Below are 141,066 nucleotides of genomic sequence, written 5' to 3' on the forward strand. Positions count from 1 at the left end.
ACATAGCCTTAGGCTATGTTCACACAATGTATGTGTGCGGCTGTATTTTTTATGCGGCTGGAAATGTGCGGCTGAAACTACGGGGGAAACTACTGGGAAAAATAGACATGCGGCTGAAAACATACGGTCATTTACTTGGAAATCTGGTTCAACTAAAAATAACAAATAAAATCTTAAGAAAGTGATGCAAACACCTCTGGATGCATCTGGGAAAGCAGGGAAACAGTTTACATGAATTGCTATTACCGAGGTTTGCGATCCTCTGCAGTATGCCGAATGCCGATGCCTCTCATGGTTAATATATTGAATTAATAAAACACATTTTCGTTGTAATAAAGTCCCTTTCATTGTTCAATAATTAAATTTAAACGAATCCATCATTTTGCAATTAAATATACTGTTAAAATAAATATATATATAAATAAATGTATATTTATATATATATTTATTTTTTGACAGTATATTTAATTGCACAATAATGGATTCGTTTAAATTAAATTATTGAACAACGAAACTGATTTTATTTCAACGAAAATGTGTTTTATTAATAAATATTAATTAGTACAGGAAGTTCCAGTAAGCCGTTAATTCATATTGCCAGCAATAGAGCATTCTGTACTAATCATCACTTTACTGTAATTAAAACATCAAATGTTTCTTCTAATTATGTTATCACAATAGCATTATTAGAAGAAACATTTAGAAGTATATGTGCGCTCAGCTGATTGGCTGATCGGCTGAGCGCACATATAATTAGCGGGTCCGCAGCACAGTGACTTCATTGTGCTGCGGACCAGCGAAGAGACAACATCGGGGTGAGTATAGAGGTCTCCCCACCCCCTCCCCTACACTGCACCCATACCAGTAAGGAAGGGGGGGTCACTTAACCCCTTCCTTGCTGGGATGGTTGCAGTCTGACATCAGTCTGGCCCCCAAGGGGTTAAGGGGGATGCAATACATCCTCCCTTAACCCCTTGGGGGCCAGACTGTAAGCAGCGATCTGTAAAGATGCTGCATACTGTAAGGAGCACAACACCGCTCACAATGATGGGTGTTGTGCTCCTGTTTGTGTGTTTTTTGTGTGTTTCTCCCTTTTTGTTTTTCGGATATCGGTATCATGTGGATTACGTCGGATTCCGTGGACTACGTTGATGACCAGCGGTTGTTTTTTTTTTTTTTTTAATAAAATCGTCTATGAGTTGTGGGGGTGTTTTTATTTAAATAAAAAATTTTTTTACCTTGTGTCTTGTCTTTATTTCTTTACTTTATAGACTTAGTAGTGGAAGCCGTCTAATAGCCATCTAATCCATTACTAAGTCGGGTCCTAGTGTTAGCCGGTATAAAATGGCTAACACTAACCCCCCATTATTACCCCAGTACCCAATGCCACCAGGGGTACTGGGAAGAGCCGGGTGCCAGTGGTCCCGGAGCGTCAAAATTGGCGCTCCTGGACCGGGCGGCAGCAGGCTGGTAAGATTTAGGCTGGGGAGGGCCTAAAACAATGGCTCTTCCCACCCTGGTGTTACCAGGCTGCTGTCGTTTGGTTTTTAACCCGGCTGGTTATAAAAAATAGGGGGGACCCTATGCGTTTTTTTTTTATTATTTATTTATTTAAAAAAAAAACGCATAGGGTCCCCCCTATTTTTATAACCAGCCGGGTTGAAAACCAAACGACAGCAGCCTGGTAACACCAGGGTGGGAAGAGCCATTGTTTTAGGCCCCCCCAGCCTAAATCTTACCAGCCTGCTGCCGCCCGGTCCAGGAGCGCCAATTTTGACGCTCCGGGACCACTGGCACCCGGCTCTTCCCAGTACCCCTGGTGGCATTGGGTACTGGAGTAATAATGGGGGTTAGTGTTAGCCATTTTATACCGGCTAACACTAGGCCCCGACTTAGTAATGGATTCCGTCTATTAGACGGCTTCCACTACTAAGTCTATAAAGTAAAGAAATAAAGACAAGACACAAGTAAAAAAAAATTTTTATTCAAATAAAAACACCCCCACACCCCTCATTGACCATTTTATTTTAAAAAAAAACAACAAACAACCGCTGGTCATCGACGTAGTCCACGGAATCCGACGTAATCCCCAGGATACCGATATCTGAAAAACAAAAAGGGAGAAACACACAAAAAACACACAAACAGGAGCACAAAACCCATCATTGTGAGCGGTGTTGTGCTTCTTACAGTATGCAGCATCTTTACAGATCGCTGCTTACAGTCTGGCCCCCAAGGGGTTAAGGGAGGATGTATTGCATCCCCCTTAACCCCTTGGGGGCCAGACTGATGTCAGACTGCACCCATCCCAGCAAGGAAGGGGTTAAGTGACCCCCCTTCCTTGCTGGGAGGGGTGCAGTGCAGGGGAGTGGGTGGGGAGAGCTCTATACTCACCCCGATGTGTCCTCTTCGCTGGTCCGCAGCACAATGAAGTCACTGTGCTGCGGACCCGCTAATTATATGTGCGCTCAGCCAATAAGCCAATCAGCTGAGCGCACATATAATTCTAAATGTTTCTTCTAATAATGCTATTGTGATAACATAATTAGAAGAAACATTTGATGTTTTAATTACAGTAAAGTGATGATTAGTACAGAGTGCTCTATTGCCGGAATATGAATTAACGGCTTACTGGAGCTTCCTGTACTAATTAATATTTCATTAATAAAACACATTTTCGTTGAAATAAAATCAGTTTCGTTGTTCAATAATTAAATTTAAACGAATCCATCATTGTGCAATTAAGTATACTGTCAAAAAATAAATATATATATAAATATACATTTATTTATATATATATTTATTTTAACACTATATTTAATTGCACAATGATGGATTCGTTGGAATTAAATTATTGAACAACGAAAGGGACTTTATTACAAAGAAAATGTGTTTTATTAATTTAATATATTAACTATTAGAGGCATCGGCATTTGGCATCATTGCCGGCTATTTTTGAAGTACTCAGTATGGACCGCCTGTCAATCCACGGCCGCATGTTCAGCCGCAAACAATGGTCTTGTTCATTTTTTACGGGTCCGTTTACGATAGGGCCGTAGATTCATACATAGTGTGCACTGTGCAGCCGTATATCGTATATTTTCCAGCGTACGCAAAAATCCGGCCGATGATTTACCGCCCGCAATACAGCCGCACAGATACAGAGTGTGAACCTAGCCATAAACTGTAAATATAATTCCTTGCTGGTGGCAGGATATACTGATAAAATATCTGTGCTGGCACAAGCTGAGGACGGAATTCATCCGGCAGCGTCGTTGACTGCATTATGACAGGCAATAGTACTGCCGGATGAATTCCATCTGAGCAGACATGCCGGCGGAAGAATTTTAACAGCAAGAAATGATAGCTACCCTTTAGTGTATAGTTACAGGTGTGGGCACTGCTCTATATAGGAGGTGTGAAATCAGGAGTCCGCCTGTCTGGAACAGGCAAACAGCAAACTGGGTGCTGCTCAGACATTAAATGACAAAGTGTCTTCCAAAGGTGCACAGAATAGAAGTAATAGCTCACCACACTCACCACCTTGCTTCATCTCTTTCTTTATTGAAGGATTAACACTTCATGTGCAGGGCGGGGAGAACAAACAAACACGGTGCGTCCCAGTGACGGCCAATATGTGTGCTCTGCCTTTCCTCCGTCTTAGGCGCACAGTGTTTGTTTATTTTCCCCTCACTGCACATGAAGTGTTGATCTTCAGTAAATAGTAAATCTGCTCCTTTGTGCTTGGCTATTTAAAGTGTTATTTCTAAAAGCTTTTAACACCTGGTCCAAACATTTCCCACACAAGAAAGGAAGTTCAACAGCACCAATAGATCCCCATTATCAGTAGAGGGAGATGCACGCTGGAAATCCACAATCCCAAATAGTGGACCAAAGGACAGGATACGGAAGAGTCCATCAGCATCCAAGTAGTCTTCAAAGGTTTATTGAAAAATCAAGTACAGCATACAACGTTTCGACCACGCTGTGGGTCTGGACATAAGGTCTGGATGATGATGTCACTTTGTATTTTTTATATCTGTAACCCTATTTGGTTATCTCACCTGTTCCAGCCTTACGAGATTTTGGCTTATCTCTACTTCTGTACTGAAAGCAGTAGCAGTGTGAGAAGCTATTGGACACCTGGCAAAGGATTTTTTTTTTATAGTGTTTCACGTTTAAAGTTCAATTTAATTTAGTTTATATTCCAACTATGGTTTAACACTCATTGTCATTTTTTCCGGCATTCACTGGGCCTCAATATTGTTTATTTTATAATCTTAAGGAAAACTTGTGGCGGCCTCTATATAAAACGTTGTGATATACAACCCCCCCCCCCCACACACACACACACACACACACATATATATATATATATATATATATATATATATATATATATATATATATATATATATATATAATTTCTATGTTTTTAAAAGTTTGTGTGAAACCATAACCCTAAATCAAATCATAGCGACACAGACCAAGAACGACATCTGCATGGAGTCTGTATGTTCACCCCAAGTATCTGTAGGTTTTCCTCTAAGTATTCTGTTTTTTTCCCCACACTGGAAGGTCAATTTAGAATTCAGATTGTGAGTCCTATTAGGGACAGAGTCTGATATGAGTAATGACAATCTCTGTACAGCGCTGTGGAATATGTTGATGCTATAAATAAACAAATTATTATTATTATTATTATTATTATTATTGTAGTTATTGTTGCAGAAAACTTGATTGATAAAAAACAACGGAGAAGATACAGTAAATAAAACTGTGTCCACCAAAACCTCAGTCTAATTTGCAACAGTAATCTAAAAATTCTCATAAATAAAACAAGATTGTGAACGTACTGGTGAAATGTAAAAAGTGTATACAATATGAATATATATTTACCATGTGTTAGTTTTCTTAGTAAGAATTAGATGTACAGACAGTATTTCTCCACCAGATGGTGCTGTCTATAGAGATTCTAAACTAACTACAGAATTTCCTCTGCTACAATCTTCAATAGGTCTTTACTAGAGATAAGCGAACAGACATTTGATTACCGGTGGCTGAAGAAGTTGGATGCAGCCCTAGGAAATCATACAAAACATGGATACATCCTACATTATGGCTATATTTATGTTTTCCAGGCAACCTTTAGGCTGCATCCAACTTCTTCAGCCACCGGTAATCAAATGCTAAACGCTCGGGTTTAGAAGAACCCAAACATGCTTTAGGTTAGCTCATCCCTAGTCTTTACATTAAATATATAGTTTTGGGGAAAAATAAGCATACAGTTGGATAAGCAGGGTGTTCTTTGATGGAGCTAATAATCCTGAGGTCCCTCCAAAAAACCTTAAACCAATTATACTTTTCAAAGGGGGTATCTGGAGTGCAGAAAATGTACTACCTGTTCTGCTCTCTGGCACTTTACCTCCTCCATCTTCTCAGAAGGTTACTTCCGCGATGAAAGGGGGGTGGGTGCATTTTGCCAGTATTAGTTGACATAGGTAACAGGCAGATATTGAACATTGCCCACATCATGTATTTGCCCCCTTCTTGTTGCCGAAGATACCATCCAAGGTTTGTTTGTTTGCTGATGACACAAAAATATAATATGGAAATGTGTAATATGGCAAATGATTTAGCCTTACTAAATAAGTGGTCAAAACAATGGGAACTGCAGTTCAATGTTTTAAAAGGTAAAATAATTCCTTGGGGAGGAGGAATCCTCTATCTGTAATTATTAGTTAGCCAAGACTTCAGAAGAGAAGGATTTAGGGGTAGTGATTTCTGTCAGCCTTAAAGGGGTTATCTAGCCCTACAAAAACATGGCCACTTTTCCCCCTACTGTTGTCTCCAGTTAAGGTGCAGTTTGCAATTAAGCTCCATTCACTTCAATGGAACTGAGTTTCAAAACCCCACCCAAACTGGAGACAACAGTAGGGGGAAAATGGCCATGTTTTTTAGCGCTGGATAACCCCTTTAACCCCTTAACAACGTCGGGCGTAAGTATACGCCGCCGCAGGGTGGGCTTTAACGCAAACGGGCGTATACTTACGCCCGATGTTTCCCCGATCGCTGTGTGTTCACACACAGCGGTCGGGGAAGATGGCCTGCTATAATGTATAACCCCTCCCGTGCCGACGATCGCTGCTTTATGCTGATCTATACAGATCAGCATATAGCAGCTGAAAACAGCTTTCCGGGTCATCGGTGACCCGGTGACCGGGAAAGCAATGGCGATTGGTGCTGTCCGAGACAGCACCAATCACCATTAGTGTCCCCACCAAAGATGCCGCCGATGCCACCCCCACGATCGCCGTGATAGGCCGGCCAGTACCGGCCGGCCCATCATGGTGATCAAACTGTAAAAGAACAGTGTTGCCGAGTTCTGCACCCCTCAGCTAGGTAGCAACTCCTCCTTTTTGGCGTAGGGGCGTTTTTCCCCCCTATATCCTACCGCCACTGGCTGCTGATAAGTACCGCACATATGTGCGGCATTTAGCAGCAGCTCCTTTCTTGGCAAAGGTATATTTTTTCTTACTGTCAAAAAAACACGTAAAAAACACTACACTTCACTACACTACACTATATGAAATAAAGTTTTACCCTACACCACTACACATTTACATACCCCATATACCAATCTCCGTATAAAGATGGCCCCCAAGGTGTTTTCGGTGTCGGACGCATACGCTATTATTGCCTCCGACACCGAAACAGCCAGTGAGGATGAATGGGGGGATCCATCTTTCCTCCATTCATCCTCATCATCCTCATCATCCAGTGACGTGTCTGGGGGTAGAGTAGCGTACACTGCCCCCCAGACACGTCTTTTCCGCCAGTACCGTCCCAATAAGAGATGACGGTATGGCGTGAAATTCTACACACTCTCAGGGTACACGTACAGATTTAGGGTACGTGCACACTGCGGAATGGCGAAGGATAACCCTTTGTGCATTCCGCAGCTGGCACCCGCCGGTGGACTGATGGAGGCGAGCGTCTCCACCCGTTTCATAGACTCCATTCTATGCACGGGCGGATTCCGTCGTCCGTCCAAAGAACGAACACATTGGACAGAGGGCAGAATTCGCTCGTGCATATAATGGAGTGTGACACGAGCGGAGACGCGCCTCCATCAGCCCGCCGGCGGGTGCCAGCTGCGGAATGCACAAAGGGTTATCCTTCGCCATTCCGCAGTGTGCACGTACCCTTAGAGTGTATGAAGGAAGGGACACCCAAATCCAGCCCCCAGATGCCCCCCCCCCCCCATCCTCCGAGTTAGTGGGGAGATCGTTCGGGAACTGATCTTCCCACTGCTGGATAAAGGTTACCACCTGTACGGGGATAACTTTTATACCAGCACCCCCTCTTCTGATCCCTCGCTGCCCGAGCTACTGTAGCTTGCGGCACGATCCGTGAATATCGGAAGCAGTAAAAGAGCCCTAATATTTAGCAGCCATGGAGCGGACCCAGCGCTTCTGGATATGAAGGACCCCGTATCGCACCAGGACAACATTTTCCAGGTGACGTCCCCCACACTGGAAAACAGGAGACCCCAGAAGAAGTGCAGAGTGTGGCGTAACAGGGGGATCAGGAACGACACCATTTACCAGTGTGACACCTGTCCTGATCGCCCCGGCCTCTGCATACTGGATCGCTTCAAGGCGTACCACACGTCATTGGGGTTCTATATTATCTAAATTCTGTCCCTTATTCCTATTTCAGGGGTCACGTTGATCCGGGGATTATTCTGATCGCCATTATGGAGTCAGGAAGGAATTTTTCCCCTGTGATGAGGCTACTGTCGTCTGCCTTATGAGGGTTTTTTTTTGCCTTCCTCTGGATCAACACAGGTTGAATTTGATGGATACCTGTCATTTTCAATCTTATAAACTAATAATTGGCCTAATACCCCCAAATAAATTAGAATTGTCCCTTTTCCCCAGCTAAATAGGTATGGCCGCCATTCCCATTAGAGGATGCCATGATGCAATTATAAACCTTCTTTGATGCCAGGGCAGTAGAAACCCCCCACAAGTGACCCCATTCTGGAAACTACACCCCATAAGGAATCTAACGAGGGGGGCAGCGGGTATATGGCCCCCTGGTGACGGGCACATTTGGGCCGTGAAAATGAAAAAATTGTATTTTTTACTTTCATGGCACATGTTCCACTTATGTGCCCGTCACCAGTGGGGTACATATGCTCACTGTACCCCTTGTTGGATTCCTTATGGGGTGTAGTTTCCAGAATGGGGTCACTTGTCGGGGGTTTCTACTGTCCTGGCAGCACAGGAGCTTTATAATTGCGACATGGCCTCCATCCTCCATTCAAGCCTCTAAATGGCGCTCTGTCCCTTTGGTGGCTTGCCCTCTGCCCATATGGTACATTATATCCACATGTGGGGTATTTTCGTACTCAGGGGAAATTACCCTACACGTTTTGTGTTCACTTTCTTTTTTAACCCCTTGTGGAAAAGGAAAAAATCAAGGCTAGACCAACATTTAGTTTTTTACACTAAATCATTGATCTTGTCTTGATTTTTTCACTTTCACAAGGGGTTAAAAGATAAAGAAAACACTAAATGTGTAGAGCAATTTCCCCTGAGTACGGAAATACCCCACATGTGGACATAAAGCGCCATGCGGGTGCAGGGTAAGCCTCCAAAGGGAAGGAGCGCCATTTGGCTTTTTGAGGCTGGATTTGGCTGGAATGGATTTCGAGGGGCCATGTTGCATTTAAAAGGCCCCTGTGTCGCCAAGACAGTTGAACCCCCCCACAAGTGACCCCATTATGGAAACTACACCCGTTAGGGAATGTAACAAGGGGTGTAGTGAGCATATGGACCCCACTGGTGACGGGCACAAATGTGGAACAATATGGCGTGAAAATGAAATATTACATTTTTTACACTATAATGTTGGTTTAGCCTTAAATTTTTCATTTTCACAAGGGGTTAAAAGAGAAAAAAACACATAAAATGTGTAGAGCAATTCCCCCTGAGTCCGTAAATACCCCACATGTGGACATAAAGCGCCATGTGGGCGCAGGGCAAGCCTCCGAAGGGAAGGAGCGCCATTTGGATTTTGTAGGCTGGATTTGGCCAGAATGGATGATGAACGCCATGTCGCATTTACAGAGCCCTCGTGCTGCCAAGACACTTGAAACCCCCCACAAGTGACCCCATTCTGGAAACTACACCCCTCAAGGAATCTAACAAGGGGTGCAGTGAGGATATGGACCCCTTGATGACGGCCACATTTGTGCCATGAAAGTGAAAAAATGAAATTTTTCCCTTTCACGTCACATTGTTCCACATTTGTGCCCGTCACCAGTGGGGTCCATATGCTCTCTGAACCCCTTGTTAGATTCTTTGAGGGGTGTAGTTTTCAGAATGGGGTCACTTGTGTAGGGTTTCCAGTGTTTTGGCAGCACGAGGGCTCTGTGAATGCGACGTGGCCCTTGAAATCCATTCCAGTAAAATCCAGCTTGCAAAGGCCAATTAGCGCTCCTTCCCTTTGGAGGCTCGTCCTGCGCCCGCTTGGCACTTTATGTCCACATGTGGGGTATTTCCGTACTCGGGAGAAACTGCGCTACATGTTTGGTGTTTTTTTTTTCTTTTATCCCCTTGTAAAAATGAAAAATTAATGCTAGAACAACATTTTAGTGTAAAAAATAGAATTTTTCCTTTTTTACACCACATTGTTCTGAAAATCTGTGAAGCACCTGTGGGGTCCAAATGCTCACCGCACCCCTTGTTACATTCCATGAGGGGTGCAGTTTTCTAAATGGTGTCCCTTTAGGGGTGTTTTTTTAGGTTTTGGCACCCCAGAGCCTCTGCCAACCTGAAGTGGTACAGTTAAAAATGACCAAATATAACGGAGGCGTTGAAATTCACTAGGCGCTCCCTTATATCTGAGGCTTGTGGTTGCGTCAAATAGCGCAATAGGGCCACATATGGGGTATTTCTATAAACTGCAGAAATGGGGCAATAAATATTGGGGTGCATTTCTCTGCTAATAGGTTTATCATTATGAAAGATATTGGATTAAAATAAAATCTCTGCACAGAAAATAAAAATTTTCAAATTTCTTACACACTTCGCTTTTATTTCTGTGACTCCCCTAAAGGGTTAAAAAACTTTCTGGATGTGCTTTTGCAGAGTTTGGGGGGTGCAGTTTCTGAAATGGGGTGCTTTGTGGGGCTTTCTAACATACAGGCCCCTCAAATACACTTTGAACCTGAACAGGTCCCTAAAAATATCTGATTTTGAAATTTTACAGAAAATTTGAAAAATTGCTGCTAATGTTTTAAGCTTTCTATTGTCTAAAAAAAATGAAATATAGTTTAATAAATGCCGCCAACATAAAGTAGACATGTTGCTAATGCTATTTAATATATAATTTAAGTGGCATAACCATTTTCTGTATAAGCAGAAAGGTTTCAAAGTTTGAAAAATGCATTTTTTCACAATTTTTCACGTTATTTTGGTGTTTTTCATAAAGATTCGTTATGAGTATCGACTCCATTTTACCAGAAATGTAAAGTACAATATGTCACGAGAAAACAATCTCAGAATCAGCCGGATAGGTAAAAGCTTTCCGAAGTCATTAATGAATAAAGTGACACTGGTCATATTCATAAAATTTGTCTCTGTCCTTAAGGCCATTTCAGGCTCTGTCCTTAAGGGGTTAAAGGGGTTATCCAGTGCTACAAAAACATGGCCACTTTCTTTCAGAGACAACACAGCTCTTGTCTGTTTGATCATACCAACCGTTCTGTGATATGTTTGAAAATATTGTATCTTGAGGCCATTGTAAGTTGAGGGATCACTGTATATTAAAAAAAATAACACAAGTAAAAGGGACACAGTCTAAGGGTACTATTACACGGAACGATTATCGGCCCTATCCGGCCGATTATCATTCCGTGTAATAAAGGCAACGATCAGCCGATGATCGTTGTCATCGGCTGATCATTGATATAGGTTTGGACCTATAATTATCGGCTGCCGACATCGCTACGTTTAATCATCGGCTGACGATATGCAAACAGAATACTTCACCTATCCACGCTCCAGGGTGCCTCCTGCTCTCTGCTTCTCCTGTGTTCCACCCGCTCCAGCTTCAGAGCGGCCTGTCTCAGCTGACAGGCCGCTAAGCCAATCACAGGCCGGGACCGCTGCGGGGAGAAGCAGAGCGCAGAAGGCTCCCTGGAGCGTGGATAGGTAAAGTATACAGTTTAAGTAAGGGCTGCAAGGACATCGGTAAACAATTATCGGGCCGTGTAATAGGCCCAGTAAACGAGCGTCAATCTAGCAGATCGGCGCTCGTTTACTGTTATTATTGGGCCCCCATTGGCCCTTCTAATAGTACCCTTAGTTTTGGTGGGGGAAAGGTCAGAAACATGAGAACATATTACTATACTAGTAGATACAGTGGTACCTCAATACAAGTATATAGTCACAATATTAATTAGTTCCAGGCTGACCATTGTATGTTGAAAATATTGTATCTTGAGACTAGAACTCTATGGGAAACTGGTAACTGGTACTGAAGCCTTCATAATGTCATCCCAAAGTGAGCAAAAATTAAGATTTTACGAAAAATAAGCACATGACTAATATGGATGAAGCACGTCCTTACATAGAACAGCCAGAAAGAGCAACTGGAGATTGTAAATGACTTCTAGAGATGAGCGAACCAGGTTGGGGTTTGAGTCGATACGAACCCAAACGTTCGGTATTTGATTAGCTGGGGCTGCTGAACTTGGATAAAGCTCTAAGGTTGCCTGGAAAACATGGATACAGCCAATGACTATATCCATGATTTCCACATAGCCTTAGGGCTTTATCCAACTTCAGCAGCCCCAGCTAATCAAATGCCGAAAGTTTGGGTTCGGATCGACTCGAGCATGCTCGAGGTTCGCTCATCTCTAATGACTTCCTATGTAGAGGAGTGGAGCATTATCAGGGTCCTGTACAGATCACAGGGTTCCAGAAAAATAAATGAAGCCGCCCTTACCTGGTGCCCAACTCATCCTGGCACAGGTAAAGAGCATTACAGAACATGTAGTATCACACTGTACTGTAGAGAGGACATACTAGACACACAGCAGTACAGGACATGTAGTATCACAATGTACAGTAGAGAGGAGATACTAGACACACACAGCAGTACAGGACATGTAGTATCACACTGTACTGTAGAGAGGAGATACTAGACACACAGCAGTACAGGACATGTAGTATCACACTGTACTGTAGAGAGGAGATACTAGACACACAGCAGTACAGGACATGTAGTATCACACTGTACTGTAGAGAGGACATACTAGACACACAGCAGTACAGGACATGTAGTATCACAATGTACAGTAGAGAGGAGATACTAGACACACAGCAGTACAGGACATGTAGTATCACAATGTACAGTAGAGAGGACATACTAGACACACAGCAGTACAGGACATGTAGTATCACAATGTACAGTAGAGAGGAGATACTAGACACACAGCAGTACAGGATATGTAGTATCACACTGTACTGTAGAGAGGAGATACTAGACACACAGCAGTACAGGATATGTAGTATCACACTGTACTGTAGAGAGGAGATACTAGACACACAGCAGTACAGGATATGTAGTATCACACTGTACTGTAGAGAGGAGATACTAGACACACAGCAGTACAGGATATGTAGTATCACTGTACTGTAGAGAGGAGATACTAGACACAGGACATGTAGTGTCACACTGTACTGTAGAGAGGAAATAGTAGACACACAGCAGTACAGGATATGTAGTATCACACTGTACTGTAGAGCAGATACTAGACACACACATAAATACAGGACATGTAGTATCACATTGTACTGTAGAGAGGAGATATCACTATGTAGAGAGGAGATACTAGACACACACAGCAGTACAGGACATGTAGCATCACATTGTTCTGTAGAGAGGAGATACCAGACACACACAGCAGTACAGGACATGTAGCATCACATTGTTCTGTAGAGAGGAGATACTAGACACACAGCAGCACAGAGAATGTAGTATCACTATGTACTACGGGGAGGCACTACTAGACAGCCAATCGCTGCATGCACTTCAGTAATACTGGGGTTTTATTGATAAAATGAACTAATTTATTGATTTATCACCCAGCTATTTTGAGTCTGGTCTCGAGTTACGATGGTCCAAAAGGCCATCGTATCTTGAAAATATTTTAACCTGAGGCCATTGTTGAGGGATCACTGTACTTGGAACACAGTTCCAGCAGATGTTGTTGGTAAATCTACAGAAACTGAATGTAAACCTGCCTGTAAACATATACTGTATATATCCTAAGATAATAAGAAGGGAATTATATAGGGGCAGACTAGATGGACCCAGTGGTCTTTTTCTGCCAACAATTGTCTATGTTTCTAGGCAGCAGAAATATAGGATGCCAAATCATCTTGGCTTAATTTCACAACAAGAAACAGCCTGGGATCAGGAAAAGAGTGCACATCCAGACACAAAGTAAGAATATAACAATCTTTATTAGACCCACACACTTAAAAGCACAGCTATGTACAGATATGTTCAAAAGGGGGTCACCATGATACGTGCCAACCTAACACCGGAAAGACCACTGTGCTGTTGAATATGGCTATCCTTGTAACACTGCATCATATGTAGTGCAAATAAAAGACTGTAATCCAATCCATGTAAGTGTAAAGTAAATATCATGCCCAGATGGATGAAAAAAATATAAAATAGCCAGTGCAGAATAAGGAAGCGGTCCTGGCACTTAGCGCTGTTCCATGTCTACAGTTAGTGTGCTGCTAACTTCTTCATAGGTGCCTATTATACCACATATCAATATAGAGTGTCTGTATATGTGTGTGTGTGTTTAAATAATCTTGGCTTGAAACATAATCAGTTTACATATATAGACTAGTGTAGATATATAAATCATTATATATAGACAAGTGCATATATATATATATATATATATATATATATATATATAGAGAGAGTGTAGTGAAGATATATAAATCAGAAAGATCAGTGTACATACTGTATATGGTCAGTATATATAGATCAGAGTACATATAAAAATCTGTATATATAGCTCAGTGTACATATATGTCAGTATATACAGATCAGAGTACATATATGTCAGTATATATAGATCAGTGTACATATATGTCAGTATATACAGATCAGAGTACATATATCAGTATATACAGATCAGAGTACATATGTCAGTATATACAGATCAGTGTACATATATAAGTCAGTATATATAGATCAGTGTACATATATACAGTAAGTCAGTAGATATAAATCATTGTACATATATGTCAGTATATATAGATCAGAGTACATATATGTCAGTATATATAAATCAGTGTACATATATGTCAGTATATATAAATCAGTGTACATATATGTCGGTATATATAGATTAGAGTACATATATGTCAGTATATATAGATTAGAGTACATATATGTCGGTATATATAGATGAGAGTACATATATATCGGTATATATAGATCAGTGTACATATATGTCGGTATATATAGATGAGAGTACATATATGTCGGTATATATAGATCAGTGTACGTATATGTCAGTATATATAGATCAGTGTACATATATGTCAGTATATATAGATCAGAGTACATATATGTCAGTATATATAGATCAGTGTACGTATATGTCAGTATATATAGATCAGTGTACATATATGTCAGTATATATAGATCAGAGTACATATGTCAGTATATATAGATCAGAGTACATATATGTCAGTATATATAGATCAGAGTACATATACTGTATGTTAGTATATATAGATCAGAGTACATATATGTCAGTATATATAGATCAGAGTACATATATGTCAGTATATATAGATCAGAGTACATATATGTCAGTATATCTATAGATCAGAGTACATATATGTCAGTATATATAGATCAGAGTACATATATGTCAGTATATATAGATCAGAGTACATATATGTCAGTATATATATAGATCAGAGTACATATACTGTATGTTAGTATATATAGATCAGAGTACATATATGTCAGTATATATATAGATCAGAGTACATATACTGTATGTCAGTATATATAGATCAGAGTACATATATGTCAGTATATATATAGATCAGAGTACATATACTGTATGTCAGTATATATAGATCAGAGTACATATATGTCAGTATATATATAGATCAGAGTACATATATGTCAGTATATATAGATCAGAGTACATATATGTCAGTATATATAGATCAGAGTACATATATGTCAGTATATATATAGATCAGAGTACATATACTGTATGTTAGTATATATAGATCAGTATACACAGAGTGCCCCCCACCTCCCCCTCTCATCACGACCATTGAGTAGTCCCCATGAATGGCGCTGCAGATCCCGGTGCGGCCTGTAGGGGTCGCGGACGTGCCGCCGCCGCCGCCGTTCCCAGCTCCCGAGCAGCCGCCTGTGGATGTCAGGAAGTGTTCCCCTTGCAGTGGGGTTTGGGCAGGGGAGGAGGCGTCTCCCGGAGCCGCACACCCCGTGGATTAGTCAGCGGGTATGGTGAGTTCTGGTCCCCGCAGGAGGGGAGCGACAACCACAGAAGCAACTAGAGCCAAAGTGGCCGGGAGAGGAGCGGGCACCGAGCGGGAGAGGAGACTCCGCAACTCCGGGCAGCAGCAGCAGCAGCCGTGGCGGCGGCAGCATGACCCCGAGCAGCTGAGGACGGGGCGCTAGATCCGGGCAGCGCACAGACCACGGCCCCCTGGAGCCCCCAGCCCTGCTGTCCCCCCCTGTCTGGGGGAAGAAGATGGAGCCGGCAGCCCCGTCGCTGAAGGACGTGAAGTGGAGCTCGGCCTCGTTCCCTCTGGACTTGCTGGTCAGCTCCTACAGGCTACCGCAGCTGGTCCGGCTGGAGAACGGTGAGTAGCCGCTGCCCTACCCGGCCCCGGTAACACGGCTGCCCCCTGCACCGCTCACAGCAGCCTGCGGGGCTATTAGTAGCGCTATGCAGAGGTGACTGCAGGGGGCGCTGCCGGACACGCTGCTGTGGTGCCAGTGTGGGCATAGAGCGGTGCCCGGGATACACCATAGAGCTGTACCAGTGTGGGCATAGAGCGGTGCCCGGGATACACCATAGAGCTGTACCAGTGTGGGCATAGAGCGGTGCCCGGGATACACCATAGAGCTGTACCAGTGTGGGCATAGAGCGGTGCCCGGGATACACCATAGAGCTGTACCAGTGTGGGCATAGAGCAGTGCCCGGGATACACCATAGAGCTGTAACAGTGTGGGCATAGAGCGGTGCCCGGGATACACCATAGAGCTGTAACAGTGTGGGCATAGAGCGGTGCCAGGGGCTATACCATAGAGCTGTGCCAGTGTGGGCATAGAGCGGTGCCAGGGGCTATACTATAGAGCTGTGCCAGTGTGGGCATAGAGCGGTGCCAGGGGCTATACCATAGAGCTGTGCCAGTGTGGGCATAGAGCAGTGCCAGGGGCTATACCATAGAGCTGTGCCAGTGTGGGCATAGAGCTGTGCCAAGGGCTACACCATAGAGCTGTACCAGTGTGGGCATAGAGCGGTGCCCGGGATACACCACAGAGCTGTACCAGTGTGGGCATAGAGCTGTACCAGGGGCTACACCATAGAGCTGTACCAGGGGCTACACCATAGAGCTGTGCCAGGGGCTACATCATAGAGCTGTACCAGTGTGGGCATAGAGCTGTACCAGGGGCTACACCATAGAGCTGTACCAGGGGCTACACCATAGAGCTGTACCAGGGGCTACACCATAGAGCTGTACCAGGGGCTACACCATAGAGCGGTGCCAGAGGCTACACCACAGAGCTGTACCAGTGTGGGCATAGAGCTGTACCAGGGGCTACACCATAGAGCTGTACCAGGGGCTACACCATAGAGCTGTGCCAGGGGCTACACCATAGAGCTGTGCCAGGGGCTACATCATAGAGCTGTGCCAGGGGCTACACCATAGAGCGGTGCCAGGGGCTACACCATAGAGCTGTGCCAGGGGCTACACCATAGAGCTGTACCAGGGGCTACACCATAGAGCTGTACCAGGGGCTACACCATAGAGCTGTGCCAGAGGCTACACCATAGAGCGGTGCCAGGGGCTACACCATAGAGCGGTGCCAGAGGCTACACCATAGAGCTGTGCCACGGGCTACACCATAGAGCGGTGCCAGGGGCTACACCATAGAGCGGTGCCAGGGGCTACACCATAGAGCGGTGCCAGGGGCTACACCATAGAGCGGTGCCAGGGGCTACACCATAGAGCTGTGCCAGGGGCTACATCATAGAGCTGTGCCAGGGGCTACATCATAGAGCTGTGCCAGGGGCTACATCATAGAGCTGTGCCAGGGGCTACATCATACAGCTGTGCCCATCTGGTGTGTGGGCATCATTGGCATCAGGTGACTGATCCTAGGACATGGTTGTATGTGTCCAGACATCTATTGGTGACTATTGTTGGTGCCCGGTTACTGCAGTTGTCTGTGGCATGACATTGCTGTAGGTCAGTGCTGTCAGTAATGACACAAGTGTCAGGTAGTTGAAATGATCTGATGAGGAGGAGGAGGAGGATGGTTGTAGTTGCCATCATTGAGTTATACCCGTTGTCTTGTATACCAGCACCAGGATGGAGTCCTGTCTGAGGATACAGAACATTCTGTCCTATGACACAATCCTGGATGATGGCGCTCTGTGTCTGTATACAGGATGGCGCTCTGTGTCTGTATACAGGATGGCGCTCTGCGTCTGTATACAGGATGGCGCTCTGCGTCTGTATACAGGATGGCGCTCTGCGTCTGTATACAGGATGGCGCTCTGCGTCTGTGTACAGGATGGCGCTCTGCGTCTGTGTACAGGATGGCGCTCTGCGTCTGTGTACAGGATGGCGCTCTGCGTCTGTGTACAGGATGGCGCTCTGCGTCTGTGTACAGGATGGCGCTCTGCGTCTGTGTACAGGATGGCGCTCTGCGTCTGTGTACAGGATGGCGCTCTGCGTCTGTGTACAGGATGGCGCTCTGCGTCTGTGTACAGGATGGCGCTCTGCGTCTGTGTACAGGATGGCGCTCTGCGTCTGTGTACAGGATGGCGCTCTGCGTCTGTGTACAGGATGGCGCTCTGCGTCTGTGTACAGGATGGCGCTCTGCGTCTGTGTACAGGATGGCGCTCTGCGTCTGTGTACAGGATGGCGCTCTGCGTCTGTGTACAGGATGGGGCTCTGCGTCTGTGTACAGGATGGCGCTCTGCGCCTGTGTACAGGATGGCGCTCTGCGCCTGTGTACAGGATGGCGCTCTGCGTCTGTGTACAGGATGGCGCTCTCACATGTTTGTGTGGAGCAGTGACTGACGCCTCGGTGCTCACCCTGGCAGGGCTGCCAGGAGCTACCTATAAAAAAAAGTTCTCTAACAATGGCCCAGACTGATAAATCTGTTGGCCAGAGCCGCACGCTCCACTGTGTGCACTGACAGATTTTCTGTCAGTTTTCTGTCAGACATGTCAGTTTTTTGTGGTGTCGTTTGGGATCCAGGCCGGAGTGTATGCTATGTGTATACAGTCTGTCCGAGATTCCATAGACAGCAGCACTACATAAGTTCTGTAGTAATCACGGCCTTTGTTGCAAGTCTGGAACAACGGCCGTGATTACTACGTAACTTACGTAGTGTGGACATAGCCTAAGGCTGCATTCCCACGTTCCGTGATCCTGACGGATCACGGACGTGGAATGCATGTACTGGAGCCCCCCCCCCGCGCCCGGACAGCATCTGTAATTAGATGCTGGGAGCGGGGGAGACTGTATTCATAAGGGCCGCGCTGTAGTAACAGCACCGCGCGGCTGATTCATTACAGCGCGGCGCTTATGAATACAGTCTCCCCCGCTCCCAGCATCTAATAACCGATGCTGTCCGGGCGCTGGGGGACTCCGGTACATGCATTCCACGTCCGTAATCCGTCAGGATCACGGAACTTGGGAATGCAGCCTTAGTTTGATAAGTCCCTCAACCCCTTTAAGAGTAGTGGGGGAGATGGTCCCGACCTCCTGATGACTATGGGTTTAGGCAGCATGAACTATCACACCAAACGACTAATGATTATCATCTGGAAGCCAATAATCATTTGGTGTAATATGGCCTTAACACAGGGTTGTGTGAATGAGAACTTATGCTTCCTAAACCACAGTGTAACTGCTTCCCAGATATTGTGGCAATAGATGGAGAACTATTGGATGAGACTCCTGTGTGTCGAGCAGACTTTGGTCATAAGACATCCTAACTTCATGTATGTCTGCTGTCTGCTACATTTAGTGATAACCAGGAATACTGGAGTTTCCTCATTTCATTATGAGCTGCCTTTTTCTTTTGTGAATTGCCTAAAGGCTGAATACACAACACTGGTGTACAGTGGTGACCTCGAAGGATCTGTACCGGGCACATAAGGCTTTGTTCACACTCTCAGAATCTGATAAGGATTTATTAATTGATTCTGCTCCTAAAGGTCCTTTTAGACCTATCAGTGAGATTGGCGCTCGTTTGCATCGCCTTTAGAAGCCACAACGAATCGAGGGGCCGGCCCACACGAATGGTCACTGTATCGTTCATGTGGCCTTAAAGGGAAAGTGTCACCTAAATTTTCTTTTACTGATTAGAGTCAGATGCTAAAACCTTTTTTTTTAATTTCACTTTTTGTACATTGTTATGGGGACTGCCATATTGCCTGGGCTGTACTTAACAGCATTCAGTGACATGCTTTCCAGCAACACTCATGGACATAGACCACAATAGACAGACTCTGTCCCCTTGAGATGAATGTAAAACATCATTGAGCGCACTCTGTGACCTTTAAAGAGGTCATTCCACAGGGAGCTGCTATTGTCTCCTCTATTTACTGGTGTCACATGACCTTGTAATGCTGTACAGATAACTTTACAGCAGCCTCCTCTTATCACCACAGACAGAATCGGAAGTCTCAGCTTAGTTTTAGCCCAGTGGCGAGAATGAAAAGTACAAAATATCAGGATTATCATATATATATATATATATATATATATATATAAAATTAGAAAAAATGTCACCAAAAATTCCTAAACATATGTTTTACAAATAAAAATATTATTTACAATAAGTCATTTTCTGATGAGACATTAAAAAAAAAAGGCAAATTGGGGGGGGGAATAATAAACAAAGTACACTTGCCTATCCTTGTGCTCTGTAGTACTGCTCCCGGCTGCATTCATTTCAAGGAAGTGTAGACAGATAGTGACTACATTCAGGTCATTTTCCTAACATTTATATAAGTTTATACTCTGACTCTAAAGTGCAGCAATTTGTTGCCATGTGTCCATCCACAACGCCTTATGACTGGACTGGTCTGCTTTGTAGTATATAAAGACCTGGCCTGGTAAATAATCCTATTATGTAGCTGTATGCAGAATAAATAGCTGTACAGTGCATCGATTGCATAGTATAAAGGAAAATAGATACCATGTAACTTTGCTTACTGACGTACATTGATTTCTCCGCATATGGGAAAAGCCGTGCCAGGAAATATACATTATTGCATGTTGGTTTCCTGTCCGCTGTTATGATCCCTTTTAAGGAATCAATGTAGGGTCTCGGGCTCCTCTTGTGTGGATGTGTTATGTGATCCCACCTAGTAGAGTTTAGTATTAGTATAATGTATCAGTTTGCAATAATGTACATTGATCTCAGTGATTGTGGAGACCCATTTCTTCCAGGTCTACTTATGTGGTCACTGTGATCTTCTGAATGGAAATGTCGAATCCACCAGAGAAGTCCTTTTATAGTTGATCATGTCTTTAAAGAGTTAATATCATTCAGTCTGATTGTTGATTTAAGTCCCAGTTCTCACCCCCACAGTCTAATTCATGGCAGCTCTTGTAATTGGGTGAAAGGGCGTATTGCGTTCAGTACGTTGGCTAGGAAACATTCAAAAACTTGTTGAGCCTAATATAGAGATGTTTTAATTTTTCTTTTTTTTTGTAGTGAAAAAATGTGAAGGTGACCCTGACAGTTGTTACCCAATAGATGCCGGCCATTGTCTCACTGTCAAGACAACACGAGGTGGACACATAACCTATAACCCGTTCTCCATACGATACTGTAGCACTGCTTGTCATATGAGCTCTGTGCGGTGTCTTGTCTATAAGGATTGACACTTTACTAGTTGTTGTGCTCATGTTCTTGGCCAAAAAACGAGTTAGAAGACATCATACAGCAATCTTACATCTCCCTACATAGCTGAATAATGTAAGGAGTTATTTAGCTCTTTTGCTTAAAGGGGTTCTACATAAAATGGTGTAGGGAAAGGGTTTAGAGGAAAATTAGAAAAAAACTCAAAAAGTTATACTCACCTCTCTGCTCACTCCTGTTCCACTGCCCCTGCTGCTTCAGAGTCCCCAGCAGATACACTCAGCACAAGAAGAGGATGTGGGGGAACACACCATCCTGTGTACAGTCATGTTTCCGGGAAACTTCTGCTTGTCAATCTGGAGTAGTGATGGCACTGACTGGGCAGTGGCAGGAGGGGTGAGTATACCTTTTGTTAGTGTTTTTGGCATATACCAGCTGTGTGGTGCAGCTCGGCCGTACCTTCCTGATACTAAAGCTTGGATTAAATATTCTGAAAAAGTAATATTCCTATTATTGCACCATTTTCTGTTAGCTTATATCTGCAGCTCCATACCGTGCAGATTATAAATTGAAGATCCTGTAGTCCTCAAAGTTAGAAAATAATTGAGAAAAATAAATGAATTGGTCAGTAAATTGAAACTCGCCCACCCAAACTATCTTGAGTGGTCTTGCCACACACACTGTTAAGGTGTGAAACACGCTGGGATATATTTCATTGGTCTCCCTTTAAGAACGTGGGCACTGAGCCTCTTTGCAGCAGTGCTGCGTAGTGTTCAGCTTACTGCTGTGTTGTTTCCCTGGCAACTGACTATTTAACTTTAAATATTCCCTGGGGAGGGGCAGACTCCAATGGAAGCCACATAATGACTTTTCCATTGATGTAGTTACAGCACAAAAGAACACTAACCTCGAAGTGCATTTAAAAGGTAGCTTTACCTATAATAACACTCTGCGTCCAAAAAGTGCATGTGGTAAATGGTTTCCTTTTGTTGCAGCTACTTTCATTCTTCTTGTGGGCAATTACATTCAATTGAGAAACTTTTTTTTTTTCTATTATAACTTTTATGGGCATCTAAGCTTGAGATTACTTAGAGGTAATTGAATACATATGTGTGCCCGTGTTCAGCCACCATCGCTTTGTCACACAGCACGAAGAGCAGGTAGTGGCGGTGTAACACAGATGTGGACAGATAGAACGCCGCTCTTAGTAAGATGATGCCACACAAAAGGGGGGCCGGAAAGCAAAAACATTTCAGAGCCCCATATACGTGATGAACTTCAGTGGGTAAATGTGCACAAGAGTGAACATACTTGGTAGCTAATATTTCTTGCAGAACAGGAACATACAAGTTTTGGGACGTCCAGCTTTCGGTTCATTGGGGACAGAACCTGCTTCTTGGAATTTGGCGATTGTACTGCGGATAACCCGAGACTTGTTTTGTGGTGTTGGTTGAAATCTTCTGTAATAAAGAGAGTATCAGGAGTATCTCAATGCTGCCTTCTTGGGATCACTTGGTCATTCGGTGACTGTTTTAATATGAGGATAAATCTAGTTACATTAAAATTCTCTGATTTTCTGATGGACTGTATTACTTACCTTGACATTTCAGTAGCTAAGTCCAAGATGGCACTATTAACCATGATCAATATGTTGGCATAACAGATTTACTCTCCTTCCCCCACAGCTTTTGGGGGAAAAAATTGATCACCATCAGAAAATTATGTGTGTATATATATATATATATATATTTTATTTTTTTTTCTTAGTGTTTAGATAACCTATTTATAATGTATTTTACCTTTTACTGAATGCCACTGCATAGAATAGGGGATATTGGTATATACCTACCTGATAGGGGCCAAGGTGAACGAGGACCTATGAACACATTTGATGTATGTATTGGCAGCTTTGCTGGTGCAGACGTATACTACAGACCTAGTGTGACAGAAGTCTAGTAGATAAAAATACTTCTCATTTGTCATGTGAGATGTTAGTTGTTGTTTTTTTTTAGCTTATTTAAAAGGGGTTCTCTGTGGTTGTCCTTTAAGGGAATCTTTCACTAGGTTTATTCTGCCTAAATGAGGACAGAATAAATTATTGACAAACACTGAACAGATCAGTGTATTACTTACAACATTCTATTTGTTCAGAGGGGATTGTGGGGGTTTGAGTAGTGTGGACCCTCACGGATCATCTTGTTATCTCCTATCCTGTGGATAGAGGATAAGATTTGGTGAGGGGACTACTCCTTTAACCTATCCGTATGTAGTGTGGGAGGAAACTGGAGTACCCAGAGGAAACCTGTGCAGACGGAGAGAACACGCTGCCCCAGATCTGTTTTATATGCAGTATTTATTTTTTAGGTCACGCCATATACATGAATTTTCAAAGCAATCTTTAATAACTATAATTGTGGAGCGGGTTTGTAGTGATTTTTATCTGTCTCATTTTGAGCACAAGGGGCTGCCAAATTTCTTTCTCTTCTAGAATTACATAGGAGACAAGTGGCAGATGCTCCTAGTGTAACGGATTGTGGTGTTGCCAGACTGAGAGGAAAAACCTATCATTATTATTTTCCTTCTGCTTTTCTTTTTTTATATGTGATAAAGATACAGCGAACTGCTCAGATAGCTTCTGTGTTTCTTAGAGAAACATGGATGGATGCATTGAGTTTAGAGATGGCTTCTTGTTATAGCCCCGGGGAGCATCCCAGCCAGATCAATGTCTAAACTATGGCTATTTTCTTACACCTTGAGTACTTTGTGGGACCATCTTCTTTTATGCTAATGATAACATTTGTTTTTGTTTTTTAACATGTTCAAATTTTTTGATTTGCCTTGACTGGAGTATTGCCCATAGTTTGCCATGACACAGAGCTCTCCCCCATTTCACATGGTGAGGAGTGGAATATTTTGGGCCTACAGCCTATTACAGCTTCAGGCTCTGAAGGTCATGGACAAAGTCGTGGTATTGATTGTAGTTGTAGAGAAGCGCGCAGGGATCAGAAACGTAATTGATGACTGGTCTGTGAAGTAGGTTACATCTTTCTGCGGAGTTGGCTAAATCCAGAGTAGAACAGTCATTAGCAGGAATAATACTCCTTGTTGATGGCAGCCGTACACAATGCCACATGGACAGGGCTGACGTTTACTACTTTTAAGTCTAAGAAGCCTTTACTCAGCTAAATCTAGATGTCTAAGGTTAACCTATGTCCTATAAAGTCTAATGGGCAGCAGACATAAATATGTCTAGAAATGTATACAGCGTTAAAGGGGTAGTGCGGCGCTAAGAAATTATTCACAAAATAACACACATTATAAAGTTATACAACTTTGTTATGTATGTGAATGGCCCCCTTCCCCGTGTTCCCAGACCCCCACCCGTGGACCCGGAAGTGTAGTGCATTATACATACCTGATTCGTGTCGACCCCCGTCCGCATTTCTTCTGACAGTGATGTAATCTTTGGGAGGCCAGCTGACTCGCTCCTGCCGTCCCTCATGGCGGCCCCCCTCTGCGGCGTCATAACTGTGCTCAGCCGCGATCGGGTTGGGGGAACGTTGCCGAACCTGAACAGTCCGGCCTTTTTGCTCAACACTAGTTACTACCTGATAACATGAACCAGGGGTATCTGACACCTTAAGTATATGCACACTGAGCAATTCTAGCAGATTCCGCGAAGAATTGAAGAAAGATTTCTGCTTGTAATTCCTCTCGTATTCTGCTCTGGCAAAATAGGAGCCGAATTCAAGTGGAATTTCGAGCAGAATTTAAGCCCCGTTGACTTATATAGGATTCCTCTAGCAGAATCCGTCCAAAGAATTAACATAAAATCCTTTGGGCAGAACGCGGAATCCACACAGAATTCTGAACAGGGATTTCCACTGTGTGCACTAATCCGTGGAAATACAATAGAAATCTATGGGAGCCAAGACTGCTAATTTTTTTTACGGACGGCATTTTGAAACGGATTCCATGAGCATTTTGACGCAGAATCCGCTGGAAATTGCACAAGTTTTGCTTATTGTGCATATACCCTTAGGTAGGGAATAAAAACGCGAGATGAACATACCCCTTTAAGTGTCTGTAAACAACCATTCTTTACATTTCATTTGTTCATTCCAGTAGTGTTAAATATTGTATTTTGTCCTAAATGACTGCAGGAGTGCCTGATAGACATAAATACGGAGCTTATGGCAGAGATCTGGTGTAACATCACTGATACATTTCTGCCCACCTATCTAATCTCATCCATTGTGTTACATTTATTAACTACATTAAAAGTGCTGGTTAATAAATGAGCGCACTTATCCTTCTGACCCCTTGTTGGGTTCATATATGATCCATTATGCACAGTGTCTGTTAATATCTAATCTCTTCCTGAAAATATGATGGATTGTATCCGAGTAATAATCCTCTGTGTTACCTTATGGCGAAGCATGCAGCTCTTCTGTTATTATGGGAGGGGTTGGCCCCTTCTATGCTGGGACCCTAACAGACTGGCTTATAGTATTCCTGCATTTCAGTGCATTAGCTGTCCTAGAATGACAGAGCTTTGTGCTTGTGTACAGAGGAATAACCAGCAATATGGCCTGGCTGATGATCATAACATTTTACTGTATTCTTTTCTGTATTTCTATGTGGAGGTTTGTTTAATGGGAATGGTGAAGAGCATTTGGTGTTCATAGACTTGTACAGTGTCCCAAGCTGTTGGGTCTGCAAGGGTAGGGAACCTTGGCTTTCCATCTGTTGCAAAACTACAACTCCCATCATGCCTGGACAGCCAAAGCTTTAGCTTTGGCTGTCCAGGCATGATGGGAGTTGTAGTTTTGCAACAGCTGAAGAGCCAAGCTTCCCTACCTCTGCCCCAATGCCTCATGTTACTGTGCTTCTTTACTAGGGTGCTGTCACATCAGACTGATGTCTCCATAATATATGCAAAAAAACGAGTGCAAAAACTGTACTGTGGTTTTCCTATTTTCAGTGGTGAAAATTTACTGAGCTTTTTGTGTTTGTTTGTTTTGTAAGTAATCTATGTATTTTATCTTTTTTTTTTTAATTTTTTTTAGGGGAAAACATTGAAGGCTTGCGGGAGAATGACTATCTCTTAATTCACTCTTGTCGGCAGTGGACAACTATCACTGCCCACAGCTTAGAAGAGGGACATTACGTCATAGGCCCAAAGATTGAGATTCCTGTGCACTATGGAGGTATGTGTACAAAAATATCAGTACTTCTTTATAACTATACCTTTTTGAATCCCTTAAAATAATGCATTGCCATAGGCCTCTGTCATGTTTGTGAATATTACTGTCATTGGTCTCATACTGAATGTTGCATTCTATGTGGGACATGAATTTAAAGTGTTCCTGTCAGGTTTAAAAAAACAAAACAAAAACCTTTTGCCGTGTCACACAGTCATTTTCCAACAGCGTTTGGTTAGGCTCACCGTCAGTCAGGATGTAAAAGCCCCTTTACCTATTATTGTTAATGAGCTAGGAACACTTATTCACCTGATAATCGGCCTGCGGAAAAAAGAGCCATTGATCAGCCATTTGATCTTTTTGCAGCCGGTAAAATCATTGTTATCCGTCACACATCTCTCTGTGTAAACAGTGGATGTGCTGCTGATAATTCATTTAAATGGCTGCACGAGTGATACAGCAATCGTTTGTGTGGCCCGGCCACTCCATTAATTGTGCTGTATAAAAGTGCCAGCCATCAGCAGACGGGAGAAGGCCGGCTTGTCGGCTGAGCGCATCTTTTGTGCAGGGTTAAAATCTATGTTTATCAGCTGCACATCTATCTGTGTAAATGGGATGAATGTTAAAAGCCTCACAATTTCTCATGGCTTGTGAAGGCACTGCGAACGAGCATTGCTGTTGGACTCTATTGCATTCCTACCAATACATTGGCCTACTGGCTTTAATACCCACGGTACTGTTGCTTTTGGTATCGGCTATATGTCAAAAAACTAGTCACAGGAATACTTTAAAAAGAATGGGCCTGCTAGCTGCGGCTTACACTAGAAGAACCAATAAACCTTTAATAACTGTCAGATAATCGTCCACTCAGCAGTTCTCTCCTGTCCTCCCCATAAACATGAATGGTTGACACGGTGCTGAATGTGCTGATTGACGCGCTGTCCCTGTGGGAACTTGCCCACTAGCAGAACACTGCTGCAGCTATTGATTGAAGTTCCTTTAGGGACAGCATGCCATCAGCCACAGGAAGTAGCAGAGAGAGCCGAGCATAGGGGTGTTTACACTGTGGGAGATTGTGATAGGTGAGTATAGTGAGTTTTATTTCTTACACTACCTCCAGCCTTATTTTTTTTTTTGCTTGGATAACCGCCTTTAGGCTCTTGACACTTGTGTGCAAATAAGCAATTGATGGCACTATTGTGAGGCATAAAATATGCACATAATATAATGGCTCTTTACAATGCCAGCAGGTACATACAAGCAGTACATGTTCTCAGCAACTGTGCCCAGTGTGATTGTTGGATGAGGATCGTCAGAGTCACGCTGGGGAACTGTCCCAAGCTTGCGGAGTTCCCTGCACGAGCACTGTTCTGAATTTTTAGGGCATGGAGCCATTGTCTCAGGACACATTTGGCAAACTTTTACAATGTTACTATTTCCAATGTGATACATTTTCTATAGAAACCTAATATTCTTCTCATCCTCTCCCCACTGCTCACATTTAAGGGACTTAGTCAGCCCAGTTGATAGTAACTTGTTATTATTGAGTTCTCTTTGCAGCACTTTATGTAATGTACAGTAATGACATGTGAAATGCTTGGACATTTGGTGCCTCCAGCACTGGGGCATGATACTAAGGCTTCTCTTTTCTGTGCCATGCTTCATTATTATCACTGTGCCAGTTCCATGAAAACCTAGAAAAAGCAAAGCAAATGAAACTATTCTCACTGCAGTATCTCTTTATTGCTGAACTGCCAGCAGTGTTACGGATAGGGCCTTAAAAAAAAAAAAATTAACCCTGGGGGCCCTAATTCCAGCAGTGTTCTTACTTTCTCAATGTGCCCCCGGTCTTGTGACTGTTCAGTAAAAACACTGTGTTGAAGTCGGGATACCTGAGGGCCTGAGGCTACGAGATGACAAAGAACAAGGACTTCTCTTCAGCTGCTATTAGCAACACATTACAGTTTGGAAATTGTAGTTTTTGGCCTTGTGATCAATGGTGCTGCTGTGCCGATGATAGGTCGGTGCAGTGTTTCTTATAACGTGTATGTCTTATAGTTGTATAGATCACTATCAGGAGTGCACAATGAGTTCATAATGTTTGTTGCCTGGCGGTAACTTCCCTAGTTCCTTAACCTTTACATCACGGTTATTAAAGTTGTGGTTAGCCTTTATAGCTATGCACCTTCTATTTTACATTATTTCTCTTCAAATGTAGTTTTTTTTTTTGTGTGAGATACCATTGTTTTATTGGTTCTTTTTTTCTGCTGTATTCTGATTTATACCATAGTCCTACCATGCTGCATCTCTGTCGGCTCACCCGTAATAATCAGGGATTGTTATGGGTGAGGATTGCAGGCGATGGTGGTGACCTTTCCTGTTGGCAAAGCCTAGATATGGTTTCAGAAAATGATGGAAGTAATAAAACGATAAACATAGACTATAAAAATATTAGTATTTGGCACTTGTGAACTCTGACTGGTTTTACTGGATCCCCTTGTTCAGTACAGTCATCCTTTTTGTCTTGTCCTCAAATAAAACAACATAGATTTTTGCTTTGTACTATACCCCTAGATTCTGTTATATTGTATATATCATATTGGATTGGTTTCCTTTTTCTTACATAAAAACCAGACCTTACTTTCTGTTACTGTAACAGATAAAGGATTTTCTCTTTAGTGTTGAGTATGTATGTTGATTTATATAGTTATACACCCCACAACAATTTCTGACAACACAAACCTACAGTATGTTTGGATTTGCAAAAACCTGAATGCTCTGCATTTGATTCCCGGTGGCTGGAGAAGATGGATGCAGCCCCTGGGGCCTATGGCTGTAAGTGTTCAGGGTTTCACAAACCGTAACTTACTGTAGTTTCGCTCATCTCTGCTTATCTTGTGGTGCCACATACCTGGTTCATATGGGACAACGACATAAAAAAAATCTATACTTTTTGTATTCTTTGCCGCTGTATTTTGGTCAAGACATCCATATGGACCTTCAGGTCAGTGATCTATGTGGTATTCAAGCACATTTGTATATGGATCCTATATGGATTTTTAAAAATCTTTTGTGACTTCTATCAACAACAACAAAAACCATTATATTAGAGAGCGCTGTAAAATCTGTGCAATGTGGTGCAGTACTTGGTAAAGTCTGTGTATGTTCTGTGACATGTGCTTTGCGGAGAGGCTGGAACAGCTGGGACGTGATCTGTGGGTTGCGCTGAGTGGGTTGTTAGAAACTTGTTAAGACCAGTTTGATTAGTTAATGCTTTTTATAATAGGTGTTCATTACTTGACTGCATCCTGTTATTAGCGGGGACGGCATTGCAAGCGTTTCAGTGCTGATCTATTTTCCACTTGTACTGTGATTGTTATGCAAGAAATTTACAACCCAGAGGAACTGCTCATATGGAATTCCCATGATGACAGGATTATCCATTGTCTGTAAATTGTGCGTATGAGAGTGTCACATATGAGCTTGGTACTTTCCAGGAGTATTTGAAAGGAAACCTGTTACATACAGAAAGCTATCAGATTTGCCACCACCATGGTATACATCATGAGGAGCTGAGTAAATTTCTCTCTCTATTGCAGCGTTTACATGGAACGATTATCGTTCGAATTTTCGCAATAACCATTGCATTTGAGTGATAATCGTTCCGTGTAAACACAGCAAACGAGCAAGAAATCGTTCATTTTGATCTTTCAACATGTTCTCAAATTGCCGTTAGCTAAAAATTTGCAGATCGCTTTGTGTAAACAGTGTTTCAAAAGTTCACTCTAACATAATGCTGATCGTTATAAAAACCAAATCATTGCTTCAAAATCGTTAAACGATCGATTGGGCGAATTATCGCTTCGTGTAAACGCAGCATTAGTCTCTTAGGATAACCTGTATTTTATTCCTTGAAATCCCTTCTAATTTTGGGCTTACTCTGCATTCCCACGTTCCGTGATCCTGACTGATCACGGACGGGGAATGCATGTACCGGAGTCCCCCCGCGCCCGGACAGCATCTGTAATTAGATGCTGGGAGCGGGGGAGACTGTAGTCATAAGCGCCGCGCTGTAGTATCAGCACCGCGCTGCTGATTCGTTACAGCGCGGCGCTTATGACTACAGTCTCCCCCGCTCCCAGCATCTAATTACAGATGCTGTCCGGGCGCGGGGGGACTCCGGTACATGCATTCCCCGTCCGTTATCAGTCAGGATCACGGAACGTGGGAATGCAGCCTTAGGAGTCCACTGGGCGGTCCTAATCATTACCTTACATATATCTCTGTATGAATGTCCACACAGGGTTTCTAAACCCTGAATGAGCAGGGATCTGTGCTATAACATGATGCTAGCAGACTGAACTGTAGAGATGAGTGAACCTTGAGCATGCTTTGGTTCTTTCAAATCTTAGCATTTGAACTTTGGTGGCTGAAGAAGTTGGATGCAGCTGTAGGGAGTCCTCAAAAACATAAATACAGCCTATGGCCATATCCATGTTTTCCAGGCAGCCTTAGGGCTGTATCCAAGATCTTCAGTCACCAGTTATCAAATGCCGCATACCCAGGTTCGGATGAACCAAAGCTACTCGAGGTTCACTCATCTCTACTGAACTGCATTTTCTGATGCCTTTCTACTCTTCATGGTTATATTTGAAAATTCATAATGAAAAAATTCAAAAATTAAGTAAAATAAGCACAAGACTAAGGCCCCTATTACACGGGCCGATCAGTGGGAGCAAGCAAGTGCCAACTTGTCATATCAGTGCTCGCTTGCTCCTCGTTCCCCCCTGCTGCCAGTGCTATTACACGCACTGACAGCATGCGGGTAAGTACGGAGGGGCCACAACGATAATCGCTTCGTGTAATAGGGCCTTAAGGGGGTAGAGGTAGTGGTTTGCATCCCTCCATTGTGCAGCATTCATTGTTTCTGCTGATTCAGAGCTAGGCAAAAAGAAGGCACCATGAGTAACAAGGGACTTCAAAAAGTTCAAAGGTAGAAAGTGGCAGATTTTGGTAATAATACAGAAATAATATTATCTATTATATAAAGATTTGTGAATGGATAAATATATTTATAATCTTAAAGCGACTCTGTACCCACAATCTGACCGGGCCCCCCCCCCCCCCCAAACCACTTGTACCTTCGGACAGCTGCTTTTAATCCAAGATCTGTCCTGCGGTCCGTTCGGCAGGTGATGCAGTTATTGTCCTAAAAAATACTTTTAAATTTGAAGCCCCGTGCCAAATGGGAGTATCTGTGGCCTAACTTTGCACCACCCCTCCGTCCCTCCTCCCCACCCTCTTCAGCAATAGGAATGCCACTGGTACATTTTCTCCATGCTAAACATTGCACAGGGCCTTAAATTGACTGTACCACCAGGCCCAGGCCGAAGCACTGGAGGCGGGCTGACCCACCCTAAGTGGGAAGAAACTCCAGCCCCTCCATGACGTTACTCCATTAGAATCAATGGAACCCTATCATAGAGGGGCTAGGGTTTCCTCCCACTAAGGGTGGGTCGGCCCGCCTCCAGTGCTTCGGCCTGGGGGTACAGTCACTTTAACGATCCAGCCCATGTGCCGGGCTAAACAGGTGGGGAATAGGAGGTAATCTGCCTGGAGCATTCCTAATGATGAAGAGGGTGGGGAGGAGGGACAGAGAGGTTGTGCAAAGTTAGGGCACAGATACTCCCAGTTGGCACAGGGCTTCAAGTTTGAAAGTATTTTTTTAGGACAATAACTGCATCACCTGCCAAACGGACCGCAGGACAGATCTTGGATTAAAAGCAGCTGTCCGAAGGTACAAGTGGTTTGGGGGGGGGGGGGGGGTCAGATTTTGGGTACAGAGTCACTTTAAAGGGGTATTTTCCCAGGATATACCATATATGTCTGATAATGTGCATCCCTCCTGCGATCTGCACCAAGAAAAGGCCTCCTCCAGCCTTGCATGAGGCGATCAGGATGTGATGACAGCCAGGCAGGCTGCTTTGCATAGTTCCCATTACTCCCATAAAGGTTAGTGGGAATCACATAGAAAGCATAGCACTTTTAATTCAGGAGTTACGTAAAATGTGTAAATCAGGCCACTCAGCTGTTATCTACTTCCCGACCACCTCCACCAGGAGGAGTGCTCATTCTCAGATTAGCTGGACCTATTGCACATTTATGGCATTTCCTGTGAATATGACTTTTTAATATTTGGCATGGGAATACCCCTTTAATATAACACCAACATACCCCTGCAGTACCTTAGACTTGATCCCTTGCTGTAAATAAAACTGTTGCAGAGAGGTAAAGTTTAATGCAGGTATACAAATCACCATTCACACACTGCAGAACACTCTCTTCTGTACTGTTGGCACCAAACTTGGAACAGATCCCAAATGGGAAAAAACTTCTCAAATCCTTTTTATCATTCTTTGTAACCAACAACCGGAGAGATCCTCTCTTTTTGCTTATAGTGAGAACCTAGATCTATAAGCAGTATGTATTGGTGATTAAACCTCTGAGTAGAAATGTCCTGCATGTTTCTATGTGAAGAGAGGGCTGTCATGTAGCAGATGTCCTGTGTAGTGCACAGCGTAAGGCCCTGGTATTGAGAGGATCCTTGTGTCTCGTAATTACAGCCCTTCTAACCATTTCCTGCTCTTTGATCCCACTGGACAGCAATAGAGGAACCACTGGTACGGGTAAGAATGCTCCCATTGTGCCTCTCGGTGGACTGAAGAGCAAGCAGAGCGAGGCCTGGGCACAACAACCTACACTGAGCACATTTATTTTTACATCACTGAATACTAAGCCCAGTCCACATTACACTTTGCATGTATAACTATTTTTGCACTAGAGCTAGATAAATTTGGAATCAGTATATTTTATTGTAATTATCCTTTCATATAACACGTTGTGCAGAAATAACTAAAAACAATTACTACCTTTCCAGATTGTTTTTTTTTTTTTTTTTTTTAGTTTTAATTCAAAAAATCCAATTGTGTTGAATAGTATAGTCAGACATTGAGAGCTTAATCTCTGTTGGGAGTTTTGTTCCTTGTCTTTGCCTATCAGAGTGACAGTCTGTCCAATAGATGCCGGCACTCAGGGAGGGTTCCAGTCACCACCCAGCAGATATTTATGTGGCCATTACAAAAGGTAGATTCTGTGCTGGCACACATTTGCATGTAAAACACAGCTCTAAATCTCTTGTAAAGAGACATAGGTAGAAAACACAAGGTTCTGGATGCAGTATTGGTTCTGGATGCAGGCATTACTAGAGGGAGCCCAGGAGCCTACAGCATACTGTATCGATATTGAGATCTATATCCTAAGATCCCTTGTAACATATCTGTTAGGCAGATGCTAACGTCAGCATGGATGCTGGAGGGAGAAAACATCCAAAAGATTTTCTTTATCTTTTTGCCTGCCCTTTAGAATGTTTTTTCAGCCTTGTTTTTTGGCTGTTCTTGAATTATTCTGTAGCAAAAGGCTCCAAAAGTCTCTTTGCAATTCCAGATTTTTTTTTTTTTGGGGGGGGATATGTCCAAAAATGCTGATGTATTTTGGCACTTAAATTGCCAAGAAATCCTCCCTTGCACTAAATTTGGTAGCAATAGCAATTAATTACAGTCAAAAAGTTAAACTGTATAGGAACCAAAATGTGTTTTCCTGATGCATAAAACAGCCATTTTGGCCTTGTTTGTGTGCCCTCTAAATGAGTGTGGATATAGTAGACCACCAGCAGCGAATTTACAGTAATAACTAAGCAAATTGCTTTGTTGTCTCGAAAGTTGGCTTGACGTCCATGCCACTCCTCCTTAGGGGAAACTTCTTCCGGTTTCCCAGAACTGGATCCAGCTTTTCCCGGCAGCACGGAGTAGCACCGACTACCGAGATTATTACTGTAAATTTGCTCATCTCTAATCACCACTCATTTATGGGAGCCTATTGCATGGCTCCACTATAATGCAGTCAGGGCTGCCTGAACAATCGCTGGATCACTTGTGTGACCCATTGCTTCCGTCATTTGTTGGCCACACATCCTCTATTACAGGGATAGGGAACTTGTGCAGCCAACTTACGAGGATATTTTTAACCCATCAAAATGACACAATTAGCAGACGAATGTTTGTCTGATGATCGCTCCATGTGATAGGACCCTTAAGCATGTACCTCAAGAGCTTTCCCAGCATGCATGCTAAATGTAAACAATGAAACGTGATGTGAACAGGTCCTTAGAGTGTACAACTACGATCCTGGCAGAAATCCAGAGCATCAACATGCAAGGGCAAAAAATAGCTTAGGAGTCAAATCTATATAATGCAGAACTGAAGAAAATGACGTCATTGAACCCATGATGTCCAGTGACTTAATGTAATTTGTTCTGGCTATCAAAACAAGATGTCTTCTAAAGATCTTATCTGTCCAGGAAATCTAAAGAATATTTCTAAGAAAAGGCTTATTAATAAGGTGCTTCTTCTGCAATTCCATAAAAAGCCTTGTGAAGTGCTCCTGGTGAAGAGAACACATGCACTCTGCTGTGTGGGCTGAGTGGGTTCCCGCTGTTCCAGTTACATATGTACTGAATCTTGATGATTTTCCTGGAATAGTACGATGATACTTGAAGCAAAAATGCTGTTCCTGGCTGAAGAATTAGAGATGGCTGTGACTACACTGGACTGAGTCACCGAGCTGCCTGTGGGCTATGCTTAGCAGCCCAGCTGACAGGTTCATGTATCCGCACTACATCATTATTCACTATACGCACACTGTTTGGGGGATGCAAATTATAATCTATACTCCAGGCCCATGGCGCAAAAATAATTGTAGAGTAGTATCGAAACAATCAGCTATAAAATCTGTGCAATTCCCTCAAGCGAAACAAGTGTGCAGTAGATTTCATTACATTTATTCTGTGATATGTTGGTTATAGAACTAGATTATAGAACTAGAAGGTGATATGTTGGTTATAGAACTAAAAAAGACCTGCAGACCTGACCATGATGATGTAGTAGTGCTGTCTAAAGTCTAGTGTACATGGCCCAGAGGTGGTATAATGGCACAGAGAGTCCTGTAGTCGTAATAGGGCAGTGTCATCTGTTTCATCGCAGCTCTGCTGTATCCACACGTCATTACTGCACCTGAGTCATGTGACCTCTAATCGGCCACCAAATTTGACTTTCAGCTTGCAGTCTACATCCTCTCCTTTTCAAAACTGCTATCAGAAAGCAAAGAGGCTTGTAAGTATACATTCGGGGAGGTCGAGATGTCGTGAAATCCATTATAACTGTGACAGGAGCTGCATAATCATTACCAGTAACAAAGTTTGTCTTCCCCCGTGGATAGCTTGTATGGAACAGTCCCTGCAGCTTGATAATATAGGAAATGTTGGCTGAAATGGTGACCCAAGACTTATATCCTACACTCACCTTTGCCACCCAGCAATATAATAGCAGCCTAGAAATAATCAAATGAGTCCCAAAAATCTTTCAATGAAGTGTCCCAGGAGATAACAACATACATTATCTACAACTGATAGTTAAATTATTGTTGAAGAATAAATCCCACTAAAAATTATTTTAAAAAATTAAATTGGTAACTCATGTAGAAATATATTATTTATATTACATTTGGGTCTGTGTAGGTGGCTCAAGTGTTATATCATTATTTTTTATTTGGCTCATATTTATACATCATGGGTCTCCTAACTGCGGTCCTCCAGCTGTTTAAATACTACGTTTCCCATTATGCCCGGACAGCCAAATCCAAAGCATTAGCTGTCCGAACATGATGGAAATTGTGCTTTTGCAACAGCTGGAGGGCCGCAGTTTAGAGACCCATGTTATACATGGATTACTTTCCTGGAGGCATTGAGGCCTTTTACAAGTCAGCCATCACAACCTAATGTGGCAGAGAGTTCCGGTCTCACTGCTCTTACAGTAAAGAAACCTGTCTGTGATGGTGAAACCCTCTTCCTCTATACATATGTGTGTTTAAAAGGGCAGGTAAGGGTAATGATTCATATAGCACCATTGTATTCTATACAGTGGTATACTATGAGATAAGTGTCCCTATCATTTGGGAAAAAAAATATTTTTACATGACAGACACATCAGATGTTTTGTTAGGCGAGAGAAGTAGCGGCTGAGCGCTTCACCCCTTGGTTCTGTCAGAAGATAGGCTACATTATAAGTCTATAGAATGAGACAGAAAATAAAGTGACATAGTTGCAGACCGAATAACCAGCAGATGCTCCTAGTCATACAGTCTACCTATACAAGTTAGAATGTCTATGCATAATATTTGCATTTACAGACGCACAAAGGAACATTAGTTGTCATTGCTATCAGTATTACTAGGCTTGGATGGATCATATTCACCCAGAGCTTTCAACAGTGTACTGTGCAGATAAATGGGACACAACAGTTCACCACCTCCATCTTTAAAGCTGCCTGTATAAATGATAGTTGACATATGAGCAGTCAGCAGCAATCTTTCCTTTTGCCCTCATAAACATAGCATAAACCTCAGAAGATATTTATATTACCTGCCCCTTACTTTCCTTGACTGGCAATGTCCTTCAATTTAGAGAACCCGTCTAAAGCGGTGGGATTACTAAACACTTGTTTGTATAAAAAAAATCAAGCACACTATACTCACCTAATCCAGTCCCCCACTGCTGCCGCTCCAACACTTCTGGTCCTTTATTGGTCTCTACCTTTAATGGGCTATGGGAATGTAGCCCCACAGCACCTGCCTACTCCGCCAGTCATTCATCCCACCTCAGTCACTGCTTTTCAGTTGCTGTGGGGCTAGTACTGCATACAGTCTGGTAAAGGTGGGGAAGAAGTGAGTATAATGTTATTCATTTTATACAACTCTTAGCCTGGAAAAAAATTTAGATTTTCCCTGGACAACCCCTTTGTAAATCCAGTTTAAGGGCCCTATTACACCAACAGATTATCTGATAGATTTTTTTCAAAGCCAAAGCCAGGAATGGATTTAAAAAGAGGAGAAATCTTAGTATTTCCATATTACCTATTCTCTGTTTATAGTCCATTCTTGGCTTTGTTTAAAAAAAAAAATCTGTCAGATAATCTATTGGTGTAATATGGCCCTAAAGCGTTTTTCCAGGATTAAAAAAAAAGGACTTTTTTGTTAGAATCCAGTGCCAGGTTTGTTCATGACTGTGTCTAGTATCACATCTTATCTTATTCAGCGCTACAAAAACATGGACACTTTTCCCCCACTCTTGTCTCCAGTTCAGGTGCGGTTTGCAATTAAAGGGGTTATCCAGCGTGGGGGCACTTTTTGGGGGGGACCAGGGAGGAGGTGGCTGAAATAAGACGTCCACTCACCTCCCCGGTTCCAGCGGCGGGTCACTCACCGTGGCGCTCCGGTCCCTGGTTCCCCGCCGCTTCCTGGTGTCTGACGCTACGTCTCAGGGCCGCTCAGCCACTCAGTAAAGGAGGCGGAATCCGAGCGGACTTCAAACGGATCCCGCCTCCTTCACTGAGTGGCTGAGCGGCCCTGAGACGTAGCGTCTCGGGCGGCGTCAGACACCAGAAAGCGTTCGGGAACCGGGACCAGAGCGCCGCGATGAGTGACCTGCCGCCCCCCCCCCCCCCCCAAAAAAAAAGTGCCCCAACACTGGATAACCCCTTTAAGCTCCTTTTAATTCAATGGAACAGAGTTTGAAACCCCACCCAATCTGGAGACAAGAGAGGGGGAAAAGTGGCCATGTTTTTGTAGCACTGGATAACCCTCTTAAGTAATACTGTTTCTAAGACTACCCCTTTAAGTTTGCCCGCATAAGCATAGATTTCTATATAGACAAGCTAAAAAGAACACCTTTTGAATTTTTTTGGTCCTTACCTGACAGTCGTCTGAGAACCTATACCTAACTCTTCAAGTCCTAAATGACTGTCCCTACATGATCTTCAGTGCATTTCTTTCTTATGTACCTGATTGTATATTAGAAGGAAAGAAAGAAGTACAATACAGCCACTAACAACATAAACACTGTTCCGATCCTCCTGCCATCTGGCAATTGTTTTGTCTGAGGGATTTGATTATGTGTTAGATGAAAGGAGAGACGGTAATCACATTTTATTAGAACAATGCTACAAGTTGCATCTTTCTGATTACTCTGCGTCCGTGTTACTATCATTCAAAAATCGCCTCCTTACCGATGGCGCAGGAAGCTGTCACTAATAGGAAATGCTTCTTCATTTATAATTTCCATATTGGTTATAATCGATAGTCTGTAGGGAAATGTTCACTCGGGGACAGAACTAATGAATAGAATTGTGTGTCTAGAGTTGCAGACCATAACTTTCCTCCAGTATTTTTCCACCTATACCGGGCTGGTAGGATTTCACCTTTTCATCATCCAGGCAATTTGCAACTTTTGACGTGTTGACAGGTGATGCCTTTATGTGCGTGATATCCATGCAAAGTGCATGTGTGTCACGTGGTTCCTCTGTAATGGGTGAGTTGGCAGCAGAAAAGCTGTGTTGTGACGCACACTACTTTACTGCAACGCTTTCTTGCATCATCTTCCCAATTCTCTCTACAAAGAACGAATTGTTAAAAGTGGAAAAGATAACACTGGTAAAGGAAAAACTCATCATATCGGAAATAATTCTGCAGCTAAATGTTAAGATATTAGTATGACACGGTTACATGGAGATTACACGGCAATCACCTTCAGTGATTTAATGCAGAAATGTTCTTTCCGACATCAGAAAATCTAGAAATTCTGAAGTGTAAACTTGTCTGTAATGTCACAGATGCAGAAATGGTCTATGTCCTTCTGAACATAGCAATAATAGTTTATATTACATGAGAGGCATTCTTATTTACAATAGCTTTCCCCATAGGATAGAGGATGAAAGCCTTGGATGCTGGACTCTCCTCAAAATGGGGCCTTAGGTTTTAAAGTGGAACTGTCAGCAGGTTATACGACTCTAACCTGCTGATAGCTCCCTATTGCACGTGGGGCACCGGGGATGAAGGTATGTCTCTTAAGGTAGTTTGGAGCAATGTCCTGCCCCCAGAGTGCCGATCGACCATAGACTTTTATCTACCATAGACTTCTATTTGCTAATCACGATCAGCACTTTTTTCACAGAACAGATTGCAGAACAGTGAAAAAGTCTAAAAAATTGCACAATACAAATCAATGGGGAATAAGATAATCTGTTATTACTGATCATTACTCACGGACAGCTTTGCGGGACGTGTGAATAAGCCCTTATTACAGTGTGCTACTCATACTCCAGAATTTTATACCAAGCCATGTATTCACTCTGTTCCCCCGCACAGTCCATTTTTGTCCACAATGCCACAATTATGATTCACAATTCATTTGTACATGATATTAGTTTTATTATTTTGCCCTTTCCATACTCCTACAAGTCTAGCTTCTGCATCGCGATACTAAATCCGCAGATTACTCCGCACAGGTGTTTACAGATAGGTAGAAGATTAATGAATGTTGTTTTTACAGACCGGTTGTCTTGGTGCGTATCTCGTTCATTTCCATTGGAAATGTCATTACTCGTCTTCTATCTTATCTGTGAAAACACAGGTTGGTGCTCCTGTTTTTTTTAGTACCACTACATTAGTGACTGGTCTGATATGGCGCATACAGTCTGAGAGGCCATGGCATTCACAGCGACCTGAATCAAGATCAAATGAGTCACAAGAGGGAATCAGCTTTGTTTATCCATTCATTCTAATCATGTGGAAGATATTTACAGGGCGGCCTATCAACCCTGAGCCAACTGGGAAATCTTTTATGCTCCCATTATTCTTTTATGCAAGCTTGGCTCAAATAAACCGAAATTAAGCTACAGCCATAAATTACTAATCTCTGGAGCCTAAAATAGTTTGTCAATCATGAGACTGTGAGGATTTTGAAACCTTTTATAGCTGTGTTCTACATTTACTTTTTTTTTTTTTTCTTTAAATAAAGGAAGCCCCACAAACTTTAGAGGAAACCTGTCACGCGGTGTGCCGGGGCAGAGACCGCCTTACTCTTTCCTGGAAGTCCCGCTCCTGGACCCGGTCCTGGGACGGATATATCGCCGTCGGAAGCTGAGCGCGCGCTGTATGCTAATTACCAGAGATGAGTCCGACGTCCATAGAAAATGACTGAAGCCGTCCTTTTCTATGGGCTTCAGACTCCTCTCTAGTGAGCACATGCACAGCTCCTGACGGAGATCTCTCCTTCCTGGGACCAGGTCCAGGAGCGGGACTTCCAGGAAAGAATAAGTATCCAGGGCTCCACGGGGGGTCGGGCAGGCTCTGCCCCGACACACCACGGGACAGGTTCCCTTTAATAAACCGAAGCGCCAGACTCATTCTAATATACTTACACTTAAAGGGGTACTCCAGAGAAATAAAAATACTTTTCAAAATGGTGTTGAACTTTTATTTTAAAATCTCAAACCTTCTAGTACTTATCATCTGCTGTATTTCTTGCAGGAAGTGGCGTATTCTTTCCAGTCTGACACAGTGCTCTCTGCTGCCACATCTGTCTGTGACAGGAACTGTTCAAAGCAGAAGAGGTTTTCTTTGGGGATGGCACTGTGGTCAGAATGAAAGGATACACAACTTCCTGCAGGACGTACAGGAGCTGATAAGTATTGGAAGGCTTTAGTAGCTTTACAAAGGTAAAAAAAAGGTTTTATTACGCCACATGAGGCCACAATTAGTCATCTGGGCGGGGAGCCAGTGAGTAGTCACGACTGTTTGTGTCTCTGTCAGTGTGCAGTGTGGGGATGATTGACTGGCAGAGAGACCCAAAAGTGGCCTCTTTGCCTGTCAATCATCCCTGCACTGCGCGCTGACAGGCAAAGAGCTGCTGGGAACCATATTAGTACAATCTCGCTGATTGGTTCCCTTTTAACTTACACTGAAGCAGATGAGAGCTGAGCTGCAGCAACCCAGAGTGGCCACTACACAATGTACGGCGCTGTCTGCTTCCAGATCTGTATCACTTTGCATGCTGTGGCTCTGGCAAACGGCTAATTGGCTGAGGTGTCGGGTCTTGGACTCCCACCCATCTGATATGAATGGCCTCTCTTCAGGATGGGTCATCAGGAAATTTTGCTTGGAAAACTTGGTGTCACCTTTCGGAGAAGATTCCACATGCCTTTTAACGTTCTTCTCAAGGGGAGACTGTACTCTTATCATTCCTATAACAAAGGGCTCTCTGCAGCACAGGTTATGGCAGCACATACCTTTTCGTGCTCTTCTCAAGTACCAAAGATTATCACTTTCTCCCTTTTTCCCCCCTTTCTCCCTTCCTGGTCCAGTGCCTCTGTCTACAGGTTGTCTCTGGTATTGCAGCTCTTATCCATTTAGTTTATTAGGACTGAGTTACAGTACGTGACACAGATCATGGACAAGAGTGGGGGGTTTTAGGAAAAGAACTGGATCCTTCGTTCTATTCCTATTTTTCTGATCCAGAGCTAGTCCCATCATGTTGTCATCTACAATTCATCTTTTCATGTTCTTACTACTTTGAACTTGTCATTGTGAAATGAATCCATTAATGTGACTTTTTGTGAGCCATTTCATGTTCTCTTTTTCTTGTATTTGTCAGGTCCGTAGGCTCGCCACCTATCATTGCCATGTTTTCACATAAAGCTTTTTTGTTGTTCATTTCCTATGTCAATTGTTCATTGTATACTAAAATATGCCTATGTTCCTACCCACACTCCGACTGAACAGAAATGGCCTATTGAATGTTTCATTGTCCTTAGGTCAATGATATCCTTCAGAACAATGCTTGTTATACAAACAGTAGTAAGCTAGCAGCTAGATCTCTGTAGCTTTACATGATTGCACCAATTCTAAAAGGGGCATACTCAACTTATAGCCTATCCACAGGTTAAGGGATAACAAGCTGATTGGTGGAAGTCCGACCTTTGGAACCCTCGCCAGTTACAAATGGACAGCCCAATAGAGAATGAATGGAGCACTGGCCACACATGCACAATAAGCTCTGTTCATTGAAGGAACTGTTTTTCTCCATTTTCGTAATCCATGGGGATCCCAGTCACCTTATCCCCACTGATCAGCTTGTGGATAAGGGATAACTTAGCAGGTTGGGCGTATTCTTTTAAGAACTGAGGAAGACAATCAGATGAGTGAAGAATGTTAGTTGGAGGTCAGTGTAATTTTATAATATGCTTTACACACATTGGGGGAGATTTATCAAACATGGTGTAAAGTGAAACTGGCTCAGTTGCTCCTAGCAACCAATCAGATTCCACCTTTCATTTTCCAAAGAGTCTGTGAGGAATGAAAGGTGGAATCTGATTGGTTGCTAGGGACAACTGAGCCAGTTTCACTTTACACTATGTTTGATAAATCTCCCTCATGGTGTGGTGTTTTTTTGGGGTGGTGTTTTTCTCTCCTCTCTGGCGTTTTTGAGGCTCTGTGGCAGTTTTTCTATGCAGCATGCTGAGGGTGTGTTCATAAACTTATGTTTTTCTCCTATAGACTTCAATGGGATTGTTCTGGTTATCTCAAAAACACCATTGCTGTGGGTATGGACTCTTTTTTTCTGGTGTTTTTGTACCCTTTTGGTCCAGCAATTATGTCATGCGATGGCAGAGGAAATGGAAGTTCAGCCATCTTGGTGCACACAAAAATGCCTAAACCACAAAAAAAAAATTATACACACAAAGTCAAAAAGGAAAGAAAAAAAAGCAAGAGCCAGAAAAAAATGCACTGTATTGGCGTTTTTTCTGGTGATTTTTTTTTTTTTGGAGGCCAGAAAATTGACACACAAAAAGTGTGAGGACACGCCTATAGGTTGTGCATTAGATTTCTTCTCAGTGGGGCTAGGGCACAACATGGAAGCCAAGATGACACTGGATGAAGGGGAGTGGATGAGACCTGTGGGAGCATATTAGTTAGTGTCTGGGCTCACCACCGTAGCTGCACCAATGATTGAAAATCTTTTTTAATAACTAAATGAATAACTTTGTTCAGTTGTCTTTTCTTCAGCTAAATACGTGTTCTTTTATCTCCAGGATGTTTAGTCTGTTCAAGCACTTCTCCCTTCTTTAGAAATGTTAAATGGTGCCACATCTGTTCAGGGCTCTCAGCTGTTTCTTATTTTACAAGTGCTTGCACCTCCTCTTTTTAGAGATATGATGAGTGCTATTATGTTTAGAGATACCGAGCCCAAGATTTTAGGTCATCCTTGCGTAATGGTGTAAAATCGTTTTGTTTCTTTTTTCCTTTGTAAGTACCAAAATGCAATGATGCCATGATACTTGATGTCGTGTGTGCTTGGATGAGGCATTAGAGTTTGTGTAGCACAAATAGGCATTGGAGAAGTTGCCAGGGAAAGTATTGCCACCATGTTCTGCTTGTGCCCCTGCAATATGCTCTACATGTTATAGCTGATGAAGGATTTTTTTGCCCTCTGAGACACAATCAGATTCTGAGTCCCCTTGAAAATGGAGACTAGATTAAAGGGGTTATCTAGCAATAGCTAATTTTTAGGTTGCTGCCATATCAGAAAAAAACCAAACATGTTATGCTTACCTCTTCGTGCTCCCCCATGTCCCGATACACTCGCCAGTGTTTCCCGCTGTCTATAGTTGCTGTTAGGGTATGTCAAGTCTTTGAGTGGAGAACGGAGACGTGCAAGCCCTCTCATAGAGATGCTGTTTGACACTGACGCAGGCGGAACTCCGCTGAATTTGCTCAGTGTGAACATACCCTTACTTGTGAGACGAGCTTGTCTCGGCATTGACAGCCTGCTCAGCCAATCACTGACCACAGCACTGTCCTGTCTCAGTCAGTGATTGGCTTAGCGGGCTGTCATTTCCGAGAAGAGTTTGTCTCGGAAGTAAAGGCAGCTACAGACAGATGTGGCAGTAGAGATCACTGTGTCAGACTGAAAAGAAAACACCACTTCCTACAGGACATACAGCAGCTGATAAGTATTGGAAGACTGGAGATTTTTAAATAGAAGTAAATTAAAAATCTGTATAACTTTTTTTTAAATTGATTTGAAAAAAAAAAAACAAAAAAAAAAATTTCACTGGAGTTCCCCTTTAATGGCCCAAACTTCGTCAGCAAGTTCAGGCCATTTCCCGCATGTATAGGTTTATTTAGCTGGACTCCATAGCGCAGCAGACCACACTATTAAATCTAGATAAATAAACATTAAAATGAATGACCCTGCTGCAGTGCACTTCTGTATATGTTGGCATCACTTCATTGATGATATTTAAAGGTATACCTGGGACCCACTGCAATAATTAGTGTGACCCCCTATCCTTACACAGGTAGATGGCGGCCTGATATGAGCGCTGATAGACTGTGTACAATAGTGCTCCTTGTAAAGAAAATCTAAACAAGCTGGATTATTCATGCACTTCAGTTATTATCAGTAGCACATCATCAGTTTACACGGGGAGATGTGCTGCCGACAATGGAGGATATGTAATCCACACAATCTATGCAGTCAGCTGATCCCTGTGACTTTTACAAGGGGCAGAAATTGGGCCGTTTGATCTTCAGCCCATGTGAAGGGCCTTTTAGTGTGTATCCATAATGTCAACCCAGGAATGAGGTGGGAAGTTTGAGGTTTCAGTCTGTTTTGAATGCAGTTACAGATAGTTACTGATATGCTTGTAAAATATTTAATCTTGGTTATAACCGGATTTATCTACAGTACAGATATGCCGCAGAACAAACACAGAATGACTAGCAGATCCAGTGGGCGATTGATCAGGTCAGATCACTTACTTGTAATGGTAAGTGATGTGTTGGTGTGTAGGAGAAGCTTCTTACAGCTTTCATCTTACTGAAATGACCACAGGAATTTATTTTTTAAGAAATCCACAGTGTCTGCATGCCATATAGCACAGCGTCCAGCATTGACAGGTACTTAAAGTGACACTGTCATCCCCTTTTTGCATTATGACTTCTTTACACAGGTGTAAGAGTAAAAAGTGATCTTTTATCATCTGCGGATTGTGCTACCTGGGTGGGGCTTCTCGACTGAAGCGCCAAATAGGCCGGCCCACAATGATACTGTAGACCCCGCCCCTCTGTGTCATCATAGCTTTCTAGGCCCTGCCCCCTCGACTGCCATTGGAAAAGGCTGGCCTAAAGGTCTAGGCCCCACCCCCTCTAGGTTGGCCTATGCGCCAATGATGTCACGGGGGCGACTACAGTGATTATGTGGGCGGGGCTAAGTGCCGCTGTGCCCTTGAAGCCCTGCCCAGGTAGTACTATACGCAGATGATGAGAAAAAAAACACTTTTCACTGGAACAAGCACCATCATGTATGATATCAAATAAGTTATGAAAACTGCTAAATTTACCCTTTGCACCTATGTAGAGAAGTCATAATGCAAAAAGGGGTCCTCAACTGGCGGTCCGCAGGCCGACCCCTGACCGCGGAGGCCAGCTGTCCGGACCCCTGCTGCGGCTCTGCTGGGGAGAGAGCACAGGGGGGGCTATATACTACAGTGAGGCTATATACTACAGGGGGAGAGAGCACGGGGGGCTATATACTACAGGGGGAGAGAGCACGGGGGGCTATATACTACAGGAGGAGAGAGCACGGGGGGCTATATACTACAGGAGGAGAGAGCACGGGGGGCTATATACTACAGGAGGAGAGAGCACGGGGGGCTATATACTACAGGGGGAGAGAGCACAGGGGGCTATATACTACATGGGGAGAGCACACTGGGGCTATATACTACAGGGGGAGAGCGCACAGGGGCTATATACTACAGGGGGAGAGCTCTCAAGGAGGCTATATACTACAGGGAGAGAGCGTACAGGGGGCTATATACTACAGGGGGAGAGCACATGGGGCTATATACTACAGGGGGATAGCACACAGGGGGACTATATACTACTGGGGGAGAGTGCAAAGGGGGGCTATACACTACTGGGGCAGTCACCCCCTTTGTATCTAATTTCAAAGGGCTGGTGAAAGAGAAAAAATGCCAGTTTTCCCACTAATAAACAAGTGTATGTAAATAGTTAAACAACATTTGTGAAAAGTTAACAAAACACGTTTCCTACTGATGTTCAGCTCGGACTTTACTAAAAGTTGCTGAGTACCCCTGCTTTAAGGCTTCAAAGGGGGTATTTCAGTTAAAAAAAACTATACCCCCATCCACTGAAGATAGCCATATATATATATATATACAGTATATATAAATATATATATATATATATATATATATATATATATATATATATATATATATATATATCCATATACAGGCTTACTGATGGACCCTATTAAGAGAGTATACAAAACCTAGGAAGACTTACAGTTGGCCAACTTTTCCCAATTGTGTATGGGGCCTTAATACGGTACTATATTTTTGCTTGATTAGGAAATGACTATATGTGATGGTCTATTGCTCAGGAAGTGATCCAACTGCCTTGTCCCTGTAAAAAAAAAAATAAAAAAAAATAATATATATATATATATATATATATATATATATATATATATATATATACACTCACCTGCCACTTTATTAGGTACACCTGTCCAACTGCACGTTACCACTTAATTTCTAATCAGCCAATCACATGGCAGCAACTCAGTGCATTTAGGCATGTAGACATGGTCAAGAGAATCTCCTGCAGTTCAAACCGAGCATCAGTATGGGGAAGAAAGGTGATTTGAGTGCCTTTGAACGTGGCATGGTTGTTGGTGCCAGAAGGGCTGGTCTGAGTATTTCAGAAACTGCTGATCTACTGGGATTTTCACGCACAACCATCTCTAGGGTTTACAGAGAATGGTCCGAAAAAGAAAAAACATCCAGTGAGCGTCAGTTCTGTGGGCGGAAATGCCTTGTTGATGCCAGAGGTCAGAGGAGAATGGGCAGACTGGTTAGAGCTGATAGAAAGGCAACAGTGACTCAAATAGCCAACCGTTACAACCAAGGTAGGCAGAAGAGCATCTCTGAACGCACAGTATGTCTTTGAGGCAGATGGGCTACAGCAGCAGAAGACCACACCGGGTGCCACTCCTTTCAGCTAAGAACAGGAAACTGAGGCTACAATTTGCACAAGCTCATCGAAATTGGACAGTAGAAGATTGGAAAAACGTTGGCTGGTCTGATGAGTCTCGATTTCTGCTGCAACATTCGGATGGTAGGGTCAGAATTTGGCGTCAACAACATGAAAGCATGGATCCATCCTGCCTTGTATCAACGGTTCAGGCTGGTGGTGGTGGTGTCATGGTGTGGGGAATATTTTCTTGGCACTCTTTGGGCCCCTTGGTACCAATTGAGCATCGTTGCAACGCCACAGCCTACCTGAGTATTGTTGCTGACCATGTCCATCCCTTTATGACCACAATGTACCCAACATCTGATGGCTACTTTCAGCAGGATAATGCGCCATGTCATAAAGCTAGAATCATCTCAGACTGGTTTCTTGAACATGACAATGAGTTCACTGTACTCAAATGGCCTCCACAGTCACCAGATCTCAATCCAATAGAGCATCTTTGGGATGTAGTGGAACGGGAGATTCGCATCATGGATGTGCAGCCGACAAATCTGCGGCAACTGTGTGATGCCATCATGTCAATATGGACCAAAATCTCTGAGGAATGCTTCCAGCACCTTGTTGAATCTATGCCACGAAGAATTGAGGCAGTTCTGAAGGCAAAAGGGGGTCCAACCCGTTACTAGCATGGTGTACCTAATAAAGTGGCCGGTGAGTGTGTGTGTATATATATATATATATATATATATATATATATATATATATATATATATATATATATATATATATCCTGACTACAGTAAGTATCTATTTTTGAGGAAGAATTCTGTAATCATAGTGTTTAATGAATACGCTAGAAATGGATGAGGAGGAAGTGGATTATTTAGTGATCCTGATGATTCTGTAAGCTGAATTGTGTAATGTCTAGTATTAGAGCAGTATGACTTCTCCAATGAGCTTTATATATTCTTTCTATCTTTATTGTGTTACCTTCAAGACTATATTGGGGTTTGTTAGTTCTATAAATAAAAGTTAAAGGAGAAGTCCGGACAAAATCAGTTTTCCAGGAGGCAGGGGCTGAGAGGAACATAATAAACAAGAACTACATATCTCTCCCCATGTGGCGCTGCCTTACTGCTCCGGGACTCCCACCAGCTTCTGAAGGGACCTCACCACTCGGCTGATGGATTGCCTGCACAGTCAGTCAGTGACTGGGGCAGGACGTAGCTGCAGTCGCTGTTTGGCTGAGTGGACAAGCCGTCGGCTAGGTCGGGTATTTCACCCCGAGTGGTGGGCGCATCGCAACTCGGGGAGGGGAATTAGTTCTGGCGGGACTTCCAGAGTCTGTGAGGCGGCCCTGCGGAGGCATGAGGGGAGGCAAGTAGTGCTTGTTTATTATGTCCCCCCCCCCCCCCTGCCTCCTGGAACATTATGATTTTTCCAGAGTTCTCCTTTAAAGTTACATTTTGTGACCTGCGCTGTATACTAGAAATATTTCTACAGATTGGGGGAGATTTATCAATATGCCTCCTCCCACACCTGATTTTATTGTGATTTACACAGAAATCATCTACACTTCCTCCTGAGCAACAGATGCAGGTCCCACCGGATTTCCTAAGTGACATGCACCTCTAAATCTGGCGGGGTGAATGGGGGTGGGGCTTTAAGACTGGCCTACGAGTACCCTGGTCTTGTTAAACCTCCCCTATTGTCTCTACATAAAGCAGCCAATGTGAGCACACAGAGTACAAGGTAAGTGACAGAGCAGCAGTCTGACCTTGTGATAGGGACAGGTGGTTGACATCCCAAATTTCCTCTACCTCCCACCTTGTGTGACCCCTTGTCTTGTGTGTTTTTCTTTCTTTCAGCCCACACCTGTTGTTGCCTTTGTAGTTTTATACAGTTTCAGACTCACTTGTTACAATAGTTTAGTGTTTAAAATGACTCCTCACACTTGTTGGATAAGACAATGTTTCCTGCTTGTATGCATAAAATATTCAGTTATATGTTTGATTTAAGGTCGCTTTAAAAATCACAAATAATGTTTAGGAAAAAAATGAAGACAGGAGAAGGAGGACCACCTTTGACTGACTTTACGCTCTTTGGATCAAATAAAGTCAAAAGTCAGCTGTGCACCTGTAGGAGAACCCAAAAGCAGCTACACTTTAAGTTTATGTTCCTACGTAGTAAGATACCGGACGTTCACAGAACGGCCGGTGTCAGAAAAGATCATCCCGTCTGGTACTGTAGTACCGGCTAGGTGATCTTCACTGCCTCTGAATTCCCCACTGCACGCAATGGAGCGTACGGCCGGAGCCACACGCTCCATTGTGTGCACTGACAGTTTTTCTGCGGCCGCTATTCAATGAATAGCGGCCGCAGAAAACTGACACGTTAGTTTTTTGCGGCACTGCTAGAGATTCCGGCTGGGATTCCCTTAGCTGCAGCACTACGTGAGTAGTGTAATAGGGCCTTAAACGGGTGTTCCACTCAGACATAACTTTTCACATAATGCTGCCCATGGTGAGACTAAAAATTCATTCCATACTTGTTTTTATGCATTCAGTCTCCTTCCCTGAGTTTTGAACTGCTTCTTTCTGCTGAAGACACAAAAAAACTCTCTCCCTTCCGAGATGGCTGATGTAAACAAGTTTGAGGTGAAGTTACTGATGATTAATCCTCCCAGCATTACAAAGTTGCTGATAGAGACTTTTACATCAGCTGTCTTAGAAGGGAGGGGGAGACGGAGAGAAAAGCTTACACATACATTTTTTGTGTCTTCAGCAGAAAACAGCAGCTCAGAACTGGGAGAGGGAGACTGAATAGATAATAACTAGTATGGAATGAACTGTTAGTCTCACCATGGGCAGCAACATATGAAGAGTTATGCTTGAGTGGAATACCCCTTGAAGTCTGCTTTTCCTTTAATGTGATCAAATGGGTTGATGCATAGTTACATTAATCTACACTGATGTTTTTACGATTATTTGTCAATATATGATACCAGGGTTTCACTTGCTAAAATGACTTTGCGCTCTCATTAGAATGCGGTTTGTCTTCTCAACCATCGTTCTCAAAAATGATCCAGAACAACAACTGTATTCAATGCAGAACACTCTGAGCCAGTTATAGCAAGAGTAAGCCCTGGCTAATGCGTACACTACTCTGTGAGGGCAGGAAGTACTGTGTAGGGCAGTGCTGGCAGAGAAGCTCACACCCATTAAATAATAAAAATAAATATATGGTTTTCTAGACAGACATGGATTCAGGTAAATAAGCGTCTACATCTCTGTCCTCCAGCATATGTATAGGATTTTGTTTGCAGAGAAAGAAGAAGAGTTAATGAAGAATGATGACACTTGGAGTATGTCAGGAGACATGCATATCGATTTAAGGAGCATTGTGTTGACCTGAAATCATATCCGCTCTGTTCATGAGCTTTTTTTTTTTTTATGTCTCCTCCTTAGCAACACTGACTTTTCTCCCTGTAGAGTAAGCACTCCTCTTTTCTTGGCTAGACTCCAGTATTTTTTTTTTCTCTCCATAGTTTTAACTATGTATACACTAATCCTCTCCAAATCATCACGACATGTTAAATTGTCATAGACATTAAATCCAAGACCATTGCCATTAGCTTCTTCATCAGCCTTGACTCATTGATGTGCATATTTTGTTTGGCTGGAGATAAGTGGCTGCCAGACGTCTCTACAGATGTCCCATAACAGGTATAAGGCATTTGGTACAGTCTGACATTTCCCACAGATATTCCATCATCCAGATCACATTGATCTGAAATATTTTGCATTTTGTTGCAGTTTTTTTACCCAAAACTTTAGAAAAACACAATCTTCTTTATCTGGTTTATGACCATGATATTATTATATGTTTGCACAGTGTTACATATAGTTTATGTGATGGAAGTAGTTCTATGATATGTTCCTTAGGGCTTCTTTACTGTTATTTCCTGGAATTTTTGAACTTTTTTTTTATGTGCCATTTTTTGGCTAGAAAACACACACAGACACCATAAAAAACAGGGTGTGTAAAATCATATACAGCAATTTCTTGCTCTTCTTTTTGAACATTACCACATAGTGGAAACCATTCATAACTTTTTTTTGCTCTGCCAGATATACAGTGAAAATCATCTGCTGAGGCGTGATGTGTAGGCAGCAGCCCAGTCCCGCTCCCTTCCTGGGTATACATTCTATGACCTTGACTCTGCTCCATGATAAACAGGCAGAGGTACAAGTGTAGGATTTTGGAATCTAGTTTTCCACTTGAATAAATCCAGTTATACAAACAGGAATTCCTTTGGAATGTGCAATTTACAGCATTTACATCAATGGGCTGCTTGCATTGGTAATGTATTACATTACAAAGTGTGTCCTCTGTTATAGGAAGGATACATGGCGATTTGCAGTGTGCTGTTTGCCATTGTTTTTGCTTTTATAATGCACAATGCAAATGATTTCACTGGTAAGCTTGTGTAGGTTTTTTTTTTACACGTCCCATCCATTATAGGGGTGTTCCCATCTCAACTAACATGGTATGGTTGTAGCACTAAATGTGAAATATTTTTGCACATTTAGTAAACTTGCCTCCTTCAGGCCCGGTCACACTGAGTCCTGCGGACTCTGCTCGGGAACCCACCTGCCTCAGTGTGTCTATGGGATGTCTTTGAGCGGAGAATGGAGGAGCCTGAGGCATCCCATTGACACACTGAGGCAGGCGGGAGTCCGCAGTGGGGGACGCAGCAGAATTCCGCCTGTTTTACTCAGTGTGAGCAGACCCTTTCCCTGATATGTCGCTCTTTTACTCGCTCATGCCTAGTTTACCAGCCCCTACTCTGCTCTAAAAGCGGTGGTCTGGCTGATGTGTGTATATATAGCTAGTGTCTGTGTACATACTATATATCTGTTAATCTACATTGTAGTTATGTATATATCAGCCAGACCACTACTTTTAGAGCATAGTGGTGGTCGGTAATAGAGATGATCAAATCTACAATAGGAACAAAGCATTCTTCAATTGACTTATAATTAGAGATGAGTAAATTTACAGTAATAACAAAGCAAATTGCTTCGCTATCTCGCAAATGTGCTTATCAGGCTGCTGCCTTTTAACTTATTGCCACTCTCTGCTGCTTCCGGTGCCGGAAAAAGCGGATACAGTCCTGGAAAACTTGAAGAAATGACCATGCCAGGTCTGTTCTCTGTACTGAGCTCTGTTGGATCAGCATGCGGCTCATGTATGGAACCAACCCGGCGTGATGTCATCCATTCTTATCTGGCAGTACCTTGCATATTCTCTGCTTAGTTCATCTGTTAGAAGGATTTTAGTGCATTGCAAAAGTTTCTCTAGTGAAGAAAAATGTGCCATAAATTGTGCTGACCTGTCAAACTGTTCCGGTTCGGCAACGTGCTTCAGCCCTAGGGCAACATCCAACTTCTGCAGACGTGGTGAATCAAATGCCGAGCGCTCGGGTTTGGAGAACGTTGCCGATCCGGAACAGTTTGACAGGTTTGCTCAACACTAATAACAAATCTAATGTTCCTCAAGCCCCGAGCATTCGTCTCCTTTTTTGGCAAACTGAAGAGTCTGGTGGAGGAATGCATTGTAGCCTAAGCCTACACACATGAATGAAATATACAGGATTTAATCCCACTCACTAGGACATGCTCAGCTAAGACTCTCAATAGAAAGCTTACTTTGAATGACCTAGAATTTTGGATTAGTAAATCAATGTTTTGTTTTACAGCCCGGGTATACACTTAATGAAATCAATGGGAATTATGGATTTTTTTATTTTTTATTTTCTGCATTTCTCTTCTATGGGTGTTAAAATAGTACTAATAAAAAAAACAAAACAACATACGATATAATATGTAGGCAAAATATTAGAACCTTAGGTGTGATTAGAATCAGATGAGATGGGAGATACATTTTATATTTAAAGGTGTTGTGCCACCATGGACACCTAATGGGACAAGTGTGTGATTGCGGCAGGTACTCCCTGTAAGTGGACTTATTTGTCAGGTACAGCCATCTGCCATCTTTGATAATCTTGTGGACAATAAATGGTGTGGTGTTATTTGATCTTGCTTTATTCAGACAAGTGCCTTAGAAATCTCTTTCATCATGGATAGGGTAAGTAGAGATTCGCGAATACTCGCACAAATTCACAAATATTCACGAATTGCACACAAACGAATTTCATTAAAAATAGTGGCCGACTTTGTTTATGCAGAACCTTAATCGTTTATTTTAACGTTATGGCACTCATATATACAACGGTATTTGTTACAGTCATGCTTTTGCTGTATGCCTTTATTCTGTTTGAAAATGAGACACCTCCTTTTCTGTACAATTTGACCTTGCTTCGCAGAGCCATTACATTATTTGTTGCAAATGTATTTCTGTATTGTTACTTAGGTGTCAATAAAAACAAATTACACGTAAAAAATAGTGACCGATACGAACAATTTGTTCAATGATCGGAATGGTTACAACAATCATTTTCGAACATGCGAACGTTTATTTCGTGGTGTACGCAACTGCTTAAGTGTAAGCTAACATATACATTTGCTACTGCGACCGCCATGTTAAGCGAATTTGCGAAATCTCAATGAGGCGAATTAAATGACCGATTTGCTGCGAATCGGAATTCATCAGATTCGCTACGCTCACCTCTAGGTATAAGTGTTAATTGTTGCACTACATTTTTTAAAAATATTTATTTAAAACTATTATAACTTAAGGCTTTAAATATATGGTAAACTAGTCATTGGTCTCAAGGTTTCACTTCAATAAAATACTAATTTATGTGTTAAAGTTAGAAACAGCTGCTAGAAGCTAAGCAGTAATGCTCCGCCATATCTGGCATTGCAAGGTGAGTGTGGCTTCACGTTGCATTGATCAGTTGAAATATAGTATTGAGCGGCAACGGGTCTTTCATTCACAAAGTATGTTGTTGTGGGCATTATCTATGTATGAGTAAAGCTGGCCATACACATAAGATGGCTGGTCACCTGCTTGGTCCTGCTTACATTTGTTCTGCTGAATGGGGAGAGGAGAAAAAGCCGCTGTCAGACTCCTCGCTATCTCTTAAGGACAAAAGGATAGGGAAGTTGAAATCCAACAATTCCGACCCTTCTGTTCTGATGGCAGATGTCAGGGGGCCGCATTAGATGGTTGGCTGATTCAGATGCGTGTGGCTGACTCATATCTTTTTGTTTCAGTTCCAGACACTATTGTAGCTTTGGTTTTATTGCATATCCGGTTGTGGCTGTATATGCTACAGATGTTCCTGTGATATTACATAACCATGGTTAAAATATCCAGGTACCTACACCGGAATGTTTTGCTGCCCTTGAAATTAAATCTGACATGCTTCAGGTTAGTTGGCGTAGAGGGTGACGTCTATACTGTGCTGCCTTCTGTTATGTTATATAAGTGGGAACAGGGCAGGGAGACGTCTTTCATCCCAGAACTGATATGGTAAAGTGATGAATAATCCCTGACAGTACAACATTTCATTATCTATCAGGTCAATGTGATGTCTGGATGTCAGTGCCTGTTCCATGTATAATGGAAATAATTCTGCTTGTCTTCAGGTTCTGTTTTTTCGTTACTATAAATGTCTGCAGTGCTGGGTATTGTAGCTCCCTTGCTGATGATGCCATTCCTTCTGTTCTGGAAAACCGTGCCAACGGTACAGCCGTTCTGTCTTTGGCATGACGTTCCCCTACCCTCCCACTGAACTTTACAGCTGAACACCTGGTATTGAATAACATAAGCTGTAAAAGATCTCTTAAAGCAATTGTTGTGTTCCTTCTCTGTATAACCTATTGGCAGGTCTCAAAGGTGAGTGGGCGTAAAAGTGTAGGCGTTCACAAACAGATCACTTGTCAGGATAGAGTAAGAGCTGAATGTGAAAGAATGTATGGATATATTTTGTATAGAAAGTTTTTACTGGCAGTCCTGCTTGGCTATAGCGGGTTTTTTTTTGTTTTTTCTTGTTTGTTTTTCAATGAGTTTACCGATTCTTTCATACGTCAAGATAAATTGCTAAAAATAAGTGTAACATTAATGCTCTAACCTGTTTTTACCATTCCTAATCTGTTCCCTAAAGTGGCTATTACATGGGCGATATTGAGGAGCAAACGAGCGATGTCAGCGCTCACTTGCTCCACGTTCCCCGCTCGCTGTCGGCGCTATTACAGACGTCAGCACGTTGTTTCCTATTACACCAGACGATTGTTGGCCAAATACGGCCAATAATCGTTTAGTGTAATAGGGCCTTAACTCTTCAGAGGTTATAAAGATACTTGCTTATAAAAGTATTGATGAATCAGGTTTCCCTCCACAAGAGACATGTTTAGTGGTAGCCCTCATAGCACTTAGTACTACATCTTATAGTCTCTTCAGTTCAGCAGCTGAAAGCTGTAGCTCGGACTGACCATAGCAGTGGTGTTGGGTATTAGGACTTTAGAACAAGAGCATTTCTGTTGGGATTCACGGCTACGTGATGGTTTTGATCCTTTGCACAGATGTTGGATTGTTTTGTAATGTGCAGCGCTCAGTGTAATCCTGCAGTGTTAACTTGAGAGCGCTGACAGTCACACCCGGGCCAACATCACTGGCCAGGTCAGTTCTGCTATGTAGGAAGTGACTTGCTAGCAATAATTTGCTATATTACTTAAGGATTGGAAATCCTGGCCAGCCAGTTTGTGGAGCCAAGAATATGTCATCTCCTGAGTAGAACTCTCCCACGCAAGGAGAGAAAACGGAACAGAGAAGCAGATTATTAGAATACACCTCCGTAGCTGGACGCTGGAAATTCATTCCTACAAATAAAAACTTAGTGTTCTTCATGTGCAATGCTAATAATGTGGTGTCTGAAGTACTTTATCCAGTATCCAATACTCAATATAAGGTGACTGGAGGTCTCTGTGTTGCATGATAGAGTAATAAATGGTCTATCCAAAGAGTCAGGTAATGGCTGAGGAGGTCATATCCTTTCATCATACACCGCTGCCTGCCAGGAGAGCTCGGCTTATTTTTTCCTTCCTGTGGTGCCACTGGAGGTCCTGGCATCATCTGTGAGGTCTCAGATTTTCCTGGCTGCTGAAGTAAAGGACACTTTTTAAACACGACTTACATGAGTATGGAATATTCTAATAATAATAATGCTAAGAATATCTCCTCTGTCTTCTTAGAATGTGTCTTTTTTTTAAGAACTCTACTTCTTGAATGTCAGGTTGGTTTGGTATCCATCAGCTGAGCCACGCTTTTTGCCTTTTCTATATTTCCACAGATTGTTAACATGGCAGTGTTCATCCCTAAAGAAGTAGTTCGGATACAGCGTATTGTCCATTAGTGACGAGGCGTCAAGTTTGACAAGATCCACTCTGTTGATGGGTCATCATAAATCTAAAAGTAATAGCATATCATTGTCCAGTCCCAGTCTCTCTCTCATACATATACTTTTTAAATCTTTTTGGTTTGTTTTGTTTCCAACCATCGTTTTCTTTAGCATTTTTAAGAGTGAGGCAAAATTGTAAGAGCAAGTATAAGCAGAAAATCTACTGGAAATATATTGCACATACAGTGCTCTCATTAGCTGGCATAATAGACCACAGCGGCTGTGCCTTCCAGAGTTTCTACAACTCGTATTTGTATTTAGCCAGAATTTTTCCAAAATCATCTATGTATATTTCTGTATTTACTACAATCGGTTTAATTGCCAGTTTTGTAAGGGTGAAACAGCTAAAAGCCAGGTAGGCATCAGTGCTCGGGAGTCTCCAATAATTGCAGTTGAATTGCAGCAACTCCAGATGCCGTCCGCAATGATTAAACAGCTGATACCACTGTGTTGTATAATAATATACATTTATTTGTAAAGTGCCAACATATTCCACAGGGTAAAAAACTACTTGGTCCATCTAGTCTGCCTTTTTAGTATTTATTTTCCTATTATCTTAGGATAGATGTATGTTTATCCCAGGCAGGTTTACATTCTGTAGATTTACTAACCACCTCTGCTGGAAGTTTGTTCCAAGCATCTACTACACTTTCAATAAAGTATTATTTTCTCATGTTGCTTCTGATCATTCCACCAACTAACCTCTCACAGTGTGGTGTTCTTGGGTTGTTGTTTTTTTAAACACTTTCCTCTTGAACCTTATTTAACATACTTCTTTCCTCCAGACTATACTCCAGACTATACAGATTCAAATCCTCAAGTCTTTGCTGATATGTTTTAGGCCTGACACCCTCTACCATTCTTGTGGCTCGTCTTCAGACCCGTTTTTTATTTTATCGGTATCTTTTTGTAGGTGAGGTCTCCAGAACTGGACACAGTATTCCAGATGTGATGGCGCTAGAGCTCTATACAGCGGGATCACAATCTCCCTCTTCCTACTGGTTATACCTCTAGCTATACAGCCCAGCATATGATTTGTTTTCCCCACCACCTGGTTGCACTGGTGACACATTTTACAGTTGTCAGAAATCGCTACCCCTAAATCCTTCTCTTCTGAAGTCTTTCAACACAGAACTGCCAATATGATACTCTGATAGAGGATTCCTTCTCCCCAAGTGCATTATTTTACATTTGGAAACATTAAACTGCAGTTTCCATTGTTCAGACCGCTTATCTAGCAAGGCTAAATCATTTTCCATATTACTGACACCTCCAGGAATATCAACCCTGCTGCACACTTGTCATCGGCAAACAGACAAGCCTTACCTACCAAACCTTCTCCTAAAGGAGGATTTCACTGAGCTGTACATAGTCTCTACGCTTAGGAACGGACCGAATATAGTCACTATTACAGTTTTTTGGGGGGACGCAAATATGCAGCCACCTGAGCTTTTGAGTCCTGCAAAAAAATGGCATAGACCAAACATAGTCACTGTCAGTACACAATCGTTCGTTTAAATCACTGGATCCAGTCCAGATATGAGCCAGATGTGAAATCTGCACCTAAATCCCGAATGTGTATACATGGCCTTAGATAGCTAGTCTGATGGTTCTTTATTTGATGAAAGTTGTACATGGGCAATATAGACATTATAGAAAATAGTAGGAGCCAAGGCGCTGGACTTAAAGTATAGCTTTTATTCCATCTCGGTTATAATTTACATGCATCAGCAATATTTCGGACAAGGACTGGTCTTTTTTTAAGCCATTAATCACATGTAGCAGTTTTTAATGTCTGTGTGTTTTAAAAACCAGTTACAATGGATCCTATCTTGGCCAATGTATTTCTTTACATCTCATGTACTTCTTGCCCTGTAATAATTTCTTTTCACATTCAGGCAGTGCAGAGGTCAGCAGAAACCTGTCCTGTTGTGGGCAATAAATGTAAGATGAACTGGCATGACGGAGATCTGGCAGTGCCCTTCGTTCCTCTGATTGCTTAACTGGATATCTCTCAGCTTTCACTGTCAGGAAGTAGATGGGAGCTGGCGTAGTGAAATATTGGCAGTGCCACTGGACGGCTCTGCGCCCACAGATAAATGCCTCCTCCTACGGGAATTGTTCTCAACTCATTTTACTTCCAAATAGCAACAATTCTCCGCACTGTGTTACACTCATTATCGCAACGCATTCCGGATGTAGAGGAAATCTCATATTGGGCCCAAGGGCAATTTTTTCTTAACTCTTTCTACATCTACCTGGATGTGTTCCTTTGGCGGAGTAGATTGGGCCATCGGCTTGTAGTATTAGCTGGATGGATTCACTTTGCTGACCTAAGTTATTGTTTGTTGAGATGTTACTGACAAATAGTATTACTGTAACCCTATGATCAAAAATGTGTGAATGAATACATTTGCAATAAATGGGAACACTAGTAACCTCATACTCAAGTGCAATACTAAACTATGGATGCAAGATGTGTCCATATTATGCTTATTTTTATGTTTAATTTTTAAAATACAGGAAGATTATTTTATGTTATATTATTTTTATTTTTTTTTAAATTTATTTCTATATTATCTAATATATATGTGTGTGTGTGTGTGTGTCTGTGTGTGTGTGTGTGTGTATATATAATATATATATATATATTAGTGCCTTGGATTACGAGCATAATTTGTTCTGGGACCGTGCTTGTAATCCAAATCAACTGTTAAACCAAAGCAAATTTACCCATAAGAAATCATTGAAATGCAGACAATTGGTTCCACACCCCAAAAATCATTTTTATTCTGAATAACATGTAAAACTAATGAAACAAACATTTAGAAAGCTGGATATGTGATATTATTAGCTTCTGCACAGTATAGCAATCAGCATGTGTTGTATAATGTATAGTAAGTGCATAAACCTGAACACACAGCAGCAGTTTGTAGATGTAGGATGGACCTGCAGATCCCCATAATGCAGTAGTGTAGTACAACAGGGAGTAAGAATCACAGAGCTGTGCAGGAGAATAGTGACAGAAACCTCTCTATACAGCAGTGTGAATGGATGAGTGTAAGTGCAGGCACATAATAGCAGGAATGGAGAGGATGGGAACAAAAGGGCTGATAGAGACTGCAGGGAGCATAAAGGAATGAGCAGGGCAGATGTGGGCACAGTATAGCAGCACTCTGTGCGGGAAGAGGGGTTATAGCTATGGAGAGATTACCTCCACAGTCCTGTCCTCTGATGCAAGCCCCAGCCTGAAGTGGATCTGCTATGATTTGGAAGGTGATGGAGACTTCCTGGGTCAGAGTACAGTGCTGTAGACCCCGCTATGCAGACCATTCCCCTCCCCCACTCCCCCTTCCACCCAGTACAGGGAGCTCTTATACCAAAGCAATGCTCTTAAAGAAAGTCACAATTTTGAAAAACTGTGAGCTCATCTTGCAAAACGCTCTTAATCCAAGTTACACTTAAACCGAGGTACCACTGTGTGTGTATATAAATAAATAAATATATATTTATATAAAAATAGATGCCATGTATAGGGTCCCATCTACTCATTGACTCCTACTATAAAAGGATATGATGTGTTTGATTTGATAAGTGGTGCAGCAGGCTATGCCATGGATGATCATGGTTTATGTAGCATTTAGGCTTTAGATATGTGTATCTGGGGCAAGTTTCTCGTAGATGCTGCACTTCCGAAAATTGCATCACATAACCATCTGTTTAACCAGCTCAGCTGCGGAGCCGTCATAGTTCACTAATCTGTTATTTCCTATAAACAGCTCTTAGGATTAGGAAACGTTGTGTTTATATGATAACAGCCCTGTTTATGTATACACCGTATATATTTATGTGCTTTCTGATGCTATGATAATAAATGTTCCATTTCCCAATGCTGCACAGTCATGTGCGCACTATGACAGACGGCCAGTATAAATATCTTACGACACTTGTATTTGCCATTTGTTTTTAGGACAGTTTAAATTGCTGGAGCAAGACCGGGATATTAAGGAGCCTGTGCAGTATTTTAACAGTGTGGAGGAGGTGGCCAAAGCTTTTCCCGAACGAGTCTACGTCATGGAGGAAATAACATTCAACGTCAAGGTAGCGAGGCCAAATATTTATCATTACTGTAATGATCAAGTGGAGACGACGCTCTGTTATGTCTTGTAATGGGAGCTTGTACACTGTTCAGTACTTACCAGAATTGTTTAAAAATCACTTGTTTTACTAGTCTGGTTTGATGTGACTCACCAGCAAGACAGGCAAAGATGTTTTACTTTAATGTAAACAAGAAAACCTTATCATGTCATAACAACATAAAGATCTGATACTCTTCTTGAGCTTTTTCTATTTGGACCGTACCATTCATTTTATAATGATATTGGGCCGTCACCACCAAACACATAAATTATATGCACAGGTCCTGTAATTAGTAAAAATTGAAAGGATTATGTAGATTAAAAAAAAATGCTGATTTCTTCAAGAAACAGAATCACTCTAGGTGATCCACCATCCCCATACTAGTAAGTGAGCTTTGCTCAAAGTGGTGCGTATATAAATAAGGTTCAAGGTAACATTTTGTGAAATACGTCATGGCCATTACAGAATCTCCATATGCCTGTCACTAGAATTCCGGTATTTCACTCGCTTATCTGTTTCACAGATTAAGAGGTCACTTAAAGGTATATTCTAGCTTAAGCAAATAATGGTCATTCATTGTATAATAGAAAGATTTCCAAAAATCTTTTTTTTCTTTACTGTTTCCAAGATCCCTGTTTGCAGCCATTTAGTAGAATAGCACAGCCAAGTCCCATAATTTACATGTTCTAAATGTGCAAACTCTGTGCAGACCCTTTTTGTGTGTTTGGTGAAATATTGTTTCCCCCGAAAATAAGACACTCCTACTACGCCCTACCCTCTAGCATAAAGTAAGGAATCCCCCTACCCTAAACTAGGGCACCCCCCGAAAATAAGGCCGCCAACTGCCTCCCAGGATTCGCCTAATCCCCTCTTGGAGCTTCACTGCCAGCGCCGCAGTCAGCTTGGTCCATGTTCCCCAACGTCCTCCCTGTGTCCCGCCACACAACACCGCCGCACGTCCCACTGCACGCTGCCACCCATCCCGAAACAATGTGAGTGGTCCAGGGGGGATGTCTTATTTCTCTCCCCCTGGCCGGGGGGTAGAGAAGTAAAACCTACCCGAAAAATAAAACATAGTGCCTGTTTTGGAGTAAAAAGGAATATAAGGCACTGTCTTATTTTCAGGGAAACACATTAGTTCAGGAGCTAATATACAGCATATCTCTTCTGAATGACCTTTAAACCTGTGGGCAGCTCATTGAGTGTAATACCGGCATACACGTAATAGGCATCTATTGTTCCAACACGTTGTATGAATATGTAAAAGCTTTGTATTAGCGCATAGTGCGGTACAGCTGGCTAGGTGATATGTTTGGCTCCGATCCTCATACACATTAATTCTTCTAGTTGTTTCAGTGACTCACCTGCAGGTCGGGCACAGACTTAACCTTTAACTCCAGCATAGCAATGTAAATAGTATATATATCATATGAAATATTGTGTGTGAGTATATACTGTACGTCAAATAGTTCTAGTATATGTTCACATCTTAAAATTAGGTATCTGTAATAACAGTACTTGTTGCTTCGCTTCATATTGCTAGCGTGAGCTGGTCTACCATTGGTAGATTGGGAAGCTAACCATGAATAACAACTTTTTTAGCCATATAATGCCCAATTATATGCCACTTACTATGAGTCCTGTAGTGTTCCATCCAGTTATATAAGCAAAAAAGTAATAGTCATATTGAAAGAATAACAAAGAACAATACAATTCCAACAAGTTTTCAAAATAATGAAGGTCGGATGCCACCAGTTTTGCATCTGACGTCAAGGAGTCTGGTTGCTGTGGCAACTAAGTATTTCAGTAAACTTTCTTATTCACAACAAGGTAATCGGAGACAAAAAAAATCCTCACTAATTCCTACTTGAGTCAAGAACAGGCAGCATGTGAAATGAGTTGCTAAAGATACAGTAAACAGTTCATAAGGCAAAACAATGCTCCATAGAGAAACATAGTCCGTAGTGATGAGGTTCTGTTAACCATCCCCTGTGCTAGGTGAAATTAACACAGAAAAATCTAACGGTTGTCCTCTGTGTGTCCACTGTATGTCAGTGCTTCATTGTCACCCAAATACCACAGTCTTCAGGTTTGTTTTGTACATTTGACATTTCTCGTGCTATTCATACCCCGACCATTTGTCACAAAAAGTGGGGAGGAGTGTGTACCTCAGACCGGCTTCTCTCCGCAGGGGACAGACCCAAAAACTTGCTATTGAAGCTAGTCCCCTGTCACGCAGACAGAGCAGAGAGTAAACACGCTTAGCATGCACTTTCATTGTCAGTAGTAATAATAAACCATTCAGTGGTCGACCCATTAATAACCTGCCAAGAATAACATCCAAAAATGGATTGTCTTATGTCTCCCCCCCCCCCCCCCCAAGTTACATGTTAAGGAATCTGCCGGTGCCAGATAACACTGGATGCCTTGAGAAGTCTTGTGGCGTCCATGCTTTGAAGGGTGAGATTTCTTCTGGTTACATGATGGGGACCTCCACAATATCAGACAGGTGTTTTTACCCCATGTTGACCACAAAATGTGTTTTTGTCGCTAGGGCAAAAGTAGCACAATGCTCCTCAACAGCAGGGTCCCTGCTTTAAGTGCCAGAAACAGATAGAACTTCCATCCCGTTAGCTTAACCCCTTAGATACTGTGGTCAAAGGTGATTGTGGCATTAAAGTGGTTTTTGGGAATTTATCGCCCCATCAGCACCCGGACCATACGATCATTGGGATGTTGATTTGGTCTCCATGGCAGCAGAGGCCCCGACATATGCCATGTATTTGTGCCTACTCGGCTGCTCCACTGGCAAGGCCAGTCAAGTTGTCTTTCTGCGTTATGTTGACAGGATAATACACTGCACTACAGTAGTAGTCATTATTTTACTTGAGAAGTTGGGAGTTTCTTCTTCCAGAGAAAGCATGACTCTTGTCCCCAGTTCAGGTGTGGTTTGCAATTAAGCTCCATTCACTTCAATGGAAAGGAGTTACACAACCGCACCCAAACTGGAGACGAGAGGGGCTGTCTCTGGAAGAAAGTGGCCATTTTTGTGTAGCGCTGGATAACCCCTTTAACATCATAGCTGCAGTGATAGTTAATCTTTGTAGCTGCAGTAACAGTCATTGTATTGCTCTCCATAGATATGTTTCAGTGAGAAGAGGTTATTCACTATCAGATATATACTCAGGTTACTTCACAATGAGTATCATAAACATGACATTGGCTAAGGAGATTGTTTTAACACATGGACTTGTTATGTAATGTATATGATATATTGGTGCCTGTGTCATATAATTGCACCCACCACACTGACACAACCCACCCTCTTCCAGTTGGGAGAAAGTTATGAAGCTGTGCTGCTGCAGATGAACAAAGTGCCCTGTCAGGGTGTAAGAATGGGTAATTCTTTTTTTTTTGCTCCTCAGACAACCCCTTTTAAGGTGCTTGTACATATTAGAGAAAAGTAAGCCAAACCTGCTGATTATGGTGAAAGCAACGTGACTATCTGATGTCTATGGGTAACCCGACTCTAAACGCTACCTCATTCCCCCTCCCATTTATTTCCCTGCTTAATTAACAGGCAAGGCTCCCCTTCCAGCTGTCATTCAAGCAGGGATAGGATAGGGATGGGAGGGGGGACGAGGAGGCATTCCAGCTTGCTGCACTTTAAGATTTTGGAAAAGAATAAAATAATTTTTCTGCATTCTGGAAGTACAGACAGATATAAAAGGTACTCTGTGTCTTCTTATCTAACAGTGTCATCAGTTTGAGACCTGAATTGCAGCTTATAGATGAAGTAAGGGTGGGTTCACACTGAGTAAAACGGGTGCGGAATCCCGCCTGCCTGGGTTCTGTCAGTGGGATGCCTCCCGCGCCTTTGCTCTCCGTTCAAAGAATTAAAATGTCAGTTCTTTGAGCGGAGATGCACGAGGCATCCCATTGACACACTGGGGAATTCCACCTGTTTTACTCAGTATGAACATACCTTTAAATGTGGATATTTCTTAGCAGAAACCGATTTCATATAATAATGGGAATTATATTAGAAAGAAATCAGTGCAGATGATCCAGTCTGGAAAATGCTTTCTTTTTCCTTGTAGTGAATGCGGCTGGACATGCTGCTGAGTAGTAAAGAATAAAAGCACAGAATAGTTTCCTCATCTGTTGGCCAGGAAATTATCCGAGGTGTTTAGATAGCATAGATTGTGAATAGTTTCCTCTCAGGAAGCACTAGAAGTAGTATCCAGGCTAGCAGATTGTATTGATTGTTGCCGTTACCATCTCCCATATTTCCTGCTCATGATGTCACCATGGCATGATTAGCCTGTCGTCCCTGTGTACTACCGGCTGATCTGTACAATGACATGATCTGATAGAATGTGACATCACGACTTAGCAGATTGTCACATACTGACCTCCAAAGCTGTGTTGTACTTGGAAATGTCCATTGTATTTAGACTATGAGCTCTGTGTACTACCACACGGAGATGTCTGTGGAGTTTAGCATCACTTTCTGTTTGCTTTTCTTATGTAAAACTATGTTAAATGGTTTTAATTGTGTTACATCATTTTCTTAAAGCTTGACTTCCCCAAAGCCATGCCTCCTTCGTACATTCAACAAATCTGTTTCTAATCCAGGAACGTGAAACACCCTGTCCTGTTCTGGAGCGCTACCAAAAACATGCCAATCATCTGCTCAAAGGAGCCACGGAGCTCATGCAAGCGCCACAGCCTCTTTAGTGTTTACTACTGCCCATCCTTATACATCTACTAGAAGGAACTGAAGTATTGACCCATACAAGGAAACAGTACAGCACTGTATTTCCTTGTACCATTACTATTAAAAGTAGGATGAGTGCAAGGATAAGCAGTAGTAATTGAAGAGACTGTAGAACGCGCACAATTAATATTCTTTAATAGTCTTGACTAGTGCCTTTCTGCGCTCTCGTTTCTAGAAGATAGCAGTAAGTGGGAGAGGTTACACACCAGCTCAGAGTGAATAAGGGGGGAGAGAATCCTTAGAGCACAGCTCATTAAGACTGCAGAGAGAGAAAAGAGTAAACAAAGGTAGTTTGCTGTGGATAATAATTTAGGCTGTTTAAGGGTGCGTTCACACATACAAGATCTGCAACAGATTTGATGGCGCAGATTTGAAGTTGCAGATTCAATGCAAAGTAACTCTGGGCCATCAAATCTGCTGCAGATCCTGTACGTGTGAATGCACCCTAAAGGAGAATTTGCTGCTGCTGGGCAGGGTGGGGAGCAGGCACACCAGGGGAGGTGTCCTTGCTGGGGGACAGTGGGGGGGAGTCCCAGCGGTGAGATGCCTTTGGGGTGGGGAGCGGGCACACTGAGGGTGGTGTCCCCAAGCTGGGGGAGTCCCAGCGGGGAGGTGTCCTTGGGGTGGGGATTAGAGACGCCAGGGGAAGTGTCTCCAAGCTGGGGGGGGGGGGGGGGAGAGCTGTGGCAGGGAGTCCAGAAGGGGGACAGAGCCGACAGTGAACATCCCTCTGCCATCATCCTCTCCGGCAGCCACAGCCCCCACAGCTCTGGGAGTTGGGTCGTGACATCACCATTTTATCCACAAAGTGAAGCCTTGACGCAGTAGTAAGTGCTGGAAAAAAAGCACTTGATAAGCATTTCCCATAATAAGTGTATATTGGTGATTTGTATAGTTCCTGTGGGGAGCAACACAATACAAAATTGTCGCTGGACCCCCATGCTGGGGTGAAGGCTGCCCGACCCCCCGCTAGAGCCCCGGATACTTACCCCATCTCGACACGTCCCGCACCTGGAGCCGATCCCGGGACGGACATTTCCTTGTCGGAAGCCCGGCGCGCGCTGCTTAGATGAGTCCGACACCCATAGAGAATGAATGGCCGTCATTCTCTATGGGCATCGGACTTGCCTCAGCAACGTGCGCGCCGGGCTTCCGACGGGGATCTCTTTGTCCTGGGACCGGCTCCAGGAGCGGGACTTGGCGAGATGCGGTCAGTATCCGGGGCTCTAGCAGGGGGTCGGGCGGCCTTAGAATGCAAAGCTCACACAGCCAGCTGCAGTGCCTGTAGAAGCTAAAGTAACATTTTTAATATAGACCTATGGAGAAAATGTAAAAACAAATCTAGAATAAACCATAAATGCTTTTCAAAGACGTCCATGGCCTTTAAGACAAAGTTTGCAGCAGTCATAAGACCAATTTTATCTTTCTGCACAAAAGGGAGCAGCCGGTATAACAGGTCAGACGTGGTGCAGATCCTGTTATAGAGCCCTGATCTATATTCTGTAATTAGGCTGTGGATGTAATTACTGATCATTGATCAAATCTGGACAATCAGTAGAAACTAAAGATTTCAAAGTAAATGTTGTTCTACTTTAAATAAGCTCTTGACAGTCATAATGACTATTAGGTAATCATCTGTTCCTGCAAATATGCTTTTCCGTCTGTTAATTTCTCATCTACCTCCCACAGCTACAAAGATAGATGAACACTAAAAACACACACTGAAAATGACTTCAAAGCACAGTGCAATAAAATCTTTTTTGTTTTTGGCAAAAAATACACGGAGTAGACAATATGCTGATTTCCAAATTGTCAGAGTCTTTACAGAGATGTGACTATGTATGCCCAGCTTGGTGGGTAATTGGTACATCTAGGGGGTTATGTCATTTATTCAGTTATACAGTGTACAGGATGCAATTATATCACTTTTTATAAATTCTAGTACTGGTCCTGAATTAAATTCTAAAAGGGAACCAGTCACTGTAAATATACTATCCAAACTATCAGCATTCTGTTATATAGAGGATATACAAGTAAAACCTTGGATTACAAGTAACTTGGTCTGAGAGCGTTTTACAATAAAAAAAAAAAAAAAGTATCTCTGTAAATGAGGGAGATTTTTTTAATAAAGTGTATTCATTCTGATACTGTCCGGGATAGCAAGCCATCTAATTCTATCCCACTGCTACCTGATCAACTCTGCCGGTTATTGGTCACCTTCCAGCTCTCCTCTGGTGCCCGTCCATCTTAGGGACCCTGTAGACCTGTGTAGATCCTCCTGTGGAAGCGAGCAGCTTGACCTTGTCTCCTCTCCCTGCTGCCAGAGAGGCTGTGGCACTCTTCTTCTGTGTCTTTCAGCCAACCTGTATTCTTCTGGAACAGATGTAACCTAAGTGGTGAGTGCTTCAACTCCCCAGGGCCTCATCCGGACATCTTCTGCCACTCACGCATCAACACCATCTTGCCTACATGTGGCGCTGGATGGTGTATGCTTCTTGCTTCCCTCTGACCCCTGAATTTGCATTTTACAAGTAGCTGCTGCATTAGTACCAGCATGTTCGTAGACACCTGGGGAGTCGTGTGTGTGTGGAGGGAGAGGTAACAGACTAACCCCTTCTTTATTGATACACCATACCTACTTCATTTTTGGGTTGTGGAAAGAATTGTGAATGTGTGTATAAAAGGATTCAGGATAACTTGTAACTTATTGAAATCCCTGCTGTGCTTAAGAGTCCAGTGGGTGGTCCTAATCGGTTTCAATCAAAGACTTACAAGTTATACCAATTCTTTGTCCACAAAACTATGTTTTTATATACGTAGCTTATCTTGCTGTGTAAAATCAGCATTACACTGTTCCTTAATGGGATGCCTGTGTGTTGCACAGATAAGCTAGTTCTTCCAAGTTGATCCACTATTTGCAATCGGTGTCCCTTTCTGGGAAAGGTGATCCTATGCACTCCATAGTTGTGCTGCTCTTTGAGACCTGGGTATAAAAAAAAATTACATAGACATCTGTATTGACCTTTTAAATGTATTTGTGCATAGTAATTGGGTCATCCTTAAGCCGTCTTTTCTCCAAACTAAATAACCATAGTTCCTCAGATAATAATCCCTCTGCTGTTTATCCTGACTTGAGCTCAGTCGACTTGTTCTTGCAATAATAACAACAATAATTACAGATTTTCTGAGAACAGCCTGGGCAGCTCTATTCCTAAGCGAGGAGAGCTTTCTCTGCTCGCTGTCCAGAACGTGACTGCAAGAAGCGGTAAAAAAAAAAAAATAGTCAAACACGGTAACTATTAATAGTGAGATGACAACAAGACCTCTCTTGCACCCTGAAGTGTAAACCAGTGAAGCCATTGGCCCACTAATGCTAAGGATGCAATGATTTTTTACATGCCTTACCAATAGGCCTGGAAGGGAATGATGGCAGAGTTTATTGCATAGCAATGTGAGTTGTGAACAAAACAACAGAAATATAAAAACAAAAAAGGAAATGTAAACAAAAATGTAAAAAAAAAAGTTACATTCTTGTCAACTGATCTTCAGGATATTACCAATCCAGAAACTTAAATGAAAACCAAGTGAAATCTGACTAGTTTGACTATTGCAGCATAGAGCAGCAATGGGGGTCCTCCAAAACTACAACTCCCATCATGCCTGGACAGCCGAAGCTTTAGCTTTGACTGTCCGGGCATGATGGGAATTGTAGTTTTGCAACAGCTGGAGGGTCCTCATCCCTGGTAGAGAGGAAAGTTTCGTGGTTAGAGATAAGCGAACCTGGAGCATGCTCGATTCGATCCGAACCCGATCGTTAGGCATTTGATTAGCGGTGGCTGCTAAACTTGGATCAAGCCCTAAAGCTATGTAGAAAACATGGATATAGTTATTGGCTGTATTGATGTTTTCCAGACAACTTTAGAGCTTTATCCAACTTCAGCAGCCCCCGCTAATCAAATACCGAACGAGCGGGTTCAGATGGATTCAATCATGCTCGAGGTTCGCTCATCTCTATTCGTGGTCAAACAGTCTTTCTATGATAAAGGTGAGAAATGTAGATAATGTAGACAGTGAGGTGTAGGTCCTTTTAGTTAGAGATGCAGGTAAATAAGATTACGATTAGTAAATCCTCTAAACTGATTATATATAATTAAACATGTAAATCAGTGTAAATAAATACAAAATGTAATAAATATAGAAACTATATTGCAGTTTAGAATATAGAAATAGATTTATTTTACATATATAAAAAACATGGAATGTCTAAAAGCGTTATTCTGGTACCAGAGAATAGCAAGAATGTCTATAATAAAGTAACACTAAAACATGAAAATATAAAAAAAAAGAAAAAATTGAAAAATGTTAAAATATAAGTTCTATATGCATAAGATGAAAAAGAAAAAGGATTTGGGAAAAAAACAAGGCAGTTTGATCGTTGTCAGATCTGTGGGTATTTGGTGGTTTGAGTTTACACAGTCAATAGTTTCTCTGCAGTGAGAAATGTAGATAGCGCCTAAACTGTATTACTACAGGAACCCATGGCCTCCAAGTAAGTCCAACCCCAGACGTACACTGAGGCCTCCATACATTGGACCTTAAAGGGGTCCAGTACCTACACAAAGGGCACTGGGTGCAGAATAGAAAATAATGCACATTCACCTGCCTTATTCCCGCTTCCAATGACAATGGTACCCTACAGAAAATGCCCGCTCAGCCAATCTTTATTTTTAAAGCATACTGTTTTCATCCCTGACTGAAACCCCTTAAATAATTCTTGAAACATTTAGGGCTTGTTGTGAATCCTCTAATAAATCTGGAGACCAATTCCTTTCCACATTTATTCAACTTCTGATAGGGACTTCTTAGATATCACATCTACTGGGTATAGCGCATCATTCCAAATGGCCAAATCTCTAGGTAGTGACAATTTATTTATTCAGTTCAGATATCTTGTATACCTTTAGTACTACCTTATACCCCATAGCATTGCCTTACTTTATGACAGAAGCCACGATAATTGTAATCCCAAGCCTGGTGAGGACCTTTGCTCTTTGAATGTCATCACCCTATCTCACTTCTACAGACTGACAGCAAAATAAAGGTAACTTTTGAACTCTGGTATATTCCTGGTTCACCTGGATCAAATGGACTTCATGTCCAGGGAATGCACAGCCCTAAACCTTGGCAAGTTGTTTACCATTATCCAAGTAACATACCGTAAGGTGTTCGCCCCATATTTATATTATGGATGAAGTTACTTTGCTCAGTACCATCCTGTAGTAGATAGGGTTGCCTCTTTTTGTGTTAGTGGTAGAGCCCTTTCCTGTGTGCACCCATCAAGGTTGACCTATAGAGGGGTTTTAGCGTAAAACAGATTAAAGGAGTTGTCCCATAGAGTTGGTAAAATCAGATGTGTACCATATACATATATGTAAGGGAGTATGAATGTGCTGTTATAAAATAAAACTACTTACATCCCTGTACTGTCCTTCTTCCCCATGGATCTGATCACTTGCCGTACAGTGGTGCACACACCTTTTCCACAATCCCCCTTCCTTGCATGTGCAGTGAAGACCATCTGCCAATATTAGCGGGACAGAACGTCCGCCGTGTTTGGGGACTGTGTATTACTGAGTATTTATTAATATCCATGACATAGAAAAGATTATCTGTTTGTTGGCAGATTATTAAAATATTCTTTTTCTTCCTGAGCATGTTCCTGTTTCTGTGTAAGTTACTCAGTAATCACTTTGCATGTTGTTATCAGATTTTTTTTCTATAGCAGCTATTCCCGGTGGATGATATAAATTGTATAACAAATATAATTTGCTGTACTTACAGGTTGCTTCAGGAGAGTGCAATGAAGATACAGAAGTGTATAACATCACGCTGTGTACCGGAGATGAACTTACATTAATGGGCCAGGCTGAGATTCTTTATGCAAAAACATCCAAGGAAAAGTCACGTCTGAATACCATATTTAAGAAAATTGGAAAATTGAACTCAATCAGCAAATTGGGGAAAGGCAAAATGCCTTGCTTGATATGCATGAATCATAGAACTAACGAAAGCATCAGCCTTCCGTTTCAGTGTAAAGGGAGGTTTAGCACACGCAGTCCTCTAGAGATTCAGATGCAAGATGGAGAACACACCATCCGTAACATTGTAGAGAAGACACGACTGCCTGTGAATGTGACTGTGCCTAGCCCACCTCCTCGTAACCCCTATGATCTTCACTTCATACGTGAGGGGCATCGGTACAAGTTTGTCAATATACAAACTAAGACTGTTGTCGTCTGTTGTGTGCTTCGTGCCGGTAAAATCATTCCCATGCATTTTCCATTACATTTATCTGTCCCAACATTTAGCTTACCCGAAAATATAGCAAAAGGAGAAATGTGGCAGGAGTCCGTAGTACAACATTGGTACAATATATGCCAAGAGCAATTTGATATAGAAGAATACTCCCGTGCTGTAAGGGATGTAAAAGCAGACTGGAATGAAGAATGCAAGAGCCCTAAAAAGAGTTATTGCTCCGGACATAGTCACATACCAAACTCCCTGAGTTACGCCCGTGATGAGCTGACCCAGTCCTTTCATAGGCTTTCAGTTTGTGTTTATGGAAACAACCTACATGGAAATAGCGAGGTGAACCTACACGGTTGTAGGGACCTTTGTGGGGATTGGGCTGTGTTCCCTCAAGATTCTTCTCAGTACCAAGACTCTGGTGACAGTGGTAGTGACTACCTGTTCCCTGAAACCGGCGAGGAATCTGTAAGTCTACCAGCCAAGCCAGAGCTTCCCTATGAGGAGCTCTGGTTAGAACTAGGAAGTGGGAAACGTGGGGGACAACCCCTAACCCGTTCACAAAGCGAGAAGAACAAATGTGATGCTTTCCGAGGTTCATTGCATTCCAAGTGTGGCACTTCCTCCCTCTCATCTCCTGGATCTCTGATTACAAGCAAATGTTCGGATATATCTTTACCTCCACCTCCAGTGCCTCCCAAATCAGAAGCTGTGAGTAGATGGCAACATGTGAGGTTACATTATTCCCAAATGTAACATCTTAGTGTATAGCTAACCCCTTCCCCTGCCGGGCCATGGTAGTCACACGTACCTGAGGCCCCTTGAATTTTAGATCTTGCAGGTGTTTTAGTGATCCCAGTCATGAGCTAGAACATGATACTGCTAAAACTGTAACTATCAGGTCTGCAGGGGAGCAACCATAAGGAGTAAAAAGGGCTTTAGTAGTTTAAAAAAAAACTATAACCTAGGTAGATAGTCTGTAAGTTAATATATGTAACCCAGATGCCTTGAATTGGCCAGATTACTATGTAAATACCAGGTGTTAGCAATCAGTGAAAAATTGCAAAAATGTCTTTTTTTTTATTACTGTATGTGCCTGTTATATAGCATTTCTACATGTATGATCGCACTAACCCTGCTTGTTGGAATAGTTCATGTGCTTCCTGGTCATAAGATGATGTCCTCGTCCGCACAGCAGAGCCCAGTGAATGGGAGCCATTCAACATTGCACAGATGCGTCATAGGGCTCCTGAGTTCAGGCTCTTTAGGGCACCATATGTACAGTATAGAGCCATTCTCTCTTAGATGCAATACTTCTAGCAGAGAATGCTTCCTATTTGATGGTACTTGCCATGAATTGTTTTCCTGTCGGATTCATGAGGTATAATACAAAACAGAGCTGTAATATGACATCTACCAACTAGTGACCACTCAGTATCAGCAATCCATGGATAGTATAGGCATAGTAAACCACTGACGGCACAGAAATATATTGTACTTAAAGAAGTGTGGAAAACTAGGCATTTATATTCCGTGCCACACAGAACCCAACAAAAGTCTGTGTGTGCATCATAGCTGACATTCTTCACATAGTTATTTACTGGTAGCATCCCACATCCTGCATGTCTGAGAACACTACGTCTGCACACAATGGAGGCATAACTATAACAAAACACCTCAATAACAATAATAATAATCATGGTGGTGACGATGAAACGTTAGATGGGTTTCACGTTGCTTCATTCCATATGTGGTTAATGCACTGGTGTTTAATATTTTGTGTCACCCAACCCATTGGCTATTGGAATTAAAAATGTGCACACCACAGTTGTGTAATCATCCAGCCACAAAGGTGGATGTATACTTACCCCATACAGCTGCGGAAGATCCCATCACCTCCAGGTCTAGGTGCCTCTGCCACTTAGGAGTAGTATAGATAGGAAGTCATGATGGGAAATGTTGGTATAGATATAGTATAAATCCTAAGAGGACCTTCAGTCAGTGGGATAGAAGGAGTGTAAGTATTTTACCATTCTATATTTTTAAATCATAACCCAGTTCATTAATATACTATAAATGTGGCTATTTTTGAATCATTTAAAGGAAGAAGTCCATGAACCAGAGGCAGGCAGGAAGGTGCGGGAACATAATAAAGAATGTACACTTGCCCATCCCTTTACTTAGACCAAGAGGACAAGGCACTACCTAATTAGGATAACAAAGGGTGCTCTACCCAATATGACATGAAAATCTATACAACACAGACAAGAAAAAAGAATGCCTTATACTAAAGAGGGTGGCACATCCAGAATAAACAGACTATATCCAAAAAATTATGTATAAGAAATGTAGAAATCTTTATTGATAAATAGAACCACAGGTGCCAAACAAACACATTAAAATCATTTAAAACACACACAACACATGAGGGACTGTGCAAGGTAAACACAGACCCAAAGATACCCCGACATAAACAATTGTATCGACCTCCCCAATGGTATTAAGGAACAGGCTGCTAGGTCAGAAATCAAATGTGAAATATGCAAGCCATAATGTGTAAGCCTGTAACCTAATATGTACTGATCAAAAAGTGGCAGAGTGTAAATTCAGCCATGTATGGCTAACCACAAAAAAAGTTTGTATCACCATAAAGGGAGGTCCATGTCGAGGTCCACTGAACCCCACGCGTTCCGTCTCAGCACCGAGACTTTCTCATGGGTATTGATAGCACCCGTAATTAGAAAAATTGGTATCCATACTCACATGCCACTAATTGTATTAAGTCCCCCATGAGGTATAGTCTGCTCTGCATTCCTAAACATGGTCGCGGCGTCTCCGGACTCGCACCACGCATGTGCGAGCCCAACAAACACTCCCCCTATGACGTCAGGCATGACGTGAGTTCTGCCCAACTTTATTAATCACACTAAGAGCAACCCGATACACTACACAGCGGAATAAATCCGCTAACCTGCCCATCCCTGCTACTCTCATCTCTATTGTGCAGCTGCTGGATGTAATTTTCGTCCGGCTTTCGCCTATGTCATGACCCCAGCTCCTTATGCTGCAATGTCATGGACCGGCTGATGGCTTGCCTGCTCAGCCGGTCAGTGATTGCAGTGGTGTCTTAGTCACTGATTGGCTGAGGGGGAAATCCATCAACGGGGTATGTGGCACTGCAGCAGCAGGAATTGCTGGAGGATGGCAGATATTAGGAAGGCGTCTCTGTGCTGGCACAGGGATGGGTGAGTATACTTTATTATGTTCCTGCACCGCCTGCCTGTGCTATATATTTTAATCCTTAGGTTCATTGTACTTCTCCTGTAAAGGGGTTGTACAGGAAAAGTAAAACATGGCTCCTTCCCTCCAGTGTACCTGTGTACTGAAGTTAATTGGGCTGAGGTCACTTCAATGGAACAGAGATGCAGAACCACACCCCAATTGAGGACAAGAGAGGTGCTGTTTCTTGAAGGAAGCAACCATGTTTTTCTAGTCCTGGATAACCCCTTTAAACACTGCGAAATTAGACTAAACAAATTTAGTTTTTTTAAATCTATTTATTATAAGGAAGATACTTTATGCTTCTTATTAGATTACTTGTGCGCTTTTAAAGCGACTCTGTACCCACAATCTGACCCCCCCCCCCAAACCACTTGTACTTTCAGATAGCTGCTTTTAATCCAAGATCTGTCCTGGGGTCCGTTCAGCAGGGGATGCAGTTATTGTCATAAAAACAATAATCCTGCAGCGCTGTGTCTAACGGCCGGGGCTTACATTTGTATATGCATTAGGCTGGCACCACCTCTCCGTCCTTCCTCCCCGCCCTCCTCATCTTTAGGAATGCTCCAGGCAGATTGCTTCCTATTATTCAGCTGTGTGAGCCCGGCACATGGGCTGGATCGTTAATACACCTGTGCAAAGCTCAAACAGCAGTAAATGTTCCTGGATCATTCCTAAAGATGAGGAGGGTGGGGAGGAAGGACGGAGAGGTGGTGCCAGCCTAATGCATATACAAATGTAAGCCCCGGCCGTTAGACACAGCGCTGTAGGATTCAAAGTTGTTTTTATGACAATAACTGCATCCCCTGCCGAACGGACCCCAGGACAGATCTTGGATTAAAAGCAGTTATCCGAAGGTACAAGTGGTTTGGGGGATCAGATTGTGGGTACAGAGTCTCTTTAAACCAGTGCCCAAAACTAAACAGCATGTTTCAGACGAGGCAGCACCAAAGTCTTTGAGACCTAGAAGACTGTAATGATGAGAGTAACATGGTTGCTGGTTGTTTGTGGAGATTTCTGGGCAGGGCTGGCTCTAATGTACACTTCCCGAGCTGTGGTATGGGGTGTGTTTGTGAATATGGATGAGTTGTACAATGATCTGGATAATTATAAATGCAAGAAGCTTTTCCCATTGTACGCCCACTCCATGTGTTCCATCATCACTGCATTAAGTGCCAGGCTCCATCGGGAACAAGTGCCAGGATTACAGGAGGCATCTGTGAGCTTTTAATATTAATATAGCTAATAAATAAGTGGTGTTATCCAGCAATTCCTAGGCTATTTTCAGGAATCTGATACATTCTACAACTATGGGGCAGCATGGTGGCTCACTGGGTAGCACTGTTGCTTTGCAGAACTGGGTTTGAATCCAACTAAGGATATCATCAGCATAACATTGGTATGGTCTATCCAGTGTTTGTATGGTGTCTTCTGGTTTTCTCAAAAACATATTGATTAAATGGGTTCCTATGAAATTAACCCTAGTATGGATCTGATGTAGGGAGATTAGATTATGGGTCCAACTGGAGACAGGGGCTGGTGGGTAGAGGTAAGATTTCGGTACAGCAGTGTAGAATTTATTGGTGCTAATAAACTGAACCCCAAAAACAACATACATGGTTTTCCAATGGTCCCCCCACCATTACGTACCATCCTCTCCCTGTGCTTATCAGGAATCTACACAGATCTGGAATGGTACAGGTAGAAATGCAGGTGGATGGATGCACACAAATACAGTACAGACAGTACACAATGGGTGTCATTTTCAGTATGTATTGTACAGGATGAAGTGTTTTCTGAAGAATTGGTTGTTCTCATGTCTGTGGAGATGAGTCTGGGTGGAAACATAAGCTTCAAATTACAGGTAGCGCTCAGGGATTTATAATAATGTGTTCTCAAGTAACTTCCCACACACATGTCAAGAATCCAAGAAGAATAATTGGTAACAGCTATAACCAAAACACTCACACCCACACCGCTGAGCGTATACGCATATATGTCTGGGAATATAGGGGAATCGTGGCTAGGGTGCACCTTGTCATTTGGTCAATCATTCAGCACTAAGCAGCTCAGTATTTCAGAGCAAACCGGCAAGTTTCATTATTGCCTGCTCTGATATCACAGGTTATTGCATGTCCCCTAGTACATGAATGCCATGTGCCCTGGATCCTACAAATGTAAGACCAACATATGTTTGGACGCCTACAAAGTTTTCTACGATCACCTGCAGTGAAGTATTGTATGTAACAGTGTCTGTCACTGCGGGTTCTGTCAATGATTGATCCAAATAAGTTTTATGGAAAAGTATGGGAGAAAGTTTGTGCTCCAGCAAGTTGCCTCCCACACGATATCAAGGAAATCCTATACCAACAGATCATTTTACAAGTCACAGGCCTTATAAACAGTCATATAAAAGCTAGAAGTTTCTTATCCATTTTTAATATTCAAAGCGAAGTTTATTTCAAGAACACGCATACATTGGAGTCACACAGAAAGGAAAACAGTAGCAGAAAACCTTAACAAAGACTACTAATTCAAAATGCGTCTGAGTAATCAAAGAGCATTTGAGTCCGTTGCGTATGAAAGCAGGGTTTGACCTCAGACTAGTATGTATCATCCAGTGGGTGCATAAAAGGAGCATGCAGATAATTATGCCTATATGAGAGTAAGGTAGGATAGTCCAGCTGGGACACAATAAAACCAAAACATGAAAGCATGAGAACAACACAGGCATTGAAGCCGGTGAAACAACAGGCAGATGAAGGCCCTCGCTCCCAGACCAAGGGTCAGACACACTGGGCTAGTGAACGAAGGGAGGGCGGGGGGGGGGGGTCTTATCCATTTTTATGGTTTTTTGTTTTTTGTTTTTTTTAAACAGCACAGAGGAATTTTTTTTTTTTTTTTAATTCTTATCCACATATTGAGCACAGCATACTAATAGGGCTCAGGTATACATGGAGATGTTCTGTGTTAGGCTGATCGTGAACATTGCCAGTCCAAGCATACTAGACGCGGCACTACTCTTCCTGAACTTGCTGTTCACTCGTTGCTGAACATAAGCCACCAACAAACACGCTAGTATGGTGCTCTGTTATGTGTAATAGATAACGTCCTACAATGTCCAGTAAAATAAAGAAACGGGCACTCCCCAATATGTGTGTAATCTTCTTTATTTCGGCTTCATGCCCATACCAAAAACCACTGGGAGAGGAAGCATGGCAAACAGGTCTTAGGGACGCATGTTTCGTGCCCAATTAGCACTTCCTCTAGTCTAGCTGATGAGTGACCCAATCCTCAGCTAGAGGAAGTGCTAATTGAGCTAATTGCCATGCTTCCTCTCCTTGCGGGTTTTAGTATGGGCATAAAGCAGAAAGATGATTACACACTTATTGGTGAGTGCCTGTTTCTTTATCTTATTAGACATTGTTGAACATAGCCAGTGCTTTCATAAAGGGCATAGTCACACTAGTAAGAACCACAATGGAAATATCACATTAAAATCAGTGTGGTATTTACCATGTGGATTGTGGTGCTGATTAAAGTTGAGTACAACTCGAGCTGCTTAAGTCTGATCGTTCGGCTTATGAATAACGGTGGCTGAATAAGTTGGATGCAGCCCTAGCCTACGGCTGCATCCGTGTTTTCCAGGAAGCCTTGGGGCTGTATTTAACTTGTTCAGCCTCAAGCAGCTCAAGTTGCACTCATCTCTAGTGCTCTAGTTTATCTTTTTATGTAATATATAAAGTTCCCATGGATCTCATTGAGAGCTTCCATATGGGAATGCACAGAAGAGTGACATTGGGTCTTTTTCCACTCTGAATAGAAATTCATGGTTTGTAACGAAAACTCACTTTGTGCTGAAAAACCTCTGTGGATTTTACCAGTGTGAACAAGCCGCACCAGTGCTAAGAAATATAGAAACTTGTTCAGGAAATATTGTTAATTACATGAACAGATTTTATGATACAAGTTGGAATTGTAACCAGTTTGCAGGTGCACGGGGAATTGCATTACTTACACTTCTCTATTATACTCCCAGCTCCAGGCATCATTTATTGGGCCCTCAAGGTGATAGGGAAGTAAATCTTTGAGTTTTATACTAGGAAATAGAATGAATCGGAATAGAATTGCCATGAACCTCCTCCTAAAGAGCAGAAGTGAACTGGTGGTGACCAGCAGAGCCTGTGAATTTCTGTGTTTTTTTTACCTTCATCTCTACTGATAGATTATAGCTATAAAGCAGCCTATATCTGCTATTGGGACTACAGACCTAGCAAGTTATTATGGGAAAGATCCAGCAGCTAAAAAACACATAATATAGTGACATTACAGAAGGGAATTGCTATTTATGTCATTTCCTCATAGTGGCATAGGTGGATTGTCACTTTAAAAGGAGTCAGTAGGGATATGTGGCTTCTTCCTTTACTATTAGCGAATACAATCAGTATACAGCTCTGTGTTGGCTTTATATGCACTAAATAGGAAGTAATAAATATAAAGTGCATAGAATAAAATAATTCCTTATGTTGGTCTGAAGGGAATATCAAATTATTAGACTTCAGGGAATATCCATGACTGTATAGAAATAAATGGTGGCCAGGATAGGAAATGTCCTGTATTTTCTTATTGGTGGCCAGATACCTCTGATTCTTACATTCCAGCAGGGCAAGAAACACTGTAAATCAGCCTGACAGCTTCCCCGTGAAGCAGCTTGTAATGCAGAGGAACCTGTCTGTGCAACATTACAACTTAAAGGACAGTCTGGAGCTGATCCAGAAACTTCATTGCTCAAGAGCTTAGCAGAGTCTTCAGTGAAGTGACCTGCGGTACACTGGATTCTAATAGGGGTCACACCCTGTGATTAAGAAGCCAAGACTGAAGAGCTGCTTCAAAGCAGCAAAGTCATTGACAGCTTTATGTCATGAACAGGCAGTGTGAATTATGGTGCTCAGATCAGTTGTCAAAACTCACATAAGGACAAAGACATGGGATTGCTGGGCATAGGTGTAAATCAAAGCTTCTGGATCCTATGTAAGACCCCCACCTACCATATGCCACCTAAGGTAACAGATGAATCTTTGTAATCTCTACAGTCCTATAGCAGTAACCTTGTGAGAGTTTTCAGCAATATTGTCTGACACTACCAATACTCTGACTATAAGTATCTGATATCTGTTCCCACCTATAGTTTGGGTGCCAGCACATGATGGAAACTTGTTACTACCACATCTAAGAAATGGACAGTAACGAACCGCCAAGGAAGCAACACTAGTAGACATTACTAAAACTGCTTCAAGATTTGCAAACAATATAGCAGTGTGAACCTAATCTTAATCTGACTTTACATTTAGTGTAAAGAAAACACCGGAACCAGCCCTAAAGGAGAAGTCCGTCGAAAATTTTAATTAAAGTATTGTATAGTGCCCCAAAGTTATACAAATCACCAATATACAATTATTACAGGAAATGTTTATAAAGTGTTTTTTTTTCCTGCACTTACTACTGCATGAAGTCTTCACTTTCTGGATACAATGGTGATGTCACGACCCGACTCCCAGAGCTGTGCGGGTTGTGGCTGCTGGAGAGGATAATGGCAGGGGGACACTGAGCACCCCTCTGTCATCATCCTCTCCAGCAGTCACAGCCCGCACAGCTCTGGGAGTGGGTTCATGACATCATTTTATCCAGGAAGTGAAGCCTTGATGTAGTAGTACGTTCAGGGAAAAAGCATTTTTTAAGCATTTCATTTTGGGGGGCAATACAAGACTTTAATAAAAATTTTCGCCAGACTTCTCCTTTAAAGAGGCTCTGCCTCCTCCAAAAAAAAACACCTTACTCTATAAACTTACAGTACATGCCTTCCTCTACAGTGAGGTTACAAAAAGGGCATGCGCTGCACAGGAAAGACTAATAATGGGGAGGACTACTTAACTCACAGATATAATGGAGAGGACTATTAAGCCCAGAGATATAATGTAGAGGACCACTAATCCCAGATATATAATGGATAGAACTACTAAGCTCACAGATATAATGGAGAGGACTACTAAGCCCAGAAATATTTATTATTATTAATTTATTTATAGAGCTCCCTTAATTCCAAAGCGCTATACAAGAGATAGGGGGTAACAAACAGAAACAATACAAGATCAAAAACACATTATATGAAGGCAAATGGCAGACTGGTACATGGGGGAAGAGGACCCTGCCCATGAGGATTTACAATCTATAAGGTAATGGGAGAGAAACAGGAGGTAAAGTGCAGCCAGTCAAGTGTGATGCAGAGTTATTGTAGGTTGTAACCTAGTTTGAAGAGATGGGTTTTTAGGTTACTTTTGAAGGACTTGATGTGGATGAGAGCCAGATGTGTCGGGGTAGCGAGTTGCAGAGTATGGGGGAGGCTCGGGCAAAGTCTTGGAGGCGGTTGTGGGAGGTACAAGCAAGGGGGGAGCGCAGAAGGAGGTCACTTTAGGATCGAAGGTTGCGTGAGGGACGGTAGCGGGATTTCAAGTCAGAGATGTACGGAGGGGACAGGTTGTGGATGGCCTTGTACGTTGTGGTCACCAATTTAAAGTGAATACGTTGGGCAATGGGGAGCCAGTGGAGGGATTGACAGAGGGAAGAGGCAGAGGCAAAGCGAGGGAAAAGGTGGACTAGTCGGGCAGCAGAGTTAAGGATAGACTGGAGGGGATCAAGGGAGTTAGATGGAAGGCCAGAGAGAAGGATGTTACAGTAGTCCAAGCGAGAGATGAGAGCAAGTACCAGCAGTTTTGTGCAGTCAGGGGTGAGGAAAGAGCGGATTCTGGAAAGGTTTTTGTGGTGAAGGTGGCAGGAGGTGGTCAGGGACTGAATATGTGGTTTAAAAGACAGGGCAGATTCAAAGGTGACCCCAAGGCAGCGGACCTGGGGCACAGGGGACAGAGTGCAGCCATTGATAGTGATTGACAGGTTAGACAGCGGGGTGGAGCGAGATGGGGGAAAGATGATTAGTTCAGTTTTGTCCATGTTGAGTTTTAGGAAGCAGGAGGAGAAGAAAGAAGATATGGCTGATAGACACTCTGGAATCCTGGATAGCAAGGAGGTGACTTCAGGACCAGAGAGGTAGATCTGAGTGCCATCGGCATAGAGGTGGTACCTGAAGCCGTGGGATTCTATGATATGTCCCAAGCCAGAGGTATAGATGGAGGAGGAGAGGCCCGAGTACAGAGCCTTGGGGGAACACCAACAGTGCGGGGACGAGGAGAGGAGGTGGTGTGGGAGTGGGAGACACTAAAAGTGCTGTTGGAGAGGTAAGAGGAGATCCAGGAGAAGGCTGAGCAAGTGACGCCAAGGGATGAAAAAATTTGTAAGAGAGTATTGGCGTGAGGCTTTGGCAGTTAGCAGGTCATTGGCTACTTTGGTTAAGGCAGTTTCTGTGGAGTGGAGGGGGCGGAAGCCAGATTGCAGGGACTCAAAAAGCGAGTTGGATGAAAAGTTGGAGGATAGTTCATGGTAGACATGTTGTTTTAGGAGTTTTGAGGCAAAGGGGAGAAGTGAGATGGGGCGGTAGCTGGAAAAGGAGGTAGGGTCAAGGGATTGCTTTTTAAAGGAAATCTATCAGCACCTATTCTTGGTCTAAGGTGCTGACAGTGTGAGGAAGGTCTGTGTTTTCTAGCGCCGGCTCATACCTCTATTTTCCAGATCAGTGCTGTACTTTGACAGTTATGAAAATAAATTACATAAAGAGGGGAAGTGGTGATCACTTGGTGCCACACTTTGGCCCACCTCCCCACTACCTCCTCCCAGCTTGTATTGAATATTTATGCCACCCGTCCCCCGGCCTCCTGGCGATGTCATCTGTAGCTTCCTGGTTCTGTGTAGTGCGCGCACGCTCCTGCAGGGTGATTCGCACATGGACCGTAGTGCGTCGGAGTGGCACTGAGCGAAGCCATTGAGGGCATAGGCTTTGGCCCTCAGTGCGCCTGCGCCGCTCCGACGCACTACGGCGCATGCGCGAATCACTACACAGAACCAGGTAGCTACAGATGACAGCGCCAGGAGGCCGGGGTACAGGCGGCATGAATTTTCAATACAAGCTGGGAGGAGGTAGTGGTGAGGCGGGCCAAAGTGCGGCACAAAGCCATTACCACTCCTCCTCTTTGACAGTTATAAAGATAAATTACAGAAAGTACAGCACCGATCTGGAAAATAGTTATGAGCCGGCACTAGAAAACACAGACCTTCCTCACACTGTCAGCACCTCAGACCAAGAATAGGTGCTGACAGATTCCCTTTAAGGATGGGTGTGACGGTTGCATGTTTGTATGGAGATGGGAAGATGCCAGAAGTTAGTGACAGATTGAAGAGATAGGTTAGTGCTGGGACAGGTGCTAAGGAGAGGTTGGGGATAAGGTGGGATGGGATTGGGTCAAGCGCGCAGGTGGTGAGGTGCAATGTAGAGAGCAGTTTGGAATCTACTAAGCCCAGAGATATAATGGGGATGAACTCCCAATACGCCCTCTCTAATCAAAGCTTTTCATCGGGTACGTTTTGCTGTGGAGTCTGTGAACTCTCTGCAAGTAGGGCCTACAATCCGAGGTGAAGTGAATGGGGTTGGTGCAGCTTCTGTAACAAGTACATGATGTGTGAACCCTCTTTTAAGACTCCCATACATATCTGTGACAAGTTGTCCAAATTTGCTGTTTTGGCAAAACCAGCCAGTTGTCTAATGTTTATGGAGGCCTCCTGTCTCTTCCCTGACAGCTGGGGAAGAGGAGGATTGGGTTTTCAGGGAAATAATCGGTCGCCAGAAGTGGCCAGGCCAAGCAGAGCGCTCATATGTATGGAGTGATTGGGTGACAGCTATCGAAGACAAACGGGCACCTTTTAGACTCCGTTTACCTTTATGGCTATGGAGATTCATTAGTGCTCGCTTATTACAATGAACATTTTGTTGAAGTGTACAGGAAACCACAGCACATGTTCCTCAATATTCAGCCTTCAGTCAATTTTTTCAATAAAAAAAAAAGCTGATGTAAAGAGTTAATAGATTTTTGTGAACATATTCAAATAACCATTTTCTCCATTTTAGGTAAAAGAAGAATGCAGACTCTTGAATGCTCCACCTGTGCCTCCTCGCAGTTCCAAACCATCGTCCCCCACCCCATCTGTTCCTCCGCCAACAGGAAAAATAGCACGGCAGCAAACACGCTCTCCCAGTCCTACGCTTTCCTACTATTCCTCAGGGCTGCACAGCATGTAAGTAATGCCTGTCTCTGTAAACACTGGAACTGCTGAGCGCTGCATTATAGTGCGAAACTCAGCAAAAGCCAAAGACTGGAGGTGACTTCTTGCCGTTCTCTCTCATCACTAGGCATGCATTAGATGTAACACTAGTCTAGCAACATGATGAGGACTAAGAGCATTATGTAGCTGCAGGCAGAGATTCAGTTTGCCTTATCAGGTCGCCAGAATAAAGAAAAAAAACGCTCATGGTGACTTTTAAGATGAAATATATAGATGTTTGTTCTTCACAAACACAATTTCAGTATCCTGCTCAAGAAAAAAGTCATAAACTCTTCTCAGCTACTGTTTAAATGTCACAGATGCAGCAATTGCACTACCACACACAACCTGAGGATAGGGGTGGTGCTCTTATGCAAGAGGGTATGTGTTGTTTTTGTTAATCCTGTGTGACCCCTTAAATTTAGGGATGAATGCTCCAATTGTTATCATTTTGTACTGTAGAGATGAGGGAATATACAGTAATGATCAAGCAAATCTCTTCGTTAACTCGTCGGTCAGCTTGTCAGCCGGCTGCCTTTTAACTCAGTGCTGCTCTGCTCTACGTGCCTGGGAAGCTGGATCCAGTCCTGGAAAACAGGAAGAACTTTCCTAGGACTGCATCCAGCTTTTCCAAGCACTCAGGGAGGAGCAGCACTGAGTTAAAAGGCAGCCAGCTGATAAGTTGACTGCCAAGCTAATGAAGTTATTCTCTTGGTCATTACTGTATATTCACTTTTCACTACTGTAAACTTAGAAATCTCTGTTTAAAGAGATAAACATGTACTGGAGAACACCCGACACTCACCAAGTAGATCTGCTTACTTATTGTGCAATAAGCATCAGGTACAACAAGGATGCGTTTTGGCCAAGCATGGTCTTCATCAGCTTTGGTGGTGCTTCCTAAGCTGATGAAGGTCATGCTTGGCCGAAACCCATCCTTGTTGTACCTGATGCTTAATGCACAATAAATAAGCAGGTGTACTTGGTGAGTTCTGGGTCTTCTCTACTACATCTCCTGATACCTATCTCCTCGAGCACCAACACTGTCGGAAGTGCCATCCTCTCAACAGCTACTAAAGGAATAAACATGGCTGCATTCCTCTGTTAACAGCACCCCACCTGGCTACAGGTTTTGCCTGGCATTACCATCAATAACTTCAAGGAAGCTGGACTTAAAGTGAATGTACTGATGGTACATTTGTTTTAAAGTTTTGCATATGTATAAAATGGCGCCGGCCCAGGAAGCCGTGCCGCAGTCCTTTTTTTGAACCACGGCTCTGTTCATTAGAATTAATGTAGCCGCATCACAGAGGGGCAGGGGTTTTCTCCCACTGGTGGGCGGGCCAGCCTACTTCCATTGCTTCATCCCCGGCTGGTGCCCAGGAATAGAACAGTGCCATTCATGGGAACCAAGCCACATTTCAAAAAGAGGACCGTGAGAACCAGCTTCCCCTTGCTGGCGCCGTTCTAGCCATGTGCAAAACTTAAAGCGAATGTACTGATGGTGCATTCATTTTAATACCAAACACAATGGACTGGTGTAGGGCTGTTTGTAATAGAAGCCATGTTTTTTTTAGTCCTGGACTTTAATGCTTGTACGATTTTATTTGCATTTTGTGCAGGTATATTACATGGCTGGCCAGGTTTCATAGTTGAGTGATACTGTTAGGATATCTTACCGCATACATTTGTTTTAACTTTTGTCTCTAAAGAACATATTGTTCCTTTTTGCCTATATTATTTGTCTATAATCCTTTAGTGCCCATTGGGAAAGTTAGACGATAATTTCTATTTCTATATATATTATTTAACTTTGTATATACATTATTCATGGACTTCACCCACTAGTGTTTAGTTATACCACCTCTCAATGTCAGTCCATTGGTTGGGGAGGAATAGGTTAAGGACAATGGAGACTCTTACAGTGCACATTTTATTACAGATAATATTTACTTACAGACAGGTTATTTAGATCTGTAAAAGTCATTTTAAATCTTAGTAAAATATTAATAATTCTATTCTAGAATAAATAAAGTATATGCTGGCCACTAACATCATTTAGACCAATGAATGCGGTTAGCAAAAAGCTAGTGGGATGTTGATCTGTCTTCCAGGTATTATAATAGCAGTATACTTCCTCCTGTTGAGTTATTGTTCAGAATTTATTGATGGCTCTTTATTATATTAATGCCACAGTGGAATACACTAGACAAAAATATATGATATGGGAGTTATGGATTCCCACAATTCATGCATATTAGAAGTGTACCTCCTGCTTCTTGACCACCAACCAGCTAGTAGTCCAAAGGTGATCATTACTCACATTAGTCCCTCTCGACAGTGAGGCTCGCACACACACACACTAAAGCCCCTAGTACATGGGGCAATGAAAGGGAGCAAGTGAGTGCCCACCTCTCAGGTCAGCGTTCACTTGCTCCTCATTCCCCACTTGCTGCCGGCGCTATTACATGCACCGACAGCGAGCAGGTAAGTGCGGGCGGGGAGCTGCGGGGGGGCTCCCTGGACAATCTTTAGATCGTCTGGGAAGCCCATAGGAGATAGCAAAAGAAAAGCCTGTGGAGCCTCATTTAAGAGTCTCAAAACCCAGGACTAGCCAGATATCCCTCAGGGAAGGACCCAGAAAAGGGGTGACTCCTGTACGGAAACCATCAAAACCACCAGGCCGATAATAGCTTTGTATAATAGGGCCTTAAAGGTGCCCAACCTTCTGATGCACCACCCGCAGATAATTCCGGTGAATAGAAGGCTTCAGCATGAAGGATTTTCGATTGCCTGTCCCTATTGTTCTTTGAAGATGTACGCCAAAACAGTGTGGCTGTGGCTTATCCCTCCTCATAGAGAACACATGAATATATGACTGTGCTGCACATTAATGTGTATGGGGTGGTGGGGAGAGATAACGTTCATCCAACAGTTACTAAATTTATGTATGTGTTGAATGTATGGTCGCTTTAAGGCCAGTACTGATAGAAAGCTGGTTAGTAGTATTTAGAAGTGTAGGAGGAAAACAGATAACCTGGAAGAGACCAGTGTATACAAAAGAAGAACATAGACATTTCATGCATCAAATTTTGTAGAAAACTTGATATGTGGTCTATGACTTTTTCTTATTGTGATATGAGATATATGCTCATTTGCAAATGTTTGCATTTGTCCTATTATAACCGCTGAGTCAACTAGGCAGTCCTCAGTATGACCCTGTGAGATGGTCTACAGTTATGTTACTAGTTGAAGTGTATAAGAATGTTACGATCTGGTGAAATCTGCTAGAATTTATTGTGCATATAATAGTAAATAGTTTTTTTTTTCTTTCTCTCAGTGGTCTTGCTGAGAACGAAGTTGCAGGTTCTTCAGACAATGCTCAAGTTTCATGCTACCCCTGTAACTGGATCAAGAATGAGTCAAGTGATCTTGAGAGCAATTTGTCTTGTGGGGTAGCAGCTTCTGAAATCCTTCCCTCTCGATTATCGTGGCCAAACCGTTACTGTGGTGGGGCTGAAGGTATGAACACGAACGACCTGCTTGTGGACCAGTGCCGCAGTTATTACAGCTATCCTCGACAGAAGACACCAGCCACACCAAAGAGAAATTTTCCAGCTCCGTTTGACTTTAGTGGGGTGGACCCATTAACTGGGTTCACACAGGGCACACCAGCTGAATTTACCGATATAACTGCAGGCTGTCCAAAGTCTGCCAGCTACTCATTGGAAACCTCATCTGAGAAAATTGTTCCCGATAACAGCACAAAACAGAGTATGTCATGTCCTGCATTACCCCCGCGGGCACCTAAGTCAAGTGAGGTTAACCCAGTCCTCGAACCCCTATCTCTTTCTATGAAAATTGACGGAGCAGAAGAAGGCTCACAGACTTGCTCCCCAGATATCACAGAGGAGCATTTTTTGGCGAAAAAGGGCATGCAGGACATTTTCTCCATTTCCTACCCATTCTCTTCTCCTCTACACATGCAGCTAGCACCACGGTCGTGCGGAGATGGCTCTCCATGGCAGCCTCCATCTGACCTCTCAGGATTGTCCATTGAAGAGGTCTCGAAATCTCTTCGATTCATTGGGCTATCAGAAGATGTCATTTCTTTCTTTGTCTCTGAAAAGATTGACGGTAATTTACTTGTCCAGCTTACAGACGAGATCCTATCCGAGGACTTTAAGTTAAGCAAACTCCAGGTTAAAAAAATAATGCAATTTATTAATGGTTGGAGGCCCAAGATGTAAGACTGAAGGTGTTATAAGAAGTACTGAACAAACGTCCAGGAGCCCTCGGCATGTGTGCCGATATTTGTACAATCTGAAATTGTTATTTTGCACTAAGAATAATCGTGGCTGTATATAGTCCTACAAAAGAAGAAATTCTTACTATGCAGTGAAAGGTACGAGTTGTAGTTGTATCACTTAGTACTGTATGTTAATGCAAACCTGTATGAGAACACTCACAGTGTGCCTTGTGCATCACTGACCACTGAGCAGCTGCTACATATTGTTAACGTTAAAGGGAATTTTACTTCATAAGCTTCATGTTGAAAAATATAATATATTACTAGCCAAAGCTTACCAAAGTGTAGTTATGTTATCTCTTTATAGACTAGAGTTCATTAAAACCAACTACAGCCCTTTGTCCCCTTTAATATAATATGAAGGAGCACTTAACTGGATGCAGTTCCCTGCACAAGAACGATTCCAGGTGTATGGGAGTTACTTCCCTAAAGCCTTGTACGCTGCATTAAAGCTCACATTTCATTCATGTTCCAGCTTTTGTGTACATGACGTGTTATGTGATGATATCTTTCCTGTACAGAGACAAGTGCATGATCAATAAAACATATGGAATTTTGCATTGTATCCCCACAGTGGCCACATATGTAAGCGATCTCGATGGAACATCTAGTGTATTCTGGAGAATTTTATTGTTGCCTTTTTATTATCAATATATTTTTTTCCCCCCAGTAAATTCAGTCAAGATACAGCTAACCATGTTAGCCGGTGTTAATGTGTATGCAAATAACTTGACTCTAGGTCCGATATACATATAGACGTGGGCTCTAATTGACCAATATCCGCAGACATACACCCCCCACCCCACTCCTGCATTGTTGGTCCGTGCAGTTATTTGCAGTCTGACTTTTTTGCACTTATGTTGCCTAATAGTGGCCCAGCGTAAGGATGGCCATAATCTTAAGAGACTGTTTTATTACAACTTCTGAAGGATGAGCCTCAAATGGTTAAGTACAGTTTTTATGATGAAGCTTCTTTTAAATCTTATTTTTATTGAAATATTGTAAGTCCCAGAACAAAACCACTTCTTGAGGTGTAGAAAGCTCATATTGTGGTAAAGCTATGGACGCTCATAGATTATGTATGTTTGTGTATATAAATATGTATAATATATAAAGTTATTTTCACTCCCTACGTGTGAGACTTTGCTTTCTTGGTATTTTGGGAAAGGTATTTTTCTTAAAGGAGTTGTCTGCTTTTACCAAAACCTTCACTATGGTTCTAAGGGAAGCTACCCTCTTCCACAGTATGCCCAGACACCTCCAGGGGTGTCCATTTCACACTTAGCGCTATCTTCAAACAGTAAAATCCCATTTAATTTCCCTTGTGGCGGTGCTACAGGGAAATAGAACATTTGCCGCCTGGTGTCTCTACAAAGTACTGTACTATTCTACAAATAGACTGATCAGCTTACCTTCTTTGTAGGACAAAATATTTTTTCCTCTCCGCAAGAAGCGCACACCTCAAAAGATCCGCTCCTTTGCACAGAATACAAACATTGTTACTGATGACAGGTAAAAAAGTCAGAGTGATTCCCCAAAACACAAGGACTCCACCATCAGAGCAACCATACACTGTTGTCTTTTCAACAAAGTACAGTTGATCCATGGAACTCTGAGTATGGGGGGAGCTTTTTGTGATCAGCTCATTGTTAAGGGACCCTTAAAAAATAAACCTTGTCCAAAGTTGAGAACCTCTTTTTAGGCTCAAAAAGAATGGTCATTGCAGCGTTATAGCAGTGAGGGAAAATTGCTAATTCTTTAACTGCATAACAGTTTTTATAAGAGATAATAAGATACAATCATATAAATAGAAAATAATTTTATTTGCAGTACACAGCTATAGCCCTAGAGAGAACCACTACATTATTACTAGGGGTGGTCCGAACAGAGTTCGGTTCGGGTTCGTAAGAACCCGAACTCTCGGCAATGATTCCCGCTGTCTGCCCGCTCCATGGAGAGGGTGGATACAGCGGGTGGACAGCCTGAAAAACTGGGATACAGCCATAGCCATAGGTTGTATCCCAGTTTTCTAGGCGGTCCTCCCGCTGTATCCACCCGCTGCACGGAGCGGGCAGACAGCGGGAATCTGATGCCTCAGCAGTTTCGGACCATCCCTAATTATTACCAGAGGAAGACCAGTATCCTGCAACATGAGCTCGCCAGCTTTTGACAAGTGAAGTCGAAGACTATCTGGACACCGTGCAACTTAAAGGGGTTGGCCACTTTGTAGTAAAATTGCTCAGTGTACAGTATTAGTAAGTGTACTAACTGCACTTACTGACAGCAGCTCCCTGTGTACCTCATAGAGCTAATATCACAATTTCCTCCTCCAGGCTGTACTGCCACCATAGGCATATACAGGCTCAGTGGTGGACACTGGGGGCGGGGTATAGTCACATGCTCCTCCATGTCAGCCATCTCATGGACAGAAACACCACAGAGCAGGGCAGCACAGAATGGAAGACAGGAGTGGAGTCTGATTTTAGCTCTATGAGTACAGTGAGTACACTTACTAATACTGTACACAATTTTACTACAAAGTGGCCAACCCCTTCAAGAAAATAAAGTACCCTTTTTTAACAGGGATTTATAGTAACATAAATGTAGTGCACCAGTGAGTGCTTTAGCAGGGCATACCTCTGGCTATTTTACTTAGCAATTATACTATAAAGTGGCCAACCCCTTTAAGGAAATTAAGGGTACTGTTTAAATGTATGTTACCTTACTTTGTGAATAATATGGACCAGTTTTATGCTATAGAAACATCCAAGCCACAACTCAAATTTAAGAAATAATTAATAATTTATTTGAACAATTTATTTAAAGACATTATCATAAAAATTCATTAAAAAAAAATTATAAAGAGGAGGACAACACAAGACAGACAGCACAACACAAGGAAAGGGAGGCCACACGGATCATGCATGTGTCATAGGAAAAAGAAATTGCATGCTTTAGCCAACAAATTTTATATATTTCAAAGTGCCATGTGCATCATGCAGTAATAGAAAATGGCGGAGGCAAAGCATGCTAGTTATAGATGAGCGAACCTCGAGCATGCTCGAGTTTATCCGAACCCGATCGTTCGGCATTTGATTAGCGGTGGCTGCTGAAGTTGGATAAAGCCCGAAGGCTATGTGGAAAACATGGATATAGTCATTGGCTGTATCCATGTTTTCCAGACAACCTTAGAGCTTTATTCAAGTTCAGCAGCCCCCGCTAATCAAATGCCGAACGTTCGGGTTCGGATTGACTCGAACCTGAACCCGGTTCACTCATCTCTAGTGCTAATAGTAGTTGTAGTAAATCACAAAGTAGTTTTAGAGGTAGAAAAAGGTAAAAAAAGGTGCAAAGTGCATCAATACTAACTGGTAGTCACCTTAAGAAAAAATACAACACATAACTAAAAGTACAGACAGCATGCATTAGAGCCGTGCATGTCCCTTACCCACAGGAACACCCCAACGCATGTTTCGGTACGCCCTTCGTCAGGAGGTCAGACGTTTTAACGTTCACTGTTTAAATTCAGAGAATAAGTTGAAAGCTATGTTTTACATTAAAGAAGCAGTTCACTTTTTATTTTTTTCGCCCCCCCGGGTAGCCGCTGTCAAGTATACTTACAGAAGATGATCGGTGTCCCGTTCCCGTCGGTCAGTTCCGTCCCGCGGTGCCGTTCACATCGGGCGCGCGCTCACTTCCGCCGGCTGCTGCGAGTCCTATTCTCTGCCCAGTGATTATACGCCGGAAGTCACTCGCTTCCATGCATTCTCTATGGAAGCGCGTGACTTCCGGCGTTCAAATGACAAGGGAGAGAAGAGGAGTCACAGCGCCGGCGGAAGTGAGCGCGCGCCCTATGTGAACGGCACCGTGAAACGGAACTGACCGACGGGAACGGGACACCGATCATCTTTTGTAAGTATACTTGACAGCGGCTAACCGGGGGGGGGGCGAAAAAAATAAAAAGTGAACTGCTTCTTTAAGGTAATTTCTCAATGTAACATTCACGGGAGACATTGGCCAAAAGAAGTTGAAACGCTTTCATGAGAAAAAAAAAAAGTTCATTAAAATGATTAAATTCAGGGATCCTAATGGATATGGGGGAAGGCCACTGTTACAATGTATTCACTACTGTGCAAATCCTTAAAAACAAAGAAAACTAAGAACTTTATGGGCAGGTGGACATTTGCTTAGAATAAGAAGCTGTATTATTTTATTTTTTCTGAATTGGAATATTAGGTACTACCTTTGTACTTAAATTTTATAGAATTTTTAGTAACCAATGAAAACAAGAAGTTACAAAATAAAAAGCCCAACAATATGACAGGAATAGTGTTATCATAAAGGAATACAATAAGTGTCTGAACAAACAGACCAGTAATGTGAAATGCATAAAATATAGGATAACAGTACATACAAAATGTCATATTAATACAGAATTAGGGAAAACATTATATTTGGTTCAAATAAAGACTACTGGTTCTTTTGGTGAAGTTTTGCTGGAAAAAGAGCCCAGGTGTAGGAAAAGGGTGGCCTTCATGGTGTGTTGGACAAGAACTCAACATACTCCATTTCTAATATTCCACCAGACTCAAATGTAAACTGAAATCCACATTCTGAGCCCAGGACTGGTCAGATACCTGAAACCCATCACAGATAAAGTATCTCACTGTACTGGACTGATTGTGAAAAAGAACACTATATATTCTACATAAAATCAATAAAAATGCCACAGAGTAAAACATATGACCCAGAAGTGTCTAGAACATGTTCCTGAAAAGGTTGTAAAAATTGATAACAGTTTCAACATTAATTTGCCAAATGTTAAGGATAAAATAGCAAATGACATGACATATAGATAGGTGCTCTGATATACACTGCTGATACATAGATTTGGACTTGCTCCATTTAAATAAGCAGGTACGGCCCCTGTGGTCTGACCCCATCAGTCAACTATCACCTTTTGATTGGAAAGTTGTCATTATAGAAAACCCCTTTAATGGAGTGAATTTTAGGCCTAATAGTTGTGCAAAACAGATAGCTACATCAGCCCAGATTTATCAGACTGACACAGAAAAATAAGATGGTGAATAGACATGATTGAACATTGGAAAATCTTAGGTTCTATAGAACTCGAACCTTGTCGCTGTCTCCTCCTTCCCAACAGACCGGGAAGGCATCGGGAATAGAGATGAGCGAACCTCAAGCATGCTCCAGTCAATCCGAACCCAAGCTTTCGGCATTTGATTAGCGGTGGCTGCTGAAGTTGGATAAAGCCCTAAGGCTATGTGGAAAACTTGGATATAGTCATTGGCTGTATCCATGTTTTCCAGACAACCTTAGAGCTTTATCCAAGTTCAGCAGCCCCAGCTAATCAAATACCGAACGTTCGGGTTCGGATCGACTCGAACCCGAACCCGGTTCACTCATCTCTAATCGGGAATCAAATGCAGAACGTTCGACAAGGTTCGAGTTCTATAGAACCTAAGATTTTCCGATGTTCAATCATCTCTAGTTGCGAATGCAGGATGTGTGTGGCCCTTGAAATCAGCCAGGAAGACGGCAAGCATTTTAGTGATGAGACACAGCTCCTCTTTAACTCTCTATAGTAGGAAAGTCAAGATCACACAGAATGTGCACATTATGCAAAGGTAATGTGATCACTAGGGCGCTGTCACCTACAGCATACTGTCAGCACCTCGGGTCAGGGTGCTGACAGATTCCCTTTAAATCACATAAGTAAATGTACCGCGGCATAATAGGCTCAATAAGCAGTATGACTGCAACAATAATAGGCTCTATGGGAAACCAATAAGCAAATGAGTCCATATTATCCATAATCATGTAAGGCAGAGCTGAACCAAACCATATAAATGGGATGCAAGCAAGGTGACAGGAGTAGTATTGCCATGTGTCCCATGTATTGTTTTCCCTGACCCGTACATCTATTCCTTTCCCTCTACCCTTCTCCCCCCATTTCCTGTATTGAGTTATAAAATGACTACTCCTGTGACCACTCTGCATATGATATCTAGCGTATCACCATTCCTGTGACTATTTAATGTATATAATGTACATAATGTATACTGTCCTACATCATTATGGATGACTCCAGTGACCACTGTACAGATGACAGATGGCATTACTACTCCTGTGACCTTGCATATGATTTATATTGTTTGGTTCAGCTCTGCCTTACATGATTATGGATAATCTGGACTCACTCGCATATTTTGTTTCTCTGAGAGCATTTTATTGTTGCAGTCATACCGCTTATTGGGCCTATTATGCCGCAGTACATTTACTTATGTGATTTAAGTATCTCTGATATTCACTGCCTGTATTTTACTCTTTACAGCGATGTTGAGAAAGGCCCTGGCAGGGCCGGAATGTCACACTGTGTCGCAACTACCATTGTGTCGCAATTACTATATGTATCATGGCATCATTTGTATTTATTACTTACTATAAACCAAGCCACAATAGGCTGTATATTGCATTTTGCACAGCATTCTGATGAACTGTCAGGCTGGGTTCACACTACGTATATTTCAGTCAGTATTGTGGTCCTCATATTGCAACTAAAACCAGGAGTGGATTAAAAACACAGAAAGGATCTGTTCACACAATGTTGAAATTGAGTGGATGGCCGCCATATAACAGTAAATAACGGCCATTATTTCAATATAACAGCCGTTGTTTTAAAATAACAGCAAATATTTGCCATTAAATGGCGGCCATCCACTCAATTTCAACATTGTGTGAACCGATCCTTTCTGTGTTTTTAATCCACTCCTGGTTTTGGTTGCAATATGAGGACCACAATACTGACTGAAATATATGTAGTGTGAACCAAGCCTTAATCTGTATCACTTTAGCACTAGAGATAAGTGTAACTTGAGCACACTCAAGTCCAATCTTTCGGCATTTGAATACCAGCGGCTGGAGAAGTTAAATGCAGATTTGGGTCACCTACCAACATGCAATGAGACCTTGTGCTAACCTGGGGGTTGTGCGCTTTACAGTCTCAATGACTGCAACAATGGCTGTGACTAATTAAAAAGATACAGTACTTTCAATGGAAAATGAATGGGACCCTGGCTGGAGTGTATACACATAGTATACGCTCCGTTCGGGATTGCTAGCGGCCGCAGCGAAAACTGACATGTCAGTTTTGTGCGGCTGCTATTCATTGAATAGCGGCCGCACAAACCTGACAGGTCACACAATGTAGAGTGCGATTCCGGGATGCGCCCGCATCCTGATTCAGTAGAATTAAAGTTTAGCCCAACTGGTACTGCAGTACGGGATAATCTCCAAAACAAGATAGAGTGGTCGGCACTGCTGTAGGCTATGACGTCTATTGGAGGTATTACACTAGCCTTGATAAAAGGATATACAGATTGTCAGTTGGGGCGGTGCTCACTCAAAATATAGGACAGTCTCGTCCAAACAGAATCAGAACCATTCAAGAAGGAATAAATGAGGGCACTCACCCGTATGCTTAACTTCTTTATTTCACTTCATTAGGCAGACATGATGCCTTGGTCTGCTCACTTCAGTGAGGACGCCAACCCCTCCCCCGATGACACGTATACGGGATAAACTTCACTGACACCGGCGGTTCTGTGACACGGCCAGGTCACAGAACGGCTGATGTATTATAAAGTGTGAACCTGGCCTCATTGCGTATTGATATACAAGGAAACCAAAACTTCTGGATTAACAGAGGAACTCGCCACTGATCCGGCAGCGAGCGCATGACAGATATTTTTTAATGAATTAGGGCCCTATTCCACCGGACGATTATCGTTCAGATTATCGTTAAATCGTTCGCATCTGAACGATAATCGTTCGGTTGAAATGCAGTTAACGATTAACGACCGAACGAGAAATCGTTGATCGCTTTATAAGACCTGGACCTATTTTTATCGTTGCTCGTTCGCAAATCGTTCGCATTGAATAAGACATCGTTCGGTCGTTCGCTATTTATTCGCTATTGCGTTCGTATCTATTGCGAAGAGAAACGATCGCAATTACGATCATAAGTAACGATTATCGTTCCATGGAAATGACCGAACGTTTTCAGGTCTTTCGCAATAGCGGTCGTTTGAGATCGTTAATCGTTAACGATTATGCAAACGATAATCGTCCGGTGGAATAGGACCCTTAGGCTAAAACTCCTTCTTTCCATTAAAAAAAATTGTGACCAAAAAAGCAAATAATTGTATAAAAATGATCCATGCCATTATGTGTTCTTTTTCTGTCCACAGATTACAACATGTACTGGTGAAATGTTGTAGATGTGAATTTATATGGTATTGACACTTAGCAAATAAAAAGCACCTACTGCCTAGATGAGTTTATTATAGTAAATTACCAACTATCATGCATTTTGCATATAATTAGGTAAAACTAATCTACCACAAATGTAAATGAATAAAACGGCAGTAAATTAATATTCTGTGCTCACATCGTAACCTTCACCAGTAGTTAATGTAGTAGTTACTATTATAAAGAAGCATTCCATGGATGAAGCACTACACCAACATTACCTCAGTATGTTTTGTTTGCTAACCGAATATTTTGGAGTCATATGCTTTGGAGAGTACTTAGGTCTCTTGACCAGGCATGCTGCCAATATTAATTATAGCAGATCAGCATATAAACAGCCCCTGTAGCAGCACCAATATAAAAGCATAGAAATGCTTCCCATTGTACCAGAGGCTTCTTCCTCTTCCTCCTCCTCCTCCTCATGGGAATTATTGAGGCCCAGCCAATATCAGAATATAACATCACCCTCTTCTGCTCAATCATTCTTATGGTGTGGGATTATTTATTTTATGCTGTCATTAACTTTTGGGCAGCTGCACATATAAAATACAGAAGGATATGAATTATAAGAAAGGTTATTGAGTAACAGGCCAGTAAAGAAGTAGGGAGAACCCTATGAGTGAAACTGATTAAGAATGGCGTTTCATATGCGTGCAGCAGCCTCAGAAATCTATGCCGGCCCTCAGCTGATGTAGACTTTAACTAGAAATGACGCTTGTGTGCTGGAGTAAATTTGTAATGTGGGAAGTTCCCCTTTGCTCAATGCCACCCTTTCCAACCACTTGGTGAGCGGGGCAATTTGCAGAACATTTGCACAGGCTGGGATGCTGGAGCTACAATGAGCAGTTTAGTGAAGGGACCGGCATCGAGAAGTAAAGCCACAGGTGAACTTGCCAGACAGTGTCCATATCTAGCAAATTTTAACAACATTTGACACATGACCTGCCATTGAAAATGCCAAGTTAAAGTTTACATCTGTATTGGATCAGTGAGCAGTCTGGTCAGATGAATCCAGATTTCTCTTTGGTATGGATAGAACATCTCTGGTACTAGGCAGAACTGGCTGTTTAGAGCATATTAGTTCCTCCATCTATTGTGCAGCAACTGTGCAAGGACCTAGTGGAATCTTTGTCATGATGGACTGCTGCATTTCTGAAGGCCAAAGGAGTTCGCACATACAACTAGTGAGGTATCTCTAAAGTAACAGTTTCCAATGCTTATAGTTCTATAGTTCTCTACATAATTAATATCCTGTATGAAAGAGTAGATGATCCAGCATTCTCCCAGGGCATCAAGGAGCACTATTGGTATAAAGGTGGTGCAGAGACGGGTAAGCGGGATATGGTAGAACAAGACCAGAGAGCAGCGCAGTTCATCAGTTAACTTTACTTTTAGATATGGATCATCCCTAAACGTGGGAACACAGATCTTGAATGGTTTGCAGATACAAAAGCTGGTGTAGTTGGGGCAGAGTTAACCTGTGAAATGATGTGAGGTAATAAGAATCACGCTGTTTGGCTCTACAAGTAGAAGTCTGGTCATAACCAGAGGTCCCTAATACCAGATAGGTAAAAGGTCCTTGATGGCATGCTACCCTGTCTGTGTAGAGGACCACAGAAGAAATGTCCCTCATGCCAGGGCAAAGCTAGTACTAAGAATGCCTTTGTAAATTCCTCACAAGAACCATACTTGGTTCTATTCTCCAGAGTAGACCTCAGCAACTCCTAGGTGATACTTGCTCTTTCTCTATGTTCAGTGCTCCATTCTCCATACTAGGTAACTCTGAATATAACCTCATTGTTTTCAGCTAGTTTGGGAAGTAACTAAGTGTGTCTGGGTCATACTGTGGCCCTGGTTATTATGAATATTTAGCCTCACCCCCTGGAACTCACCGGGGATCGGGTGTCTACCTCTGCAACTGAAAAGCCCATCATGGGTTGCATCTCTTCAAGCGGGACGTGAAAATCAGACAGGAGCTGAAGTTTAGAAGTATATTTTAAGAGATGATGTGAACAGGGTGGCGAGTTTGGTATAAGGTGTGAGGGGCTTTCCTGACCAGTCATCGACAGAGGATAATGGTGGAGACAGGGGTCGGTGTGATGGAAAATCACAGCCTAACTCCTTTGTTCTGGGAGGTATAAGCCACAGCGGCTGCTGCTTAAACCTCCCCTACCTATAGAGAACACAGGAATGTTTGGTTGTGTTGAATGTTTTTGTATATGCGGAGTACAGGGGCCGGATGGGAGAGGTCATGGCGGCTGAACGATCCCCACCCCCACACTGAGCTGATGGGGATCTGCATGGCACAGTTATTCTATCGTTATAGTTCCTTCTTTGGCCTGCACCAGGTATAACTTGGTTTGTATCTATATTGCCTGGTATATGTCTTAAAGCTATAATAATGTATTCTATATATTTAAAATTTTATGTGAATGGTCAGTCCTGATACAGCACAAGGTCAGTCAAACAAATTACATATAGTCACAATAACAATTACTCACACAACAATAAAAGCACTTGAAATATTTCTAAAAAAGCATAATGACTGTCTTGCTATGTCAATTGTTAATTCTTCATCACCTGCAAGATGCCCGGCTATAAATGGCAAATGTTCTAAAAGCAATGACTGTGTTCTGAGACTATGTGCCACCTACACAGCCAACTGCCTCCGTCTGTAATGTATGCACAGTATCGTCTAATGTTTGATTTTAAACCTGCATTTGTGCAAAGAAAGCATTCTAATGAACAAAGGCTTCCAAAGAGAAAACAGCTCACAGGCATAGTGACATAACACAGCAACTATTGTCCGTCAAAATGACTAAAATTTAGTAACCGTGATATGCAGACACTGAGAACGTTCCAGGCAGTCCATCTCAAGGTACTATACAGCCACAGAAGCTACAATTTATAGTATAGGTATAAGAAGTATCTGAGGAGTAAGTAACACAAAGCTACGCCCAGCCCCTCACCCTAGGGGGAACAAAACTTTCCAGGTCAGACCTTGCTTGACCAGGGGAACGAGAACACCTCTACTATGTCTTTTCCGGTTTTAGTGCTAGACCTTGCACAAAAGCCTTAGGCCTAAACAGTTCAAGTTTCCTGCAACCTGCTAAAGAAAGTAACTGAACTACAACCATTGCCCTACAGCCTAAGCTATTTGCTACAGTTGCTAAAGGACAGATCTAAGCCACCCACACAGTGAAATCATAGCATTGTGTGGAGTCAGCAAGTTTCACCCAAGATTGCCTTCAGTCCACACAGGCAGGAAAGTTTTACTCACTGGTAGCTGATAGAAATCCAGGAAGTGAAGAAAAATGGCCTCTGTGCCAATTCACATTGTCTCCCGCCCCTTCTACTATCCCCCCTTAGGAGACAAATATTCCATGCCTCTGTCTCACATTGTGTTTGTTTGCTGAGGACAGGCTGATGATGCAGACAGGGGGCAAGGTGTGATCTCACAGGAGGCTTGGCTGGATCCCCCAATCCCCTAAGACAGCGTTTCCCAACCGGGGTGCCGCGGCACACTGGTGTGCCGGAAGAACCCACCAGGGGTGCCGCGGGATCCCGGTGGGAAATGCACGCTGTCTCTTTAAGCATCCCGAGAAGCTGCGGCCGCGCAGCTTCTCGGGATGCACAGATCACTTTGATGTTCCGCCCGCACTGTGAGCGGGCGGAACATTAAAGTAAGCAGAATATAGGAGCAGGAAGTGTCAGCGTCCTGCTCCTATATTCACTCCCATAGGCCGCCGGCACTTCATGCCAGCAGCCTATGGGAGGCCGGGACGTGACCTCTCCGGCAGGCGTGATGATGTGACGTCATCACGCCTGCCGGAAGTCCCGTCCCTGCGGCTCGCAGAGGAGCCCGAAGAGAAGGAGGAGAGCTGCTTCCTGCAGCCACAGCCCGGATTAGGTGAGTAGGATGTTTGTTTTTTTAAGGGGCATAGCAGGGGGCATTATTAGTTCATGGGGGGGCACCTCTGGGAGCATTATTAGTATATGGGGGCACCTCTGGGGGCATTATTAGCTCATGGGGGCACCTCTGGGAGCATTATTAGTATATGGGGGCACCTCTGGGGGCATTATTAGTTCATGGGGGCACCTCTGGGGGCATTATTAGTTCATGGGGGCACCTCTGGGGGCATTATTAGTTCATGGGGGCACCTCTGGGGGCATTATTAGTTCATGGGGGCACCTCTGGGGGCATTATTAGTTCATGGGGGCACCTCTGGGGGCATTATTAGCTCATGGGGCACCTCTGGGGGCATTATTAGTATATAGGGGCACCTCTGGGGGCATTATTAGTTCATGGGGCACCTCTGGGGGCATTATTAGTATATGGGGGCACCTCTGGGGGCATTATTAGAATATGGGGGCACCTCTGGGGGCATTATTAGTATATGGGGGCAACTCCGGGGGCATTATTAGTATATGGGGGCCACCTTCGGGGGCATTATTAGTATATGGGGCACCTCTGGGGGCATTATTAGTTCATGGGGGCACCTCTGGGGGCATTATTAGCTCATGGGGGCACCTCTGGGGGCATTATTAGTATATAGGGGCACCTCTGGGGGCATTATTAGTTCATGGGGGCACCTCTGGGGGCATTATTAGTATATGGGGGCCACCTCTGGGGGCATTATTAGTTCATGGGGGCACCTCTGGGGGCATTATTAGCTCATGGGGGCACCTCTGGGGGCATTATTAGTATATAGGGGCACCTCTGGGGGCATTATTAGTTCATGGGGGCACCTCTGGGGGCATTATTAGTTCATGGGGGCACCTCTGGGGGCATTATTAGTTCATGGGGGCACCCCTGGGGGCATTATTAGTTCATCACAGCAGGGGATCCTACATACAGGGGGCACAGCAGGGGATCCTACATACAGGGGGGGGCACAGCAGGGGATCCTACATACAGGGGGCATCCCACATTCCTACTCGCTTTACTGCACATAACACCAAACAGCGCAGTTACTTTGGGAGCCGACAGGAGGGAGAAATGATAGGAAGTTGCTAGAAATGTGCGGAGCCTAAATTGTTTGTCTTGCAGGTTCTGAAGAGATGAAAAGTAGCTGGAAGAAATCATCATGGCGGAGAGGAAAAGGGAAAGTGACTCCTCAGATCAAAGAAGACGTCACCTGTGAGTCACTGTATGACGGTTTTTTTTTATTCTGTAGAACATTATTTAGTAGGGGTGCCCTGAGGAAATTTTTTTTTCCAAGGTGTGCCCCGAGGTGGAAAAGGTTGGGAAGCACTGCCCTAAGGGATTCACCATCTATGACCAGCCAGAAACAGGTGCAGCAAGGACTGTGGACTGTGATGAACAGCTGAGGGAAAGCATTTCATTCTAGAACTAGTACTGCATTCTGGGAACTGCTCAACCAGGAAGTACAGAAACACAATACAGAACAAAACCCCCCAAAGCAAATGGCTTTTTGGTAGTTTGCAGAAGTAGTTTTGCGTCATGCAGAAGTTTTATTTTTTTTAAACCTCTACCTGGAGTTCTCCTTTAAGGACTCTCTTGCTGTGGTGTAACTAGAAATGGCTGGGCCCCATATCAAACTTTTGAATGAGCCCCCCCCCCCTCCACTTCCAGCCATGCCACTCAGCCACCAAGTGTAGTCTTAATGATATAATAATCAAGTTTATATACTTACATCCAGCCAGGACATCAGTGTGTCTGTGTGTGTGTGTGTGGGGGGAGTGGGTACATACAACCAGGGCAGCAGTGGAGGGGTTATATACAACCAGGACAGGAGTGGAGGGGTTATATACAACCAGGACAGCAGTGGAGGGGTTATATACAACCAGGACAGCAGTGGAGGGGTTATATACAACCAGGACAGCAGTGGAGGGGTTATATACAACCAGGACAGCAGTGGAGGGGTTATATAAAACCAGAATAGCAGTGGAGGGGTTATATACAACCAGGATAGCAGTGGAGGGGTTATATACAACCAGAACAGTAGTGGAGGGGTTATATACTGCCAGGACAGCAGTGAAGGGGTTATATACAGCCAGAACAGTAGTGGAGGGGTTATATACTACCAGGACAGCAGTGGAGGGGTTATATACAACCAGGACAGCAGTGGAGGGGTTATATAAAACCAGAATAGCAGTGGAGGGGTTATATACAACCAGGATAGCAGTGGAGGGGTTATATACAACCAGGAGAGCAGTGGAGGGGTTATATACAGCCAGAACAGTAGTGGAGGGGTTATATACTGCCAGGACAGCAGTGAAGGGGTTATATACAGCCAGAACAGTAGTGGAGGGGTTATATACTGCCAGGACAGCAGTGAAGGGGTTATATACTACCAGGACAGCAGTGAAGGGGTTATATACAGCCAGAACAGTAGTGGAGGGGTTATATACTACCAGGACAGCAGTGGAGGGGTTATATACAACCAGGACAGCAGTGGAGGGGTTATATAAAACCAGAATAGCAGTGGAGGGGTTATATACAACCAGGATAGCAGTGGAGGGGTTATATACAACCAGGAGAGCAGTGGAGGGGTTATATACAGCCAGAACAGTAGTGGAGGGGTTATATACTGCCAGGACAGCAGTGAAGGGGTTATATACAGCCAGAACAGTAGTGGAGGGGTTATATACTGCCAGGACAGCAGTGAAGGGGTTATATACTACCAGGACAGCAGTGGAGGGGTTATATACAGCCAGTGCAGTAGTGGAAGGGTTATATACAGCCAGAACAGCAGGTTCCCACAGGTAACTAACTTAGCTAACCTTCAACAGCTGCACTTCAACAACTTTGCTGCAATCTGGTCCAGGAGTAGGTGATGAAGGAGATGAAGGACTGCCCAGCAAGTAGCCATCAATGATGGTGCCATGGCCGATCTGACTCAGCCCTCTCCCATGAGTGTACATACAACAGCAGAGCAGAGGGGACCTATCTACGGTAAGAGAGGAGACAGTGCGGCCTAAGTACCCATGCTGCAGGATGAAGTCACCGCCGTACCTGCACCCGTAGCAGCCTCTATTGCTGCTATGGCGGTAGTTCCACTCCTGCTGCTTTGCTTTACCTAACAACAGTTATCAGCCTAAATCACAGTTAGTGTTTCGCGGCTACACATCACAACCATCTATTCTGTGGACACCCTTCACCCTTCCTCTAAAGCAGAGTCTTAGTTATTTGGAATGCCTAGCAACAACAATGCCCTTATCATCATTACCAGAAACTATTTAAGGGAATCTGTCACTAGGTTTATGCTGCCTTAGATGAGGGTAGCATAAACTAGTAATAAAAATTCTGAACATAATCAAGAATTGCTCAGATCACTCTGTTCAGCCTTTCTCCTAATATGCAGAGGAACAAGCTTCATACCGAGACACTCCCTCCATCCTCCAGCTGCTGGTTGATAGTTGTCTGCCTGTACACAGTATAGATACACACAGTAGAGACAGACAACTACAAATCAGCAGGAGGAGGGCAGAGGAAGCTGGTGCTCATAAATATCAAGGACTACTGAGCTCGCTCACATAATGGAGATGACTGCCTATTGTCCTTGTTATACAGGAGGATATATTGGAAGCAGCTGCACAGAGCAATGTCAGTGATACATCATTCTGTTCAGCTTCTCTGTCACTAGTTTATGCCACCATCAGATAGGGCAGCACAAACCTACTAAGAGAGTCTCTAGCACTGTGATCTAGTAGAACTGATAACAGAGCAAAGGCAGAAGGGAACTGTGACCGTATATTTACTGTCCACTGCAAGTCTGTACATTTAAACTTTCAATTTGTTTTGCCTGTATTACCACATAGAGACTGCACAGTGAACAGTGACTGCACAGTTGTTTCACAGAGTCCAAGTGTCTGAAGTCATTCACATGCACTTTGCATCACTGAAGCATGTACTTGTATTGCACCAGGGACATTGGGTTGGCACATACATATACAGAGCACTATTGCACCCATCTAGCCCTACAAGTGCACAAGACCATTTCACACATTTCTTTGCCCACAGTGTCCATGTTGTGTTATTTATGTGCCACTCAACACATTGTATGAGGTTTTGTGGTGGCTCCTATTGCTAACTTGATAGGAGCTATTCTTACAAGATAATCAATGTTGTTGACTTGTTTACTTGTCAGTTGGTTTGGCTGATCAGTATATACACTCACCGGCCACTTTATTAGGTACACCTGTCCAACTGCACGTTACCACTTAATTTCTAATCAGCCAATCACATGGCGGCAACTCAGTGCATTTAGGCATGTAGACATGGTCAAGACAATCTCCTGCAGTTCAAACCGAGCATCAGTATGGGGAAGAAAGGTGATTTGAGTGCCTTTGAACGTGGCATGGTTGTTGGTGCCAGAAGGGCTGGTCTGAGTATTTCAGAAACTGCTGATCTACTGGGATTTTCACACACAACCATCTCTAGGGTTTACAGAGAATGGTCCGAAAAAGAAAAAACATCCAGTGAGCGGCAGTTCTGTGGGCGGAAATGCCTTGTTGATGCCAGAGGTCAGAGGAAAATGGGCAGACTGGTTCGAGCTGATAGAAAGGCAACAGTGACTCAAATAGCCAACCGTTACAACCAAGGTAGGCAGAAGAGCATCTCTGAACGCACAGTATGTCCAACTTTGAGGCAGATGGGCTACAGCAGCAGAAGACCACACCGGGTGCCACTCCTTTCAGCTAAGAACAGGAAACTGAGGCTACAATTTGCACAAGCTCATCAAAATTGGACAGTAGAAGATTGGAAAAACGTTGCCTGGTCTGATGAGTCTCGATTTCTGCTGCGACATTCGGATGGTAGGGTCAGAATTTGGCGTCAACAACATGAAAGCATGGATCCATCCTGCCTTGTATCAACGGTTCAGACTGGTGGTGGTGGTGTCATGGTGTGGGGAATATTTTCTTGGCACTCTTTGGGCCCCTTGGTACCAATTGAGCATCGTTGCAACGCCACAGCCTACCTGAGTATTGTTGCTGACCATGTCCATCCCTTTATGACCACAATGTACCCAACATCTGATGGCAACTTTCAGCAGGATAATGCGCCATGTCATAAAGCTAGAATCATCTCAGACTGGTTTCTTGAACATGACAATGAGTTCACTGTACTCAAATGGCCTCCACAGTCACCCGATCTCAATCCAATAGAGCATCTTTGGGATGTGGTGGAACGGGAGATTCGCATCATGGATGTGCAGCCGACAAATCTGCGGCAACTGTGTGATGCCATCATGTCAATATGGACCAAAATCTCTGAGGAATGCTTCCAGCACCTTGTTGTAGCTATGCCATGAAGAATTGAGGCAGTTCTGAAGGCAAAAGGGGGTCCAACCCGTTACTAGCATGGTGTACCTAATAAAGTGGCCGGTGAGAGTATGCAGGGCCGATTCTAGGTTTTCTTCTGCCTGAGGCGAGACCTGAAGTGGTGTCTCAGCTGACAGGCCGCTCAGCCAATCACAGACCGGAACCGTCGCGGCCAGTGATTGGCTGAGCGGCCTGTCAGCTCAGACAGGCCGCTCTGGAGCTGCAGCGTGCGGGACCCGGTGAGAAGCAGAGCGCAAAAGGAGCCCTGCAGCATGGATAGGTAATGTATAGAGTTTAGGCAAGGGCTGCAAGGACATCGGTAACAATGTCAATGCAGCCCTTGTTGAACGATTATCGGGCCGTGTAATAGGCCCAGTAAATGGGCATCAATCTAGCAGATCGGCACTCGTTTACAGTTATTATCGGGCCCCCATCGGCCCGTGTAATAGGACCCTAAAGTTGAGGCCATACATTGTAGCCAATCAGCTTCCAGCCAGATATTGGATGCTAGGAAATCTGCTTGACAACCAATATGGAGGCCAGTATAGTTCCCATGGAGGTTACCACCCTGCTACTGAAAGATCTAGAAACTTAGGGGAAGATTTATCAAACATGGTGTAAAGTGAAAATGGCTCAGTTGCCCCTAGCAACCAATCAGATTCCACCTTTCATTCCTCACAGACTCTTTGGAAAATGAAAGGTGGAATCTGATTGGTTGCTAGGGGCAACTGAGCCAGTTTCACTTTACACCATGTTTGATAAATCACCCCCTATGTGTATGTAGAACTATGAGGAAAAGATGGTGCAGAGGTTGTAGCCTTAAGAAGGGGATTTCATTAACAGTCATAAAACTTTCTCAAAGAAGACGTAACAAGATCTGGAAATGTAAGAGTCGCTTAACCCAAAGCATAGTACAAGATTGCACAATACGTATGTCATTGTAATATAAAACAAATATAAACTAAAATAATATAATATGAAAATATAATAGTAAAAAAATTTATTTTAAACCACAGGGTTACCATTGAGCATTTAACACCATGTTGAATAAAATGAAGGATCGCTGTGCCGGCCTTAATTGTTAACGTTACTTCTGTTTGTCTGAAACTTGGTCATAAGATGTGTAGGAATACTGGGCTGTAAAGAGGGACAAATAAAAGGTGAAAGTTTCCCAACATTAAAAGTGACACTGTCACCTCCTTTGTGCATTCTGACATCTCTACACAGGTGTAAAGGGTAAATTTAGCACTTTTCATACCTTATTTTATATCATACGTCATGGTGCTTGTTCAAGTAAAAAGTCATCTTTTATCAACTGCAGATTGTGTTAAGTGGGCGGGGCCTCGCGGCATTAGCACCACTTAGCCCCGCCCACAACATCACAGTTGACCCCGCCCCTCGACTGTGCCGTTGTGGGCGGGGCTAAATGGCGCTAATGCCGCGAGGCCACGCCCACTTGATATAATCAGTTGATAAAAGGACACTTTTTACTTGAACAAACACCATGACGTATGATATGAAATAAGGTATGAAAAACTTTAAAGTGCGGCCATCTATACACTTAAGCCATTCTCCTCTTAGAATCTAGTAACCAGAATCATGGAGAAATGATAGATGAAAGACCCTTACCAAGAGAATCATGGCATCATGCCTTAGGGCCCTATTCCAAGGGACGATTATCGTTCGGATAATCGTTAAATCGTTCGGAATGAATTGATAATCATTCGGTTGAATAGCAGTTAACGATTAAACGACGAATGAGAAATCGTTGATCGCTTAATGAGACCAGGACCTATTTTTATCGTTCGCAAGTAATAAAACACCGTTCGGTCGTTCCTTGGTTGTTAGTGGGTGCGTTCAACAGCTTAATAGTGCAAATCCTAATGGCTAAACACATTGATTGACAGGGACCATACTTCCATTTAAAACTTTATTACATTTTCTATTCATTATTCTACTAATTATTCAATTATTTGTATTCATTAATGTGTGTGCATTTTTTTTTTTTTATTTGGGCGCCAACCAGAAGTGTTGACGGTTTAGCTTACGCATTTTTTCCCATGAATTTAAAGAGGCCAAGGCACTGAAAGCTTGCTCAAAGTATTTTTTTTTTTTAAATGTATGTTGAGAAATGGGATACATTGTGTACGAAAAAAGGGGAAGAAAATGCACATCCCGGCGCATGCACCAACTGGAACTGTCGACGGTTTAGGTACGCAACAGAAATTTCGCTGAAAGTATTTTTTTTTTATGTATATGTTGACCAATGGGATACACTGCATAAGAAAGAAGTCCCGCCGCTTGTGTTCTTTTTGCAAATCCAAAAAATAAATAAATAATTGAACATAATAGCATTTATTGTGTGTGAACATTTATAATATTCATAGATTGCGTACGAATATAAAAGGAAAAATACGCCCACCGGAGGCAGAGAGAATGGGAAAAAAATGACTCGCCCCACCTACTTGAACGATAATCTGTTGTTCATCATTCCGTGGAATCACTCTGAAGCGAACGATCAACGAGGTCAGGACGACCGCAAGAACGACTAGAATTAAAGACCATCGTTCCGTTGGATTGTGTGAACGATCTCGTTTGAGATCGCTTATCATTAACGATTATCCGAACGGTAACGGTCCTGTGGAATAGGGCCCTTATTCCTCCTCTCCTGGTCTCCAGTGTCTTTTATATTTGCTGCTTTGACCAGTAACATTTTTTTTTTTCAGGTATAAACACTTGATGCTGTTGTGTATGCCAGTACAGTGTCCTTAGTGCTCACAATCCATTGAATAGCCTGACATCTGGACAGTGTGTAATCCACTTCAGTCTGGGCAATAGATGTGACCTGAGAAACTAAACGTGATACAATTCTGCGCTAGACAAACAGATTTCACACAGTTACACGTGTTTGTTAGATTGTGCTAAATGACTGAAATAGGATGCGTTCCATCCTGAGGATGAGAATGACTTGTAACAAAGAAGACCACAGGAGACTGGCAGGAATTGTGCAGCCAGATGAGGTCTCACCCCCCTGCCAGCAGCTGAGTACACCAGAGCTGTGCTGAAGAGCTCTCAGTCTGTGTGCCATGAGTCTTTAGCCATAATCTGCTGCAGCCAGAGACACCTAAGAGGTCCTGAGTACCACAACCATGGCCCCCACATTTGCATGCGTTTCAGGCCATATTTTAGCACAGACTGCATTAAGAAAAAGTTGCGTAAACATTGAGGTATGAAATATTCTTGGTAATATTGTGGATTTATTGTGGAATTTTACTCCCTATTAAAGTCAATAGGAAAAATCTGCAGCACATTACCAATTATAAGTGACATGTGGCGGATGTGAGTCCACATTACAGGTCAATTTCTGGACGGAATGTGCGCTGAATGTTTCTCCAGTGTGTAGGTTAGATCTTTTAAAATATCATCTGCTTCGCTACTACTGTAAATTCTGCAGATTTTCTGCATAGAAATTCTATGCGGAAAATCAGCCTCTACATGTGGCGATATCCAAATTCTGATGCAAATCTACTCCAGCTCATTGCAGCTACAGTGTCCATTTTCTGACTGTCACACGGCAAGCACCTATTACATTTTGGTCAAGTCATTCCGACTATCAACATCAATAGACTTGCATAAGACAGGGCTGTGATAGTAAATGTGGACCAATGTATAGAATTGTAGTAACAAGCGTGTGTAAGAGCCTGCCACCTGGTGGCAACATATGTGAAATGACTAGGTTTAGAAAATGAATATTCCCTATTGTAAATGTATAGAAATTGGTGCAAGATAGCACCACCATGTGGTAAAGATGGGGATTTCAGACTTCTTCAGGCAGTATAGTTACATGCTAGTTTTCACCCTGAATGTAAACATAATAGGGGGAATTTACTAAGGGTCCATTTACACAGAAAGATTATCTGACAGATTATCTACCAAAGATTTGAAGCCAAAGCCAAAACAGACTATAAACAGATCAGGTCATAAAGGAAAGCCTGAGATTTCTCCTCTTTTCAAATCCATTCCTGGCTTTGGCTTCAAATATTTGTCAGATAATCTGTCAGATAATCTTTCTGTGTAAATAGACCTTAAGGGCCCTATTCCACCGGACGATTATCGTTCAGATTAACGTTAAATCGTTAGAATCTAAACGATAATCATTCGGTTGAAATGCAGTTAACGATTAACGACCGAACGAGAAATCGTTGATCGTTTTATAAGACCTGGACCTATTTTTATCGTTGCTCGTTTGCTAAAACGTTCGCAAATCGTTCGCATTGAATAAGACATCGTTCGGTCGTTCGCAATAGATACGAACGCAATAGCGAATAAATAGTGAAGAAAAACGATCGCAATTACGATCATAAGTAACGATTATCGTTCCATGGAAATGAGGGAACGTTTTCAGGTCTTTCGCAATAGCGGTTGTTTGAGATCGTTAATCGTTAACGATTATGCAAACTATAATCGTCCCGTGGAATAGGGCCCTAAGGTCCATTTTAAGCAATCCCCCACCAGTGCAGGGGCATGCTGAATATATGTAAAGATGCATGTCTCTACATTAACCTGGGCACATCTGAGACTGCTGTGTGCTATTGTTGAAATCTGGTTCCAAGCTGGCAAAGAACGTTAACACAGTTACTACGGCTACTACTCAAAGGTGTAAACTGTAGTGAATTTAGCTCTGAAGAAGGCCAACACCCCATTGTGTCCCCCCAAATAGCAATCTTGGTGCTGACCCGTCAAAAACCAGACGTGTTGTTTCCTGGGACCGCGTTTTCAGGCACTGACGGTAACCAGGAATCCTGATGATGATGAGGAAACATTGAGTTTATTATATAATGACATAACTAAGAACTCTCATCTGATAAATCTCCCATAAACCATCCGCCCTATTTGTAGCATTACATTGTAGAAACCATTGGGAATCATGATGAGGAATGAGGAAAAATCCTTCCTTTCACATCATATGTCTGGGCAAATAGTTTAGACATATGTTTTAGATTTTTTTTTTTTAAAGCATACCACCAAACTATTTGCAGATGCACAGCGTACAATAGTACACATCTGCCATTAACCCCTTCCCAACATGCCAATTTTACATTCATCTTCTATGACCCATAATGAGATGTATTTGAGGGTTTAAGTTGAGTTCTAGTAACCTGTATTGATCAGTATGATTACGATTATATCAAATTTAAATACGTTTTATTTTGTTTTACTACATATAAAAAAAAAACTTAAAAGAGGTACTTTGGGCATATTAAACTTTAAGTATGTTGCAGTCCTTGGGGAGGATATAACAAACAGCCTGTTCTTACCTCTCTATGCTACCCCGGCATCCTCCTATGTTATCTTCAGGTCCCCCACTGAACGATCCCGCCTTCACTTCCAAGACGGACTCATTACTGGCCATGCCACTGTCCCGTCTTAGTTAAAGATTGGCTGAGCGGACTGTCACTGCAGATACAAGTCCATCTCGGAAGTGGAGGTGGGATCATTCAGCCAGGGGACCCAAAGATACTATAGGAGGATGCTGGGGAGCGCAGAGAGGTAAGAATAGGCTGTTAGTTATGTTCCACCCAAGCAACATATTTTAAGTTTATATAAACTTGAAAATTCTGACTCCTTGTGTGTTGGGAAAAGGTTAAAGGGCACTTGTTTAGGATTATAAACAAAGATCTAGATCCTTCTAGAACAGCACTATGTAGTGTCTCTAGTTTTACACTTGCCGTAAAAGTCTTATCCTCTAAAATAAGGTGGTGATGAAATTATATGTAGGTTTCACCACCAGATGTCAGTGTATCTATGTTTGAATTGCACAGCTGTAGTCACTATAGGGTTACTGTTTTGTTATGTGAGTCCATGAACCAATGGGAGATGCTCTTTTCCTTCTACCTATTTCTATCCTCCTTCTTCTGCACACTCTCTTCTCCACCACTCACAGGGACCCTTACACACCCTGTAGAAAGTAGTCACATGGGGAGAGGAAGAGTAGCGTCACTTAGTTTAGTTTCCCTCTGATTCTCTGAGGAGTAGGAAACACACAGACCAGGCATCCCTGCTGTACTTAGCAAGGGCCTGGCTCTGCCAGGTTCCCTGTCCGAGACAGACCAGCTGTGGAAGTGGGAAGACACACATGTATGGAGAACACAGAGACTTTTTTTCCACAAGAGGACAAGTCAGAGATCACCCCTGCCCATACCGAAAACAGCACAGGTGACACCGGATAATTTCGGACACTTATGCTGTGTTTACATGGAACGATTATCGTTTGAATTTTCACAATAACGATGGCATTTGAGCGACAATCGTTCCGCGTAAACACAGCAAATGATCAAGTGACGAGTGAGCAATCATTCATTTTAAACTTTCAACATGTTCTCAAATCGTCGTTCGCTAAAAATTTGCAGATTGCTTCGTGTAAACAGTCTTTGACAGATTCACTCTATGTGAAAGATGGGCTTAAGCGATCTTAAAAACGATTTGTCTAAATGTTGATCGTTATTGAAAAGCCAAATTGTTGCTTTAAAATCGTTAAACGATCCATTGGGCGAATTATCGCTCTGTGTAAGCGCAGCATTAGCTACTCTCAGGTAACTCTCAGGGCTTGTGTCACCCTCATACGACAGGTACCCTGACACTGCAGGGCAGAAGGTGGTATAGTGACAGTTAGGTCAAAACACATGCACAAGTATTCTCTTTTCAAGTAGAGCACATTACTACACTGAGTTGGGGCTCTCTCGACGAATTCCTCTACTCTCCTGACAAACTCCTCTTAACTTCTCTAAGCTCCTCTACTCCTCTCAACAGTCAACTGATCCAGCACTGCTACTTTACCTCAGCACTTAAGCATCTCTCAGCACAGATTCAGTGAGCTTGAGTCTGTATCACAGAAGTCACCTAGTGAAGAGTAAGGGTCCTATTACACCAACAGATCTGACGATGGATTATTTGCCAAAGATTTGAAGCCAAACCCAGGAGTGGATTTGAAAAGAGGAGAAATCCAGTCTTTCCTTTATGACCTGTTCTCTGTTTATAGTCTGTTCCTGGGCTTGGCTTCAATGGGGTTTGGCGTATAATCTGTCATCAGAAATGTTGGTATAATAGGGCCTTTACTCTGTATTGCAAAAGACTTTCAGTAAAAAAAAAAAAAAAACTTCATTTTTTTTTTTACTGGGACTCAGTGATCATTGCTCCAGCACCTACACACACCGGCTACACCATCCTTGGGTCATTTTCCTCTTTCTGTGGGTGGTGGTACCAACAGTCCGGGTGGGTCAACTTCCCACTCCGGACCACAGTGTTAGGAGCCCAAGGGACCCATAGGGATCCGTATAGCCAGCCATTAAACAAAGCAGGTATACCACCACACATGTGTGCTGAGTTAGCACTGGCGTCCTGACTGTGCTATCCCTGGCTGGGCTATACGCCAATCACCAACTAAACATCATCCCGGAGGTTGGGCGCAGGAAGCGGAGTGCAACAGCGCCACCACAACAACACCCGTCTGCAGGCTGCGTGTGTTATTGCAGCTGGGCCCAATCCAATTCAATAAAGCCGCACTTCAATAGGAAATATTTACCAAGGACAGGTGTTGTGCTGTTTCTAGTAGAAAATAAATAGGTTTATCAGTCTCATTGCGTAGGTTCCCCTTTATCTTTATGTTTTGGAGTGTGAGAGGAAACTGGAGTACACTCTGCAAGACAACAGTGCTAACCACTGAGCCACTGTGCTCCCCCAACCCCTGTAGAAATGCCTTGTAATGGTGGTTGGGCAACACCCCTTAGGCCACTAAACAGGAAAATTCTGGACACCGTTGTAATCTGCATTATTAGGTCCATTGAGCCATATCGACAGGTCAGTATGTGCCAACTTGTTAGTTTCCCTTTAACTCTATTTCACGCGTCATTACAATTGCAGCCGCACCACATATGTACTTTTTATGGTGATATCGCCTATTTGGACTTCAGCAAAGCCTTTGATACAGTTTCTCATAAAGAGCTGATAGAGAAGTTAGAGAAAATTGGACTTATTTTTCCTAGATTTGCTGTTGGCTAAAGGAGAGATATCAGAGGGTTGTTGGTAATGGTGTATATTCCGAGCAGAGATTAGTTACAAGTGGTGGCCACAGGGGTCTGTTCTAGGCCCTATTCTATTTAATCGATTTGTAAGTGACATAGGAGAAGGTTTGGTAGGTAAGTATAGTGACATAGGAGAAGGTTTAGTAGGTAAGTATAGTGACATAGGAGAAGGTTTGGTAGGTAAGGATAGTGACATAGGAGAAGGTTTGGTAGGTAAGGATAGTGACATAGGAGAAGGTTTGGTAGGTAAGGATAGTGACATAGGGAAAGGTTTGGTAGGTAAGTATAGTGACATAGGAGAAGGTTTGGTAGGTAAGGATAGTGACATAGGAGAAGGTTTGGTAGGGAAGGATAGTGATATAGGAGAAGGTTTGGCAGGTAAGGATAGTGACATCGGAGAAGGTTTGGTAGGGAAGGATAGTGATATAGGAGAAGGTTTGGTAGGTAAGTATAGTGACATAGGGAAAGGTTTGGTAGGTAAGTATAGTGACATAGGAGAAGGTTTAGTAGGTAAGTATAGTGACATAGGAGAAGGTTTGGTAGGTAAGGATAGTGACATAGGAGAAGGTTTGGTAGGTAAGGACAGTGACATAGGAGAAGGTTTGGTAGGTAAGGGTAGTGACATAGGGGAAGGTTTGATAGGTAAGGATAGTGACACAGGAGAAGGTTTGGTAGGTAAGGATAGTGACATAGGGGAAGGTTTGGTAGGTAAGGATAGTGACATAGGAGAAGGTTTGGTAGGTAAGGATAGTGACACAGAAGAAGGTTTGGTAGGTAAGGATAGTGACACAGGAGAAGGTTTGGTAGGTAAGGATAGTGACACAGGAGAAGGTTTGGTAGGAAAAGTTTGTCTGTTTGCTGATGACACAAAAGTATGTAACAGGGTTGATTTTCCTAGAGGTGTCAGTAATATGGAAAACTAGAAAATGTACCCGGCGCTGCCCAGGTATAAAGTGTCAGTGTGTTAATTAGATTTGTTCTAAGGTGCCCAGAAGGACAATCTAAAGGTATTGTTTCATCAGTGGAATTAGTGTATACCTGTAGTGCATAGTTAGAGGGGTTCTGTATACCTACAGTATATAGTTTTTAGGGGTCCCGCATATCTCTAGTACATAGTTGGGGGGTGGGGGGGGGGGCTGTATATCTATAGTGTATAGTTGGGGGAGTCCTGTATACCTGTAGTGTGAAGTTGGGGGGGGCTGTATACCTGTAGTGTATAGTTGAGAGAGGTCCTGTATACCAGTAGTGTATAGTTGGGGGGGGGGGGCTGTATAGTTTGGGAAGTCCTGTATACCTGCAGTGTATAGTTGGTGAAGGTCCTGTAGTAAATAGTTGGTGCTGTATACATGTAATGTATAGTTGGTGGAGGTTTTGTATACCTATAGTTTATAGTTTGAGGGTCCTGGATACCTGTAGTGCTGTATACTTGTAGTAGTTTGGAGTCCTATATACCTGTAGTATATAGTTGGTGGAGCTCCTGTATACCTGAAGTATATAGTTGGTGGAGGTCCTGTATACCTGTAGTGTATAGTTTTGGGGTCCTGTATACCTGTAGTGTAAAGTTTGGGGTCCTGTATACCTGTAGTATATAGTTGGTGGAGGTCCCGTGCACCTGTAGTGTATAGTTTTGGGATCCTGTATAACCGTAGTGTCCTGTACACCTGCAGGGTCGTATTTACCATTAGGCACCCATGGTCTGGTGCCTAGGGTAGCACCTTGCAGAGAGGAAGTACCCTCCGGTTCAGAAAATCTGGTGTCTTTTCGAGGGGGGGTATGGCAGTATTGGTCATGTCTGGTATAGCGGTGTTATCCAGTCACAGTATGGCGGTATTGGTCAGGTCTGGTATGGCAGTGTTATTCAGTCACAGTGTGTCGGTATTGGTCAGGTCTGGTATAGTGGTGTTATCCAGTCACAGTATGGCAGTATTGGTCAGGTCTGGTGTGGCGGTGTTATCCAGTCACAGTATGGCGGTATTGGTCAGGTCTGGTGTGGCGGTGTTATCCAGTCACAGTATGGCGGTATTGGTCAGGTCTGGTATGGCAGTGTTATCCAGTCACAGTATGGCGGTATTGGTCAGGTCTGGTGTGGCAGTGTTATCCAGTCACAGTATGGTGGTATTGGTCAGGTCTGGTGTGGCGGTGTTAAATGTGACGTCTGAAGCTATTACCTACCTATCCTGATGCTAATTGGTGAGTGAGGATGGGGCATCTTCAGTGCTTAGCGCAGCAGCAGCTGGTAATACTGCCCTGTATACCTGTATAGATGTAGTAGGAGGTCCTGTATACCTGTACTCTATAGATGGAGTAGAGGGTCCTGTATACAGTACATGTACTGTATAGATGGAGTAGGGAGTCCTGTATACATGTACTGTATAGATGGAGTAGGGGGTCCTGTATACATGTACTGTATAGATGGAGTAGGGGGTCCTGTATACATGTACTGTATAGATGGAGTAGGGGGCCCTGTATACATGTACTGTATAGATGGAGTAGGGGGTCCTGTATACATGTACTGTATAGATGGAGTAGGGGGTCTACCAGTTATTTCTGTGGATCTGTTGTGAGGCAGCTGCCCTAGCAACCATTCACATTCCAGCAGCCTGTGAAAGTAGTAATCCTATTGGTTGCTAAGGCTCCCAACTGCTGGGCAGCTGCAGCTAATTATATCACCTGTGTTTGCAGTGTGGAGATTTTCCCATTCATTTCTATGGGGCGCCACTCTTCCCCCTCCCCCTCCTCTCCTGTACATCTGGCGGGGACGGGACCTTCGCAATAACCTTCCCGGGCACCCAATGTATCTGTGGGCCAAATTTGGGGTCAAATGGTTCAGGCGTTTAGAAGTCTATTTGGGACAGACAGACTTTCATTTTTATGATATAGATGATTTAGCTTTGCTAGATAAGTGGTCCAAACAGTGGAAACTACAGTTCACTGTTTCCAAATGAGTATCATATCGGCAAATCTGTGTTGGCAAAGACTTCAGAAGAGAAGGATTTAGGGGTAGTGATTTCTGACAGCCTTAAAAAGAGTCACCAGTGCAACCAGGCGGTGGGGAAAGCAAATGGCATGCTGTGCTGTTCATTCTTCTGGCAGACGGTGTTATCTGCCTAACCAAAAGTGTCTATGGCACAGATGGAGATGCGTGTGGCCGCGGAATCCACGGCGGGTGATATGCCCGTGATTTCGTAGTGAGCGCATTCCCTAAGCAAGCCAAAGTCAGTAACAGACTATAAACAGAGAACAGGTCATAAAAGAAAGACTGAGATTTCTCCTCTTATCCAATCCATTCCTGGCTTTGTTTTCACCAATTGCAACCAAAACTCTGTACGTGTGAAGACACCATAAGGCATAATGAGCTTCAACGTGTATAGAGCCGGCGTCCATATTACTGGAGATGGTGGACATCATGTGGGATCACTGACAAACTCCAGTGGAGTCACTGGGTCACACTGGGCACCACTGGTGTCTGATGAAACAGATCTAGCTCTGACACTATTTTATTTATCCCAGGATGTAATGGGAAAACAGAAATGCAGATGGGAACAGCGGCTATAACTTGCACTATGCATACCTCCCAACTGTCCCGGATTTCGCGGGACAATCCCGTTTTCAGGGTGCTGTCCTGTGGTCCCGGAACGGCCCCCCGTGTCCCGCATTAAATGTGGCCCCAGCGAAAAAAACAATAAACCAGTAACTCACCTGTCCGCCGGTCCCAGCAGCTCCTCTCCCGGCAGGGCACGCACTCCCGTCATCCTCCAGGGCGGGCAGCGGGGTACAGAGACACTGACTGTGCCGGAAGTGACCTGCAGCCTCTGTCATGAATCACTTCCGGTACAGTCAGTGACTCTGTACCCCGCTGCCCGCCCCGGAGGATGACGGGAGTGTGCGCTCTGCCGGGAGAGGAGCTGCTGTGACCGGCGGACAGGTGAGTTACTGGTTTATTGTTTTTTTTGCTGGGGCCACACAAATGGGGGGATTGGCTACTATGCAGGGCACTATATGGGGGATTGGCTACTATGTGGGGCACTATATGGGGATTGGCTACTATGTGGGGCATATATGTGGGCATTGGCTACTATGTGGGCACTATATGGGGACATTGGCTACTATGTGGGGCATATATGGGGGCATTGGCTACTATATGGGGCATATTTGGGGCATTGGCTACTATGTGGGCACTATATGGGGATTGGCTACTATGTGGGCACTATATGGGGGCATTGGCTACTATGTGGGGCTGTATTTGGGGGCATTGGCTACTATCTGGGGCACCATATGGGGCATTGGATACTATGTGGGGCACTATATGGGGGATTGGCTACTATGTGGGGCATATATGGGGGCATTGGCTACTATGTGGGCACTGTATGGGGCATTATATGGGGGCATTGGCTACTATGTAAGGCACTATATGGGGGCATTGGCTACTATGTGGGGCATATATGGGGGCATTGGCTACTATGTGGGGCACTATATGGGGGCATAGGCTACTATGTGGGGCTCTATATAGGGGCATTGGCTACTATCTGGGGCACCATATGGGGCATTGGATACTATGTGGGGCACTATATGGGGGCATTGGATACTATGTGGGGCACTATATGGGGGCATTGGATACTATGTGGGGCACTATGTGGGGGATTGGATACTATGTGGGGCACTATGTGGGGCACTATAATGGGGGATTGGATACTATATAGGGCATTTTTGGGGGGAATGGATACTATATCGGGCACTATTCAGTCAGCAGCATGTGGTGACTGTAGGGGAGTGGCTATGGAGGGTTGCTATGGGGCGTGGCTATGGAGGGTTGCTATGGGGGTGTGGTTATGGAGGCCCACTATGGGGGCGTGGCTATGGGGACCACGGCGCACATGTCCCTCTTTGCTCTTTGCAAAAGTTGGGAGGTATGACTATGTATTAAAACCTGTCACGTCTGCTCTAATGCCAACTGCAGACTTTGCTAAGGAAGCTGTACCCGGGCTTTTTTTCCTACAGTGCCCTCTTCCTGGGGAATGTAGTATTACAAGATGGCCATTCTTAGCCTCTGTATCAGTGTCTCCCACCTGTTGCAGTTCTATAACTATGAGGCTCTGTGCACACATGAAGTTTCAATGCGGTACTGTATCTTCACAGAAATTACACAGTATTGCAAATGTGTGAACACAGACTAAGGGCACATTCACACAACTAATAGCCGCATAGGCAGCCTAAACGTTTTGCAGGCTGGGGATCCACATGTGGGGTAACATAGTGCAGGGCTTCCTATAACACATGTCTACAGCTGCTGCAAAACTACAACTCCCATCATGCCTAGACAGCCAAAGCTTTATCCAGGCATGATGGGAGTTGTAGTTTTGCAGCAGATGGAGGGCCAAGGTTCCCTACCCCTGCCCTATGGCATCCATATGCACTTACAGGGCTGAGCTAGAGGTAATCTAGGAGACAGCCCCTTTATGTCTGCTTCCATTGGAAACAATAAGAAGGTAGTCAAGGTCGCTGCCTGACACTATCTGTACACAATCTATCTGGCCACACGTGATCCCGCAGCAACCACCGCGATACTACCGGCTACGGTGCGTATTACTCTCCCCCAATAGTGTACTCCGTGTATTTAACCAATCATCAGGCTGAGGGCGGGGCCGCTGCGGAGTCACGTGTTTGAGCGGCCTTATATGGAGGGGGCGGGGCAAGCAGGATGTCTGCAGAGGAGATGGATTTCCAGGGAGGGCTGGAGGACCAGGAGCTGCGCGAGGCGCAGAGGGAATACCTCGACTTCCTGGATGATGATGTGCGCGGCTACAGTGAGCTCTGCAGCGCCACCTGGTGGTGTCTGCCTGTAATTATGGCTGCTCGTCCGGCCGCAGCTGGATGTGTGTGCGGCTCCGTACTGGCATGAGCCGCTCTGCGTCTTTTACATGAAGGGATTCCAACGACGTGAATGTAGTCTTTTATTGTGGGTCACAAATACGTAGTAGACTGCCTTTATGTACTGCAAACAATTTAGTCACCTGTAGACACTGGCTATTTTTCGCCTCTGTTCACACTGATGAGACACTTTTTTTTTTTTGCCTGTTTTTTTCCCCCCACTTAAATAGGCTGGTCAAAACATACAGCATACCATATATCATTAAAGTCTATGGCTTCAGTATATATGGTAGGTTATCCCAATGTACAGGTGTAGGCTGTGTTACCCTGATCACAATGACTGCTCTGACTGACTTGCTATACCTCCATTACACCACAGTTGTATCATGGTAACTCTGGCTAAATCTGTATATTAACATTTAGCGGAATTAGAAATCTAGACCCTCCATCAATCCTGGGCCAATAGTCTCGTCACTTGTTGGCAATCTGTTAGCAACTCAGAATGTTTGGGCTTAGAGGGGAAGTTCACACAGGTTGGAGTTTCATTGAATTAATCCAATGAAGCGAACCTCGATGTCAATGAAAGGATCCATTGCTGCAATTAAACGATGCTTCACGTTGCATTCTCATTGTGCTACTGCATGTGTGAACACCGCCTTAAAGTGACTGTACCACCAGGCCCAGGCTGAAGCACTGGAGGCGGGCCGACCCACCCTTAGTGGGAGGAAACCCCCGCCCCTCTATGATAGGCTTCCATTGATTCTAATGGAGTCACGTCATGGAGGGGCTGGGGGTTTCTTCCCACTGGGGGGGGGGGGGGGGGGAGTGCTTCAGCCTGGGCCTGGTGGTACAGTCACTTTAAGTACTGTGTGTAGGCTGCCGTCCACTATGAAGGCCCAGTTTTGTATTGTTCAGTTGTTTCAAAATAGGACTGGACTGAAATTGACTTTTAACAACTTGTTATTTTGATGGAAATAGTGGCCGGTAATTGTCAGTGCTGCCAGGTGGTCACCAGGTGCTCCCTTATTTTGGGTCCCATTGTCAGCTGCAGGATATTACTGATCGCGGATCGGTGTGGTTTCGGCATGTACGATTAAGCCTGATGACTAGAAAGAAGCTGGAAGTTACAGTGTACAGCAACTATGTTCTGACAAACTAAAAGAGAACAAATCACTATTATACCTAGGGGGTATATCTAAGAAAACGTTGTTTTATCCTGGCACAAGCTGCAGGGGGTGAGACCATAACTAGTCATCTGGACGGTCACCCAGATAGAGCTGCTAATGGTGTTATATGCATTATAGTAGTGGCTGGTTCTCTCTAAGTCAGGGGGATTCTTGGCTCTCCAGCTGTTGCAAAACCACAACTCCCATCATGCCTAGACAGCCAAAGCAACTACCCCTGCTCTAAGCCGTAGATGTGATAATATCCACTGGAAAATCGCCAATTCTAAACATAAAGCCAATAAAAGGAAAGAATCCTATTACATGACTGGCCCAGTTGGCATTTACATTAGGGTTAAAGCGACTCTGTACCCACCATCTGCCCTCCCCAAACCGCTTGTTCCTTCAGATAGCTGCTTTTAATCAAAGTTCTGACCTGGGATCCGTCTGGCAAGTGATGCAGTTATTGTCCTAAAAAACTACTTATAAATTTGCAGCCCTGTGCCAAATTGGCGTGGCCCAATGCCCATGCCCTAGGCTTGCAAAACCCCTCTGTCCCTCCTCCCTGAACACTGCACATGTGCTGGATCGGTTAGGCCAATGTGTAGTGTTCAGACAAGTGATGAATAGGAGAAATCCTGCCTGGGGCATTTCTAATGATGAGGGACGAAGAGGCGGTGCAAGCCTAGGGCATGGGTTCTCTAGGCCATGCCAACTTGACACAGGGCTGTTTAAAAGTATTTTTTTAGGACAATAACTGCATCACCTGCCAAACGTACCCCAGGATGGATCTTGTATTAAAAGCAGCTATCTGAAGGTACAAGTGTTTCAGGGTTTTTTTGGGATGGGGGGGGGGGGCAGATGGTGGGTACAGAGTAGCTTTAACACCAGTGCCATGTTTTGGTGAATGTTGCTATATTCCAGACCCCCTCTTATGTAACTGCCTATAACCAGTCTACATATGTCACAGTATTGCCAGATTTTCCTGTGGTGCCAAGTGCGGACTGGCTATGCCCATGGTCGTATATGCACAGTATGTGGTGTTATATGATTTGCAAGAATAATCTTCCTGGTGATATATAACAGTGATGTCTCCTTTTTGTCTGCAGCAAGATCAGGGGGTTTACCATGGAAAAGTAAGGGACATGATTGGCGCAAATGATCATCGTTTAATTGTCAACCTGAACGAACTGAGGCGTAAAAATGAGCGCAGAGCGAATGTGTAAGTGATGACATCTGCCATGTTTGCATATAGGTTTGTCCTGTGTTCTGCACGCTCGGTCCTTTTCCCTGACAGCTGCTCCCACGCTAGACTCCAGACTCATCATACAGACATTTATGTAATGCCTCACAAACAGACATAGTAGAGATTACATGGAGGCAGCCAGCTGTTCAATGGCTTTTCCAGGTTTTTCATAACAGATTGGGAATCCATCAGAATCGCCAGTTCCTTACACGTGTCTGATACATAGTGGTTGCCTTCTGTCTCCATAGGTATCTGTGACTGCCAATCACTGGCTGCAGTCTTGGCACCTCAAGGGGAAAAAAAATCAACTCCTTAGTGTCACTGTCGGTTTAAATTTTAAGACCGTTGATGTGATATAAAGCAAGTTTGCAATTTACATTAATTTTATTTTTTTTATTTTTTTAGTTACCATGGAAAACACGGCAATTCCTGTGTTTTTTTAGACTTTTTTTTTTTCCCCCCAAAGAGTCTAAACACAGGAAGTCCCATGTGTCCCAGGTCATCTGAGCGCTCAAAGAGAAGGTAGTCATGTGATTGATGGACATATTGAGCTGGGACTTAAAGTGACTCTGTACCCACAATCTACCCCCCCCCCCCCCAAATCGCTTGTACCTTCCGATATCTGCTTTTAATCCAAGATCTGTCCTGGGGTCCCTTCGGCAGGTGATGCAGTTATTGTCCTAAACAACTTTAAAACTGGCAGCCCTGTGCCCTTTGGCTGTGGTCTACATTGTGTATGCATTTGGCTGGCACACCCTCTCTGTCCCTCCTCCCCACCCTCCTCATCACTAGAAATGCTCCAGGCAGATTATCTCGTATTCATCAGCTGTGTCAGCATGGCACATGGGCTGGATCCTTAAGGCACCTGTGTAGTTTTCACTGCAGAAGAATAGGAAAAATGGTGAAGAGGGTGAGGAGGAGGGACGGAGAGGTTGTGCCAGCCTAATGCATACACAAACTAAGCCACGGCCAAAGGGCACGGGGCTGCCAGTTTAAAGTATTTTTTTATGACAATAACTGCCGAACGGACTGCAGGACAGATCTTGGATTAAAAGCAGCTATCTGAAGGTACAAGTGGTTTGGGGGGGTCAGATTGTGGGTACAGAGTAGCTTTAATGTGTTTAGTCTGTTTTTTCAACCAGCACAAGACTAAAAATCTGCCTTCAGGAGACTGGACCTGGATTTCTGGTAAGTATAGCTTTGTTTTACAGCATAACAGCAAAAAAAAAAAAATAAAATATTGCAAACTTGCCTTATATGACATCTACTGTTTTAGATTGTAAGTTATAATGACAGGTACACTTTAATTAATTAATTAATTTTAGACCTAGAAAAAAATTGTAAAAGTGTGTTGAGGTGTTACGACATACTTACCTGGTCACTACCTGCTCAGCCAATCACTGACCACAGAGATATGCAAAAGAAGAGCCCGTGGAGCCTCATTGAAGAGTCTCAAAACACAGGACTAGCCAGATATCCCTCTGGGAAGGACCCAGCCAAGTGGCAGCTCCTGTTAGGAAACCACCAAAACCACCATATTAAGTGGCCCTATAAGTCAATGTAATAACAAGGGATAAACCAAGGCTAAGTAACCATCCACATACAGCTGTTTTGGGGTGTTGCCCCTCATCAGTGTGGAGCAGGATTCTGGCTAGGTGGGAGCAATGCCTAGTAGAGCCATAAGAAAAACAGATCGCTGAACTCGGGGAGACCAGCCAAACGACAACACTGCCGGCTGCTAGTGAAAGCGCTCAATGCAGTGACGTCCTAGGTGCATTGCCCCCTGGGAAACATGAATATGCAAAAGAAGAGCCCGTGGAGCCTCATTGAAGAGTCTCAAAACACAGGACTAGCCAGATATCCCTCCAGCCAGCAGCGTTGTCGTTTGGCTGATCTCCCTGAGTTCAGCGATCTGTTTCTCTTATGGCTCTACTAGGCATTGCTCCCACCTAGCCAGAATCCTGCTCCACACTGATGAGGGGCAACACCCCGAAACAGCTTTATGTGGCTGGATACCCGGCCTTGGTTTATCCCTTGTCATTACATTGACTTATAGGGCCACTTAATATGGTGGTTTTGGTGGTTTCCTAACAGGAGCTGCCACTTGGCTGGGTCCTTCCCGGAGGGATATCTGGCTAGTCCTGTGTTTTGAGACTCTTCAATGAGGCTCCACGGGCTCTTCTTTTCCATATTCATGTTTCCCAGGGGCAATGCACCTAGGACTTCACTGCATTGAGCGCTTTCATTAGCAGCCGGCAGTGTTATCGTTTGGCTGGTCTCCCTGAGTTTAGCAATCTGTTTCTCTTATGACCACAGAGATGACCTGCCTGTCAGTTATTGGCTGAGCGCCCAGTTCCTGTGGGGTTGATGCTTCATAGGAACCAGGAATTAGCTGTGAGCAGTGTGGACTAGTAGCATGGGAACAGCAGTAGCAGGGCATCAGGGAAGGTGAGGTGTTCTTTTGTTCCATGAATAACCCTTTAGGCTGGCAATACATTTTAAACAGATATTGATCAAATTTTCATTTGACTGATCACTACCTCTCCCATTGCCTCTTTACACATACTTATCAACTTCAGCTGGCATTTTATCTCTCATCAAACAAAAGTATCCGACATGTTGAATTTCAGGTGAGGCACCTATACACACTAGGCCCCTCTAAAATCGAATCGTGGTGTTTGGCTGACTATAAAGGGGTTCTTTTTCTTTCAAATCAACTGGTTTCAAAAAATTACACATACTGTATTTGTAATTTACTTCTATTTAAAAACCTTATGTCTTCCTATACTTATTAGCTGCTGTATGTCATGCAGGAAATGCTTTCTTTTCAGTCTGACACAGTGCTCTCTGCTGACATCTCTGCCCAAAACAAACTGTCAGGCTAAAAAGAAAATGCCATTTCCTGCAGGACATACAGCAGTTAATTACTAGAAGACAGGAGATTTTTAAGTAGAAGTAAATTACAAATCTATATAACATTCTGAAAACAGTTTATTTGAAAGAAAAAAAAAAAAAATTCGCTGGTGTATCCCTTTAATCAGTTATGTATATGAAGCCGTACCATACAATTCAGACTAGGGCAATAATGCTTACATATGGATTGCAGGGGATGTCTGTGTGTTTGTGGCCTTTGTTTCCCCCATCGTTCCCATACCACTACACTGTTTTAAGTAGCATTCTGTTCACATAATTTCTAAAGTCCTGCTCCTTTGGATGTGACATCAGAGCCCTGTAGTAATCTAGTGCACACAAGTAGTAAAGAAAGTAATCAGCTCACCATCTGTTGGCTCTCTTCGGTGCTGCGGATCCACACCTGGCTGGTGTGCGCCAATATGTCCAAGGAAAACACTGATCCAGCACGTAGCAAAGAAAGATGCCTTTATTTTCCAAATGCAGGTAAAAACATGTGAATCACCATAGTGCAGGGACCCCACAGAGATCAGACACGTTTCGAGCGCATGCGCACTCTTGCTCACTGATAATCCCTCCCACCACATTGCATACTTAAATACCCTGAGAACCAGGTGCATTGCACTGACGTGGGTAATCTAGTGCCCCAGCCAATGGTACAGTGAAGGTGAACATGAGTATATAATTTTTTTTATTGGACTGTTTCCTTACAGATTGCTGAGTAACGCCTTTTTGGAGGTTGTTGCATTTCAAAGAGCCTTGAAGGATTTGGTAGCTTCCATTGATGCTACATACGCAAAGCAGTTTGAAGAGTTCAGCGTTGGATTTGAAGGCAGTTTTGGAGCAAAGCATGTGTCACCTCGTACTCTCACAGCAGGTTTCTTGGGAAATCTGGTCTGCGTTGAAGGAATTGTCACAAAATGTAAGTGTTCCTCATTTTATTGTTATAAATGTGTGTAGTCTCGACATTAGGAACTTCACTGATCATGCTTTTATATGCTGGTGGCTTACTGTATAGGAAAACACAGAAGCATGTGCTCTCCTATACAGTGGATTACTGCTTTTATATGCTGGTGGCTTACTGTATAGGAAAACACAGAAGCATGTGCTATCCTATACAGTGGATTACTGCTTTTATATGCTGGTGGCTTACTGTATAGGAAAACACAGAAGCATGTGCTATCCTATACAGTGGATTACTGCAAACATAATCTGTAAATGACTTCTGTTAACCCTTAGAGGACTGGGCCAATTTCAATTTTTGTGGTGTTCGTTTTTTCCTCCTTGTGCTCAAAAGGCCATAGCACTTGCATTTTTCCACCTAGAGACCCACATGAGCCCTTATTTTTTGCGCCACTAATTGTACTTTGCAATGACAGGCTGGATTTTTTTCGTAAAGTACACTGCGAAACCAGAAAAAAATTCAATGTCTGGTGAAATTGGAGGGTTTGTTTTTACACCGCTTGCCCTGGGGTAAAACTGTCTTGTTATATATGTTCCTCAAGTCGTTAAATTATAACGATATATAACATGTATAACTTTTATAATATCTGATGGCTTGTAAAAAATTCAAACCATTGTTAACAAATATATGTTCCTTAAAATCGCTCCATTCCCAGGCTTATAGCGCTTTTATCCTTTGGTCTATGGGGCTGTGTCAGGTGTCATTTTTTGCGCCATGATCTGTACTTTCGATCTTAATTGCGCATAATCAACTTTTTGGTCACTTTTTATTACAATTTTTCTGGATTTGATGTGACTTCTGGATTTTTTTGTGCTTACGCCATTTACCATGCGAGATCAGGAATGTGATAAATTAATAGTTCGGGCGATTACGCACGTGGCGATAGCAAACATGTTTGTTTATTTATTTTTATTTATAACATGGAAGAACGGGGGTGATTTGAACTTTTTTCGAACTTTTTTTTTTACACTTATACTAGAAGCCCCCCTGGGGGACTTCTAGTATAAGCACACTGATCTCTCATTGAGATCTATGCTGTATAGTTATACAGCATAGATCAATGAGAGAGGCACTGGATTGCTTCCGGCTGCTGCAGCCGAAAGCAATCGAGTGCCAAGCCAGGATCAGTGCCATTACGGCACAGACACCGGCCCAAGCCAGATGTGTAGATCGCCTCTTCGGGACGACCCACCCCACTAGACACCAGGGATGGGCTGCAGTAGATAATCTGATGCAGCTGTCAACTTTGACAGCTGCATCCGATTACTTTATTAGTGGGCATGGCGATCGGACCGTGCCCGCTTCTAGCCGCGGTGCCGGGCTACGAGCAGCACCCGGGACCGCGGCAATTCAGAGCAGGGCTGCCGCACGGCACCACTCTGAACAACCCTAGGCGGCCCAGGACGTACGCTCAGGGTCGCCTAGGGGTAAAAAATAAAGAAAAAACACCTTAAGCCTCCTAGTGCTGTATGTCCTGCAGGAAGTGGTGTATTGTTTCCAGTCTGACAGTGCTCTCTATTGCCACCTCCTTCTGTCCGGAACTGTACAGAGCAGTAGCAAATCCCCAGAGCAAACCTCTCCTGATCTGGATGCACTATGTTAGGGCCTGTGCACACAGAGAAAACGAAGCAGAAAATTCAAGCGGAGCCCGCCTCTCTTGCTCTGTGTGCACGGACCCTCAGACTGAAAAGAATACACAACTTCCTGCAAAACATACAGCAGCTAAGTACTGGAAGACTTGAGGTTTGTTTTTAAGTAGAAGTCATCTACAAGTCTGTATAACTTTTTGACACCAGTAGATTTAACATTTTTTATTTCTGCATAGTACCCCTTAAAGCTGCAGTGTATAGGTTCTTTGTGTCCAGTATGACCATTGACCAATGTGTACCTAAACTGTACAGCATACATCAGTGACTTATGCTTACAGAAGAAACGGTGTAAGAATAGCCAGGACAGTGACTGTGTCAGTGTAACAAAACGTATGGACACAACTTTGTGAAGAACACCTGCTTTGTAGTGTGTGTATATATGTATATATATATATATATATATATATATATATATATATATATATATATATATATATATATATATATATATATATATATATATATTATATATATTGCAGGTCTTTGGTAAACCTGGTTGGCAAATTAATTTTATGTGCGTCACCTTCTGGTTTCCTAATAGGTTCCTTGGTTCGACCCAAGGTCATGCGAAGTGTCCATTACTGTCCAGCAACAAAGAAGACGCTGGAAAGGAAATATACCGACCTCACAACACTAGAGGCCTTTCCATCCACTGCCATTTACCCCACTAAAGTAAGTGTTGTGGTTCGTTTTTCTTACATTTTACAGTATTTTAAGGATGTGTTCACACCAGGAGGATATGCTGAAGGCTGGTTGAGGTTTTGAAGTTCCTTAATGAGTTAATTGTAAAATGGACAATAAATCTGCAGTGTATCCAGCATGTGCATACATACCCTAATATTCTGCACTGTTTTCAGGATGAAGAAAACAATCCATTGGAGACAGAATTTGGGCTGAGCACGTACAAGGATCATCAAACCCTGAGTATACAAGAAATGCCGGAGAGGGCTCCTGCTGGACAGCTACCCCGCTCTGTCGATATCATTGCAGATGATGACTTGGTGGACAAATGTAAACCTGGAGACAGAGTCCAGATAGTTGGGATATATCGCTGTTTACCATCCAAGCAGGGAGGATTTACATCTGGCACATTCAGGTATACAGTAAGATAATGTGGTGTGTGTGTGTGTGTGTTGTTTTTTTTTTTTGTTTTTTTTTTTTAAAGTACTGTATGTGAGAAATCCACATCAGTCCATTCTTATCCCAGTGATGTTATGTAGTGACCCATAAATGTTCTGTTTGCATTACAGATACCAATTAGGACCATATTACACAGCCCAATGACTAGTTTAAGCGAGTGCTGACATACTACACAGCTCAATAATTGTGCAGCTAGGGGGGTGTGTGTATAATTTTTTTTTTCTCCTTAAATGTAAAATAATAAACGTTATACTTTTTTTATTTTTTTTCTTTCTTTTCCTTTCCAGGCCCCTGCTCACACTTCTGAGACATTCTCTAAAGTGACAGGCCAAGACTGGACAGTGCCACAGCCAGTGATTGGCTGAGCGGCCTTTCACTCCAGAGACCAGCTCAGAGGTGTGTGCAGTGGCTGTGGGGAGTGGGCAGAAGCTTTAAGGACACCGGGGGGAGTCTGGAACAGGTAAGAATGGTTTACTTTTTCACATCCCTTAGCCCTTGGTCGGGCATAACTATTACGCGTAGCAATGCGAGGCTGGCAGCTGATTATTTTTAAAGGGGTTGTCCGGCGATAAAAAATTATTCACAGAATAACACACATTACAAAGTTATACAACTTTGTAATGTATGTTATGTCTGTGAATGGCCCCCTTCCCCGTGTTTCCCCCCACCCACGCTAGACCCGGAAGTGTGGTGCATTATACTCACCGCATCATCAGCCGCTCAGCCGCGATTGGCTGAGCACAGTTATGCTCAGCCAATCGTGGCTGAGCTTCGGATGACGCTGCAGAGGACGGCCGGCACTCGGGAAGATCCGCCGGCCTCCCGAAGAAGAAGTCACTGCTGAGGATCGGAGACCGTGGTCGGCACGTGACAGGTAATGTATCGCGCACCACACTTCCGGGTACACGGGTGGGGGTGGTGGGACACGGGGAAGGGGGCCATTCACAGACATAACATACATTACAAAGTTGTATAACTTTGTAATGTGTGTTATTCTGTGAATAATTTTTTATCGCCGGACAACCCCTTTAAGCTGGCTTAAATGACAATTATCATTGTCTTTGCTACACAAAGTAATGATCTCCTGAATTGGCCTGATGTGGCAGATTATCGCTCCATGTAAAAGGCTCCTTACAGTTACAATGTGTTACATTACATGTCACTGCTTAAACTAATTTTTTTTTTTTTCCCATGAATTCAGAACAATAATGTTGGCTAATAACATCAAGATGATGAGCAAAGAAATTGCCCCAACATTTTCTGCTGACGACGTTGCCAAAATTAAGAAATTTTGTAAAGTTCACTCAAGGGTAATGTTCACGCTTTTTTGTTTTTTAAACTTACTAGTGGATGTTTTATCCATATTTACTCCTCCCCCTGCCCTCTCTATTAGGATATTTTTGACCAGTTGAGCAAGTCATTGGCACCAAGCATTCACGGCCATGATTATATTAAGAAAGCCATTTTATGTATGCTGCTTGGAGGAAATGAGAAGGTTCTGGATAATGGAACTCGCATACGAGGAGATATTAATGTTCTCCTAATAGGTAAAGACCTTTGTGTAAATCACAGTAAAATGTCAGTAAATTTCAGCACTGGGTATATACACTTATAATGAACTTTTCAGGAGACCCATCTGTTGCCAAGTCCCAACTGCTGCGTTATGTGTTGCACACCGCTCCAAGAGCCATTCCCACCACTGGTAGGGGATCCTCTGGGGTAGGGTTGACAGCGGCTGTGACCACGGATCAAGAAACAGGCAAGTTAATATTGCTCTTACAGCATTCGGTTTAAGACCTCGCTTCAGTTTGCTTACCATATATTCGTCTTTTAGGGGAGAGGCGTCTTGAGGCTGGAGCTATGGTGCTTGCCGATAGAGGTGTTGTCTGTATTGATGAATTTGACAAAATGTCTGATATGGACAGGACTGCTATACATGAAGTCATGGAACAAGGTCGTGTGACCATAGCGAAAGCTGGCATCCAAGCAAGACTGAACGCCCGATGCAGTGTTCTAGCTGCAGCAAATCCTGTTTATGGAAGGGTAGGTGTTTCCTAACCATACACGTTTTAAGTGTTTCTGCTCCAGTAACTTGTGACATGTCCTCAGGTCATGCTGTGATAAAGCACATTACGTGAGAAACAGCTGTTGCCTTTTCTTGTCTGCACCATGTAACCTGTTTGGTTGTTCAATAAAGAAGATATTATTACTTTTGTTACAATCAGGTGAGTGCCATACATATTCCTTCAAGTTGCTGTGTAATTATATACTAAGCCAGACTATCTACCAGATGGCACTTCTGTCAGCACCAGCTCAGGGTGCTGGCTAAGTGAGAGACACTCAACGTGAGAGACACTCAACGTGGGACAATCATGTTTTAGAGCAAACATGGATTTGAAGGAAAGCTAACTCACGTAGGTACACAGTGTAGAGTAGTGTTTGTCAACAAGTAACCCCATCAGGTCATGATTAGTGGAGTAGGGGGTAGAAAAGGGTAAAAACTGGCAGAGGGTAGTGATGGGGTGAGGTCATTGGTAGAAAAGTATTTGTTGATGCACCGTGGTGGTGATGTGTTGCTGCTAGGGGATATGAGCACTGTGTGGTAGTTGCTGGAGATGTCTGGTGTAAATTGGGTGGTGCCCAGCAGTATTTAGCATTGTGCCATAGGAAGTGATTGTCAGTGAGGCAGTTACATCAGCATGGATTGGCTGGTTAGGCCCAAGTAGAAAGTATTATGCCAACTTGTATGAGCTTGACATATGCCGAAACACCTTGTAAATGGAGACTTTTGAAAAAAAAAGTTCTGTATGTGTACTGTAAACTTTCCCACTGGATACACCAAGTGTGATGTTAATACCATCATTCCAGTCAATGCTAATTTTGTATACGGCTATGAGCAGTAAATCTACCAGTTCTTCTTATGTTCTCCATGTGTGATATAATATGACAATATCTTTGTACTGGATTTTACAGTATGACCAGTATAGGACACCGATGGAAAACATTGGTTTACAAGACTCTCTGCTTTCAAGATTTGATCTGCTGTTTATTGTTCTGGATCAAATGGATGCTGACAATGATCGTGAAATTGCAGACCATGTGCTGAGGATACACAGATACAGAACACCTGGAGAGCAAGATGGATATGGTATGCTGTCATAATTTTAAGTATATGTCTTTGTTGATCATTGGTCACCAGTTCCATTTTATTTTTAAACTGTTGTACAGACAGCCCTAATATGTTGCTGCTAATTGTCTAACTCTTCACCTCTTAGCTAGATACTAAGACCCTTCTAATCTGACAGCCCCTTTAAGCCTATTTTCTTGATAGTGATCATACACACAGAGGGAGATTTATCAAACTGATGTAAAATTGGTTGCTAGGGACAAGACAATTCTATCAGATTCCACTTTTCATTCCTCACATACTCTTGGGGGGGAAAAAGAGAGGTGAACTTTGGTTAGTAGGGGCAACTAAGACACTTCTACTTTACACAAATTTAATAAATCTCCACCAATGTATTCAAAGGGGTAGTGTGGCGTTAGAAAATTATTCACTAAATAACACACATTACAAAGTTATACAACTTTGTAATGTATGTTATGTTAGTGAATGGCCCCCTTCCCCGTGTCCCCCCCCCCCCCCCCCCCCCCCCCCGGAAGTGTGATGCACTATTTATACCCGTGTCGACCCCAGCCCTCCTTCATGCCGGCCCCCCTCTGCTGCGTCATCATCGGCTAAGCCGCGATTGGCTGAGCTTAGTTATGCTCAGCCAATCGCGGCTGAGCAGCTAATGACGCGGCAGAGAGGGGCCGGCGTGAGGGACTGCTGCAGTGGTTCAGCCCGTCTCCCGAAGATTAAATCATTGTCACAAAATGGCGGCCGGGGGTCGACACGAATCAGGAGAATATAATGCACCACACTTCCGGGTTTAGCGTGGGTGGGGGGGGGGGGGACACTGGGAAGGGGGCCATTCACATAACATACATTACAAAGTTATATAACTTTGTAATGTGTGTTATTTTGTGAATAATTGCTTAGCGCCGCACTACCCCTTTAAGTTAAATATTCAGTTATGGCTTCTAATGCATATGTCTGCTGTTGTCTTCATTGTCCACCTTTGTCTTGTCTATATCCTGTCACAGGCTTTCTGTTCATGTACACACCTCCTGGGAATTTAGGCAAATCTATTTTTGCAGGAGACTCCTGTGGGGTTATAGTGGAGGTGGGGTGGGGGGGGGGGGGGAGGCTGTGTTGGCTGAGTTCCTTGCTAGAGTGTACAGCAGTAACACAAGTCCATTACCGGATGTACTCTAGACAGGAAGTTATGCTTATGAAGGCAGAAGAAAAGCATGAAAGGTACTACCACAGAGGTAGTAAAATATCTTTGCCAGTGTTAATTTACTGGATATTTGTAACTAGGTTTCATTATCAAAAAAACCCTGTTACAGAGTCACTTTACCTGCAGCAGTTACCAGGTCCCTGTTGAGATCACTGGACTGTTGCATGTTTAACCCAATAAAATACTGTTGTGACGCCTTCTATTCACAGCTATGCCTCTTGGATGCAGTGTTGAGATTTTTGCAACTGATGACCCGAATGCTACGGATGTCACTGATCAAGAGTTGCCGATTTATGAAAAACATGATAATCTCCTGCATGGACCACGCAAAAAGTTTGTAGTTTTTTTGTTTGTTTTTTTTGTAATGCTGAGGGTTGAGATGTAGGGAGTCATATTGAATGTTTGGAAATCACCATGATCTTTTCTAGCTTTTATGCAGTCTAAATAGGAAAATAGAAATTAATGGTTATACTTCACAATGGCCTATATACTACAATATTACATGTTTTACTTTTTTTTTTTTTTTTAAAGCAAATCTAAAATCGTGAGCATGCAGTTTATACGAAAATATATCCATGTGGCTAAATTGATAAAGCCTGTTCTGACTCATGAGGCGGCAGATCACATCTCTCATGAATATGCGAAACTCCGGAGCCATGATGAGATGAACAATGACCGGGCTCGGGTATGCATTTAGTACATTCTACTACCTAAATATTGTGAACTGGGTTTTGGAACCTTTCTTTTTCAGAACACGGACACAAGCGAAATGTGTTAAATACAATTGGCTTGTTGGCAAGCTAGGTCAATAATTCTCCTTGTATCTGACGTTTTTTTTTTATCCTTCTAGAATACTTTGGCATTAGCACTACTATCCTTCAGGATGTCAGTCTTGTTTCTAATAAGGGTCATATTTTGAGCTGAGTCTTGTTCTCAAATTTGGGTTAAAGAAACCTGTTTAGCCCAATGTAAATGTAATCTGGCTTCTACATGGAGTAGACACTCTTCACAGCTTGCTTATTCACAAAGTCTTGTGATGAAAATGTCCAGGCTAAAGTTTGCTATGTCAAAAATGAATTTCTCCCTATGTTTTAATTTTTTTTTTAATTCTCCTATTGCTTTTTTTTATGCCCACCTATACTAAAGTGTTGCACGACAATGCAAAGTTAGTAAAATTAGATGCTATTGATAGTAATAAACTCAAGTCTCACTTTCTTACACTAAGACAGAAACAACATTAAAGGGGTAGTGCGGCGCTAAACAATTATTCACTAAATAACACATCACAATGTTATACAACTTTATGTATGTGAATGGCCCCCTTCCCCGTGTTTCCCCCCCACCCACGCTAGACCCGGAAGTGTGGTGCATTATACTCACCGCATCTGGTGTCGACCCCCGTCCGCCATCTTGGGACAATGATGGAATCTTCAGGAGGCCGGCCGAATCGCTCCATCCGTCCCTTCGCCCCCCTCTGTCGTATCAGCAGCTCAGCCGCGATTGGCTGAGCATAACTGTGCCCAGCCAATCGCGGCTGAGCACAGTTATGACATGGCAGAGGGGGGCCGGCATGAGGGATGGATGGAGCGGATCTGCCGGCCTCCCCAAGACTACTTCATTGTCCCAAGATGGCGGACGGGGGTCGACACGAGATGCGGTGAGTATAATGCACCACACTTCCGGGTCTAGCGTGGGTGGGAGGAAACACTGGGAAAGGGGGCCATTTACATACATTACAAAGTTGTATAGCTTTGTAATGTGTGTTTTGTCAATAATTGTTTAGTGCCGCACTACCCTTAAGTGTAACTTTTATATATGGTCTTCAATTAGAAGTGGGGAAGTCTTGCAGTGACTCCTAACTCTTAAATGAGAAGCCTGAACCGTAACCAAAAATCCAGTGCAGGAAGGGGGATGCAACAACATAAAAAAGAATCTATACTTTTCCGTCCTTGTGCCCCATAGCGTCACATTGCCGTGATGTACCAAGAAGAGGGAAGAAAATGAAGTCTGGCAGCTGTCAAAGGTGGTGATGCAGTGCTACAGGGGCATGGGTAAGTACAGGGCCGGTTTTAGACAAAATGTGGCCCTGGGCAAAGTTGAAGGTGGGGCCCCAAATGCTAAAACATTGTAGCAGCAATTTAAGGTCCCGATACTTTTTTGTCAGCGGTTGGCGCGCTGCTCGAGGTGGGGTGATCTTCTGTGACCTTAAATAAGACCCCTCTGTGCCCTATATAGTAGATAGGTCCCTCTGTGCCTCCATAGTACATATAGTCGGTATCCCTCTGTAGGTAATTCTTCTGGTAGTTACCTCCACCACCCAGTATGTAGTATCCACCAATATAGGAGGCATCTCACTGTAGGTTTTACACCTGTTAGCTAGCCCCCTGATAGTTGCCCCCTCAGCAGATAGCAGCTCCCCTGATAGTTACCCCCCCCAGCACATAGCATCTCCCCTGTTCCCCCCCCACCCCCAGCACATAGCATCTCCACTGATAGTTGCCCCCTCAGCAGATAGCATCTCCACTGATAGTTAAATGCCCCCCGCCCCCAGCACATAGCATCTCCTAGGGCTGGGGTGATGTGGGCAAAAAATAAAATCTCGTTTTTTCTTTTCTCGATTTTTTTTATTTATTTTTTGATGGGTGTAGTAGTATAGGCATAGTGGATAAGGGGTGTAGCAATAGTAGAAGCATATAAGATGAGGGGTGTAGTAGTAGATAAGGGGAGTAGCAGTTTTGGGAGTAGTAGTAGTATCAGGAGTGGAGGTAATAATAGCAATGGTAGTAGAGCAGTATTGGGGGTAGTAGTAGAGCAGTATTGGGGGTAGTAGTAGAGCAGTATTAGGGGTAGTAGTAGAGTAGTATTGGGAGTAGTAGTAGTAGAGCAGTATTGGGGGTAGTAGTAGAGCAGTATTGGGGTAGTAGTAGAGCAGTATTTGGAGTAGTATTGGGGGTAATAGTAGGGCACTATTGGGGGTAGTAGTAGAGCAGTATTAGGAGTAGTATTGATGGTGGTAGTAGTAGGGCACTATTGGGGGTAGTAGTAGGGCAGTATTAGGAGTAGTATTGAGGGTAGTAGTAGGGCACTATTGGGGGTAGTAGTAGAGCAGTATTAGGAGTAGTATTGGGGGTAGTAGTAGGGCACTATTGGGGGTAGTAGTAGAGCAGTGTTAGGAGTAGTATTGGGGGTAATAGTAGGGCACTATTGGGGGTAGTAGTAGGGCAGTATTAGGAGTAGTATTGGGGGTAATAGTAGGGCACTATTGGGGGTAGTAGTAGGGCAGTATTAGGAGTAGTATTGGGGGTAATAGTAGGGCACTATTGGGGGTAGTAGTAGAGCAATATTAGGAGTAGTATTGGGGGTAGTAGTAGGGCACTACTGGGGGTAGTAGTAGGGCAGTATTAGGAGTAGTATTGGGGTAGTAGTAAGGCACTATTGGGGGTAGTAGTAGAGCAGTATTAGGAGTAGTATTGATGGTGGTAGTAGTAGGGCACTATTGGGGGTAGTAGTAGAGCAGTATTAGGAGTAGTATTGGGGGTAGTAGTAGAGCAGTATTAGGAGTAGTATTGGGGGTAGTAGTAGGGCAGTATTAGGAGTAGTATTGGGGTAGTAGTAGGGCACTATTGGGGGTAATAGTAGGGCAGTATTAGGAGTAGTAGTAGGGCACTATTGGGGGTAATAGTAGGGCAGTATTAGGAGTAGTATTGGGGGTAATAGTAGAGCAGTATTAGGAGTAGTATTGGGGGTAGTAGTAGAGCAGTATTAGGAGTAGTATTGGGGGTAGTAGTAGAGCAGAGGAGAGATATGGGGGTACTTTATCATACAGGATACTGTGTGATTCAGCACTCACCTCCATCATGTACTGCTCAGGGCCTGGTGGCCATAGATAGAGGGAGGAGGGCCCTGAACAGTATATGGTGGAAGGGGGGACTGCATCATACAAGATCCCCTGCCCCCTTCCTGTATACTGTTCGCTAGGCTAGTATATGGGGAGGGGGTTACTGTTTTATAAAGACACCCGAGGCTCCGCCCACCCGCGGCCGTAAGCACCGCCCCCTGGCCGCAAGTCCCGCCCCCAGCCTCCGTGACCCTCTAACCCCCCCCCCCCCCCCCCTCTATTTCTTTACCTGGGCTTGCCGTTCCTCCTCTTCTGTAGGGCACAGGCAGCTCTGCAGGAGGGGCGCTCCGTCCTCACAGCTCAGCTCCTTCGTTCATTAGTGGAGCAGGGGAGCTGCTTGTGCTGCTCTGCTTCCTGCTCCACTAATGAAGGAAGGAGCTAGGGGGCCCCTGGGGGATGGGGGCCCTGGGCAAGTGCCTACTTTGCCCCCCCCTAACGCCGGCCCTGGGTAAGTATACATTCTTATATTACCACACACCCCTGCCTGCAGTGGATTTTTAGCTGTGTCCGGAGTTCTCCTTTACTTCCTCAGAAAGGTCATTTCATTTATTTGGCTTTACCTCATGATTCAGCACTTCATTTGGATAACTATTTTTGTCATCTTTCCCTAGACTATGCCAGTTACTGCTAGAGCCCTTGAAACGTTGATCCGATTGGCTACTGCTCATGCTAAAGTAAGAATGAGTAAAAGCATTGATCGGCAGGATGCAGAAGTGGCACTGGAGCTTGTTCAATTCGCTTATTTTAAAAAGGTTTGTAGACCTCTCTGACAGAACACCTCTACAACATTTAGCATCGGCTTAATAATGGTTATTTAAAAATCTAATATCCAGATATAGCTAAATAGGAATCCACAGACACTACTACTGTATCTAAACTGCTGGGTGGAGGCTCCCCCCCCCCCCCCCAGTTATCAACTTTGCAAACTAAATTTGGTCTACCCACAGCTGATGTGTTCTTGTACATCTGCATCAGACATGTTCTGCCACCTTCTGTATTTTCTCTCCTGGCCTTTCCTAAGGTTGTGCTACAACTTTTTCATTCTCTTCAGTGATGAAGGGTATTTCCAGAAGCAATGATATCTTTGCCTTGTGTAACTTAGAATAAGTGAGTGTGCCTAGATGCTATGTGTTACTGCCATCAAGTGGCCACTGATGACATTGTGATATGCATAGTTAAAATCAGCATTTCCATATATGCTATGACACCAAATCATCTAATTTCAACAGCAAACAGGTGTATTTTAACTACCTCTTTCCCCATACTTCATTTTATTATTAGTGACATATCATAAGTTAGGTTTTATTCTGGTTTTAGAACCACAAAATATAGGTCTTTAGGTCTTATTTCCCCCTTTGTTTGTTTTGGTCTCATTCAGCTACCAATAAAACCATAGTCACATCGTCACAGCTCATTCATTAGGCTGGGGCTGCATGGCAATCACCCATCACATGATCAGGAACCACTGTGTTCCATGATTCAATCTCTCATACAAGGACCAGTAATCCCGATCTGAACTTGTTCATTCTTGTTACTGAAAATCTCAAACTATGATAAACGCTACTATACAGATATATACCCAGATAGCTTTCCTTGGCAAACAGCTTATATCTAAGGTTAGTGCAACTCATCAACCCTCTTCTCTTACTGGTATTTGGGCTTCTCCCCTCAGAACATGTAACATGCCAGTTCTGCCCTTTTTGATAACTTTATGGCCTTTATATTGAATAAACACTTGTGTTGTGACAATGGCTTTAGTTAGTGTAATAAACTAATAAACTATTTATTAGATATTGCCAAAGGAGAAGAAAGTGGAAAAAGATCCAGATATGAGTCAAGAGACACCAAGCCAAGAGGGAATAAGGTATGTATGATTATTCTTGGTTTGTAAGAAGCGAAGTACTGTGAGGTAAATCTACCATCTGCGACTTTCACTTTTTTTTTTTTTTTTTTTTGTCAAACTTGCACGTTCTCCTTTTTTATACCAGTTTTAATTGCACAAAGTTGAAATGTTCCTCCTCACCTTCTGAGAGTCATAGCGCTTTTATTTTTCCACCTACAGGGCTGGTTAAGGTGTAATTTTTTTTGCCTCTTAGCTAGTAATATCGTATTGTAACAGAAAAATTTGATCACCTTTTATAAAAAAAAAATGTTTATTTTAAAAATCAGCAATCCTGGTGTGTTTTGGTTTTTTTTCTGTTTACACCGTTTACCGCACGGGAAAATAAAATATTTTAATCAAACAATTCCGGTATGTATGTTTGAGTTATATATTATAATATATATATATATATATATATATATATATATATATATATATATATATATATATATATATATATATATATATATATATATATATATAAATATATATATATATATATATAAATATATATAAATATATAAATATATATAAATATATTTTTTTTTTTATAATGGGCGGGGAGGTATAATAAACTTTTTGGGGGTTATAAGGGTTTTTTTTTTTTTAAATACTTTTTTAAAAACTTTTTATTACACTTTTTTAAAACCACTTATTTCACTTATACATAGATGGCCGATCCGACAGGACTGAGGTAAGGTATTACCCCTGCCTGTCTGTACAAGGGATCGGGACCCCTAGTGTCACTCAGTGACAGAAAGTTGTCCTGTCACTGAGTACCTTAAACGTCGCGATCGCTATAGATCGCAGCGTTTAAGAGGTTAATGGCAGGCAGCTCCGGGATCGCAGCTGCCTTTCGTTACCATTGGCTCCCGGGACACGGATGTGTGCAGGGCCGCTCTCTATGCAGCGGTCCGCACATATCGAACCCCTCTTGACACGCAGAAACATATATATACATACCTACTGCATGGGGTATGTGCAGTTGGAACGTATATGTATTACTGACGTAAATGGGTTAAAGCCACATAAAATAAAGGGGGTTGAAAACTCAAACTGCACTCCTGTATACCACAGCCATGCCCCTTTAGCAGAATATGTGTAAAAGTAACAAAAACACACAAGTCTCATTTTGTTAAAACAAAAAAAAAAAAAACAGGCATACAAGCCTTAATAAATGTCCATAATGATTTTAAAGTTTATAGGGATTAAATCCTGCTGTAATGTGATTTTGTAGAAAAAGTTCAAGACGTGCAGGAAAAATGTCCGATACTCAAGATTCAGTGGATCCTTATGCGTTCAGCCAGGATGACAGCCAGAATGAATGTAAGTCCTTGTATCCAATGCAATGATACATGGTAAA

The 141,066-nt window shown here is 43.1% G+C and overlaps 2 protein-coding genes across 5 annotated transcripts in view; both read left to right on the forward strand.

The window, feature by feature from the left end:
* The first annotated feature begins 15,521 nt into the window (after positions 1-15,521).
* On the forward strand, positions 15,522-90,073 carry GAREM1 (GRB2 associated regulator of MAPK1 subtype 1). Of its 2 annotated transcripts, none has more exons than XM_069957656.1 (6): positions 15,522-15,962; positions 26,287-26,427; positions 60,834-60,964; positions 71,625-72,800; positions 84,439-84,605; positions 87,973-90,073. In XM_069957656.1, the coding sequence occupies exons 1-6, from the start codon at positions 15,851-15,853 to the stop codon at positions 88,880-88,882; spliced, it is 2,637 nt and encodes an 878-aa protein (XP_069813757.1). In that variant the 5' UTR covers positions 15,522-15,850; the 3' UTR covers positions 88,883-90,073. The 2 variants fall into 2 exon arrangements, with proteins under 2 accessions (XP_069813757.1, XP_069813758.1); XM_069957657.1 differs by having other exon boundaries at positions 71,625-72,557.
* Positions 90,074-120,338: 30,265 nt separating this feature from the next.
* The window catches only part of LOC138784479 (maternal DNA replication licensing factor mcm3), a 23,985-nt gene continuing 3,257 nt past the window's right edge, over positions 120,339-141,066 (forward strand). Inside the window, exons 1-15 of one of the 3 annotated variants that reach the window (XM_069960061.1) lie at positions 120,339-120,431; positions 122,781-122,893; positions 126,541-126,749; positions 128,982-129,112; positions 129,298-129,536; positions 130,782-130,890; positions 130,974-131,127; positions 131,208-131,339; positions 131,415-131,623; positions 132,554-132,728; positions 134,133-134,256; positions 134,455-134,608; positions 138,433-138,573; positions 139,612-139,685; positions 140,941-141,029. In XM_069960061.1, coding sequence (XP_069816162.1) covers positions 120,339-120,431; positions 122,781-122,893; positions 126,541-126,749; positions 128,982-129,112; positions 129,298-129,536; positions 130,782-130,890; positions 130,974-131,127; positions 131,208-131,339; positions 131,415-131,623; positions 132,554-132,728; positions 134,133-134,256; positions 134,455-134,608; positions 138,433-138,573; positions 139,612-139,685; positions 140,941-141,029 — 2,146 coding nt within the window. Of the gene's footprint in view, positions 120,432-120,506; positions 120,597-120,784; positions 120,798-122,780; positions 122,894-126,540; positions 126,750-128,981; positions 129,113-129,297; positions 129,537-130,781; positions 130,891-130,973; positions 131,128-131,207; positions 131,340-131,414; positions 131,624-132,553; positions 132,729-134,132; positions 134,257-134,454; positions 134,609-138,432; positions 138,574-139,611; positions 139,686-140,940; positions 141,030-141,066 lie in introns of those variants that run through there. The other 2 variants (XM_069960064.1, XM_069960062.1) reach the window with 2 other exon arrangements.

The sequence above is a fragment of the Dendropsophus ebraccatus genome, chromosome 2 (genome assembly GCF_027789765.1).
Source record: "Dendropsophus ebraccatus isolate aDenEbr1 chromosome 2, aDenEbr1.pat, whole genome shotgun sequence".
Lineage (NCBI taxonomy): Eukaryota > Metazoa > Chordata > Amphibia > Anura > Hylidae > Dendropsophus > Dendropsophus ebraccatus.

What these genes read in the sequence shown, in the direction of transcription:
- GAREM1 (XM_069957656.1), top strand. Translation starts at nt 15,851, where the DNA reads ATGGAGCCGGCAGCCCCGTCGCTGAAGGACGTGAAGTGGAGCTCGGCC. An exon ending in AAATAACATTCAACGTCAAG is followed by an intron (nt 60,965 to 71,624) that starts GTAGCGAGGCCA and finishes CTGTACTTACAG; the next exon opens with GTTGCTTCAGGAGAGTGCAA. An exon ending in TCCTCAGGGCTGCACAGCAT is followed by an intron (nt 84,606 to 87,972) that starts GTAAGTAATGCC and finishes TCTTTCTCTCAG; the next exon opens with TGGTCTTGCTGAGAACGAAG.